Here is a 144179-nt window from a genome sequence, read left to right as displayed (position 1 = left end):
TAAAAAAGTTAACAGTAAGGCTTTTATTAATGTACATTTGATGCACATACTGTCACAGCTTGCATTCCATCTTGTTTCTCTCAAGTATACATTAGCCATGCAAAGCCAGAATTAAAAGAATAAAACAGGACCAGTCATTTCATTGCCCACTACAGTTTCTACATTGATCCTTCCAGGATTAAAATAATAATACATTTGTATTAGTTTAATGTTTGCTGCAAAGAGACAGTAGTCACAGCCTGTATGCTTACCCTCCACCATATACATTAGTCTTGCAAAGCCAGAATTACAGCAGTAAACATCAGGGCCAGTCATTTCATTCACACACTGGTATAGTCCCCCACCCCATTAGCCTACCCAAAGTACCTAGTTGAATCTAGAATGTTAAAACAAACAAAAAAAAGACAGCATTTACATTACTGTATTGCTTTCACATAAACATTAGCCAAAGGTCAGCACTTCTACTCATATCATCTCACTACACTCAAATGCACAGCAGTCTTGCAAACTCAGAATTACAACAGTAAATAGTAGGGCCACTCATTTCATTTACAAACAGCACCATCATACCTGTTACCTACCTAAAGTAGGTTGTTTGGCTTTGCCAGCAGTAGTAATAATGTTTTTATTAATGTATTGATGCATGCAAATAGAGTTTGCATTCTGTCTTGTTTCACCCAAATACACATTAGTCCTGCAAAGCCAGAATTATTACACCAAAGCTACAGTGCCAAACATTTCATCCACAAACAGTGATCAAATCAATTGCTGACCTAAAGTATCTGCTTTGACTCTGCCAGGATTAAAATGAAAATAACAATGATTGCATTAATTTATTCTGCTGCACAGAAACAGTAGTCACAGGCTTGAATGACAGCTGTCTTTACCCAAATACACATTAATCTTGCAAAGCGACAATTACAACAGTATGCAGCAAAGACCAGTCAACTCATTTCATTCACATACACCCCCTATTACCTAACTAAAGTAGTTGATTTTTCCTTGCCAGGATTAAAGTAGAAATAATAGTAACAGGTGGGTTGCATACTTGCATTACTTTCATTTTGTTGACAAAAACAGTAGTCACAACTTGTGTGTGCTAGCCAAGTACACATTTCATTTTATTTACTTTACTTTTGTTTACCCAGGTTTCTACAACTTGCTTTAGTAAAAAAAAAAAAAAAAACATTTTCAGCTTATGTCCAGGGAGAAAAGAATCAACATTAGAAATATTTTTAATCAAACATTCAGTGTGTACATGAACAGACATGAAATAACATGCATTAAGAATTACTCATACACTTGCTAATTATTTTATATTCTTCTCAAAGTACAGACAGAAAAGTATTACCTTGGGATTCATGAAGCTCGGCGCAAGGACGGCAGTAGGCTTGCGCCGACAGTGCGGTGTGAAGATGGCGCAGTAGCGCCAAATGCATATTAATGAAGGCAAGCTGCCGTCACAGCCACATGCACAGGAAAGGAGCACGAGTGCATAGGGCGTGTCGAAGTGCCGCACAGAGGCGTGGAAATGCCACCTGTCGACGTGCAACCTAAAATGCTTTCATATAACAAGTTGCAGGATAGTAATCACATCTGTCAGTGTCCGTGGATACTGAAACATATGAAAAGCATGCAATAAACTTCCTGCGAACACAAAATGAAGAAGCAAACACAAATGCACGGTAGGGAATAATGGGTCCCTATCCCGCGAACAAATGACATGGAAGACCGTGTGGCCGTAGTCCAACACAGTGTAGATAGCTATACCAAGTGGAAGTGAAACGCATCATATGCTACCGAGCCGCCAGTAGGTATGTCCAGCCCAATGGTGAGGGTCACCAGCTGACCCATAATGTGAGGGAGGGTACACAGCTGGGCAGATGTGTCCATAACAAAATACATGATAAATGTACATATCTAGTGACCGTATGTCTGAATCATATCCCACAAGGCATGTAATAGTCACATACAAAAGGTATGTCCACATTTCACATACCAAATGTGATAGGAAATAGAATAAGCATGTAAACAAAACAGAAGGAGCATATAAACAGCTACAACAATAAGGAAACATGTATGCTGAAAAGAACAGTATTATCCATACCGTCGACTGTGGGGATGTGTTGTCCAGTACAGTCAGATATGTGTATGGAATATATCCCATCCTGGACATAGGAAAAGGTGGCATCCTACCAATGAGTAGAACAGTCTGCCAAAATCCAGAAATCAGCGGTACAAGCCGAACTTGTCAGGATGTGTCACAGTTTAACGGGTAGTACCCGGGTATACCAACCATGTAATGAAAGTTAAGTATGGGCGTTTACTTATGTGCGTGAGGTATAGCATGTGGAAAGCAAACATGGCAGGGTAGTCCACACAACCATACAAGTACCTGACACATGTAGGGTATTCAATGTGTTACTCTGGCTGTGTCATGGGCCAACAACCAAAGCAGTGATGTATGGGGTGTGAGGAATCTGTGTGTGTGGGAGAATGGGTAATGGTACAATCCTCCAAGGCGATACTGTGTCATATGCAGAATAGGTGAACTGGAGGTGTATGAGGGAGCAGTGGGTGAAGCTGAAAGAAACACCAACACATGTATAAACAGCTGCAATACAACCAGACAGGCCATACTGTAGAAAACAATCCCACAAACATATGAATATTGAAATGTGCGATACAAATGTATAGACATGTCACCGGCACATACCCACAGATTGGTCCTGATGGAACTGGCCATAACAAATGCAACACACCTGGATGAATAATGGACTACCCAGCATCCTCTCCACATCACACAACCCGCTCCCTTACCTAAACATCCACCAAATCCGGCCATACTTGGCCTACTTGTTTGGTGCAGCCACAGCTACACATAGTGACCACTACGCATATGTAGTAGGTAGTGTCACCCTAGGCAGTTGCAGGATTGCACACTATGTATACCTTGCATGTACAACCCCCAGCATATTTTCGTAAAGCCAGAAAAATGTTCAGTATCTGTCTTGTTTTGGACTGGTCCAATTTTTGGGATATCCCTCATGGGATACGTAACCTGTGTAAACATTAGAATGGAAGACATGAAGTCCAGTCCTGTAGATATCTGGACACAAGTTGGAATGTGCATTAGAGGTGCACAACACTGTCCAGCCCTAAATGGTCATGCATAACCTACTACCCAGGATCAAACACCTGCTCGTGACGCACGTGTCCCGGCACGAATAAGCGGGAGAATATATTGCAAACATCCGCATAGTGGCACATGGTATAAGGGTGATGAAGGCACTGACGTAAACAGGATGCCCCTGATCCACTGTGTGAGGGACAATTAATGTGTGTGTGTAGGTGTGACCTGACCAACAATGGTACAATGCCAAATGTCTTGTGACTGTAGGGAATAACTATGCACCATACTGCATGTAACAGTTGCCGAAAGCGGTCACATCAGGATAGAATAAACGTAATTCATACAAGAAACAGGCAAACAACAAAAGTGCCAAAGGTATAAGGCTTACAGCTAGGAAACAAATGACTGTTCTAAACCTGCAGTGACCATGGCTATGTGCTGGGCCAAACAATCTGGTGTCCGCAATAGGGTTCTCATCTGTCCTGCTTTGCGAGGGATAGTCCATCGTTGGACAGCTGTGCCCTGACAAAAGACATTGCAAATGGCAAATGTCCTGGGATTGTAGGACATAATCATGTCCCATATGTTATGCAATAGTATCAGAAAATAATTATTGCAGTATTTACAATACCGAAATGTTACAAGAAACAGAATTAGCAAATAAACTGCTACAACAATAGGCTTTAATGTAGGCAAATAAGTAAAGTTCTATCTGTTGTATGTGTCGGCTTGTAAAACCTGGTGTGTTCCGAAAATATCCCATCTTGGCCATTTGAAAAGGTGCCAACCCTAGAATACAGCACACCTGTACATATGACAATGTCAATGATACCAATGGTCAGAGCATTCGCACAATAACTGGCCAGACCCTTAAAAACTCACAAAGCCAGTGCCCTTTGGGGAAAAGTGTTGAATGAGAATGACTACTTACAACAATGAAGAGTACTAGATGCATTTAACTGCAGACAATTAGTAGTATTACAAATCTGTCAACATGTTCCAAGTTAATAGTACTAATATGGTAGAAGTGTCCATGATTGTCCCTGAGTTGTCATAGCCTTGTCCCTGTCACTGTAGACACGAGTCCCCGAGTATCAGAGAAGTCCGTACACAGAAGTAAACCAACCAACTGTCCCAGCTGTTGACAAGACTATTGCATACCTGTAGTGATTTCATAACAGATGTCCAGAATAATATTCATTGTATGTATAAATGAATGAAATAGTCAAATGGGAAGGGAAACCACCCCCCAACCTGCATTATGTAGTGGAACCAGTCCCCGCCCTAAATTATGTAGCGCCAACCCAATAATGTGGTCAGAGGTGCCCAAACACCTGTGTCTGTAAACACAGGTGGAATGTTAAACTCTGGACTAACTCTGTCCATGTGCTACGTCTGATCTTTGAACGGTGCCAAGGCAGTGTTAGTCACCAGTCAGCCGAGCCTAAACCCGAACCAGCACATGAAAACCCTGACAATCAAATATGCGTATGTGTGAGGACTATAAGCGTAGGGGTTATGAATATCCTTGGAGTGAGCAGACTTGCAGCACGAGTCCAGAGCAGTAGGAAACAAGGAATGTCCTAATTGTAGCACTGCGGTTTTCCCAGCAGGAGAATGGATGCCTGCTGTGTAAGAGAAGCAGTGAGGCATATGTCAGAGTAGCTATGAACCATGGGTATACATATAAATGAGCCAGAACACCAATAGTGTAGTGGTTACAGCATCCGCCCAACATAAAGGCATTCCCGGTGCAAGTACGACTATAGCACATATTAATTGTGTAATAAATGTCTCTGTGCTGTAAAGCCAACAGTTATACATGTAAAGGTGACCGCGTTCGCATGGGTCCATTAACCGGATTCCATCAAAGTGGTACTATCATAAGGAATAAGGCACATGTAATCCTAAAGACGTACCTGTAAACATATGTAACTCAGAATAAGTAGATGCAAGTGGGCCTGCGCGGGTGTACGCAGTCATTAGCATAGCAAATGTATGTTGTCTTCTACAGCTGTAACTTTTATATATATATATATATATATATATATATATATATATATATATATATAGTTAGATAGATGTGTGTATAGAGAAATATCCACAGACATAACAGAAATATGCAATTATATAGCTACATATCTATCTATATATACATATATATATATATATATATATAGATAGATAGATAGATATGTTAGGAACGCTGAAAGACGAAAGCAAACCTAAGGGCTGTGAAGGGAATCCAGAGCAAGTTAGGAATTATGAAGTGCTTGCAGCATATGTCACATAAAGCTGCACAAGTGTGGGTAGAGCACCGCTCTCCACACCAGAGGCAGGGCTATACCAGTGGCCATAACATCGTTGAAGTGCTACGTCAACATTGTAAACAGACGGAATGTAGGACATGTTGCAACCACCTACACTTGTAACCCACAAATTGTTCGTAATCCATAACCCCAGGAAAGGCACGTATGTGCAAATATGAATGGATGGTGAGCCTGTGAATACACAAGGCGGTACAAAATGTGTGTAGGGCCCCAACACTCATGAGAGAGCAATGTGTAAAGGTGTGTCATGGCTGTGATATCAGGTGTATAATGTCTATTATGTGGGGAACTCAACATGGGTGTACTGGGGAAACCATGGCTATGTGAGTATGGACACAGGAGTGATAGGGTATGTTGCGCCGGGTGCAATGGAGCAGCCCGTGGAGGTCAGCTAGTACTAGGGTTACCACATTTTCAAATGCTCAAAGTGGGAAATTTTCTGTAGAAATGTCAGATTTGCAGGACAAAACATACCCATGACCAGTACAAAGGATAGAACTTCACCTTTTTGCCAAAATAAAAGCTTATTTGTGTAGCATTTGAGTTGCTTATGCTATTTCATATAACATTTAGGTGTTTCAGATAAAAAAAATAACTGTTTTTTGAAACAATGAAAGAAAACTTAGGAAATATTTCCATACAAAAATCTCAGGACATCTGCCATTTTTTCAGTTTTTTCACAGGACACAACTTCCCAAAGAGGGACTGTCCCTCACAAAGTGGGACAGGTGGTACCCCTAGCTAGTATGTAGTTGTGATTCCCAGATAGAGCATCGTTTGTGTGGAGACATGCGTGAATGGGCATATTGGTGTTGGACGTTGTGTGTCAGGTCTGGCAGCCCGGCACGTAAAACCTATACACCACCCATGAGCAGAACGGAGTTCTGCTGTGACAACCCCAAACCGGGAAAAGCAGAAAGACACAACTACATGAAAACAACAATTTGTCGACGTACAGTCACAGTAACACAAACACACATCCTATCAACAGTAATAATATGAATGTGTACAGAAACAAATACAGTAGCATGAATAATAGGCTGCGCATACGAGGAATAGGTCGAATGACACTATTACAACCCAGTTAGCAGCGGCACCCCAGACATGAAAAACCTGCGACATCTGTCCGCTGCATAACATGCAATATACTGAGCAGAAGTTCACCGGAGTGAAGTGTCGGTGTCAGAATGACTAAGGCAATAGTATGCTGTTGAAGCAGGGATAAAACCAATACACATGTGTCCATGTCCGGGAAATGTATAGATTAACGGACACACAAATGTATATATAGATAAAAACGTATATATACACATAACTATAATAATTTACATACACATATATATCCATACGGATATATACATATATATATATATATATATATATATATATATATATATATATACACACACACACACACACACACACACACATACAAGGATATACTATGGATATATATAGATAGATAGATATATACACAAACAACAGGTAGTGATATATACACATACACACAAAACAAACTATATGTCAGTGTAGATATACACATTCACATAAATAGGTTACTTCACAGCAATTAGGGGTAACATATTTACAGCCCGGACATTTGTGACTGGGAGGTCCAATAAAGAAACTTTGTACTCCCCACATCGCCCAGCTAGGCCAGACAGACATACAGACAGGCAATACAGATCAATACACTGCCACTGTCCAAAACACCGGTAGGAAAGGACCAGTGGGAGAGTTCTGCAAGGTCTACACTTTAAACATGGATAACAGTGTCCCTTGCAGGACCCCAAAAAGTCAGGTATGAAAGAATCTGCTGACACTAATACGAGTAGGATGTAGGTGTACATGGAACAGTAGGTTGTGCAAGTGTGATAATACATGGGTTGATAAAACGTACGACATGTGTCCCTAGATGGGGAGAGTGGGCAATGTGTAGGGGTGTGCTCATACCCCAGCTGCGCCAACAGTAAGTATTTGTCATGACTGCTGTAGAGGGGTGCCAGGTAGGTGGACCATGGGTATGCATTAATGGGCTTAAGTGTGCAGGTGCTGGTTGGCAGAGATGTAGTAGGCCCGCCCAGTGGAAGTCATTAATATTCCTATGTGGGCATAGCATATGCCTACACCTCCCAAACCTGAAGAGCACATCTACCAGATAGTTTGTTAACCATCGGGGAATACATAGAGACCTACACAGTGCAGTGTACCTGAGTAGCATGGACGTCCATAGTTATGTATCAGAATGTAGCAAAGTCCAAATAAACACTGCCAGAACTACTGCTATTAGGTGAACAGGTGGTGGAATACAGGTAATGACAGATGACAACATGTATGAGTCATAAGCAGCATGTACCTCGACAAATGTGAATGAATACATATGTTCTGTGACTGTGAATGTGTCTGGTTAATAGAACCAATCATCTAAATGCGTCCCGCAGGGTGTTATGCATTGTTCCTGATACGGTGTTCAGTCACACCCATTGGTATGTGAGTTCTGCTACTGACGGAAAGTGCATAAGTTGCTGACCACTTCAGGAAGATGATAGCATAATAGACGAGGTTAAACACCCGTACGCCTGTGAGGGACACACCCGTCTGGGCAGTTGTGTCTTGCAAAATGACAGTTATGGCACATAGGCCTGTGCATACCTCTCAACTGTCCCTGATTTTGACTCAAATTTTAACTCTGTCCCTCTTAATCCCACCTAAAACTAATGACTTTTGGAGGAAAGGTAGTGGACTACACTTAATGAATAATGACAATAATTAAGAGTTATAAACATCTTTTACTTCATAAAATGTGTATTAATTCATATGCTCTGATTCTGTCAATGTTTCAAGTTAATAGCACTAATATTTTAAAAGTGTCCCTGATTGTCCCTGATTTTTTCCTGACTTGTTCCTGATTCTGTTGAAATTTGTCCCCAATTGGTTGAGACGTCTGGGCCTGTGAGTTCGGGAATGGAAGCTATATAGTGTGTGTAGTGGTATCAGACATCAATTTGTTGTATCAGTAACAGCTACATGTAATAGGAAACAGTATTATCAATTATAATGCTACATGAATAACCTTAACGTATGCAAACCGTGGAGGTCGTCCGTGTACTACTGGCTGTGGGTCAGACCTCTCAACCAGTTGGGGACAAATTTCAACAGAATCATGGACAAGTCAAGAAAACACAAGGACAACCATGGACACATTTAAAATATTAGAGCTATTAACTGAAAACATTGACAGAATCAGAGCATATGAATTAATACGCATTTTCTGAAGTAAAAGAAGTTTGTAACTCTTAATTATTGTCATTATTCATTAAGGTTAATTCACCACCTTTCCTCCAAATGTCACTAGTTTTAGGAGGGATTAAGAGGGACAGAGTTAAAATTTAATTCAAAATCAGGGATGGCCCTGAAAAGCAGGGAGAGTTGAGAGGTATGCTGTGGGTATTTGTTGCCTCGACACATGTGATAGCTCTACATATAGGGTCTATAGGGCCGCCACCAGTCTGAACAGCCAAAGTGGAACCTGTTCTGTAGAACTGTCAGATGTACCAGGGCAGAACATGCTTACAGCCATGCATAGTACAGAAATATACATATCGGAGCAAATCAAAGTGTAATCTAGCAGCAGTATAGTTGCTTATGCTACTACATATGACATATCGACGTGTCAGGTATACAAGACCTGTAACAAGCAACCAGTACAGACACCTACAACATGAGAAGGTCCCCTAATCAGGACAGTTACAATGGCTAGAGTATTGTCCATACCACTCAGCTCTCCCTGAATGTCAGGTACGTTCCTGAGTTTGACTAAAAGTCTAACTGTGTCCTTCTTAATCCCTCCTAAATGTAGTGGCTGTTGAAGGAAAGGTGGTGAATTACACTTACTGATTAATGACAATAAGTAAGAGTTAAAACAACTGTTACATCAGGATATGTGTATTATGTCACATGTTCTGATTCTGTCAATGTGTCAAGTTAATAGCACTACTTTTGCAAAAGTGTCCCTGTTTTTCATGACCTGTCCCTGATTCTGCAGAAATGTGTCCCCGATTGGTGGAGAGTTCTGGTATTGTCACATGTGATGTGTGATGAGGGACTGTCCCATGCAAAGTGGGAAAGGTGTAACTCCTACAGTCTCCCGTCATGCAATCTGAAAGGTGGTCAACGTGCAGTTGGTATGCAGTAGCATGACTCTGCAGACAGCTGTGTTAACAAACTCAAGTCACATGTCAGCATTGTAGAGTATCGATTCCCATGTATCAGGGAGATGGGAGAAGATCGTATGAGGAACACGCATATGATATGATTATGTCACTGGACAGGCCGCTGAGTCCGTACAGTCGAATGGCTGCCGTCGCAAAATGGCTACACATATCCAATACTGTAGTCATGTAGTCCGATGTAATAAGCATCACAAAGGATTGCACACACCCAGCGTGAGTGACAAATGTAAGTGGAAATGTCGGAGAGCGAGCGGCTGTAAGCATGTTTGTTTACCAGTATGCCAGTAGTGCCCTGTCAAAGAAATGTGGAGTGTAAACTTGTATAAGGTGATGTGACCAAAAGTCAGCAGTTCTTGACACTGTGCAAACCCACGCACAACAGCTCCCACCTGCTGGACTGTGCCTTACCCGGTTTGTATCCAAAGGCGTCGGCCTGTCCACAAACAAAGAACCGCCCTATACACGTGATGGTAGAAGTACCCTGTGCACATAGCTCATGTGAATGAACAATAGACCATGGCATATGTACCGACAATAGACCGCAAACACCATACAGCGCAGACATCCAACAATGTATTTGTGCTTTATATGAGTAACTGTCACTCACCAGACCTATTGGTGACTGTATGTGTTGACAACCCAGTGTCTTGGCAGACTATGCGGGCTGTGGACATTAAATAGGTCAGCAACAAAACAAACTGGACACATCCTGCAGCTAGCCACCCACAGATACCAACACATATGGTATAACTGCCAAACACACACCTGCCATGCCCTGGAATCAAGCATTTACCTGTCTAGTCTACCACACTACAGCATTATGCAGTAACAGAATGTGGTACCGAGTTCTGGCATCACCACACTCCCACAGGCATACTTCTAGGTGGATGACATCATCCGCAAAGGCAAAGACACCGATAGGGAATGTATGTGGTGTGAGCCATCTAAAAGCATTACTCTGTCCCCAGGCAGCTGGAAACACACACACACACACACACACACACACACATACACACACACGCATACACCTGGCAGGGCTGGGAGTCGCACATACACCTAACTACCTTATCACACTACAGCAATACGCAGTTACAGACTGCGCTACCAAGATTACTGAACACAGCACTCCCAGAGGCATACTTCTAGGTGGGTGACATCATCCGCAAAGGCAAAGACGCTGATAGGGAATGTATGAGGTGTGAGCCATCTAAAAGCATTACTCTGTCCCCAGGCAGCTGGAAACACACACACACACACACACACACACACACACACACACACGCACACACCTGGCAGGGCTAGGAGTCAAACATACACCTAACTACCTTATCACACTATAGCATTACGCAGTTACAGAATGCACTACCGAGATTACTGAACACAACACTCCCAGAGGCATACTTCTAGGTGGAAGACATCATCCGCAAAGGCAAGGACGCCGATAGGGAATGTATAGAGAGTGAGCAGTTTGAAAGCATATTACTGTCCCAAGGTAGACGTAGACACACACACGGCAGTGGTGTGATCGAGGCAGCTAAATATCTATGGAGCACTACAACAACACTACATAGATACGGGACGTGCCACAGATAGTACACCCTTCAAGACAGTCAGCCAGTGTGTTCAATGTAGGCATCCATCATGATGTTGTAAATGGACATCTGTTGCCTGGATGACTACCATCGCTATACAGGATGTGAGTGGCCATGCCCATACACAGAGGCACATCACCGACACAAGGTGTCACTGGGCATGTGACACGCTTAGTATCACACATCCATTTGGAATGTACTGTGTGTCCATATACACAACAGCTTACTGGGAATGCTCACACACTTAGCAGTTGCAAACGGCCGTCTCTTGCATGCACACAGATTCTAAACACGTACCGAGTTCCGGCATCACCGCACTCCCACAGGCATACTTCTAGGTGGATGACATCATCCGCAAAGACACCGATAGGGAATGTATGTGGTGTGAGCCATCTAAAAGCATTACTCTGTCCCTAGGCAGCTGGAAACACACACACACACACACACACACACACACACCTGGCAGGGCTGGGAGTCGCACATACACCTAACTACCTTATCACACTACAGCAATATGCAGTTACAGAATGCGCTGCCAAGATTACTGAACACAGCACTCCCAGAGGCATACTTCTAGGTGGGTGACATCATCCGCAAAGGCAAAGGCGCTGATAGGGAATGTATGTGAGCCATCTAAAAGCATTACTCTGTCCCCAGGCAGCTGGAAACACACACACACACACACACACACACACACACACACACACACACACACACCTGGCAGGGCTAGGAGTCAAACATACACCTAACTACCTTATCACACTATAGCATTACGCAGTTACAGAACGCGCTACCAAGATTACTGAACACAACACTCCCAGAGGCATACTTCTAGGTGGAAGACATCATCCGCAAAGGCAAGGACGCCGATAGGGAATGTATAGAGAGTGAGCAGTTTGAAAGCATATTACTGTTCCACGGTAGATGTAGACACACACATGGCAGTGGTGTGATCGAGGCAACTAAATATCTATGGAGCACTACAACAACACTACATAGATACGGGACGTGCCACAGATAGTACACCCTTCAAGACAGTCAGCCAGTGTGTTCAATGTAGGTATCCATCATGATGTTGTAAATGGACATCTGTTGCCTGGATGACCACCATCGCTATACAGGATGTGAGTGGCCATGCCCATACACAGAGGCACATCACCGACACAAGGTGTCACTGGGCATACCTACACGCTTAGTATCACACATCCATTTGGAATGTACTGTGTGTCCATCTACACAACAGCGTACTGGGCATGCTCACACATTTAGCAGTTGCAAAAGGCCGTCTTGCATGCACATGTATTCTAAACACAGAAGGGCGCAGTTTGGAATGTACTGTGTGTCCATCTACACAACGGCGTACTGGGCATGCTCACACACTTAGCAGTTGCAAAGGGCCGTCTTACGTGCACACGGATTCTAAACATGGAAGGTACTGTGTGTCCATCTACACAACATTCGGCATTGCCTGTACAGCAGTTGCAAAGCGTGCTGGGCATGCTCACACAGCAGTTGCAAAGGGTTGTCTTGCATGCACATGGATTCTAAACATGGAAGGACACAGTATGGTGTTACTGTCCCCACGTACATGAAGGCCACTCGCATGTACTGACCATTACACACTCAGGAGCCATCACAGATGTCTCAGGTGCAGATCACAGAGGTACACACTGCAGTCTACAATGTAGCCATCAGACATCACCTTGTTGTAGGAGCAGCAATACACAGCCATACATTACCACAACACTGTGTGACTCATGACCAGTGGACTGTACATAGGTCTACAGTAACTGTGCAGACTACACATGTACTGACAGGGTTCCATCATGTGTTATGCATTGCAATGATACCACTGTAATAACCAAGTCGGCTCTACACATACCAGGGGCCCTGGGTCTTACACAGCTGTGACAGATGACTATCGCTGTACACCCAAGAACACACATGTTTGGATATGACATACATGTAATCACAGTGGATATGTGCATGGACCACACACACAACACATATATACATAGCATAGCTTTTGCTGTCCTCCGTGCAAACAAGTGGCTACAGCAATCACACTCACGCAAATGAAAGGTGGGTCCATGGCTGTTGAATGCTAACAGTACATGAGGTAGCATTGTTGACCAAGGACACATTCCCTCTGTACTAGTTACCCATGACGCCCATCATATCATACAACAGTCGATGTGTTATGTATGTCATCACACATGTCCACCAATTGTAATGCATACAAACATGGCTACATGACAGGCATGTAGGACCAACACACATGTACAACTTGTAGTGCACATGCAGCTACCATGCATGTGCAGTAGCTGATGTATGTAACTCATCTGTGCCTAACTACAACATGCAGTTGCAATGCAGCCCCATCATTGACACCTGTATATGGTGGCAAACTGACAGTACGGTAGGATGTACATCAGATATGGATGGATGTGTGTACATAAAGTGGTGATCCACCTGTGCAGATGGATGTTTGCCAGGGACGGCTCACAGGTGTGTCATACGCCATCCTACCATTACATGTGCAAACAGTACGCTATGTTACTGTTACTTGACGGTGAAGACATAAAACCTACACAGCGGTCAGGTGTTACTGACTGTACGTCACTTGACACCTGTAACACTTACATCCTCCCGTGTGCATATAGCAGCACAATTGCCGGATGTAGCGTTGGTACACATAATGCGGCCAATACCTCTGCATGTCTGTCAGACGTATCATCATGTAGCAGGTGTATCATTCACAGTACTGCCATGTGTGTTTGCTTGTGTGACCATATATGCCACATATGGTGGGGAATGCATCCCAATTGTCACATACCCGTGTACACTGTTGTAGAGATCTGTACATACTGCAGTGTGGAAAGCATGACATAGGCAGGTGTGGTGTGTGTATCACACACAGCTATCCGTATGTGTATGGCATTTGTGATCTCCACAGTGTGTGTTTGTGTGTATGTATGTATGTATGGCTGTCTGGTGCATGGAGTGAGGGTGTATGCTACCATACAGAACACACAGGATCCCTCACCCCTCATGGTGATGCAGTCTACTACCCTGTTGATGCCATCGGTCTCAGCCATACTGGCTACCTGTACATGTTCTTACTCTGTGTCGCATCATGTGGGTGCACAGTACTGTGAGGATGATGAGCACATAGGCAGGGGTCCTCACCTCAACACTATGGGGTGTGCATTATAGTGTTGTTGACCCCATGAGTGTGGGCATGTTCCTGTAATGTGACAGGGTATTACTTCTACACAGTGAGGCCTCATGCTATCAAGTAGCCTCTAATGTTATCATCGGCCAGACCGCTGTGTACAACCCCTGCACCATGTCAACATACCTGTGATGTGACCTAGTATGGATATCACGTCTCTAGCCACTGTAGCCTATTAAACTGCCCACATGCTTCTGGATCAGTATATGTGTGCGCATCTGTGGTATGTTAGCCTTTCCAACAGTCAGGTTGAGGCTACATATAGCATGCTGATATTGCCATACGTGCCTGTGAGTCTCCACAGTTACACATGGGAGACTGCAAACACTGCTACCTGTAGGCACATGCAAGTAGACCATAAGGAGGGAACCAGGGCATCATTACCAACATGCTGTTACTGCTGTTACTGAGAAGCATACTGTGAACATATAACAATGCCTGCTAAACCTGTACTACATGGTATGTCTGGTGCGTGTTAACAGTACACAACTAATGTAATATAAACTTCTCTCACTATTCTGTTCACCATGTGCATCAGACTATTTGGGCATGTCCCTGCACTGAAGGTGTGGATGACAGGGACGGGGCACAGGCTTCATCATATGCACAAGGTGATAATGTATGCCAGGGGCAAAGGCTGCACCAATGGATGGCATCATGTGTGTGGGTAAGGGCCAGTGATATGATTGGACATGTCTGTTCAGTATGCATGTGGGTGTTGTGGTGCCCTACAGATGTGTTTGCTGTGTGCGTGTATGTGTGCACACAGTTCTGCCTTTTGTGTGGCCTACACAGGGGTATTATTGACAGCTCCAGATTGTACAGACCAGGTTGTACAGCTCACTGTGTCTGGCCATGGCCACATGACCTGTGCCTGCCAGGGGTTGCACGGGCACTACCAGGCAGAGGTACAGATTGGCTACTGTCTGATGACACATGTCCACTGGAACAGTGTCCCCACTGGGAACTTCCAGGACCATGTCCATGTGGCCTGCTTTGTCCAGGTGTGGACAGCGCAGCACCAGCTGCACTGCTACTGCTACTGGCACTATGGGAGTGGGCATGCGAGGTGGCATGCTCACGTTGACCTGCACTGGGTGGTGTAGCTGGCCTATGTCCACGTGGCCTATGCCTCACTCCTACCAGATGTTCCAGCACAGACAGCTCACGCTCAAGGATTGCCATGCCACGGTCAAGGATTTTGACCATGTCACCTGTCCAGAACATCAGCAATCTGCTGTTGAGCATTTGCCAATGCCTGGATGTTGTCATTTAGGGTATGGATAGCAGCCCTCTGCAGCCTCTGCCCTTCTCTGTTCTGCTGTTCAGCACGTGCCTGTGCCACCATTACAGTCTGGAACATGTGTCTGGTGATACCAGCTGCTGCGCTCTGTCCTGCAGGTGCATGTCTACCAAAGGTCCTCCTACGAGCAGCACCAGCCACATGCCTGTGTGGCACATCTGCAGTCATTACACTGACACCATGGTGTGGAGACACACCTTCTGTAGCCACCACACATTCCTGTTCCATGCTAACAGACACTGACTGTCCTTCCTCTATGGCCACTGGTGATGTGGTATGTGTTGGCAGCAGAACTGTGTGCAGGGAAGAGAGGGACATAGCTGAGATGGCAACCATTGGCACATATTCTGCCCCTGACAACCCTGCCTGTACTTCATGCATATGTTCATCACTGTTAGTATCTGTGGGGACACTAACATCAGATGGACCGCAGGAGGGTAACGCACCTACATCACCTGTGAATGCAAAGAAAGACTCTAAATTACAATAGACACACACACAGACACACAGACAGACCATGAATGATATTTGACAGAAGGCATGCACATGCCTGTGATACAGCAGACGGCATGCAGCTCAGACATTAATAGTGCTAGTTAGCATACCACCCTGGGGTGCACACTACAGCAAGCAGATGTCATATCAGTAGCCATGCAGATCACACAATCATGGTAGTATGCATGCATCCCCGTGATACACCATGTGGAACAGAACAGGATAACAGTACACATGGCTGACGTGTGCATTAACATGCATACATGTCTGACACAATGGTGTCCTGGCACATGTACAGCATTGTAATGGGCATCACATTGCAGTGTTGTCTGTATGCCCTATAGATAGAATGCATGTTTAGCAAATCTGCATGAGCATGGAAGGGTAGTGTGAGCCATCTACATTGCTATACAGCATGAAGTACAGACACTGTGCCATTGCATGGCATCATGAGGTATCTATATTGCTATACAGTGCATAATATGTACACATTGCATAGCCATAACTGCATGCATACCCATGACATAACTGTGGATTGTGACCCATGATGCTGAGGTGTATACACACCAAACCATGCTGTGTCATGCAACAGGTCACTGGAGGACCTACAGATGACACCCCTGCACAACTACTACAGAGTCTTAGCTGCCTGGCAACCATGTCCACACATAGCAGACTTGTCAATTCACCATGTCCCACATGACATTGATGTACCACACACACAAGGTGCACAGCTAATGGTGATGTCCTACAGCAGCAAGGGAAATGTACAGTATCTGTGGCCTGATGTGGTGTCAATGTTTGTGGAAGCTGTAGAGGTGACGACTGTTATGCTATGACACAGTCGTGATGTTCAACTCATCTTATATGGTAGACTTCAGTGACACCTCCACTAGCTGTGCACAGGCTTTTAGGATGTCCAGTGTGCCACATCAACTGTATAATCAGTCAACTAAGGCTATAATTGGACCATGTTTGGACAATGTGCAACAGGGTGTATACACATCACATCTACTGTGTGGCTACGTGTCTCAGGCCATCCCCCATGGCCATGTGTGCACATGTGTTGGCCAAATGTGTGTGATGGCTGTCACTCTCACATGTCTTTGTTGTCCCATATGACATACACCCATAGATGTCAGATATGTCACCATCCACAGGGCTATGCAAACAACGGGTTGTATGTTTGATATGTGGGGTATGGGTTATGGGATAGTGTGACAATATTGCAGCCAGAACACTACGCGTCTGGGACATGTCAGATGGCACATCACAATGTGTGCACCCATTCTAGGGGCATATAACACAATGGTGACTCCTGTGGGCTGCCCATATCACAGCTCACTGTGTGGTACTGTTTGCGTACCACACATGTTGTTCCAATGTATAGTGCATATGCCTACATTGTACAACACCTCCACCATTGTATGCACAGCTGTCCACACATGTAGCAATGACAAATACTGTGGATTCATGTCGGTGTATCATTTCTTTATATATTGCACATGGGTGGCCAGTGTGAATGATGGGTGATGTGATCTGTATATCATGACTGGACCAAACATCAAGTGTACAGATGTTAACTGGCCACATGGCGAAAAGATTTATGCATTAACATGCCTGATACTGATGACAGTCTCACCTGCAATGGACTGATGTCTGTGCTGCATGCCAGAGGTACCTGTATAGGGGTGACACAGCAGTTTGAACATTATCCATGACTGTATGACAGCCACAGGGTGCACTGTGCATGTTAACACATTCGCCTGTACAATAGCATATAGTATGCACATGTGTGCATACACAGGGTAGCATACTGTAGTATGCAGCATATGTGTAAACATACCTTGCATATGATGTTACATTACATAATGCACAGCGACACATGCAACTAAATGGGATATAATAGTCATATGTGCAGTAGTGACTTACCAGGCAACTCCAGGCTCATTGGTTGGGAGACACCCACCTCCACGATGGCAGCTAGTGTTTGTGGATGCTGTTCTGAGGGTGTCCCCAGACTGGCCAGTAGCTCCTCAGTGTGTGTGAGTGGGGCTGGGTTGGTGGCCCACCACCTGTTCCACCTTGTTCCCTGGCGATTGCAGTGGCATGCTGTTTTGCATGTCATATCAAGTCCATGCAGTGTCTGTGCACCTGCTGGTAGGTGCAGTTATGGCCACCCACATCATTCACCCTCCTGCGAAGATCCTGCCTCAGGTCGTCATGCTGCTGGGCATGCTGTGGCACATGACTGAACAACACCTCATAGTTCTCATGGAGGTACGGGATGAGGACATCATCCTCCTGGCGGCTGTACGCTGGCAGGAGTGTATGAGGCATTATTTGTAAGACATAATGATGGTGACAGGTCACAGTATCAGAGATGCACAGGGATACTGCTGCACATACATTTCTAGTAAATCTAGTACATTTGCACAGTTATCTTTGCAAATCATCATGACACTGACACGACTGACATGTTTTCTGTCACACACATGTAACACACGTTATGCATTGGATATCATCACCATATATGTGTGTCACCTCATTACATTGTTCATACTCATTGTGAATTCTGTCTTGATGTGGGCATGTCTGTTTGCCTGCACTGGTGTTCTTACCTATCAGCACATGCCTGGATGTGTCCACGGTAATGCTGTTGATGATGCTGTGTATATGTCACATATCAACACATACACTGCCTTAATGTACTTGAGCAGTGACAATGCACACATATGCATGGAAACCTTTACATGCATGTGTTTTGCCATATACATCTACACGGCACTGTACAGCTGTTCAACATCCTGCCACGGATCGCCTGTGTTGCACATGTGATAGACATGGGACAATGGCTAGTCAGACATCATTCGCAGGGATGGTTATCAACTATAGCATGTACGGGCAAGGTTTCCTAGCTGTATCCGACAGCCATTTTGCCACCGCGAGGTGCATCAGTGCCACATTACTGATCCAGACAGTTGATACTACATCCACCATGCGGCCATCACACCATGTATGACAGAGATGACATGTGCAGCTTTGATGGACAGGGTTGCATGGTATGGTGGGAGTATGTCACGTGTATGGCACAGGGATCTGTCCAGCATGTGGCGATCCTAGTAGTAGAATGGTGGCTGTCCTTGATGTATGTCTTTCAGATCAGGATATGGACATGTAGCATGTCCAACATCATAGTGTAGCACATGTCTTTATGCAAGGTAGACAGCATGCTGCATAGTGGAGGTGAGGATTGTGAAGGCTGGTATCGCCCATCCACGCATGGCCAATACCCCTTAAAGGTGATATGTGATCCAATATTGGTCACCCGAGTGCTGTGTATGCCTGTCCAATGATCTCCATGCTCATGGATGGCACCCTGTCATGACATGGGTACCTCGTATGACTACCTAAGGGGCCTGGAGATGTCACCAACTCAGGGAGGTGAACTGCACAGCACCATCCCTTACACAGTGTCCATAATGTTGACCGCAGCCTAGGTGGTAGTTAATGGGTACAGGAATATTCACCTAGCGGTGACAATGCTGATATCATCCGTCAGAATGTGCACATATGTCACACACCTCACCCACAAAGCCCATTCTGTATGTTGTTCACAACACTGAGACAGCTATTGCTCATAGGTCATGGCCATTCACATCCTTACATACACAGATGCCTCACATTTGTCTGTGTGGTATGGGCTACAATGAGGGTGGAGTACAACACATTAACCCTGTTTTACTGTAGCTGGCACTGGTATGATATACACATGTCACTCTGGCACCTTTTGTAGCGTTGATTCTGTCAACAGGCCACTGGTAGAACACTTCTGTGACATACGAAGGTATATGTAGTCAAACATCCGTACTGTCATGTACAACTGTACTGCTAACATCTACATTGATAATGGTTCATGGACTTGCAGACCATACTCAGCAGGGTTATAGTGCGGTGCCACCAATTATGACTGTCGTCACCACTTGTGGGTTGATATTATCCAACACCCTATCTGTATTGTATTTCCATGCCCAGCACTTGTTCAGAACTTGTGATCACTTCATGAGCTACTGATTAATATAGCACCCATTCCACACCATTTCTCACAAGTACACTGTCTGTCCTTACATTTCCAGCTTGCTTACAGTACAACAGCTGTTGTACACACATAACTCACATATCTTGTGAGACATGGTTGTATATACAGGCATGTCCAACTGTCATGTACCAGTGCTATTGCCTGTCTATATGATGAATATGTCGTGCATGTGGCAATAGAGCAATTGTCTCATGTACACAGTCAATGCTCACCTCCCAACATACGACACTACAGCCTGTGGGAGATGCACATATGCAGCCCTGCTGGGGGTAATACTGTCACCAACCCTGATTACACCTGACAGTCATGTGAGGATGTGTAACATTCACAACACACCCCACTCATCACATAGTCTCACAAGATCTCCACCACCACAGGCCACACATATGAGTACAACTTGTACAGTACCTCTCCATACTCTGTGTAGGCACCAAAGGCAGCCCCCATCACCAAATGCAACAACAATAACTTATAGCCCACAGACTCATGTGTGCCCATCACATACAGCCAATAGGGTGTTATAACATACACAACACACCTGTCATAGGTGACTCTGTAGGCGGTCACACTGATGTTCCACTCAGCAGGCTACACAAGATGATAGTCGCTTACATCTTGCTGTCGGGTAACTGGTTCTGCAACATAACCTATGCACCCATGCCACACCCCATCAGGTACAATTTGACTGTCATTCTCCCATGTTAGTGTGACTGCCCTGAGATGCAACTTCACAGACTACATGTGCAGGGACTTGCAATAGCTCACCGGTCTTGTAGCCCTGAAGTTATGGGCCAAGCCCTGGGGAGCATTATGCATTCATCTGGACCTGATACCACTGTACAACGACTGACTGTGTCACTTCAACAGTTGCCTATGCTTCTGCTGTCATTCCACAGGCATCTGGTATCTGTCCGCTTTGACTGACATGGTCAACAAAACACGATGCTTTGGCACAGATGACCTGCACCTGTCAGCCCTGGGAGTACAGATAACATGTAAGGCTCTTGCTGCTTCTATACTGCCTGTCTTGCACAGTTTCCAATAACATTCACCACCAGAATGAGAACAGGCAAGCAAAACATTGGAGTCATGTGACACAGTGCTTGACATCTTCATCTCTGATGCACAAAAGCAAGGCACTCCTTATAATGGACCACTTCAATATCTCTGCAGTGACTGGGACCTGCCTCTAGGCTCTGCAGAGCACACCTGCAATGACAGGTTATACACAGACCATACCTTTCAGTCATGTAACCTGGACTGGCACACCCACGGCTGAGGTGTTTCCATATTCCACTATGTTGTACACACATCCTGGCTAGGTACTTAGCACAATGCATCAGAGGTGCTCCATGTGCAAATAACTGTGGCCAGAACTGCTATACACATTGTAACAAGCTACGGATTCAACAACATACCCCATGGTTACCAGACCTCATTTATTGGTGTACTGGACAGTAGGGCTCAGACAGGTACTACTGATGTGAGACTGACACTACCCCACACTTAACTGGTATAGCCACTCATGTACCGACACATTAGGCCAACGCTGTCCGGGATTCATAATCTCCATTCGGCTGTATCAACCCATACACATCACCTCCAAGACCAACAATATCCTTGACATGGACACTACCAACATGTGACTGGTGTTCCACACCTGGGGTTATCCCCTCATTGGTGGATTCCAAACATATGCTAATCACCCTTGTTATCCACATCCTGGCACCACACCCTTCATGGCATACACAGTACAAGAGTACTACAATGCCTACTACAGACATGTTATGACAGCAGTAGTTATCGTCATGACACCTGTGCAGATGGACAATGCACATACAAATGCTGAAACATACCCCAGTGCACTTCATTAGCACTTACACGATGGCATGGATCATGCTATTCCACACAGAGCCATGATGGTACCCACCAGATAATGGACGCCACTCTGGGGGTCCAGTTCCATGGACATAATTTACAACAACAGGTGGAGGCTGTTGCAAAGTGGAGTACAATCCCATGGGTGGGGTAGCTCACTGGTCAGCCTCATTAGGGCTACAGGATCCCTCATCACATACTCCGAAACTAGCTACGTAAACATTACTGCAACACATTCCAGGGTGTACCACAAGGCATTATGGAGGTATGTCAGTAGTCAATGGTAATACCCACATCTGCTCTGACATACAACAGTTACTCAGGAACATTACAGAACCAGGTGATGTTGGCAACATGCTGGCGGATGAGTTCAATGCTAACATTACACCCTCTCACTCCCTACAGGATCACAATCCATGCAGGAACATTGCGGTGTCCCTGCAGTCACAAATAGACAGTACTAACCTGCACTCTATATGGCCTGGAACACTGGCCCCATGTGACCGTCCAACATCTCAGGCTGTCATTTACACAAACCTCTGAACGACATGTCTCCCCACTTGCCCACCATATTCAGTAATTGCCTTGTATCAGACATTGTGGCCCCTGAATGGCACACAGCAACAGTTATCACACTCCACACAGGTGGTGCCACAATGCATGAGGGGGACTATTTCCCTACACACCTGACTGGCCTGTTCTGCAAAGCTATGGGGCACATCATCATGGAAGTCATTCACAGAGACATTGGTGGGCTCCAGTCCTTTCCTTTGATGCCACCCATGTTGGACTTGTTAGGGCCAGAGCATGGCTCCTACACCTGGTGGACTCCTTTCATACAGTTACCAGGGTAGTTGATGATGGTAAGGGGGTCCACACAGCCTACATTGTCCTCTCATTGCCTTGCAGCACCGTTCTCCATTCTGGTATTGACAACATACACATCCACCAGCACATCGACCCCTATGTCTCAGGATGTTATGCAAAGTGGCTCACGGACAGGACACACACAATGAGGGTAGCATACCATAGTACCTACTGTATTTCAGTTACACTTGGCATACCACAGTCCTCAGTCATAGGGCCCATCATGTTCAATATATGCTTCCCTGAGGTACAGGCTAACACAGAGGGACTTTCCCTGCCTAGCTTTACAGACAATTGCATACAAAGCACCATGATTGATCCACCAGCTGATACTGACCCCCTCCATAAGGGTGTCACTGTGATGGATACCTGATATCAATATCATGGCATCAAGCTGCATGACACAAGGTGCATGAACATCCCCTTTGCATTACACCATTCTCTCACTGACTATCACTTAGGTGGTAGTCCCCTACATACATGTCACATTGTACGTGCTCGTAGTACACACGTATGTCGCACCTACTCCTTTGATAACCATATTGCCACTGTAGTGTGGATATCCTCCTACATGGCCACACTTATCTGTACTGGGTTTGTAGCTGGAACATAGCCACCCATTGTACCTCTGAACTCCAGACGTATCCACACATTCAAGGGTACAACACCCCATTTAGGGTGTACCTTACACAACAGCTACGGCTTTACATACCACAACATTAACACGCCATGACATTTATTGAGCTCCGACGGTTGAAGTATGCGGCAGAACTACGGACACCATGTCTGTACACATTTGCATACTACATACTCAGGGGTGACCTCTGCTGAACAGACAGGGACCATGTCCACAACAATATTCATGGATATACTCCACATAAGTGACATAAGCAAAAGCCACTGTAAGCAACATGCTCATGGATATGTGCACACACGCAATGATGAGTGGGATGTGCTTGAGGGTTACATTCCCAAACCTGACACTTACCATGCTTTGGAACATGATTCCTATGTACATCACGCAGGGACACTCAGTAGCACTGTTCATGTGATACCTAACTTGTTGGATGGGAGACACATGTATGCCAGGGATCACTGCAGTGGCTGTACTGTGCAGAGGTGCAGGTAACACATGGCTCTGCTGTTCACAGACAGGACACTACCCTAGAGAGGTGCCGCTGGTGTGAACACTGTAGTTGTGCTTACACATAGACTTGCCAGACTGCATAGTACCCCACTATGAACCCGTGAAGCTATTGCATGTCCTTTGTGTGTGCATGGTTAATTGAGTAGCCCTTCCATTTAGATTAGCTATCATGCTATTACAGTGTCCTGTGACTACAAGCCATATGTATCCTGCTATTGTATATTGTACATGCCAATAGACGATACCTTTGGTATGCATGATATGCCTGTTATGCTGTGTTGAATATCTGACATATCTACCTACAATACTGTACATTACACATATTTTACATAGTATCCCATAATGCAAAGCATATTGACACAGCGGGACCACCTTTGACATGTCATTGTCGTTATATGCCCATACACATGCCTACTGTGATGGTATATCAACATATAATATCCCCTGCTATGGCACGTACTTGTTGGACATACCCTACCACTGACGGTGGGTGGTATAGAACTGTTCTGTTTAAAGCCCTCATGTAGCATCCCTTGTGGTGTCTGTGATGTTTACCTTGCGGCCCACTGCAGGACACACAATTTCTACAAGGGTTACTATGCTCAGCAAGACATCACTACATAATACCTTTTCCCACTTTATGCATTGCGGACACTTTTAATTAATACAAAACAGGCTATATATACACTAACATAATTAATACAAAACAGGCTATACATACACTTACATACTGAGTGTTCTGCATACCTTGTTATCATTTCAGACTTTCATAACTATCTCTCTTACACTGTTTAAACAGTTCTATGGTATGAGCATATGGTTTGAATGTCTGGCAAGTCATCCTTATATACGTTGATACCTGTAACATGTGGTTTCCTGCCGCCAATTGGTGTTCCTGAGTGACTTATTACTTGCACATCAGCTGTGCAGCTACTCCATTTGCCAATTACGCAGCAACAGTGGGGTATAATTGAATTCTCCATTTGGGCATTGCCCATTTGCCCTACCTTCAGGGAGACAGCCTTTATTGTGTTTTGTTGTGTGTAATTGCAACTGTTATGTGTAGAGACACATATAGTTTGGATTCATGTCCCCCGTGGATTGTGTGTGATGGCTGGAGTATGTGGTTCTACATGTCAGTGTACCTGTCATCCCAACCGTCTGATAAGGGACTATTGCAAACAAAACCTGTAACATCGCCATTTGTTCCATTATACAATGGCTACAATGTCACATGGCACCTTTAAATGTGTCTCTCACAAGGTGTGTTAACGCTTCTGCAGATGTAATTGACTGACTGGATGTTTGTGCTGTAATTACAGTCTGTATTGCTATAGTTTCATGTGTGGGGGATGTAGGTGGGTGTACGTAGCATATCCAGGTTTGTGGCGCTTGCATTTCTACATATTCCATATATGTGTGTGGGCACCTTCCCTAATTAAAGAGCTATCAGTTAGTAGACTTTTGTTATGGGATTATACATTGGGCCATTGTTAATTGGTTTCTATGTAGTATGCAGGTGAGGTTGATACTTCCATACCTCCGGAATTACAGTGATATGTAAAGGGATGTTACTAACTGACAGCTGTCCCGTGTATTTCTGTCCCAGATATTTGCAGTCATTGCAGTTGTGTTGGTAACTGAACCTGTTTGGCATGGGTTGCCACCTTTTCAAATGGCCATTGTGGGACACTTGCGGGACACACACCGGTGTTTACAGGCCAACACATACCCATGGTCAGTACTCAAGATAGCACATACTTTTATCCTCAATACATACTTATTGTTGTAGGACTTTGGCTACTTACCATATTGCATGTAACATTTACTTTTCTTACATACAGGCAGAACTATTGAATTCAACTATTACACAATATATGGGACATAATAATGCCCTACAATCTCTGACAGTTGCCCTTTGTAATGTTTTATGTCAGGACACAACTGCCCAGGGAGGGGCTGTCCCTCCTAATGTGGGACAGGTGGCAACCGTATGCCTATGGCTAGCTATAACCACACCTACCGTAATGCTCTACCTCTAAGTTAGCACTAACAGACACATGATGCAGACACACACACATTACAGTCACACAGAAACGCACACGTCACCCTCAACACACACATACACAGACTACGGCAATCATAAACACAGTTTAACACAGTAACTACATGGACCGCAACACCGGCAGCGGTAACTAAATGTCCCTTCATATCGTGATAATATTACTCGCGGTTCTAGTGTTCCGATACTGTGTTCTTTCGGTCTTTCAGCCTCGTGGTTATGCGTGTCGGCATGTGACACATTCCATAGTTGGCGGTGTCCTATTTATTTGTACCTCCAAGGTTTTATGAATGTCGTTGACCTCTCTATATATTTGCAGATATCAGTGAATCCGTATATATCAACATATATCTCTCTATCACCCTTTCTATCTGTATTATATCTATCTATGTATATATATATATATATATATATATATATATATATATATATATATATATCTGACAAGGAAAGTGACAGGCAAACTACACCTTTCATTGTGTACTTGTCGGTGTATACTGTTTCCTGCATTCCGCACGTTTGTGTCTGAACCTGTCACATTACACACCTGCCGTAGGTACATCTTGGCTACCATAGTGTTAGGTGATTGTATACATGATTGCGTGTTCTACTCCTGGTAGTGGTCATTTTACCCTTCAGAGCAGGCGCTATTAGTACAGGGGTGAATAATGCTGGTTTCACCTGTTCTGGACATCATTGACCGTGATCTGCGCGATATTCAGAGACGCTTAGCCCTGTTTCGAGCATATCCATATACTAATATTTAAACGACACTTACCAGCACTGGGCAACGCACATTCCCGCTAACTTGTACTAAACATGATCTGATGACCTGCATCCGACATGCATTATTCGTGCCTTCGGGATTACGTTACATTCCTTGCAGGACGTGGGACCGGGAACATGCACGACGGTCACTGTATTTACTACTCGGCCATCTGGGATTTGTACACGTGTTATGGCGTTTTGTATGTGGAGTATACTATGGCTGTTACTCCATGCTGCACTCACATGGGTAACTCAGTTAGTTTACATATGGATGAGTCCAATTACTGGTATGTCCATTTGATGTTTACTGGATGTGCTCTAGCATTGGGGATGTATATCACAGTGAGCCACACACGATAATGTGCTACACCTTCAAACAACCATAGGTGGAGCATGCTGGAGTGATGAATACCTGTCATGGGCACACCCTATGCCTTGACACAACATCCATGATTACATTATGTGGAGCCCCTCATTAACGCAGCAGGGAATCTGTGCAGAGTGTGTGCAGAACAGTGCTTACACACATGTGATCCTGAGATTACCTCTGCTCCACTGAGCGACAGTTGGTTACTTGATGTTGTGGCGACAGCAGACACTGTTTGCCTCGTTTGGTGTATGGCCTCTGACAATCGGGTGTGTACCTACCAATGTACCTAGGAACCTCTACACATAGCACCAACATATGCTGATAGGCGCATGTACTGTTCAGGTTTTGACATTCCTTGTTCCAATAGCTGTTGTGTGTACAATGTTTGAGGGCTGCCTATGTAGGGTTCACACAGTAAGCCACCTATACATTACAATTTACAGGTGGTCATGTGTGTGTGCCATCCATTTTACTGTGTGTGCAGGTGGAGAGGTGTGTCAGTCCATAGGGGCCTACACTGTCAGAGTATGTGCAATACATTCCCTCTTTGCCAAGGTGTAGGCATATTGGGTATGCCTCCATCTGCCTACTGGGGCTGGCACAGGGTGTTCATGGTCTGAATCCCTCTGTACCTGTGATGGCCTTGGCAATTGTGGTGGGCTATGAGGGGCTTCACCATTTTGTCCCTGCTGCAGCTGTTTCCGCAGGATCATATTATGTAGCATGGCACATACTATGAAGATGTGGGCACATGTGCCTGGAGAGTACTGCAAGGCTCCACCAGATGTGTCCAAGCAATGGAACTGTGATTTCAGCATCCCGAACACACGCTCTATGATGATTCTGGTTTGTGCGTGTGCCTCATTATGGCATTCTTGCATGGGTGTGTGTGCATTTCTGATGGGAGTCATCATCCATGGATCCAGTGCACAAGGTGGCCATGTGGGATGTCCCCCCCTGACAAATACCTGATACAGCTGTGAGGCATGCCAGATATGGGAGTCATAGTAGCTTCCAGGGCTGCCAGCACACACATCCATGATAATCACATGACCTGGCAGTTGATGGAGTGGAATCCCTTGCGGTTTATGTAGCGCCTACCATGCTCACTGGGTGGTGACTTGAAATGCATGTGCGTGCAGTCTATCGCACCCAGTACCTCTGGGTAGTGTGCCACATGGTGGAAGTGACGCATATTGCTGGCCAACTCCTCCTGAGTTTGGGTAAGTATATATGCTCATTGGCATGTGGTAACATGGCATCCAGGAACTGGTGTAGTACCCTGGATGCTGATTCCTGTGAGATCCCCATTATATCTCCAGTTGGCCTTTGAAAGGTACCTGTGGCTACTATTCGCAAGCTTACACATACCTTCGTGTCCACTAGGATGGGCTCCCCTCTGTTGTTTCTGGTTCTCAGGCGTGGCCGGCACAGCTCAACTATTTGCTGTAAGATGTCCCTGTCCAACCAGTAACGCTCTACTATCTCCAGATCATGTAGCCCCTGGTAGGTTACCCTTGGTCTGAACACTCTTCTCCACCTCCAGGGCCTGCGGTGGTTGTCAGCATCATCATCCACAACACCGTCAGTCTCTAACACATGGTGATGAATCACAGCTATGGCAGCTCCCAACATGTACTTTTTAAAAGTTCCCCGTGTGTTTACACCTATGGTGCAGTGTTTGGGAATACACAAGTGTGTGTAGGGTGCTTTCACACTTTATACTATTGTGCTGTGAACACCAATGATGTCATAGGGTGTGTATGTACAATCGTAGCTACAGGGTATCTTATGTGTTTTACTACAGGAACTACTATTGTGGTGCCTTTGGTGATGAATTACATTTGGCTGCCGTGGATTACCTCTTGCCCTTCCCTTTACATTTCTTCACGTTTCACCTACCATTTTCTGGCATGCATCCAGCAGCCTGCTTTCATTTGTAATTTCCTAGACCTGGCTTATCTTGCATAATGTGTTCTTTTGCCGGTCTGCTGTAGGTTTGCTTTGCTGTGCTATGACAGTTCTCCTTTCTTTGCAATCTGATGTCTCCCCTATCCTGTTTTGCAGGTTTCTGCAAGCAGACTTGTCTGCTGCCGTTGATTGCCCACTGTGAGTTAATAGGTGTTAATTGCTCAGTTGTACTCCAATTACCCTACTGCGGCATTTCCTTCTTTTCTTCCCCTGACCTTCCTGTTTGTGCTATGGTTCGCGGTGTGTGCATCCGCTTACCGGGTTTCGGGCACGTTTTCATCCCCATACACATGCACTTTCGGGCACCATGTGTGCTCTCAGCTAAACGATTCTATACCTATCTCCCCACCCCTGTCCTGCAGCTTTGCTTAGCAATGGCCAGGCCAGATTTGCATTGCTCCAATGTGCTTACAGCTACGGTGGCACACCCCACTGCTGATGACATGTATACCTCTGAGCCACTTCTCGGTGTTATAGTGCTGCGCCGTATGTTACATCCTTAATCCGGTGGGACGTTTGCAATTCAGTATTACTTGCCTCATTTGCATGGCATTGACTACTAATTCATAGTTACCGTGCCGAACACTGTCACAGACGCTTAGCAGCCCCTGCAGCTTGGTTGTGGTATACCATGCATACCATTGAGTATTATGGTGAAATCCTGATTTGTATTACATTGCGATTTTATGACATTTGTATATATTTTCTTTGTGTTCCAGTTTACGCACACATGCCCTGCGGTTGTACTTTGCGTTACTGTGGACATGACATTAAATGTTGTTTTTTAGGTGTTGTGCATCTTTTCTTATGCCATTAGCTGTGTATTTGACTATTGGCATATGTTAACTTTGTAATACATGTCTGGGCCACTTAAATAGCTCCGATGTTCTGTTTGTGAAAATGTAAACTGTGTTTTTTGGTTTACATTTCTGTGGGATTACGCTACGCCTGCACCACTTCATGAATCGCTATATACCTTCATTTGCATGGTGCGGCACTGCGCATGGGGTGATTAGCATACCTAAGCCAGGGGCTGCGCAGTTCTGGCATATGCCGGTAGTGCACATGGAACTGGATCATACCTGAATCGTTCGACGGCCATATTTGGCATTATACCGCCTACGCTATGCCTGCGCCTTGTGCAAGCTTCATGAATCCCGGGGTTACAGTTTTGCAAAGCTGGAATTACAACAGTAAACAGCAGGGCTAGTTGTTTCATTCACACATAGCCCCAATCTCCATTGCCTACCCCACCCACAGTATCTGATTTGATCTTGTGAGGTTAAAAACAACAACAACAAAAAAAAATCACGACACTGCCATTAATGTAGGTATTCTTTTTTTTCACATAAACAATACTCAGAGTTCAGAGGTTGTGGTCGATCTTACTTCACATGCACATTACTCTTGCAAAGAAAACAAGCCAGAACTTCAGTCATCCTATTCACACATAGGCATAGCCCCCATCTCAACTGCCGAATCTGCTTTTAGCATGCTAGATTTAAAATAATGAAAATTGAAGACCACAGTTGCATTACTGTATTTATTTCACATCACATAGCCAAGAACTTGCATGTGATCTTACTACATTTCACCCATATACACTTTACTCATGCAAGAGTAGAGTTTGTTTCAACAACAAAACATTGACAAACCATCCTAATGTAGTTTGACTAACCCTGCAAAAATATATTAGGTTAAAAAAAAACACGTCATCCACAAACGGCCCCCTTTAACACACTGCTGCATATCTAGTATCTGTTTGACTCCTGCCAGGATATTATATTAAAAGAAAAAAAAAAGAAAGTCATCATCATCCCCCAAAACACAATGACCATCGACTAGTATCTGGCTAACCCTGCGAGGGTATTTTATTAAAAAAAGAAAATCATCAAAAATCCCCAAAATGCATTTCTTCCCTAATATCTGGTTAACCCTGCAAGGATATTATATTAAAAAAAGAAAGTCATCGACAGCCCACAAAACACACAGACCACTAGTGTCTGATGGACCTTGCCAGTGTATTATATTAAAAAAAGAAACAGAAAGCCATCAACAGCCCCCAAAACACAGAGACCACCTATTAGTATCTGGTTGACCCTGCCAGTGTATTATATTAAAAAAAAGAAAATTATCATCAGTCCCCAAAACACATTGCCTCCCTTAGTATCTAGTTAAGCCTGCCAGGGTATTATTTATTTATTTATTTATTTATTTATTTATTTATTTATTTATTTATTTTATTTATTTACATTTGATAACCGGGTAGTGTCCAACTGGGCCAGAAACCCATTTTCAGTAGAGACCCAGGGAGAAAAGCTCCAGGGAAGATTACATAATTATACATTTGTACATATGACAATTACGATAGGAGTTCAAATGCAAGTTCCTTGACATTGTTATCTAAAAGCATATAACAATGGTAGTACAATAAGCTTATACTTTTCATACAGACAAAAAAAAAAGAAATATATATATATATATTTTTTTTTTTTTCAGGAACTGTTCCTAAAAAAAAAACTACAAACAAGGAACCTGAACTCTCAAGTCAATAAATGAAGCAGTAGTATATTTAATATTACCTATATACCTTCCTTATGGCTCACAAGCCAGACTAAAACACATAACTGATCATCAACATTTCAGGCAACAAAGAAACATAACAAAAAGCATCCTACTCCTAGGACTTTAAACTAGACACTATTCCACCTAGAACCAATATCCACCTCCTATATGAACAATTAAAGAAAGTACTATTCCATCTATCTGGAAAATCTCTATTCAAGGAGGAGAAGAATAATCTTTAATAATGGTACCATTATATCTCCTGAGACTACCACCAAACTCCTTGGTATCACAATAGATAACAGAATCAAACAATTTCTTACTCCACTGCCAGACAACTTGTCTCAAAACAATCTTTGCAAACGTCTTTCTCTTATAACTCTGCAGGAGACTAACTTTGTTTAACTATCCTTTCAAGTCTTAAATAAAAATATCATAAATGGAAGCTAAGAAGGCTCAATTGCCAAGAAATATTGACAATGGGTGGTGGACAGTAAGGGGTTAAATTAGTTAGCCTGGTGGAGAACATGAGCAAAGCCTATGTTTGGTGAAATATTCCTTTAGGGACTGTTTAAATGAATGTGTATCATTGATGGACAGAATATGCTGAGGTGGATAATTCCAGTGTTTGGCAATGATATGTAAGTATAAGGAGACGTGTGAGTTTTGGTTTTGTTAACCTTCAACAATACTTTATCAACAGACTTAAGAGATTTTAGGTTAGTGTAAGGTTGGACAATGTCAGATAGAGCTGGGCAGTTGTCAGTTTTGTATAAGACTGTATGAGCAGTTAGTAGCTGAGTCAGAGTAAGCAGGTGAGGGAGTTCTAACCAGTTCAGCTGGAGAAGGGCAGTGCAATGGTGAGATTTTTGAGACCGATTATACTAAAAAACAGAAAGACCAGATACTGCCAGGATATTGTTAGAAAAACATCACAAATAGCCCCCAAAACAGCCAGCTCACTGCAGATTCAGTCTTCTACTATCTAGTTGACCCTGTCAGTCTCCAGGGCCAGGATGTCAGAAAAAAAATTATAGTCTGTCTGTCGCACAATTTAAAAAGTATCTGGTTTACCCTGCCAGGAAAAAATGCATTCCTCTGTCACCCACTGGATAGCCAGCTGGTTCACTGATAGGAAACATGAAGTCAGGATAGGTGTTAAGGTATCAAATAACTTTCACATGATACAGTGAAACAGATAATAATAATTTCCTTGATTGCAAAGAAAGAAACATACATGGAAGCCTAAGAAATTAAGTTCTTGTCTCCTCGCACAACAGAATCATATATTCTTTATACCTTTTCTGATTAAGAGCAACATTATTGTATCATTCTTAGAACAACCACTGACGAATTAAAAATGAACACTACAACATTAATTTTGCTAAGAACTCCTGACTATGTTTATGATTTTCCATATTAGGCATGAGTTCTGGATTCCATAAAAGAACTTTCCACTTCAAATAAAACTTTCTTCACTTTGCCATGCTAGCCTTTCTCATATTTGCCATGAAATAAATCATTATATAAATATTGAAAAAAATCAGGAATCCACCTTGCAATGAAAATACATTAAAACAAAACAAACTCTAACATTTTCCTTCTCTATACACATCACCCTTCACATCTCTCATCTGATGCTGTAAAGCATTACTCATATCATATATTTCTTTTATGAGTGGAAAATGACTACAGATTGAAAGATGAGCAGACACTTTTATACTTGCTATCAGACAATCTTCATGTGCAGTTTCCTTCTGTCCCTGACACAAACAATTATTTATGCGCGTGTTTCAAAAATATAGCCATATTAGCAATACAAACATGACTCTTAATGGAATAAAAATACAATCTCAATACTGTAAATAATTTTCAGTTGCACATTTTCTGCTTTCACATTTTTTTCACAATCCCTTATATATTTTATCATACACTCTAGTAAAATATTTTTGTTCATCATCTAATCTACTATGATTTGTACCTAATGTGGTCAGTGTCATTGATTTAATTTAATGCATTTGTAAATTGATATTTCTTCTGGATTCTAATAACTTTAGAATACAAGCATTTATCAGGAATAAAATAAACCCTAATAATAATATTATAATGGCTATGAGGATGAACAACTTCAAAATACCTCCTCCCCACTCAGAGAAATGATTAATTAATAATGCCCACTGAGAACTATCAGCTTTTTAGCACATGAAAGCTCAGTCACTTTTTGATTTATTTCTATGAGACTTTGAATGGCACCGGTGTTATCAAGAATAAATGAGCAACACTCTATTTTGATGAATGTACATGTACGCAAATCAAGTGCCATTCAGTTCTGTAGAACAACACTGTGTGTGACAGTCATTTATTGAGTAATTAGGTTAATGGTGTGAAGATTGGGTGAAGATAGATGAAGACTGCCAGCCTAGCCAGATAGAATTTTGTAGATAATTCTGTCATTTGTACATATTAATATAAGCCACAGGTTTGTCTCATAAATGGGAAAAGTCTGCTGTTAGATGTGGAACTGCAAAAAATGTAACAACAGTGCACTTTGCTGGCAGAAAGCTGACCAAGTAAAGCATGTTGTGACCCTTTGATCTAAACAGGGTGCCAAAATGTCTAAATGAAGACATTCTTTCTATTGTTTTAACCAAGAGTTAAATTGTTAGATTTTAAACATGTAAATGTATTTTTGTTGCTCTGCTTCCTGACCAGCTGCAAGATAACAAAAGGAGATGTTAAGAATGTAAATGTAGTTTCTGTTAGCCTGGGAACTCAGGGAAGTGTGAAGAATGATGTAATGTGAACCAGGAATGTGATTTTAAAAACAGAGAGAATCAGAAAGCATTAAGCATTTTTGTCTTGACCATCCAACTCAGCACTGCCTTTGCTCTATATGTAAGTTTATCTTAGATTTGTGTTTTCTCTTAGAAATAGCTAGAAACTTGAAAGATTTAGACTACGTGTTTTTCTGTGATGTCAGAACTGTACTACTGAATTATTTTAAGTATTTCTCTGTGATCTCTGAACTCTTGACTAGCACTGTGTAGTAAAAAGTATTGTCTTGTGTTTTTATTATTTATTATTAAATATTTTTAAACCTTTCAACTGTGGCTGTTTTGTGTAGAGATAATTTAAGCTCTAGAGTACATTGCATGTATATAGTGATCCTGTACCAAGTCACTCTAATAAGCCTTGACTGTTTAGTCACACTTACCAGTTGGAAAATAATATTGTGCAGTAATAATTGGACACCCTTTTAAAAACATTACCCTGGTATCAGAGGTGGCAGTGCAACATATAAGGGCCTTTGGGTAGCTGATAAATACTAGTGGGTGGTGACAGCTGATACTACCGTATAGTCTAGATAAAAGGGGCACAGCGGGAGAGCCTGTGCCAACCTTCCCTGTGCATGTCTGTGTGGTTGCGTAAACTCTTCTCAAAGTGTGTGTGTGTGTGTGTGTGTGTGTGTGTGTGTGTGTGTGTGTGTGTGTGTGTGTGTGTGTGTGTGTGTGTGTGTGTGTGTGAGCTACTTGAGCAGGGACATGAAGCACTGGTTGGACAGAGAGGGTGCTGGAGGTTTTAGCTTGCCCACTAGGCTGAGATCTGGACCCTATAGCTGTGCCAGTGGGGAGTCTTATTGGGGACCTGGAGATCAAGGGAATGACCAGCACTGGACTGACTGTGATCTCTGTGTGCTCTTAAGCGAAGTTGCACTTTACTGTGTGCATTTGTTATCCTTTCCTCCTATATGAACCACCCCTCACTGATGTTAGTGGTGAGGATTGAGGCTCCTTGATTGCTGGGCCAGGGCATGGGCATTACATATTAATTGTTTGGCAGTGGTGGGATATCCACATCACATATTAATTGGTGGCAAATACTAATTGGCTTGTAGTGGTGTGGGTAGAGTGAATTCCTGTAGCTTGTGTACAGTGACCTTTGATGGTGTTTTGTACTCTAAATCAGCCACACAGTGAATACTCAGAGTTCAGATCACAATTGTTTTATTTATTTTGTTAACTTAGTTAGTCAGGGTGAGCAGGCAGCATGTCAGCAGAGGAGTATGGAAAGCTGACAAGGAGCCAGCTAACGGAGATGTGCCAGGCTAGGGGCTAGTGCATGGAAACCTGACTAAGGCAGACCTAATTGCAGCCTTGGTTACAGCTGCATCAGAAAACAGCAACCAGTAGGACAATCAGACTAGCAGTGGAGATAATAGTACCCTCAGAGAATGGACAGCTCAACCTTTCTGCAGAGGACTTAAAAATCCATCTGGAGCTAAAGAGACTTGAGTTGGAGGCCAGGCATTTGGAGATAGAAGCCAAGGAAAAGAAGCAGCAGAGGAGGCATGAGAGGGAATTGCTGACTCCTTGTCAAAGTCATGAAGGTAATGAGGAAATGAGTAACTGGACCCCAGAAGCACAAAAGGTCAGTAAATTTCTTCTGCAGTTTAAGGAGGGGGATAATTTTGATATTTTCATTCATATGTTTGAGAGGGTATGTAGTATAGTGTTAACCAAAGGCTCTGGGTACAGTTCCTGACCCCCTTACTCCATGGTAAAGCTGTAACTATTTTGTCAAAATGTCTGACATTGCATGTTTTGATTATACCGCTGTTAAAAATCACTTGTTAGAATTGTTTAAGCTAACACCTGAAATGTATAGGAAAATGATTTGTGAGCATAGATGCAAAGCAGATGAAAGTGTGTGTGTGAATATGTTGCTGAACCGAGCACGTATTTTCATAGGTGGGTGAGTGGATGTCAGGTCACCACATTTGAAGGGCTGGCAAACCTTTTGGTGAGGGAACAAGCTCTTAGCACTTTGCCTGAGGACATGAGGATCTGGTTAGCTGATAGACAATGTGCTACCTCAGAGGAGTTGGGGAAGAAGGGAGACCTATACCTGGCAAGCAGGGTAGCCCTGCACAGGAAAGGGACCCCCAGTACTGCTCATGGATCCAAAGGAGCCCATGGTGGGCAGCACAGACTGCCCCAACAGAATCTGTCAGTAGCAGGGGAAGCCACTAGTCCAGGTACACATCCAGGAGCTAGGGTTAAATGTTTTGAATGCAACCAGTGGGACCGTGTGGCTTGCAGGTGTCCACAGAGGCAATGTGGGAAACAAAAGGTGAGGGAGCCAGTAAGTGGGAAAGACAAAATGCCAACAGTAGGTTGTCTTGGGACAACAACGGTACCAAACTGCCACCAGAGGTTATATCCTATTGTTAGTGAATGGCAAAGAGGACATTGCCAAGACAGACACAGCCTCTGACATAACCATTGTAAAGCCTGCAATGGTTACAGAGGAGCACTACTTGCCTGGGAAGTCTACTCCAGTCAGGGCTTTAGGAGGGATCCCATTCCAAATAACTTTGGCTAGGGTTCACCTTGACTGGGAGGGTGGAAAAGGAAGCCAGCAAGTAGGTGTGTTTGAGGATATACCTGCAGATGTCCTGATAGGGAATGATTTTGATAGTGCAGTACCCTGTACTTGTGCAGTTACATGCAGTCAGGCTTGGAGACAAACAGGTAAGTCTGGTAGCCTGGGGAGACCCAGACAGACTTCATACTTGCAGCCAGGACTGGTGAAGTGGTTACTTCAGGGAGGGAGCTACCCTGTAGCAGTGAGACTGAAGGTGAGCCACAGCTGCATGGGGGTACTGACGGTCCCTTGGACAGAGTGACTGCAAAGGTAAAGGTGAGTAGTAGTACCCAGACTGACAATGAGGCACCACTGCCAGAGGATGCCAGACTTCCTGTGGAAGGGGAGCTGGGAAGGATTACAAGGAGAGAGTTGAGACAGGGTCAGCTCTCAGACCCTACATTGCAAGGCCTGAGGCAGCTAGTGAGGGAGGCACCTGATTCTCAGGGAAAGGGGGAATCTGTATACTGGGAGGGCTAGAAGTTGAGAGAGTACAGCAGTTGGTAGTGCCTAGAGCTTACCAACTGGCCCTTCTAGCCATAGCCCATGATATTCCCTTTGCAGGTCATATGGGCGTAAAATGTGCAAGAGACGTATTATGCAGAACTTCTATTGGCCTGGAATTTCCAGAGATGTAACAGGGTACAGCAGGACCTGTGAGCAGTGCCAAAAGGTAGGCAAGGCAGGAGACAAGGTGAGAGCTCCATTGATGCCTTTGCCTGTGATTGAGGAGCCATTTCAGAGGGTAGCTATGGATATTGTGGGTCCTCTGAGTACCCCAAGTTCCACAGTGAAAAAGTATATCCTAGTGGTAGTGGATTATGCTACACAATACCCTGAGGCAGTGGCTTTGTCCTCCATTGAGGCAGAGAAGGTGGCAAATGCTTTGTTAGAGATTTTCAGCAGGGTAGGTTTCCCAAAAGAAATACTGACTGACAGAGGTGCCAATTTCATGTCAGACCTGCTGGCTTGTCTGTTGAAGTCCTGTGGGGTGAAGCACATGAAGACCATCCCCTACCATCCCCATACTAATGTCTTGTTGAGAGGTTAAATTCTACAATCAAGTCCATGCTACGGGCACTTGCAGATCAGTTTAAGAGGGAGTGGGACAAATATTTGCCCCATCTGTTGTTTGCCTACAGAGGGGTTCCCCAGGAATCCACAGATTTTTCACCCTTTGAGTTGCTGTATGGGCATAGGGTGAGGGGACCTCTAAATTTAATTTGAGATGAGTGGGAAGATGAGTGTGAGTCTCACAAGGAGTCTGTTGTGGCATACACCCTAAACCTCAGGACAAGGCTCAGGGAACTCATGTGCTTGGCCAGAAGAACCTGGCAGAAGCCCAACAGCAGATAAAGGTGTGGTATGACAGGAATGCACGAGCTAGAGAGTATGCTGTGGGGCAGCAGGTAATGGTTCTCATTCCTGTCAGACACAACAAGCTGCAAGCAGCTTGGGAGGGACCCTACAAGGTGGTAAGAAAGGTAAGTGATGTTAACTACCTGGTGGAACTGCTAGGCAGAAGGCAGAAGCACAAATTGTACCATGTTAACATGATGAAACCTTACCATGATAGGGAGGCCCTTGTGCTGAGCATTTGCAGTGGATTGCAGGAGGAGTCTGAGGGAGATCTGGGGACTGATCTCCTCAGTGAGGCTTGGGCTGACAACTAAGTGAAAGGGGTAGCAGTGTCCCAGCAGCTATCTCTTACCCAGGTTTGAGAAATCTGAGCAGTGTTGCAGGAATTTGGGGTCATGTTCACTGGGAAACCAGGGTGCACCCACCTTGGGCAGCACCAGGTGGGTACAGGACCCCAAAGGCCTATTAGGCAGGCCCCTTATAGAGTGCCTGAGAGAGTCAAACAGACTCTGAGGGAGGAGGTACAAGAGGTGTTGGAACTAGGGGTGATTCAAGAGTCCAACAGTCCCTGGGCCTCCCCAGTGGTGCTGGTGCCAAGGAAGGATGGCAGCACCAGGTTCTGTGTGGACTACAGGAAATTAAATAGTCACACAGAGACAGATGCTTACCCCATGCCTAGGACAGATAAGGCCTTAGAGCAGCTGGGTGGGGCTAAGTATCTTACAACCATTTATCTTACCAAGGGTTACTGGAAGGTGCCCTTGACTCCCAGTGCTAGAGAGACATCAGACTTTGTGACTTCTTTTAGCTTGTAGGAGTTCACAAAGATGCCCTTTGGGATGAAGAATGCCCCAGCAACATTTCAGAGGCTGGTAGATCATATTCTAGCAGGAGCAGGAGGATTTGCTCATGCTTACCTAAATGATATGCCATCTACAGCCATTCCTGGCCAGGGTACCTTTAGCATGTCAGGGAGGTGCTGGGCAAGGTTGACTATTAAGCTGAGCAAATGTCAGGTGGGTATGACAGAGGTTTACTACCTAGGATATAGAGTGGGGAGTGGTAAGATAAGGCTAGAACCTGCCAATGTGGAAGCCATTCAGGCATAGCCTGCACCTGTTACCAAAAAGCAGATGAGGGCAGTTTTAGGGACAGCAGGGTACTACAGAAAGTTTGTCCCCAGTTATAGTACCATAGCTGCTCCCCTCACAGACCTGACATGGAAGAACAGGCCAGATAAGGTAGTGTGGACCCCAGCATGTGAGCAGGCATTCCAGAAGTTTAAAGAAGCTTTGGGAGGAGCCCCTGTGTTAGCCAGTCCAGATTGCAACAAAGAATTTGTTGTGCAGGTGGATGCTTCGAACCATGGGGTGGGGGCTGTACTTAGCCAGATTTCCTCAGAGGGGGAAGAGCACCTAGTGATTTATTTCAGTCATAGGCTCCAACCCAGGGAGGAATGCTATGCAGCTGTAGAAAAGGAATGTCTAGCCATAGTGTGGGCACTGCAGAAACTTCAGCCTTATCTGTATGGAAGGAAATTCACTGTTATGACAGATCACAACCCTCTAACATGGTTAAACAGAGTCAGCCAGCAAAATGCCAAGTTGCTAAGATGAAGCCTGAGGTTGCAAGCATATGATATGTCCATGCAGCACTGCAGTGGGATTAGCAATGCCAATGCAGATGGCTCTCAAGACATGGAATGGGGTAAGGTATACTCAGATAGACCTAACTCCCTCAAGCAGCATTTCTCAAGGGTCAAACAGAAAACTAGCTTGAGTTTTCCAGGGGGAGATATGTGAACATTGGGTGAAGATAGATGAAGACTGGCAGCCTAGCCAGACAGAACTTTGTACATAATTCTGTCATTTGTACATATTTAATATAAGCCACAGGTTTGTCTGTTTAAATGTGAAAAGACTGCTGTTAGATGTGGAACTGCAAAAAATGTAACAACAGTGCACTCTGCTGGCAGAAAGCTGACCAAGTAAAGCATGGTGTGACCCTTTGATCTAAACATGGTGCTGAAATGTCTAAATGAAGACATTCTTTCTATTGTTTTAACCAAGAGTTAAATTGCTAGATTTAAACATGCAAATGTATTTTTATTACTCTGCTTCCTGCCCAGCTGCAAGACAACAAAAGGAGATGTTATGAATGTAAATGTAGTTTCTGTTAGCCTGGGAATCCAGGGAAGTGTAAAGAATGATGTAATGTGAACCAGAAATGTGATTTTAAAAACAGGGAGAATCAGAGCGCATTGAGCATATTTGTCTTGACCATCCAACTCAGCACTTCCTTTGCTCTATATGTAAGTTTATCTTAGATTTGTGTTTTCTCTTAGAAATAGCTAGAAACTAGAAAGATTAGACTAACTGTTTTTTTTTCTGTGATGTCAGAACTGTAATACTGAATTATTTTAAGTATTTCTCTGTGATCTCCGAACTCTTGACTAGCACTGTGTAGTAAAACGTATTGTCTTGTGTTTTTATTATTTATTATTCATATTTTTAAACCTTTCAACTGTGGATGTTTTGTGTAGAGAAAATTTAAACTCTAGAGTACATTGCATGTATATAGTGATCCTGTACCAAGTCACTCTAATATGCCTTGACTGTTTAGTCACACTTACCAGTTGGATAATAATATTGTGCAGTAATAATTGGACACCATTTTAAGGGCCTTTGAGTAGCTGATAAATATTAGTGGGTGGTGGCAGCTGATACTACTGTTTAGTCTGGGAAAAAAGGGCACAGTTAGAGAGCCTGTGTCAGCCTTCCCCAGGCATGTCTGTGTGGTTGTATAAACTCCTCTCAAAGAGAGTGTGTGTGTGTGTGTGTGTGTGTGTGTGTGTGTGTGTGTGTGTGTGTGTGTGTGTGTGTGTGTGTGTGTGTGTGTGTGTGTGTGTCAGCTATTTGGGCAGGGACATGAAGCACTGGTTGGACAGAGAGGGTGCTGGAGGTTTTAGCTTGCCCACTAGGCTGAGATCCAGACCCTATAGCTATGCCAGTGGGGAGTCTTATTGGGGACCTGGAGAGCAAGGGAGCAACCAGCCCTGGACTGACTGTGATCTCTGTGAGCTCTTAAGAGAAATTGCACTTTACTGTGTGGATTTGTTATCCTTTCCTCCTATATGAGACACCCTTCACTGGGGTTAGTGGTGAGGATTGAGGCTCCTTGATTGCTGGGTCAGGGCACGGGTGTCACAAATAGATTCAAAAGTGAAGTTACTTAAAATTTCTAAAAGCTTAGCTAACATTTTTATCTCCCAAATGGATTTGACAGCCCCAAAATCAGGTTTAATTCCTGCTCCAGAAATTAATTCACCAAGATCCATGTGAGCAAGTCCTTTAAAAGCAGTCTTGTGAACAGTATTATGATAAAATCAGGAAGCATCTATTTCCCCAGTTGGGTTTGGAATGTCTTTAAGGTCTCTCCTGCAATAAGCATTGCAAGTTTTTCCTTCAGGTAAAACCACTGTATTTCATATAGCTGGTATAACTCAGCCTACATAACAACAACCAGACCAGTCTGTAGGAAACCAGAGATATGATTGATCTCCACAAATATAATAGTATCATGCCATCCCACCATACCCTGCCCTCCAGCCCCATCATAAATTTAACAAATGAAATTTCTGACAAAAAATGTTAAATTTTTATGATAGCAAACATGTCCTTCAGCAGTCATAGATAGTTGAAGCACTATTACCATAAAGTAGGTAGAAGCATGTTTAGCCTCTCAATTTTTAGTAAGAACAATAGGACAACATGTAGTAAGAAGCAGTATCAGTCACTGGTATAGGAATCAATGGAATACTCCCATCATGTGAGGTTGGTAAATGGGCACAAACTCAAACAGTATCAGTCACTGGTATAGGAAGCAAAGGAATACTCCCATTATATGCGGTAGGTATATGGGCACAAACTCAACAGTCACTAATACTGCGAGTCTATGTATAGGTGTACAAGGCAGCAGAAAAAAGCATTAGATCCAGGATGTAACTTAGGTTATTAAATCTAGGATGTAATTCAGGTGTTCTTGATTTGATTTGAATCAAATGTATGTCTCTGTTTTTAGCAAAGCATACATATCCGTTAAGAAATGGTTCACTACTTATAATTCCAATGGTTACTGATGATGATGATGTACTCATGGTTCCAGATGGCAAAAGCAAGTGAAATAAAATAATAATGAAAATCACAGTAGGTGCCCCATTGATAGGTCCATAAGGATATGAGCATGTTGGGGCCGGAGTGGGTTCTGAAGAAACTGCTAACATGGCTTTTGTGCTGTTTGCTCATAGCCCATGTGAAATCCATCACCAGATAATCTATGACTGCAGATGACTTTGCAAATAAATTCTGTCTGGATGACACATTGCTTATGTTAGTGTCCAAAAGACAAGATGAGTCATTAATGTTGGATTGAAAAGCAAGAAAAAACACTGTTGATGTGGAAGAACAATCAGTAAAATTTGCATCAGGCCAGGATGAAGAAAGAGAGTCACGTAATTTCACTTCCTAGTCCAGCACAAAGGATAACTCAGCTGCAACCACTTTTGGATATAATCTGGATGGCAAACAATTCACACCCACAAGAAAAAAACCCTACTGATGTTTAAGAACAGTCAGTAAAATTTACTTCAGGCCAGGAGGAAGTATGGAGTCACATAATTTCACATCCTGGACTAGTACAAAGGGTAACTCAGCTGCAACCACTTCCAGATTTTAATGTGAATGGCAAATGATTCAAAGTCAGTTCCGGATTTGGTTCAAATGGAAAAACATCATTGGCTGTCACTTTCAGATGTAGTAATGTCCCTGCTTTTTATCTGCTCCTGTTGGTTCACATGGATTGACATCAATGAAGTCTGCTGTCATCACAAGGGATGGTCTTCTTGAGATACCACTTATGGATACAGGTTGAGAGGCTTTTACAACAGATGGCAGTAGTAGCTGTCAACAAAACCAAGTAGGTCCCTTCCATCTGGGGTTGAGTGTGTCTCTTTGTGAATGTACTTTAATGTTGATACAATCTCCCAGCTGCAACTCATGACTCTTGTTCTGTAAATTGTTTTTCTGCATTCAGAACTATTTTATGATATTGCTGCAAAACAGAACAGAGTGATTTACAATACAAAAAATGGCTTCATCAACATTTTGTAATTCCAGATTATTTGGGGGGAGGGGCAGCAGGCATTTCTGTGGGCCTGCGCATAAAGATTGCATGAGTGGACAATTCCCTAGTGGCACTAACAGCACTTTGCCTACTGAGTAAAACTAGGGCAAATTTAAGACCATTCTCCTCACAATCATTAGCTGATCAGCTCTTAATGGTTAGGTTAGCTCTTTCCACTGTTCCTGAGGCTTGTGGTCTATAGGGACAAAGGAACTGCAATTTCACATTCAGTATTTTACAAATCTGCTGTACTATTTCACTAGTAAAGTGAGTGACCTGATCTGATTGAACGCAATAAGAGACCCCAAATCTTGGGATCAATTTTAACATTTTTTTTACTGGGCCGGATTCACGAAACTACTGTGTAAGACATAATATGTCTTACTCGGAGGCTGCAGTTGAGCGGTATGACGTCAGTGTGCCATGAATATTCATGAGGGCACACTGACTCATCCATAACTCTTACACAGACTGAGTAGGCAAGCAGGGGGCGTGTCCGACTACCGAGCAGTCTAAAAGTCCATGCCCCTGCAAGTTTTTAAAAAGCATAATGTCAACAGACAAGAGCGAGTTCGCTCAAATGTACTTGCACCCAACACCACACTCCCTGACACTGTAAACCCCCAGCAGAGTTATGAAATGTAAAATATTATTTTTTTTAAATCCACAATATAGCTGCCCATATTTGCACTTGTTTGTGTGGGTGTGTCCATTGCTTAACCACAGTTAGCAATTGTGACATCGAAGAGCATATAAGAACTACTTATACAAATTAACCTAAATAGCAATAGTGTAATGGTAGAGCATATGCACAAAGAGAAGGCATTCATGGTTTGAGTCCCACCACTCCCCTTCTTATTTATGTTTTAAAGCAGTATTTGAAATAATACCAGATAAATATGATTAAAATTTTATTAAAAGCAGTGACATGGCCAATGTATCAGTGAACAAAATATATATTTTTAAAGGACCCAGATATATAATAGCCTGGTGTTAAGCAATGTTTTACACAGCTAAACACAGGTGTCCATAGTTTAATAGCACTGTACCCATCTAAACAGAGGTGCCCATAGTTTAATAGTGCTTTACCCAGTTAAACAGAGGTGTCCATAGTTAAATAGCGCTTTACCCAGCTAAACAGAGTTACCCATAGTTTAATAGCACTTAATCCAGCGCAATACAGTTGCCCAATGTTTAAAAGCGCTTTACCCAGCACAATGTGTTTGCGCGGACATGCGTGCCGCACTAAACAAGGCACCATAGGGCACCGTGGAGCAATGTAGAGCTAAGTTGCTTAAACGCAGCCACACCCCCTAGCCTGTCTAGACAGTATTAAAATAAAAGAATGACAAGGTTTAAACCCAGGACCCTTAACATCATAATCAAAGTGCAGAATCACTAAGCCATGACAACATAGGGGAAACAGCCACTATTAACATTCATAAACCTAGGAATGGAAGTTTAACCATTACTAAGCAGGTCTGCAGTCAGCCTTGAATTTTACAAAATGGCCAATCACAAAAAAGTGTGAGAAATGTGGCATATTTAAGCCCCACAGGCGGGAATACACACCATAATTGATTGTAGCTCACATCTGCGGTCAGAATGTCCGGTGTTGGAGAGGGAGCGCACTTCCGAGTGCAGAGATGGGGCATTGAGGAGTCCAAATACATGGTTTGGCTCCTAGTCCACCGTCATGAGGCAAGACTCCTGCAGGGCCAGTTCCAAGGGATGGAGTACAAGGCAGAGGTTTGGAACCGGTTAGCTCGTGACCTCACCAGTGCCACAGGCGTTCCTCGGACTGGTGAGCAGGTCCGTCACCACCATGCGGACCTGAAGAGACGAAAGGAGGACCACCTAAACCAGTGGATACAGGAGGCCTGTGGGATGCAGGATGTCCCAGTAATGTGTATGTAGCCATGGAATGCAGTATGTAAGAATTTCAAATGGAGTATGTATAACAGATAGGAATGTCTCAATATCCCTTCATTTACTTTACAGGTGACTGTGTTACGAATCAGCAAGCCTATGCTGATAGGCTGCTAAGGCTGTGCCGCCAGGCAGGTTAGTGATTATTCTGCATGTATTGTTATATAAAATATGGGAGAGAGCATGAAAGAAAGTGTTGTAGTCCAATAATACAGCCATAAAATGTACTGAATAAGTCCTCTGCATGTACTGTCAGATAAAAACGTTAGAGAGGCAGAAAAAGAGTGTAGTAACCCATTAAGAAAGGTAACAAATGTCTAGAATAATATCTCTGCAGGCACTGTCATATAAAATAATATGTGTGAACCTGAAAAAAGAGTGTGCTAACCTATTAATAAAGGTATAATATGTCGTGAACATGTCTGCCATATATACCGTTAAAACAAATAAAGGAGTGAGCCTGTGGAAAAGTGTGTAATGTCATTAATAAAGGTCTAAAACCCAGAGTGTGTCTGGTTCACTCAGTATGAAATGTTGTTGTACCCTTGCATTATACAAATAGTAATGTGTTAGAAAGTGCTGGCAACCCAGAGTTCTGCAGTCCCATCTAAAGTGGGTGATGGAAGTGCTAGTAGCTGTGAAGTAAATATACAGTCCTCAACAGTCAGTTACTGGCTGGCATGCATAAGTAAATCTGGCACATGAGTAGCATGTTAATATGTTCCCCAGAAATGTAAGTGTGCTTCAATAAATGCAGGGTTCTGTACAATTTAAAGTGAAAATGTCATGTGAAAACATCCAGATATGTAGATAAAGAAATATAAATGCAACCATGAAATATGTAGCAGTAACATCTGCATCCTGGACAGTTAGTATGCGAGATATAGGTCAAGTATAGATTGAACTAGCCAAACCCACTACACAACCTAATGCATGGTGGCAAGTGTAATAATACATGTAGGGAATATACACCTGTACTCACTAGGAATGTAGTGTAGAGTAAAACTCTTTATAAGATGCTAATGGAGGTTTTTCTACACCCTACTGTTTGTGCTTAAACCATGCAGTTCCACACCTCAATGGGTATGTGTAATCTTAAATATTTGTTGGGATATATGTCCAATTGTTCTATAAATATTTGCACTCATGTTGATGCATGTGCCCTCTTCAAACACCATGTTCATGGTGGCCTGTTGCTACCAATCATCCCTGCATGCGTTTGGAATAACCACTGTTGTTCAATATTTGCATGTGTTATGTTTGCTGTTCAACTGTTGGAACTGTGGTGTGTTGGCTTAATGGGAATATTACTGCATGCTGTTACAACTAATATGGAATGCTATTGTTTATGTTGTAATGAAACACACCTAATCATAGAACATATGGGAAGGCCAGTCCCAGTGGACCCACCTGTCCCTCCTCAGTTGGCAAGTGCACCTGGCACCAGTGGCTCTGGTGCCCAGCCTGGACACCCCTCCTCCATTGGTCCTGTGCCACCTTCGGGTGGAAGCACTGCAGGGGATGGGGCTTGTTCCCCCATGCAAGTGTGGGCGGAGAAGGGCCACCCATCAACCCTTGAAGGGTCTGGGTTGTGGTGCGTAGGGAGATCCAGCGTTCAGTTGCTGATCCCCTATGCCAGCTTGAGGTGAGAGTGGCGCTTCTCACGGGTGAGCCTGCCCATCCTACTCAGCCCCCAGCACAGCCACCCCCGGGGCTGTGAAGGTGCAGTGGAGACTGCCCATGGGTGGGGATCTCAGTTCCACTGTTACCATCTGTGGGCTCATGGGCTTGCGATTTCCAAACAACCTTCCCCATCAATTGTGTTCACCCACCCCCATGTGTCAGATTTCACCGCTGTATGCATCTTGTTTGTCTTGTCTGTTTACCTACCCAACCTACCTCCCCAAATATACCTACTTCCCCTACCTCACTTACCACTCTCACCTGAAAAAAAATGGGCAATCTGTACCCGAAAAAAAATTACGCCCCATGCATAGCTTCCCATTTTGCACACATGTCCATAGGACATATACACTAATTGGCAGTGCAACAAACTATGTTGTCCTCACCCCTCTCTCAGGGGTGGAAGGTCTCAAACCTCACTCCAAATTTTCAACATATGCACAGCTGTTGCTGTTAAAGAAATGGGCAGCTATGGGCCTTCCCTACACCCTTCCTGCACATCCCAAGCTTGTTTTCGTACTGTCTTTCCCTCTCTGTGCCCCCTTTTTCACCACTTTCCTATCTCCCCATTTTCTTTTCCTTAAAAGAAATAAGCATGGGGGTTAGCGAGAGTAAGCACTGTTAAGCAGTAGTAAGCGAGGATGCGCTTAGCTAAGCATCACTAAGCGTCGCGCAAACCCATGCCAACTCGCTTACAACTGCTTAAAAGTGCCTTTGTCACTCTGTATGACAAGGCCCTTGTATTGCTCAGCAGCAAAATAAAATACCCTTGACAGTCTCAAACCCCACACCTTGGGCTCACCAGTCTGCATGATGTACCACTAAGCCACAGCATATTTACAATAACTTGGTACTGAAAGAAATATAACATGCATTGCAAGGAGTGCATGTAAAGGGAAAATAGGAAAGCCATAGGAATACATTGCAACAAAGAAATATGACATGCATTACAAGGACTGAATGTAAAGGGAAAATAGGAAAGCCATAGGAATACATTGCAATAAAGAAATATAACATGCATTACAAGGACTGAATGTAAAGGGAAAATAGGAAAGCCATAGGAATACATTGCAATAACTACTGTTGCATGCCAGTTAATTCCCTAATTCCAAAAGAAAGTACATACTCCCATGTATCCAGTGTTAGCATTAGGAGGTGTGAGTAAACTTACACACTGAGAAGAGTGTACTTGAAGAAGCAACAGTCAGGTATCAGTACAACATGCATTTCACTGGCTACAACCCAGCTTCAGATATGAGACATATACCAACCTTCTGACTGACACAACAGTGTCTGCAGCAAACAAGCATGGTCCCCACCTTGCAAAACTGAAAGGCCTATGCCTACCTAACCTATCATTTTATAGCAGTGTCCTGAAATCACAGTGAGAACTGCAATTACCACACAGCAGGCTGCATGCAATTACTAAATGGTGGGCACCAATTGGTGCAGAGCCCATCACATGCACATGTGCAGATACCTACAAAAGCAGCCTGTACTTGCTGTCCACACATGCAATAATATAATTGCAGCAACTGGAGAGAGAGAGAGAGAGAGAGAGAGAGAGCGAGAGAGACAGACAGACAAACAGTTGGAGAGACCAAACCAAAAAAAAAAAAAAAACAGAAGCAGTTGGAGACACCGACCAACCAAAACAAAAACTAAAACAAACAGAGGCAGTGGACGACACCAACCCAAACAAATAAAAATAAAAAAAAACATCAACAGGTACAACAGACAGAGGTGAGAAATACAAAGGTAAGGTATGTAACACAGATGTATTTGCTGGCATCCGAATGATGTGTCTGAAGGGTACTCTACATTCTGTGAACACTCCTTAAGTGGTAGCAGTCCGTATCTATATGTATATGCAGATGTGCATAGGGCAAGGGACATACTGTAACTGTTAGTGAAGGCTGGACATATATATGTATTTGAAGGTTGCTATGTGCACATATTTATGTAAGTTGTAGTGTGTGGCATTGAAAACAGCAAGCAGTGCAGGTATATGTCATGTGGAGGTTAAATGCTGTGGGACTGAGTTACAGCCAGTGAAGTCTACTATGGCTATATGGCCTGAGGACAGCGAAATGCATTCTACACAACACTGTGCAATATTTTTACATAATCGTATGTCTCACAACTGTTCTATAATTGATATTCCCACCATGAAAGGTGGCCAGTATATCTGCATACATTTGCATGTATATGTACAGCAGTGGCTGTTTACAAGTATGTGTGTATATATATATATATATATATATATATATATATATATATATATATATATATATATATATATGTATATATATGTATATATATATATATATATATATATATATATATATATATATATATATATACATATATACACATATATATGCATACATATACATATATATATATGTAGATATATATATATACACATATATATATACATATATATATATATATATATATATAGATATATACAGATATATATATATATATATATATATATATATATATATATATATATATATGTATATATAGAGATATATAAATATATATGTATATATATATATATATATATATATATATATATATATATATATATATATATATATATATATATATATATATATATATATATATATATATATATATATATATAGAGTGAGAGAGGGAGACACAGGGTCAGATGTACTGCAACAGGTGCCTGGTGACCAAGGCATGGACTGAACATCAGTGTTGATACTGCAGTGCCATACCCCTTTCCATAACACTTTACCCACTAACTACCAGATAGGTGGTTGCCTGACTAACACTGAAGGTGTCAGAATGGAACATGGGACACAGGTGGACAGTAGCCTCCCCTTTGATATTCACAGTGCCACACTAGTCTTGTAATCTGTCTACGTGGTACGTGTAATCACAAACGATGTGTCATGTACGGAAATATAGATCAGTGTCCCCTGTACTCATCACAATGCCCCATGTGGTATGTACCTCACATGACAACTACAGCAAGTAGAAAGTCCACACATACCTCACAAAGGGTAATACTGCCCTGAAACACATACCCTATGCAGACTGACTCACATAACCACAGCTACAGTCTGTTGTATGCCGGCCACCCAGAGGTTACCTCTGCCAAACATACAGAGGCATGCCACACCCATAGCAGTCAGACAGCCACCATGTGAACACCTCACAATCCCACTGGGCTACACGGCCTAGGTCCCTAGTCCCCGCAACATCACTAAACAGCACAAGCTGGAGGGATAGGCTCCTACTGGAAAATATGCCGTACTCTAAAGTAAACCACCCAGCATGAACAAACAAGGCTCCTCAGTAGCAGATGTCAGACATACCCCTGATTATTGTCTGGGGGATAGGTAACATGCCCTGGGAATCACCTCTGTGTATCCAGTTGACAGGAGGAAGTGAAATCTAATTACATGTGTGTCACAGGCCAGGGTAGCATATGGCTAGGCTGCTGTAGGCCCCAAGGACAATAGCGTATTACCTACTTATGACACAATGCACACAGACATGTACACAGTGCAATACCTGCTATGTGAGGTGGAATGAGTGTGACAGTGAATGTGTGCAAGGTCTGTGATGGTGTGATAGCTAGGAGTGAGGTTGTTTCTGTCATGGTCATTTGTGTCCTACATGTGAGGCCAGAGAAAGATGTGTCAGTTATTGGGATGCAGACATAGTAGGATGGTATATGTTGTGACGTAGTTCCTTGTGTACGACTGTGGTGTCCCATCATAGGCTGAAGCAATACATGTATGCTCAGTAAGTGGTACTGCTGGTGAATCCATCCAACATTAGAACTGTTGTACCACCTGAATCTGTAGGCCTAAACAGCACAGTATGGTGTATGTTCACATTCCCTGGTAACACTGCCTTGTGTGTTTCCTGCAGTCTGCACAGATTACATTCCTCAGGCATAGGTATCTGTAAGTAGGACACACAGTACTGTAAGGTACATAGCAAATGCTCATCTGTGTTAGCATACATTTGTGTGTGGTATGAATGTCTGATGTGTGTGTAATAATGCCTGTACCATGTCTGCAATCACATGTGTGATGCAGGGTTTGCGTGTGTACCTAGCAACATGTATACTCTGTTACAGCAGTATGCCAGCTATATTAACAACTGTGCACATATGTTAGGTAGGGGTATGGCATCAACGACTAGGGTGGGTTACTGGTTATACTGTAACTGTACTTCACATTCATTGCAATGGATGACATATATCTGCATGCATTAGCTTGATATGTACCCCCCTGGCAAGGCTGTGTATTGGATCCCAAACAATGAGCCGAGTACTGGTATATACTGGTGTGTCATATGGAGTGTGGCAGGAACTGTCAGCCAGTTGTGAGCTGAGCACTGATATGTGGTATTGAATGTGTGTATCCTGTGACAGATGAACAGATGCTATATATGGCAGTTAACTGATATCTGTACTGTATAATGTTAAGTGTTCCACATGACTTGCTCACACATATCCAGGCTTATGGCTCATCACAGGAACCCCTGCTACACAGCTGCAGAGGAACAGGAAATCCACCACAGTCTGGTCCAGCACTATACCCTGCTGTTTTCAAGGGCCAGCCAGCACCAGCAGGAGCATACTGCACTGTGGCAAGAACTTGTTTGTCGGGTAAATGACATAGGCATGCATAACCAGACATATTAGCAGGTACGCCATCACTGCAGTGATTTAATTAGACATGTCCAGTGCCGTGCGTCTGATATCCACAGCCAACAGCTTGCCACAGGTGGTGGGGTGGCCATACATCCCCCCCTCACCAGAGTGGAGGAACTGCTTCTAAGTGTGGTGGCTCCTGGCCTACAGCAACAACAACATCACACATGTGTCATCATGGAGGCCGGAGCCACCCAGCCTAGTGACATGGAGCATGCAGGTAACATGCTTTAGCTGTAGGCTACTGTTACCTATATTGTTAGATTATGCATGCGTGAGATGTGTACTGTGTTTAGCAGTTGTGCTGCGTACCGTGTGCAATACTGATAATTTGAATAGTATATGTACACCTATGTCTGTTGTTCTACTGTAGTTTAGCACACTCACAGTAGCAATGCCACAGGTGTGGCCACTGACAAACTGTGTCATATTCTTGCAGGTCCCTCTGGTGTGACAGCAGGGCAGACGTTACATGCTGGTCAGTGTGTTAACACTTTAAACTTGGTATTGAACTGTGCATGTCATAGGTGAGGTGTAGGCCATGTACACATAACACACCTACGCATAATGCATGCTGTGCATGTTTGCTGTGAGACTGAAACATCTCAGTAATGTCAGTAGCTGCCTCATTCACATGCAATGCACAGAGCATCAGATACAAATGTGGCAACACTGCACTGCACATTGGATAGGCATAGGTGACACACATGTACACAACATAACACGTTTGTCATACGCAGTACACCTCAACATGCTACACATGGTGTAACTGGACACCCGCTGCCAGGTCAAACTTCAGTATCCCACATGTCATCCACACACCACACATACCATACCTGAGAGTAGGGGCCTAGCATGGGGCTGTGCAACACTCCTCAACACATAACACAGTCATGTTAGGCAATGCTCCCTATTGGACACCTCACACACCCTTGTGCAACGTGGCTGTGTAATTGTGAACTTAGCCATGGCACTGCGGTTCAGGTACAGCATGCTAGGCAGTGGTCTAGCACACTTTAGTGGCCTTGAGTGACCACATGATGCATGATGATGATGGCTAATGGTACTACACCCCATACTGTTACAATGGCCATGTCCAGGATTGGTATCCCATCATGTATACATGCACCACCCATCCCGTGTGTGTACATAGCATGCATGTGCTACACCTGTGTCCACAATTTTCTGCTACAGACACTACAATCAGACATGGAAATCCATGTGACACACAGATAACACACACAGCCATGGTATGTATACCTGTGTGTGAAGGTGCACAGGACATTGCAGAGCTTATAATACTTGCACAGAAATGTCATGTCCTTGTACACATTGTGTTCCAGGTTGTAGGCAATCACTGAACATGTACACACATGCACCACAGCCATGTACACTGTCATCAGCTATGGCTGTCTACACTCACACTGCGTGGACTTGATCAACAATTGTTCTGCATGCTGACACGTGTGCATGACTATTTGCCTTGTGGTACTGTCACCCACTTTCAACTACTATTGAGTATGATTTGGAAGTCTGTTGTGTGTGTGTATCTGCTGTAGTGAGGAGTGTGCATGTGTTCCTGTGTTCCTGTGTGCATGTGTTCCTGTGTGCCTGTGTGCATGTGTGCCTGTGTTCATGTGTGCATGTGTGAATGTGTGCATGCGTGCATGTGCAGACCGTAATGTGTGTTTCCTGTCTTCCTCTCACAGGTGCTGAGGTAGGGCTTGGTGAAAGCAGCAGGTGACCTGAAGCCACTGCCACAGATAGTGGTGATGATGAAACATGTATTTTGGCACAGGGAGATTTGACAGGGTCTGTTGTTGGTCCACCAATCGACAGTACACAGTGTTCAACCCCATCTATGTGCACACTCATACTGTCATTACATTCCTCACCACCAATGGCTATAGGGGAGGGAACAGCATACAGTTGGCATTGACCAGGAGAGTGTGGTACCCATGGCAAGTGCATCCCCTCACAGCAGCCATAGCCATAGACCCGCAACAGTACCACATAGGCAGAGGTCCAGGGGTTCTCGGGGGCACACCACTGGACTTATTGCCCCTGGCAGGCATGCCCTCACAGGTCTTACGATGACCACTATGTTCCGGGCTGTAATGCAGGCTCAGGCATGTATGGAATGGTACACCAGGCAGGGACTTAGGGCACAGAGAGCACATAACACCGCTATCAATGACAGCATCTGTGACCTTGCCAGTGCCATCCGGACATACACCGAGGTCATTGATAGACGTTGGGGGGAGACAATAGATGCCCTCCACAACATGTCTTCCTCAAGCCAGGACCATGCGGGATGGTTGCAACATCGACGGGGATGCATGCCAGCAACAGCAACAGCTGGCAGTGGTCGTGGACGGCCAACAGCTCACAGCCGCTCCCGTAGTTGCAGCACCAGCCCCAGCAATGCTAGGGCTGGCCTGTCCATTGTCCGTCCCAGTAGACCACGTGCACATGGCTCTGGCCAGTCCCAGCAGGGACATGGGTCCAGTCGTCATACCTCTGCCTCTGATGACAGTACCCAGTCAGGGCTGGTACCGGATACCGTCCGTAGCACCCCTGCCAGGCACAGGTACTGTGTCCATGGCCGGAGACAGTGATCTGTACAGCCAGGCAGGTACAGTCTGTGGCTGTCCCACAAACCACCGTATATGGCAGCCACATGGTGGAGCTGTGTGCATGCAGACACACACACATTAAGCAAACAACTAGGGCTCACACATACACACACACACACATTACATCAACATTGGCCCATGCTGTACTGTTGTCCCACACACACACACACACACACACACACACACACACACACACACACACACACACACACACACACACACACACACACACACACACACACACACACACACACACACACACACACACACACACACACACACACACACACACACACACACACACACACACACACACACACACACAAACACACAGACATGTCGATTGGATGGGTCAATGTCAGGCTCTGGCAAACAACAAAATGCCCTGTGCATATGATGATACCTGTGCCGCCTCCTGTCATCTGCATTTTAGATGATGGGACAGGCTAACATGGTGCTGATGCACAGGGTGACACTATAGCAGTGTAGCAATAATAGTGAGTTGTCAACAAGGAAGTCTAACTACATCCTTGTAGGTATATCTGAGCAGACATTATGCATCAAAGCTCTGATTGTCAATGTAGCATTGTTTACACCACTGTTAGGTCTGAGTATGTATTATCCACCCATGTGCCACTTGGCTGATGTGTGATGTGTTGCCAGCATGTGTTAGCGAGTGGGCAGTACGTGTGTGATGTGTGCAGTACAGATTAGTAAGTGTACATCTGTGAACATGGTGGGTGTGCACTGTCTGGATGTAGGTGCATAGTGGACACATGGGACGTGTGGCATTCCCTGTCGTACACATTATTAACATCCCATTGCATCTTTCAATGACCAGTATGCATTCTGCTACAGTTATGTACTAACATGGGTAGACGTGTGTATGACATGGGTTGACACTATGCTGCGGGAGATACCGTTAATATCAGTCAATGATTTGCAGTCTGGTAGTATACACAACCTCAACAGCATGACTATAAGCAATCATTGGATGATGTCCTGACAAATGACACAGAGTAGTAGGGACCCAGTATCAATTGGATCCTTCCGGTGCTACACTATAACACTAACCAGTGGTGATGACCACCACCCATTACTGTGACCACACCTGTGTGTCATATAGCCCCCTTAGGTACATGCAGACACACTAAGGATGTGTCCATCCAAATCTGGGAATGCATGGAATGGCCTACAATGCATTCCCTGGATGGGATGCATATCCTACAGAAGGGTATCATACAGACAGATACCTGTTGTGTGATACATGCTGTATAGCAGTAAGCCGACTACTGCATAGTCATTCTCATGTACTATACATACTATCCCGTCAGTACCACACTGGTGGTAGCCCTCTACATGTATGTCGGGTACCATTGTGTACATACAGACCCATGTTATGTCATGTGTCCCTTGTATCCACATGTCCATAGATATTGTGGAGTCCCAAGGTGTATCACAGACATTAGAGGCCTGAATGCATATCCACAAGGCAGTTGTACACCTATAAAGACTGTCCATTCTTGGCAGACTTTATTGTGTATGACCATGTCTGACATATACCCCAGGCATATACCCTTACTCACACTACTCTTAAGTAACTCATGGGTGTGTGTACCACAGATGACCTTGGCCACAGAACACGACAGTGGATGGCCATGTCACATACATACATATGTGACCTATGATCTGAGAAGCAGCGGCACAACCTGTCAATGGAAACAAATGTATTCATGTAGTATGCAGGCTTCACACCTATGTACTGATTGAGGGGACATGTACACATATATATTTGCCACGCAGATACCTGATGTCTGCAATGCATTTACTGTTGTCATCATACTATGTCATACCATAGTAAAAGCAAAACCCACACAGTGTTGACCAACAGTGATACACACACACAGTCAACATTTGCAGAATTCAAACCCCTACCTAACTATGTTATGATACTAGAGAGTGACGCATTAACACGACATACTATTTGCTTTAATGGCTGGTTTCCCTTCTCCTGCTGCATTTGTAGGATGGTGACATCATCAGACTTTCCAAAGAGGAATGTACCTCCTTTACTGAGTTTTCCCAGTCTCCAAAAAGGAATACCTTTCAAACGAAACTGCACATATACACCCCCCCCACACACACACACACATTGCAGGATTCAAGCCCCTACCTAACTTATGATACTGGAAAGAAACACATTAACATGGCGCGCTATTTGCTTTACTGGCTGGTTTCCTTTCTCCTGCAGTATTTGTAGGATGGTGACATCATCAGACTTTCCAAAGAGGAATGTACCTCTTTTAGTGTGTTTTCACAGTCTCCAAAAAGGACACTCCTTCCAAAGACAATTGCACACATACACACAACTCCCCCACTCACTCACTGTTTGCAGGATACAAACCTCTACCTAACTATGGTATGATAATAGAGAGAGACACATTAACATGGCGCACTGTGCTTTACTGGCTGGATTCCCTTCACCTGCAGTATTTGTAGGATGGTGACATCATCAGACTTTCCAAAAAGGAATGTACCTCCTTTACTGAGTTTTCCCAGTCTCCAAAAAGGAACACCTCTCAAAGGAAATTGCACACATACACCCCCCCCCACACACTTTGCAGGATTCAAGCCCCTATCTAACTATGTTACGATACTAGAAAGAGACGCATTAACACAGCATGCTATTTGCTTTATTGACAGGTTTCTTTTGTCCTGCAGTATTTGTAGGATGGTGACATCATCAGACTTTCCAAAGAGGAATGTACCTTTTTTAGTGTGTTTTCACAGTCTCCAAAAAGGACACTCCTTTCAAAGACAATTACGCACACACACACACACTGCTTGTAGGATTCAAACCCCTGCTTAACTATGTTATGACATATAGAGAGTGATGCTTTAACATGGCATGCTATTTGCTTCACTGGCTAGTTTTCCTTCCCCTGCTGTATTTGTAGGATGGTGACATCATCAGACTTTACAAAGAGGAATGCGTCTCTTTTAGTGTGTTTTCACAGTCTCCAAAAAGGACACTCCTTTCAAAGACAATTGCACACATACACACAACCCCACACACACACTCACTGTTTGCAGGATTCAAACCCCTACCTAACTATGTTATGATAATAGAAAGTGACGCATTAACACTGCATGTTATTTGTTTTACTGGCTGGGCTCCCTTCATCTGCAGTATTTGTAGGATGGTGACATCATCAGACTTTCCAAAGAGGAATGTACCTCCTTTACTGAGTTTTCCCAGTCTCCAAAAAGGAGCACCTCTCAAAGGAAACTGCACACATACACACACCCCTCCACACACACACACTTTGCAGAATTCAAACCCCTACCTATGTTATGATACTGGAAAGAGACACATTAACACAGCGTGCTATTTGCTTTATTGGCTGGTTTCCCTTCTCCTGCAGTATTTGTAGGATGGTGACATCATCAGACTTTCCAAAGAGGAATGTACCTCTTTTAATGTGTTTTCACAGTCTCCAAAAAGGACACTCCTTTCAAAGACAATTGCACACACACACACACACACACACACACACACACACTCACTGCTTGTAGGATTCAACCCCCTGCTTAACTATGTTATGACATATAGAGAGTGATGCTTTAACATGGCATGCTATTTGCTTCACTGGCTAGTTTTCCTTCCCCTGCTGTATTTGTAGGATGGTGACATCATCAGACTTTACAAAGAGGAATGCACCTCTTTTAGTGTGTTTTCACAGTCTCCAAAAAGGACACTCCTTTCAAAGACAATTGCACACATACACACAACCCCCCCACACACACACTCACTGTTTGCAGGATTCAAACCTCTACCTAACTATGTTATGATAATAGAAAGTGACGCATTAACACTGCATGTTATTTGTTTTACTGGCTGGGCTCCCTTCATCTGCAGTATTTGTAGGATGGTGACATCATCAGACTTTCCAAAGAGGAATGTACCTCCTTTACTGAGTTTTCCCAGTCTCCAAAAAGGAGCACCTCTCAAAGGAAACTGCACACATACACACACCCCCACACACACACACACACACTTTGCAGAATTCAAACCCCTACCTATGTTATGATACTGGAAAGAGACACATTAACACAGCGTGCTATTTGCTTTATTGGCTGGTTTCCCTTCTCCTGCAGTATTTGTAGGATGGTGACATCATCAGACTTTCCAAACAGGAATGTACCTCTTTTAGTGTGTTTTCACAGTCTCCAAAAAGGACACTCCTTTCAAAGACAATTGCACACATACACCCCCCCCACACACACACACACAGACACACACACTGTTTGCAGGATTCAAACCCCTACCTAACTATGTTATGACACTAGAGAAAGAGACGCATTAACATGGTATGCTATTTGCTTTACTGGCTGGTTTCATTTCTCCTGCTGTATTTATAGGATGGTGACATCATCAGACTGGACATGGTGATGTGTGTACACTTTGTTTTATGCCATTCCAAAAATGGTCCATGTGGGTCAGCAGGTGTCAACAGCCTGAACATGACCTCAGTATCCTTACCTTGTGTGAGCTATCTGTGGACACATTGACATTCCGTCATATGTCAACACATATTTATGCACAGCTTCTTGGTTTTGTGGATACTACATGTGTCTGGGATGTTGATAAAGGGCTATTCAAAGTCTATGTGACACATGTGTAGATGTATTCATTGATGTATGTCCTGGGTGGCTGCCTTACAAACAGTCTAGCATGTTTGAGAACCATGATCCACACATGAACATACCACAGTTGGTAGGGTTGTGTGTGTGTCAGCTTCCAATAGCTCTGTTTATGACTGCAACCATGATGGACTCCATGACCTTGCAGATCAGACCTCATAGGCAAACTGGACTTGACTTCCCATGGTGTGTTGTGCACCAACACTTGTGGGGAGTGCCATATGTAGCTGTGACACAATCAACAGTTCCACATCCTGTCTATGGGGTGCGGCTCATCTAACTGTTCAGGTGCATGATCTGTTTGTTCTGTAGTTTGTACATGACACATATTGGGAATCAATGTATTCCACCTGCTGCCATGCTTTTCGCAGTGGGGGTAGCTGCTCATCCATTCTACATGTGATATCTCCTGGTATGATGATGTGGACTATTGCCAGTGGGGGATGGGTATGTACATATGGGCCTGTCTGTCATGATGTCAGCATTGACACTAAGGTACAGTTGGCCCTGACTCAGGGCATATATGTGTGTACATTGATATTTATGACATAGCTGAAGGAGGTGCCATGATTCAGTCTGGACTCCTTCTCAGCTCCTCTTTACAACACACTAACAAACATGAGCACTAATCCCTGTTATACTCTTTTACACGCTTAACACCCTACTGATCCTTTGTGATCAGGCTACAGAGTATGTCATGATAATATCCTGGCATGTCCAGGGATCGGTTTTGTGTGTACTCTTCAGTCCAGCTGGTGGATATTGTGATATTGACACAATGTCACATCTGTCTCATGTACACAGACAACCCTCTCCTCCCGACAAACTCAGATATATGTGTGAGATGCACCTATATAGACATACAGGGAGCTGAAGTCTCTCGACCCATGACTGGCACAGTGCATCAGGTGGTGAAGGTAACCACACACACCACATATCAGTCTCACATATCCTCTAGCAACAGCACTCAAACCACATTAGCACACATTGACATACTCGGATGCTGTAAATGTACTCTACCTAAGCAGCAGAGACCTCCAAAGCAGACACACACACACCTGCTACCCCACTAGAATACCCACATATCACAAAGTTCACAATGTCAGTGTGCCACACAGTCACTGCCCTTCGGGCTAAACAACACACCTAATACACTTGTAATAGGCAACACTTATGTCAGACACACTAACGTACCACTCACCAGCCCTGACAAAGGAATAGTCACTTTGGGCTGTCTGTTGGGTGCCAGGATCTGCCGCATAATACAGGCAGTCAGGTGACTCCAAAGCAAGTACAAGACTGGCACCTTCATTGCCCATGCTGGTGTGTGTCACCTCAGACGTTACTCCCTGGACCACATGACATAATACATGGAGGTACACTCTGATCATGTAGCCCAGGCCAGTATGACCCTGACCTTGTCTAGCATCTTACACCCACCAATTATGATGTCACAGTATACGGACACACATATCACATTTAACAGTTGGCTAACAAATTTGTTTCATTCATAAGGGATACAGTGTCTGTCAGCCTATGGTGACATGCTCAACATGCCCCGTAGCTTCACTATGGACAGCTTGCACCTGTTACCCTTGACTTTGGAATGCTGGCTAAGGCTCTTGCTACCACCAGAGTGCCTTTTTTACACAGGGCTCAGAAGACAAACCCACCTTCATAGACATTACAGGTTAAATGAAACTAAGGGTAATGTTGCTCAACAACAGTTGTGTTAACCTCATATTGTGACCACTCAGAACTCTCCTCAGTATGGAGGAGAGCAATATCTGTGCACGGACAGACGCCTGGTTCAGGCTCGCTTATGCACACCAGCACTACCAGGTTATGTTTCATACCATGCTGTCTGACAACAAGACTTCATAGGTTCATAGGTTCATACTAGGCTATCTGCCCTAGGGCATTTATAAACCTAGCTAGAGTGTGTTTGGCTTTCGCAACCCATTTTAAATTAATTTCGCTATGCCCTTTTTTGAGGTTAGTATACTGTGCCTCTGTCTAACAGTGACACAGAAGTGATACCCGGGGTAAACCTATGATCTCCCATCCACTCATCAAGATTCCTCTTGAAGAGAGTCAATGAGGGACTCTGCCTAACCTGGACTGGGATTTTATTCCAGAGTGAAGGGAGCCTCTGGGTTATGAATCTGTCCCTCCAGCATGTTCTATTTATTTCAGTGCTGAGGTTCAAGTCTCTTGAGCACGTAGCTTGATGGGATTTAGATTTTCTGAGGTGCAGCATGTCCATTAATTCCGGGTTGGACATGGCTTTATACGTCAGGCACAGATCGCCTCTGAGCAGGCGGTATGCCACTGAGTAGAGCTGGAGTTTCTTTAACCGGGCAGCAAATGGCATCTGTTTGAGCCCTTTGATCCTCTTGGTGAGGTACTTTTGGGGTATTTCCAGTTGCTGCAGGTGTCTGGTAAAGTACATCCCAAAAGCGGCATTGTACTCAATTATGGGCCTGATGAGGGATGAGTAAAGAGGCACGATGACCTCCCCTGATCTAGATGTGAATCCCTTCATGATTAGGTGGACTATATAAAATGTTTTTCTAACCACTTTGACCATGTGGTTGTCAAATGAGAGATTGCTATCAACTTGGGTCCCCAGGTCCCTAATTACTTCTTCTGTACTTAATGGATTACCACCTATGTGGTAATTTGTGGGCACTTTGTTTTTGCCAAAGGGGATGACTATACACTTTTTGGCATCTAGCTTGAGGCCATGGCTCTGGCCCACACATTACCACATAGGTAGTACTCCATTACATACGGTAGGAGTTGTTAGGGGTTTGGGGACATCACATGTTCGTACTGTCACCTTTAACATTCACATTGCCAAAGTGGTTGGACACATCTGCTATGTGTGCCACCTTATCCTATATGGTTTCACATCTAAATCGAGTGAGGTCATTGTGCCCCTATACTCATCACATCCATGCTTGGTTACAATGCCACATTTGGGGTGTACCTTACCTGACACCTGCAGCAACTGTACTGGCCACGGACAGTCCTCACCAAGCAGATCTAGGGACTCAGACAGATGCCCTGCATAGTTCAGATGCAGTAACTCCAGCTCTACTCAGTCGCTTACCACCTACTCAGATATGATGTGTGCCTGTTGTTTACAGCTATACCCAAACCAGTATTACTGGACATGCTCCACCTCAGGATATCCAACTCCCTTGGAGCCACACACTGCAGGGACGTATACCTCAGCACAGATGTTAATAGGACATTGTGGAGGGACAGATTCTTATCCCAGAGGCTCCACTCACTACAGAATGTAATCCCAGTTTCACATAGGCAGAGCCACCCACTGACCACCTACTGGAGACATCTTGACGACTGTATGGGTGATTGTATATTTACCCCTGGGATATCCTCTGTGTCCCTGCTAGACAGAGGCACACTAGTATAAACGTACATGGGCTATCTTGTGTGACCTACTATTCACACACACAGTGTAGTAATGTGACAGGGTTGCAAATGCCAAACACACTCTGGCTAGGCTTGCACATGCCCTAGGGCAGATAGCCTAGTATCAACCTCTGAACCTATGCTTATGTTCATGATGCACAATGTTTATTGCTGATACTGTTTGCAGGTCTTTATCATCTTTGCTTTACCAGTTTCCATGAAGAACTTCAGTATCTGCAGAACATATTTGATTATGACAGGGTTCCACTATATTATAGATGTGTCTGTTGTCATATAACTGTGTGCACAGGGTGTACTGCTGTATAGTGACAGGTTCCTGGGTTAACACATGCAACTGCCAGATATGCGTGGCCCACTGCTGTACTCAGACATAGCCTAAGTGAGTGAGCATGCCCAGTTCTGACATTACATGTTTTGTTGCCTGACATTTGTCTCATTTATTCAAGTGTGTGAGCATGCCCAGTGTGAACCTTCAGTATGTTGCTATCTGAGGTCCACTACATTTGCTGATGTGTGTGAACATGACCAATATTAACATTTATACTGTGTGCGTTGGAAGTCAGGTTCTGTTCTCACTGCAGGACTCACCTTTGTGTCATAACTCAACAAGGATTATGCTGTGCCTGCAGTGTTTCCATGGAATACTTTGCATAGACTTATCAACATTCTGTTATACAAGCGGACTGCTGTGATACTGTCATGGTTTAGTGGTTCAGTACTTTGGCTATAGTGCACAGTATCCTGGGTTCGAGGCCCATCACTGTTTTACATTTTCATACTGAGCAGACCAGACTGCTTAAGGGCCTGTTAAGCAAATATGAGCATGTTGGCTTTTGTTCAGCTATGCCCTACTTAGACCAGGCTTGTCCGACATTGCTCAATATTCACCAACATTGCTGGACATTGCCCAATATTACTGAACATTGACCACAGTTGTGCTAGTTGGTGTGTGCGATTTTGTTTGCATATACTACATGGTGGTAATTGCTGTTTAGCACTGCTTTATATTGCTTAACACATGGCATTCATGCCTTAGGTGGTGCTGCAGGGCTGCCTATGTCAGATGCACATACTACATTCCCTGCACATGTTTGGAAGCAGGTAGTGTCAACTTAGGCATCCCTTTTACTTTATGTGTGAGTCGGACAGGGGTATAATTTCCAGAGTTCCTACTGAGCAAGTGTATGCACTATGCGTTGCCTCTTTGCCAAGGCCAAAGCATACTGAGCATGCCTCCTTCTGCCTACTGGGGCAGGCTCAGGTTGTTCCTCCTCCGAGTCATGATCTGCCTGTGATGGCCTTGGCAATGGTGGGGGGCTGTTTGGCCCAGGCCTATGCTGGTCCTGCTGCAGCTGTTTTTGCAGGATCATATTATGTAGCATAGCACATACCATGACAATTTGGGTACATGTAGTTGGTGAGCACTGCAAGGCTCCACCAGATGTGTCCAGGCAATGGAACTGTGACTTGAGCAGCCCAAACACACACTCTATTACATTATGTGTTTGTGGGTGTGCCTCATAATGGCGTTCCTGTTCAGGTGTGTATGTGCATTTCTGATGGGTGTCATCAGCCATGGCTCCAGTGCATAGCCAGCATCCCCCACTAGGTGACCATGTGGGATGTCCCCATTGGCAAATGTCTGGTACAGCTGCGTCAGATGCCAGATATGGGAATCATCGTAGCTTCCAGGGCAGCCTGCACACACATTCAGTATTATCACACACGACCTGGCAGTTGATGGAGGGGAAGCCTTTGCGGTTGAAGTAGACCCTACCCCACTCGCCGGCTGGTGCTTTGATGCATATGTGCATGCAGTCTATCGCACCCACTACCTCAGGGTATTCCACTATTTGCTGGAAGAGATGCATATTGCTGGCCAATACCTCACGGGAATTCGGGAAATATACATGATCACAGACATGTGCTGACATGGCATCCAGGAACTGGTGTAGTACCCTGGATGCTGATGCCTGTGATATCCCCATCATATACCAATTGGTCTCTGGAAGGTACCTGTTGCTAATATTCTTAGGCCAACACATACCTTGGTTTCCACTGGGATGGGTTCCCCTCTGTTGGTTCTGTGTGTGAGACGTGGCCTGCACAGCTCAACAATTTGCTGCAGGAGGTCTCTGTCCACTCTATAGCGCTCCACTATCTCCAGCTCATGTAGCCCCTGGTAGGTTGCCCTGGGCCTTTACACTCTTCTCTGTCTCCTCACTGTGGGTTGTCCAGCAGCATTTTCATTGTCACCACCATCAGCATGTTGCATATGTCGCCTTATAACAGCAGTGGCAGCCACTAACATTTCTTTGTCTCAGTAAAGCTTTTTCAGTTTTCTTCTATTAGCTTACTGCAGTGTCTGTTGTGAGAAACATAATGGACTGTTGCTGGCAGAGTTTAAAGTGTTAGGCTGGGCTGGGCTAGTGTACTGCCTGTGTAATTGCCTGATTCTGATTGTCTTCACCTGCTAGCTTTGCTAGTACTCCCTGGTAGCTTCCTACTATTTGTTGTGCTTCCTTTTTCCTTTCTGTTTCCTCAGGGGGGAGAGCCGCGCACACAAGCGCAAACACACGAACAGCAGCTAACATGCGTGCACACATGCTTACACGGACTAAAACTTGCTTATTCGGGTTAACACGTGTGCACACCAGTGAAAATGCACTTACAACTCTTTAAACAGCCTTATACATGCTTCCTCCGGCTTAAACGCGCGCACTCATGCTTACACGCGCGCACTCTGTCTTACTCGGGTTTACAGGTGCGCACACGCGCGCATGCACGCTCAGCAAGAAACTTTGGTGTTATCCACAGTATACACCTTCCATTTCTTGGCTTTCCCTAGCCTACCTGTTGACACACCTCTTTCCATGATGTCTAACTGACAGCGGACACATGCCACTCTGCTCCAATGAGCTTCACTTCTTTCAAACATACCCCCCTCGTGATGTCACCTATCTTCTACTCTGTTACTCCCCATATCCTACTCCTACACTCCACTGACTGTGCTCATTTGCTATGTAAACTAGCAATTCACTATCCTAACACTCATTTACATAGGATTGCCTACTAATGTTTGGTTACATGTCTTAGACTGAGCTTCCCCCCTTAGCAACCTCTACTCGGTGGCCATGTTGTCTTCAGCCAGCCATTCTACATTAACAATTTCAATAAAATCCACATTTGTGGGTTATAATTTTTAGTATTCTGTATTTTAGAGTGCAGCCCATTTGCGTGGTGCTGTGCTACACTTAAACATCGAAAATCGGCGTAAAAAATTATTTTTATTTTAATTTTGCATCAGGGAACATTTCCAATGGCCGTATATTTGGCCATTGGTACTGCATTGGATGCAACCTTTATTTGGAGCTGTCATGGCTCTGTTTTGTTATTTGCAGAATGGTACTCAGTTGTCAACTGAGTACATTTCTGCAAATAACACTGCTCTTACTCGGACAGGTTTGGGTTTCCTGAATCGCAAATCTACCTCATTTGCATGCCTTTCACCTGCAATTGAGGTGATTTGCATGTCTCAGCCCTGTCCGTGTAAGAGCTGTTTTGTTTTAGGAACTCTCTTACACGCCCCTACAGGCTGTTCCAGGATCGCTCGTCAGACATGATGGCTGCATGGAGTCTTACTCTACTCTTAGACTCCATGCAAGCCATTGTGAATCCGGCCTACTGTCCTTGCATCATTCTTTACATAGGGATATGCCTGTACCCATCCAGAAAAAAAGTGTCAACAACAACCAATGTATATCTAAATTTTTGCACTCGAGGGAGTCTTTGAATAGGTGCAGATAATGATTTAGACACAATGGGCCAGATTCCAAAAGAGTTGCTCTCACTGGAAGTCTGCCTTGATTTCAAAAGACCTGCTCTCAGTGTAAGTAAATTACTTCTGTGTAAGGTCTCTCTATAAACATGCTCACTATGGAGACCAGATTTCAAAACACCTGCTCTCAGCCTGCACTCAGTTGAAGTGGTCACTTACACTGACAGCAAGTCATTTGGAATCAGACCCTTTGTGATCTCAGCAAACTGCACAATTATTTCTAAAATGTTGGGCATACCAATAATTGGAAATTTGTTTTATTAAAGCATGTTTGCCCAAGTGAAATGGCAAATCGTAGGCTTTATTCATTTCAGTTAAGAATCTATGTGGCACTACTAGCCACCCTTCTGGGTGCATGAGTGCCAGAGCCATGGGTTGAGGGGGGTCTTATCCCCCCATGTTCAACAGTTGCCCAATGTACCCTCAAACTGCCACTGGATTAGCGATTACACAGAATCATTTTCCCTGACATTTCTGGGTTAACTTTAAGCTCAGGCTGCTGTAAAAAAGACAATTTGATTAACAACTCATCTTTTTCTGGCTGCCTGAGCTCATGGTTATCATGGAAATGCTTATGCAAGTGTTTCTAAGGCATACAGATCAACCTCTTTTCTTAGGATCATAGGAGGTTACTAGGCTAATGACCCTAGGGCTCTTATAAGCCTAGCCAAATGTTACCCTTGTTTCCACAATCAGCACCTATCACCCCTGTCCAAGAGGGACAAATGTGGAACCCCTGGGGTGAATTTAAAGTTACCCATCCAATCGTCCAGATTGCATTTGAAGAAGGTCAATGAGGTACTCTGTTTAACATGAAGCGGGAGTCTGTTTCAAAGGTATGGTAACCTCTGGAAGACAAACCTGTCTCTCCAGCAGGTTCTGTTAGTCACATTCCAGGTTAATGCTATTAGACTGAATAACCCATGTACCATTTGATTTACAGATATGCAGCATTTCCAATAAAGCAGGGTCAAAATTGCCTTATTCACAGGGCACAGATTGCCTCTGAGTAGTCTGTATGAAACAGAATAAAGTGACAGTGATTTCAGATGATCCTCATAGGAGAGTTGCTGAAGACCTTGAATTTTCCTTGTGAAGAACCTTTGTGGTCTCTCCAATTGTTGCAGGTGCTTGGAAACGTACATACTATAAGGGACATTGTGCTCAATTATTGGCCTGATGAGGGAAGAGTAAAGGAGGCATTTATTTAGGAGAATTTATTAGGTAGAGTTTATTCAGGAGAGTTTGGGTGTCATAGGCTGACTTAATAACAACCTCCTGTTTGTAGTCATCTGCAAACTTTGTTGAACCAGAGGTCTTGGCTCTCCACTTGGAGATCTGAGAAGTAAATACCAAAAGTGAAATGTCCCAGCACTGAGTTCTGAAGGGCACTACTAGTCACTTTCTTACTTACTGATGAGGTATTCGCAGCTCATGCTGTGTGGGCTCTGTCTTTCAGCCATTTTTCTATCCATCTTACCACATATGCCACATATACCACAACCAACAAACTTCTTCTAGAAGTAACCAAATCCAGCAATTACCATGATGATTCCCTCATTTCAAACAAGATATCCAAAATCTGGAGCTCTGTACCCCAGACAATTGATAATACTAACAATTTGTTACAGTTTAAAACTCTACTGAGAGAACACTCACCAGCAAATAGCTCTGCTCCTGTATCAACCCTGAATGATCTATTTGTTCCCTTATCGCCTTCTTAACACTCTTTCTCAAACACTGGTCCTTATTAAATTCTCAAATAGCTTCTCCATCTCTCCTCCCTCTATCCCACCCATGTTGCCTACTATATACCTCCTCCCCTCTCAACCTCCCCAATTTTCCAATGTGCTTCGACTGTTCTTACCCACCTGTTGTACAGTAATTCATCTGTCAATTATTAAACTGCCCTGATGAATTATTCTAAGCTACCTTCCCAACTATGCATCCACAAATATAATTTTCATCCACACACACTACAGTACAGCCTTCTAATAAAATATCTCTCCTATACTACACTAAACTCATAGGTCATCCACTTATACTCACCCTAACAATCCCACCCACCCCCTAAACTGCACACCTCCACTATTTCTGTACTACTGCTACTATTTACTAACTTTACCTTGCCACCTACTTGGTAAGAATATGTTTCACTTTCAGGCCAGTTTTAACTCCTTACCTACTCATTACAATTTTCAGCTATGCTTAATTAAGATGTTAACTATTACACATGGAATTTTTGTCATTCGACATGCCACCTTTGCAGTAACCACCTGTGACATTTGTATCTCAATTTCTTTATGTACATTGAGCATGTCTCCATAAATTGTAAATATATTTGACTCTTTAACTAGTAGCTTTATGCTTATAGAAATGTGTACCTATGCTGCATTTGTTTTGTGACACTTTATTCATTGTCTTATAAATGTGGAGCTTTTCTCCCCGGGCTTCCACAGAAAAGGGGTTATTTAAGCCCAGTTGACAATCCCAGTAAAGAAATGTAAAATAAAATAATAAAAAATAAAATATGGTTCGATTTTTAAAGCAATTAGATTTTGTGTGATGCCAACATGGCAAATTGTGTTAAAGGTTTTCGCCAGGTCAAGACAGACTAAATCACTGCACGGCCACCATCTCTACTGCTTCTGTAACACTTTTTAAGAGGTTTACCAGGTTAACTGCACAGTATCTACTCCTAACAAAGTCAAACTGTTGGGGATCAGGCCAAACAAGAGTCTTGATACCACAGTTTATGAGGTTAATTATAATACACCGTATGGTTTTGCAGATAAGGTTGACAAGTCTGTAATTAGCCAGGTCAGTTGTAAGGCCACCTTTATGGAAGAACATCACCAGTGCGGTGTGCCACTCATCAGGGGCAAAGACAATAGTTAAACATACATTAAGCAGTTTGATGAGTGCCTACAAGGATACATTTAACAGTATTATGCAACCAGGATTGTTGTATACTAGAAATCTGACAAAACCAAGTATATTGCATGTTTTTTCTTTTTCTTATCCATGTCATACAACATCATAAAATGTTTCATGGGAGTAAAAAACCTTGTTGCTAAGCTGTGAGATGTACTTAAATGGAGCAGTCACTGGAAGTACTGAATATTTTGACTCTGGCCTTTGGCGAAATTAAACTCTTGGAAAAGGATTTCATGAGCCTCCTGCTATCCTCTGTCCCCTGTCCCCCAATGTGCCCCCTACTTTTACCTCATCCTGACCTTGCCACATGATTTAGGTTACTTTTTCTTGTTTTTTCATACTTTGTTGCACACTTTATATTTTTCCTAAATTGTTTCAATATATTGTAACTGTCCAACTGTCCGTGATTACACCATAATAAACAAGGAGAAAACAAAATTAAGCCAGAGGTCCCCCTCCCAGAAGCCGTTGGGTTTTAGATGCTCTAAGTTCTATTTTAGAGCTTTTTTTTCTCAAACCTTTTGAGACAAAGATGGCCTGAACAAAAAATTGTTGCTAAAGAAATTAATTTTCTTGTTGCATCTTTTCAGCACTTCCTAAATGGCTGAAACTGCAATGTAATAACTGTGAGGAAATAATAGAATTAAGCTGATAGTCTGACTGTTTGGGCCTCAGAAGCCATGAAATCTTAGACGCTGTGAGGTGATGACCACACTGTCACAGTCCCCACAAAAGCCATAGTGATCTTCTGTGCATACCTCCAAGGTTTAATTGTGAGGACAATTCAAATAATAATGACCACACTTTCTCCAGTCCCAAGCAAGTTAAAATGACCTTCTGTGTTTACCTCTGATGTTTTATTGTGAGAAGAATTTAAGAAATAATAATCTCGCTGTTTTCAGACTCCTCCACCCACAAACCTAAGCTATAGCAACCTTCCATGCATACCTCTGAGCAGGGCTAGTTGTAGATCAGCAGAGTCCAGGCCAAAAGTTCTCAATAAGCCCCTGTCAGACTCCACTTCTGCAACCTGAGCTGTGGACACTAACAGGGTCTAGATGTTCTGTGATACATTTTATAACTTAGTTTTGAAAGATAATGACTTGTAGTGTATGGATCACTGTGATTATGCTCTGAATTTGAGGAAAAGGCATGCTTGTTAAGCACCATTCTGACATTGGAAAGGTTCTTAACAAGCTTTGATTAAGTACCTCTTACTATTGTTAAGCTCTAGACACACACTAGGGCTTTTACGGCAATCAGTGATCACCAGAAAAGAGCAGTGGGAAGATGTTAAACACTTCAGTTTTACTTTTTTCTAAAGTCTGACTGAAGTGTTTAACAGTCTAAATGATGTCTTTAGCAGCATCCCACTACACTTCTGTAGTGGTTGCTCTCTGTGTGACAGCAGTAAGTGTATTACAGCACAACTGCACTTTCTTCTGTAACTTATGGCTAACAAGTCACATACCATGCAGGTGCAGCAATAGCTTCATTTGTACATCTTTATAATATTTCCATGCTGTCTTTCCAAATGTAACTCATAGTTAACTTATATTCAACTTATATACATTTTGTGTCATGGATATGCTTCTATTATGGTAGTAGACAGCCAAAAAGTGCCCTTTTAGACCACTAAGTACACCTTTTGCTTTCTGCCGCTATAGCCTTCAGCAGCTCCCAGCACCCCTGTCCGAGTGGTACCACAAAAGGTTCGGAGACTACCTACAGCCAGCATTTATCAACCTCATTCTTTCAGAGTCCTGTGTCTGTTTCTGAAAAGATAACAATGCCTGTAAAGAAAAATTATTTGAGTTTCATTCAGTTACTGCAAAAATAAAACCTGAACAGGATAAGACATTGCAGGATGTCTTGCCACCATATCAGCAAAACTATTTCCCTTAGTTATAAAGCAGTCATCATTTTTATATGTGCCATGTTTAACCACAGCTACCTCACTTGGCAATAATAAGGTATCTACTCATTACAAAAACACATTTTTAATAACAGTTTTTACTGAAATCAAATAACTATGCTCTTTCCAAACTGTCCTAAAATCATGTACTACTCATGTAAACATAATGTGAATCTGTGAACATTGTCACAGACTGCCAGCCTTAAAGGCTTCATTAATAGCTACAAATATGGCTACTTGAGCAGAAACATTTTCATTTAATTGTCCAGTTAACAAGATTCTGGGCCAGATTCAGGAAGCCTCCGTGTAAGAGTTATAACTCTTACACGGAGGCTGCAGTTAAACGGTGTGATGTCAGCATGTCATGCATATGCGTGAGGTGCATGAGGCATGCTGAATCACACTGTAACTCTTACACGGTCCATGTAAGAGAGTAGGGGGCGTATCCGTAGGCCAAGCCCTGCATGCGGACACGCCCCCGTAAGTGTATAATGGCTGAAAGTAAACAGCCACGAGAGAAGCCATGGAAATGTAAACAAACACACTACACAACACATTCCCCCACAGACCATCAGTGTACAAAGTGAACAGAGGCTATAAAATGAAAATAAAAACTGTTTTATTTTTTTTAACCCCCGTAAATGTGTGCTACTGTGTGCGCTCGTGTGCGCGGGCGTGCTATTAGCGCAACCGCAGTGAGCAATCAGTGGAAAAGGATATGAGAACTACATATGCAAAGTAAGCCAAGAAGAAATAGCTTAACGGTAGAGTCACTGGCTTAAGAGTAGGCAGGCAGGGTTCGAGCCCACACAACAACCTTTTTTTTTTGTGTAAATAATCACTAAAAAAGCCCCTGACAGTATCGTCCAAATGTAAAAGTATACCCTTTTGTAAAATGGAATGAAATGGAGCATACATATTGAAGTAACACAAGAATAAAAATAATTAGAAATGTACCGATAGCTAAGCTGCTGTGAGACACAGTGCCCGTAGCTGCGTAGTGTTTAAAAGGCTGCAATCGGTATGCCCGTTGCTAAGCACCGGTTAAACAGGCTGAAACTGTTCGCAACTAGCTGTGCTAAGCTCAACATGTGTGTCACTAGCCAATTAAGGTTTATCCCAGCGCACACCGTTTGCGTGCCGCTCCCACAAGCTAACTGCCAGTGCGCATGCGTTAGCTCAGCATAAGCGCAGATCTGCTTTTAAATGCTTAAAAGCGCTTATGGCATGTTTGATTGACAGGTCCTCAACTCATTTCTGTAAGAAAAATTAAAAATCAGTGGTTAGATTCGAACCCAGGATACCATGCACTAGAGTCAAGGTACTAAACCACTAAGCCATAACAGCAATACCTAGAAATGCAGAAATAGCATATATATGGGATAAAATACAGAATGGAGCATGATAAAGCATTTTCAGTGAAGTAGATACAATTCCAAAACGGCCAATCAGAGAAATGTGCGGGAAAAGCAGCATATATAAGCCCCATAGGCGGGAATACACACTATAACTGATTGTAGAACAGACCTGCAGTCAGAATGAGTGGAGTAGGTGAGGGACGTTGCTTTTGAGCACAGCGTTGGGGCGTTGAGGAGTCCAGATACATGGTCTGGCTCCTTGTCCATCATCACGAGGCCCAACTCATGCAGGGCCAGGTCTCATGGGGAGCGTACAGGGCGGAGACATGGGACCAGTTGGCTCATGATCTGACCAGTGCTACTGGCATTCCACACACTGGTGAGCAGGTCCGTCACCACCATGCGGACCTGAAGCGGCGTAAGCAAGACCAGTTGACCCAATGGATCCAGGAGGCCCGGGATATGCCCAACGCCCCACTACTAAGTTACATTTTACTCATGTATGTAAGGAATTCAACTAGCTGATACCATGGAGATGTGTAGTCCAATATTACTTCCTTTGTATTACAGCTGCAGGTGTCCGCTCTGTGAACCGTGAGACGCATGACCGTAGACTGGCGCGGCTGCACCACCATGCAGGTTAGTAACCCCAGCTAGTACTTGTAAATAAATATTATAGTGTAGCATGTATCAGAACACTGCAGTGTATTGATTAAAAGTAATCTAATGTGCAAGCAAGAATTGAAAGTTTGCAGGTATGGCTGCAACAAGTTCATCAGTATGCAAGTGTGACTGGAAAAATAATTTATAGAAATAAATAGTGCTGTAATACAGATGTCCCACCATTAATTAAATGTAGTATAACCTGCAGTAGTCTCCAGAGTACAGCTTCAGAATCTGAGGTAGTCACATGTGTGATTTATCCCTGTTGAAATGCTGAATCATGACAGAAGTGAGGCTGTTGGAAAGTGTTTGAATCACCACAGGTCTAATATGTGAACAAAGCCTAGAAGTACCAACCTGAACTGTGAAGTTGCAGGATGTGTGAGAGTGACAGAAAGGGTCATGTATGAATAAATAAAGTAGTAATAACCCCTAAATATATTAGCCCCAGTGTGTTTCCACAGAACTAAATGCATGTGTGAAGTACAAATTAACATCCGAAACTGATTTCAGTGTGTCTGAATCTGGAATGTCAAGGCCAAAATCTGTATATGGTGATAACAGTAAACAATTTGCAGATAGAATGAATTATTATCTGACAGACTAAACAGCCATAGTTGTCCCCTGTCCTGTCATCAAAGAGTAGCAGGATGATGTATCTGATCAAATTAAAAATAAGTAGGATAGTGATGTATTTGTAACAGGTGTAGCATGACAGTCAAATAAAAATCATTTTGAAACATCAGCCTCAACTTAATTGTGTACCTATTACAAATGTATATCAATGTGTAACTTATGAATGTGTCATCACTTTCTATCTCCACCCAACCCTATAATTCCATATAACAACACCCAATAAATATTGGTATGTGAACATTTCATTAACCATGGACATTTGTCCGTTTCAAAAATATATGCATGTCTGTTCGTGCATGTGCCCTGTTCATACCTGCAAATCTGATGGCCTGTTGCCATTAATCAACCCTGCATGTTGTTTGATTGTGTATTTCTGTTCAAATAATGCATGTGATATTGATATGCCCCTTGTTCAATGGTGTTAATATCTGGGTGTTTGTTTAATGGGAATACCAATGCATGCTGTTACAACTAATCTGAATGGAATAATATGCCACTAACCCAAACTAACATAACTACTCACAAACCTAGAACGCTTGGGAAGGCAGGTCCCAGCGGACCCACCTCTCCCACCTCACCTGGCGACTGCACCTGGCACTAGTGCCCAGGCCGGACCCTCCTCCAGTGGCCCTGTGCCACCTTCAGGTGGAAGCGCTGCAGGGGATGGGGCCCGTCCCCCCTCTGCAAGCATGGCCGGAGGAGTTCGTCCACTCACCCTCCAAGGTGTCCGGTCTGTGGTGCGAAGGGAGATCCAAGACTCCGTTCTTGGGCCCCTACGCCAGCTCGAGGCTCGTGTGGCACAGCTAACGGCCCCGGCCGTTGCCCCACCTACACAGCCCCCAGCACAGCCCCATCCTGGGCTGTGAAGGAACAGTGGCAACTGCCTATGGGTGGGGATATCAGTTCCACTGTTGCCATCTGTGGGCTCATGCATCTTGGATATCCCAACCTCCGTCCCCGTCAATTGTGTAACCCCCCCATGTGTGTCATACACCGCCCCTGTATGCGTCTTGTCTGTCTTGTCTGTTAACCTACCCAACCTACCTCCCCAGCTATACCGACTTCCTTCACCTGACATACCACTCTCACCTGAAGGGCACTCTGTACCCACAAAAAAATTACGCCCCATACATAGCTGTCTATGTCGCACACATGTCCGCTTGACATTGAAACTGTTAATTACAATTGGCTCTACAACAAACATTAATGTTGTCCTGACACCTCTCTCAGGTGTGGAAGGTTTCAAATGTCTCACCAAAATACATGGAAATGCACAGCTGTTGCTGCTACAGACATGGGCATCTATGGGCCTTACCTACATCCCTCCTGCAAATCCCACGCTTGTTTCCCTACTATCTTACCCTCTTTGTGACCCCTTTTTCACCACTTTCCTGTCACCCCTTTTTCTTTTCTTTCAAAGAAAATAGCGCGGGTGTGCTTGTGTCGCTGAGCTCACCACCAGTCTTGTCGTGAGCTCAGCAAAGCGCAGACCTGGTTTTAAGTGCTTAAAAGTGCCTTTATGGCACTTTGATTGACAGGTCCTGTACTCATTTTGAAAGTCTGGAAAGAAAAATAAATTCCCACTGCCACTCTCGAACCCAGGACCTTGGTAACATTAGTCTGTATGACCTACCACTAAGCCATGACTGCCATACAAGAACATAGTGCTAAAATAAATATAACATGTAATAGTAGGAATCAATATAAAGGCAATATTGGAGGTGTACTACCCAATACATCTCAGGTAGAGTTTTAACGTCCGAATTACTGGATTCCCACACTAGTTCAGTGTTAACAGAAACAGCCCTACTAATTGTTCGCTTGTACATAATAATGTAAGGTAATGTACACATAAGAAGATATGTAAATGTACACATACATATATATAAATATATAGTAATACATAGAAATATAGTCGTAGGTGTCAGTATCCATACACACTCACTACAGGAGACAGTGAAGATAAATGCAGCATCCAGAATCTGCAACACAGCCTGACTCCTGTGAGACCTACTAACCCCTTAACTGCTGGAAGGTGCCTCCAGCACTTTGATTGATAGACCCTGTACTCAATTTGAAAGCAAAATACAAGCATACTAGTAGGCCCTACCACAAGACCATTGTAACACTAGTCTGTACGACCTACCAGCAAGACATGACTCTCATACAGGAATATAGTGCTAAATAAGTGGAACATGTAATAGTAGGAATGAAGATAAAGGCAATATAGTATGTGTACTACCCTAAGCATGTCAGACAGACCTTCACTGTCCCAATTACTGGATTCCCATACTAGTGTGTGTTAACAGAAACAGCCCTGAAAATTGTCAGCTTGTACCCAATATTGTCAGCTAATGTACATATATGACAGTATGTATATGTACACATATGTATATATAGCAATACATAATAAATATAGTTGTGGGTGTCAGTATGCATACACACTCACTACAGGGAAAAGGTGGGTGAAATTCGGCAACCTGAATTCACAACACAGCATGAAGCATGAGAGATGTACTAACCTTCACACTCACAGAACATTTTCCAACAGCATACCAGCATGGTCCACGCCCTTACAATCTGAAAGGGCAACGCCTATCTCACATACCTTTTTATAGCACTGTCCTGAAATCACAGTGAGACATGCAAGCAGTACACAACTGGCTGTATGCAATTAGCCAATGCTGCCTTACAATTGGTGCAGAGGCCATCACATGGGCCTATGCAGATACCTACAAAAGCATTCAGTACCCACACTCCACATATGCAATACAATCATTGCACAAACCTGAGAAAGAGAGAGAGAAACAGAAATACGAAAATAAACAGACTGACAGCAGCAAAACCAGCAGCAGCAGAAAACTGCAAGCAGCAAGCAGCATCACTGATACAGCAACAGCTGCCACAAACAAAGGTAATGCAAAGTAGCAGGTTAATACTGTGTTTACTGTGACACCTCCAAATGTATTATAGTTCACTATCTATAGGTATGTCCATGAGATAGGTTGTGTGTACATAGTCCTGAAATATATACATATGTAATATTGCTGTACATGTTGCCCATACTTAAAACTTCTATAGCTGAGAACACAAGGCCAGTTGTGCATATGATGCAGTAGTTACCAGGGTCAGTAGAGGTTACTCCTCATTGGTGTGGGACCACTGTGCATGTATGGCACTGTTCAGGTACATATCCCGTAGTATGGCCAGGGATTAATATCAGTCTGTCATGTGGTGCTATGTCCTCCAGGGGTGAATGTAGCACACATCCAGGGATACCATTTCGTAACAGTGATGCTATGTGTTCTGCAATGATGAGGGTGGCTCTCACCTGGACATGTGAGAGGATAGGGAGGTTACAGTCATCTGGGATAACTAATACCACATGTGTAGGAGAATGGGGGGGTACCCGCACCTAAACTGTCTGCAACAATGTTGCCAATATCTGTGCATTTGGTGAATGTGAAGCATCTTAACACTGCTGACCACAGATGCCTTGCCGTCATGTGAATCTGCCCTGTGCTGCAGTAGCCTCCTACTATCGTTATACAATATGCCTGTATCTGTAGTCCACTGGACAGGATTAATAAGTGGTGTGCAGTTGTTCTGGGTTAGATATGTGTGTGCACAGTACATGCAGTATGTGGGATGTCTGTGGTAAGCATATGCAAAGGTGCTGGCGGTGTGTGTTGTGGCTTCCACTGGCCCAATGGGCTGCATGGATAGCATCACTGTCATAACTAGTGAATAACTGTGTAATTACATGCATACATAGCAAGGTAGTGTACTGTGCTTGTGGTGTTATTCGGATATGTATATCCAGGCTGAGTAATGTGTGTCCACATCACAGGGTTGGATGGCAACACACATCCAGTATGTAGGGATGAACACCCAGAATGTGTCAGACGTGTTGCCTGTGCAGAAATATCCGTTATCCGATATAATCAGTTCAGAGATGTAATGTGCATCAGGTACTGTGGTGCCCTGATTGCCACATCAAACATGTTTCCCATACGGAAATGCACACACAGACACTTCCCACATCCACACACTTGCCACATACAGGCTTCAAAACACTATCTAGGTATATTCTGGTACATGTGCGTGTTACAGTAGCATGTAACACTATACTGAGTACTGGCAGTTGTCTGTTGTCACGTTGTTTGTATAGAATAAAAGAATTGTTTGATTATCCTACTTTGTTTTGTGGACATTACTTGAAGAAGTGTTACCTTACATGTGTTATTGGTACCACCACCTTCTCTTTTGTAGTTTTGTTTGTATAGAGTGCTGTCAACATCACTGCTTGTTAAGGGTAATGAGCACCCTGCAGTGCATAGCCCCATGTGGCAAAAGCCACATCCCACCCCCATCATTGTGCACACACACTAACCCCACCCACAGTAAAACACATACTTTCCATTTGCAAGATTCAAACCCATACCTAACTGTGTTATGTCAGTAGAAACAGACACATTAGCAGAGTGTGCTATATGCAGTAGTTGTGGGAATCCATTCTAATGCTGTACTTAGAGGGTGCTGACATCATCTGTGTGTAGGAGGAGGGATGTGCACCCTGTAGTGTGTTCTCCCAGTTGGCAAAAGGCACTTTTCCCTCCCAGCATAGTGCACACACATAAACTCCACTCATACATTCCCTTTGCAGGATTCAAACCCCTACCTAACTATGTTATGACACTGGAGAAAGATGCATTAGCAGAGCGCTATGCGAATTACTGGAGGACTTTAATACAGGTAATATAGTTATAGAGTCCTGACATCATCAGTGTTTCAAAAGGGGGATCTGCATCCTGTACTGTACTGTCACAGCTGCTAATAGGGGCATTTCCCACACACACATCGATGTGTTCGAGGTTTGCATATGTGGGGGATCCAGTACTCCAGTGTGATTTGTATATGGTTTGATTGCAACAATGAGGGATATACTCCCAGTGGTGAGCATTTGGTACTCATGTTTGTGATGATCAGGTCTAGTATATCTGCCCCTCTTGTGGGAAGGTTGGTTACCTGTTCCATAGCTGAAGAATGTCTGATCTATGTGGACCCTAGAGCTTGGGTATTGTGGCTTGTGTAATGTTCACAGTCTATGTTTGGGTATCTGATGTCACCCAGTATGATGGTGTTTGCAGAGAAATCTATACTCTCCTGTGTCAGCATGAAGGCTGTGTGGGAGTCCTGAGTTTGAGAGGGTGCTGTAAGAGCTCCTCTGTGTCTCTTTCCATGTGGTCCAGGGAGGTACGTCTCAGGTTGTTTGCACCAGCATGGACAATGACTGCCTCATAGTTGTACCTGCTGTGGAGTGACCTGTGTGCCTGTGTTATGTGGCACATTCTATCACCCGACAGGTAGCTAAATGTGACCCTCACCTTGCTCTATCTGGGGGGCGGCACGTCTGTCAACAGCTCATGTCAAGCAAGTTCACACCCCTCATAAATGATGTGGAAACCTTCAAAGGCCCCAGGCCTGTTGAAAATATGGACCAGACTGCAGATACCTGTAATGAAGTAAACCAAGAAAGTAGCAAACAACAAAGAAAAAAACCACCAGGCACTGGAGCTGAAACGGTTTATTCTGGTACCTCGGCTGCAAATAGCCTTCAAAGGAATAACCATTCAAACTTCTTACATCTTTTTATAATAAAAGCCAAATTGCTCATTAAACAATTAAACAATGCACTAATAACAATTTCAATCTGACAAGGAATCTTGTACTTAAAGTTTAAAGAGAAACAAGCATCAGAAAACATTAATGAACCACAGAAAAGCCCTAAATACACAAGTATAGTCTAAATGATGAGCTAGTATTTTACCACCTAACCCCAAGTAGAATAGTTAACTAACTAAATATTTAATAAATACCAACATCTTTAAATAGTAATATTTATTTCCAAGTTCAACCCTTTGGGTTTCAAAGTCCCAAACATTAAAATGAATCTACTTTCTAAGTTCAACAATTTCTGTAAGAAATTACTAGCATTATACACATCAGGCCTAGCTAACGCACAGAAAAATAGAGAGTCCAAAGCATCATGAACACTATTAAAATGTTCAGAAACTGGACTCTCCATTCTATAGTTTCTGATATCCCCCATATGTTCCAAAATCCGGATTTTTAGCTGACGTTTTGTTTGACCTATATAGTACTTAAGGGGGGTACAACCACAACCCACTATATATACAATCCCACAAGATTTTCTTTTTCTTTCCCTTTTCTTCTACTCTGAAAAATATTGTAGATTTTCTTTGGCCATTAGTTTCTAAAAATCATGAGTTTGGTAATTTATTTCCTAATAATGTTTGTTTCTCTTATGGAAGATATGCGAATTTGAAGGAAATGTTAAAGCCAAAGCGAAAAATAAGGGAAACTATTTTGTTTAATGGTAGATTAAAATCGGAGGGGATGTTCAGATGTGGCAATTGTAAAGTTTGTTCAAAGGTGAAGAATTTGTCAGGTTGTCATATTAATGGGGTAAAATATAAGGCTACTAACAAATTTGATTGTAAATCTTGTGGGATTGTATATATAGTGGGTTGTGGTTGTACCCCCCCTAAGTACTATATAGGTCAAACAAAACGTCAGCTAAAAATCCGGATTTTGGAACATATGGGGGATATCAGAAACTGTAGAATGGAGAGTCCAGTTTCTGAACATTTTAATAGTGTTCATGATGGTGTTTTGGACTCTCTATTTTTCTGTGCGTTAGCTAGGACTGATGTGTGTAATGCTAGTAATTTCTTACAGAAATTGTTAAACTTAGAAAGTAGATTCATTTTAATGTTTGGGACTTTGAAACCCAAAGGGTTGAACTTGGAAATAAATATTACTATTTAAAGATGTTGGTATTTATTAAATATTTAGTTAGTTAACTATTCTACTTGGGGTTAGGTGGTAAAATACTAGCTCATCATTTAGACTATACTTGTGTATTTAGGGCTTTTCTGTGGTTCATTAATGTTTTCTGATGCTTGTTTCTCTTTAAACTTTAAGTACAAGATTCCTTGTCAGATTGAAATTGTTATTAGTGCATTGTTTAATTGTTTAATGAGCAATTTGGCTTTTATTATAAAAAGATGTAAGAAGTTTGAATGGTTATTCCTTTGAAGGCTATTTGCAGCCGAGGTACCAGAATAAACCATTTCAGCTGTTCAGCTCCAGTGCCTGGTGGTTTTTTTCTTTGCAGATACCTGTATAAAGGCATTCTATGGACACATTCAGGAATGCATGGATCATGACACCACATATGAAAGCATGACCCAATTCTCCAAAGGCAGATGTCCTGGGTGCCGGACACCAGCCATAAACACACTATACAATAGAAGGATGACGCCACCACATGTTACAACAACCTCCCAAAATGTGAAGGCACCACTGATGGTTATTGGAAGACAACTACAGGCACCCATACAATTGTCTTAGGCCATCTTTGAGAGAAGATTCCACAAGCCACTGAGGATAATCACAAGGCTGTCTGTAGTTATGTTAGGAACCCGGGTGGTACTACCCAGATATGCTCAGAGGTAATCCAAGATGTCACACAAATACAAAACACACAGACATTGCCATCATCCTAGTGGACAGGTTCACTGCTGCCTTCTCCCCACCACACGAAGGGCAAATATGTCTTCTTGCAGAGTGCCGCCCCCTGACATCACAGATGCTCAGGTAAGAGATGCCCTTCCCAAAGCAATAAACACTGCATCAATGGGACCAGACAGTGTCCCAGGCTGTGTCCTACATGAACCACAAGAAGAGCTACACCCAGACATAACACCACTGTTCAATCCCAGACTTACTACACAATATGTGGCCAGAGAGTGGCGTGCAGCAACAGTGGTCCCTCTACATTCAGGTGGTGCCTTCACGGATCCTGGACACTATTCGCCCCATATGTCTGACTAGCTTTGTCTGCAAAGCTATGGCAAGGATCAACATGAACCTCACATATCTAGATATTGTGTACCTACAGACATGTCACCATACACAGTTTGGCTTTGTTAATGGCAGATCCTGCCTCTCAAACCTGTTTGATTTCTTTGAAACAGTCACCAAGGCCACTGTCAAGGGAAGGAGGTCTACACAGCCTACCTGGACCTTGCATAAGCCTTTGATACAATACCCCACTTGTGCATTATAGGGAAGCTCACCAGTGTACATATTAACCCCTATGTAACTATGGTTATTGCACACTGGCTCAAGGGCAGAACACACATGGCTAGACTTGCTGGAGCCATGTCAGCCTCCAACCTGGTACAAGTGGTGTCCCACAAGGCTCAGCCCTGGGAGCTGTCATGTTCATCATATATTTACCATAGGTAGAGGCCAACATGGAAGTACTGTGGCTGAGCAAGTCGCAGGGGACTGCAAACCCTACTTGGTGGCATACTGCCTCTTCATAGGCAACCTGTGCCTGACATATAAAGCCATGTCAAACCCTCACGTAATGGCCATGCTGCACCTCAGAATATCCAGATCCCATCAGGATACATGCTGGAACGACTTGAACCTCAGGAGTGATATGCATAGGACATGCTGGAGGGGCACATTCACAACTCTGGAGGCCCCCTTCATTCTTGAATATTATCCCAATAGAGGTTAGGCAGACTGACTCAGTGACTGTCTTCAAGAGTGATATTAATGACTGGATGTGACATTGTAGGGTTACCCTGGGTATCACTTATGTGTCACTGTGAGACAGAGGCACAGTATACTAACCTTGGAAAAGGGCATAGCAAGACAGATTTACAATGCATGTTGAAAGCCACACACATTCTGCATAGGGGGATACATGCCCTGGGAAGACATCCCTTTATGAACCTATGGACCTATGTATCTTGTTCACCATTGGCCCTATGTGCTGTTAATCACCAATGCAATCTCAATATTATGGTAGCATGTGCAAAGGTCAGTTGTCAGTCACCTCTATGGTAGAGTTGTGGGATATGTGTGTCATGTAGTACTGTCACAGCTGCCACATGTACACAGTCAACCCTATCCCCTGCCCATGGATGTACAACACATGTATGAGATGGAAACACATGGCCGAACTGTGGACTAAGCACTCTGAACCCAGTACTGGCATAACCTGTCTGGTGGCATGAAATACTACAGTGACAGCAATACCAATCTGATGTGGACCTACACGGACAGCAATACAAGCATGGAAACACACCAGGTCAGTTGTGGAGCCTGAGGATAGCATCCTGCATGACTGGCAGACATCTCTGCAGCTGGCACACAGGCATACATTAGGCCTGCACACAGCATGCATAACACATAGCACACAAATCCTGTGTGTCAAACAAGCACAGTCTGTACAGCTATACAACACTACTGCCGCAGTTGTGTTAGGTACCTTTATTGTCCAGTACAGTGCGAACATGCTCACCAGGCTGGACAATGTGGTCACAGTGATATGCTCATGGAGCACTGTGGTCCACCACATAACACAAACATACAGGTCAGTCAGATGCATGGACACATATGACTCAGTCATTGTCCATGCCACCACAGCTGATGTGGGATGTCCCTCACTGGGATACATGATAGGGAACATGGAAGGGATCACTGAGCAAGTGACACAGGCTGGTAGACCCCTGACCTTGGTTGGCATCAGACCCTCACCAGGGATTCTGACATATTACTGAATGCTAATGAATTAGTGTAGCTACGACACCCTGGCTGAACGGTTCTTAGCATGCTGCCACTGCATTGCTGTGGAGTAACGTCTTACCACTCCCACAACAGGTGAAAACATGCAGCACCTGTACATCAGCAACATGTAGACTGTATGCCCCAAACCAGGTGTGTATCCCTCACTACTAGGCTGATAGCATCTACATCTCACATTGTATATACACATCCCACATGCAGCACCTGCACAGAAGACCACAGTCATAATGTTACCCTGTGCAAATACCATGTATTCACGTGTCAGGCATCACACATGGTAACTATTGAAGGTCACAGGTACATATGTGTATTTGGCACACACATACATCATGTGTGCATTGCCATAACTGGTTTAATCAATGTCATGCATTATTGTGAGGGACAACCCGCACACATGGGCATTCTGTGTGGGCAAAACACACGTGGCATGTCTGTACTCAAAAGCCATACATAATTGTGATATTGTTTAGAAAGTGGAATGAGCATCCTGTGGTGTGTTTTCCCAGTTGCCAAAAGGGATGCTCTTTCCATACACATTGACACACACACTTACCCTGCACACACACTTGCTGGATTCAAACCCCTACCTAACTATGTTATGACACTAGAGACGGATGCATTAGCACAGCGTGCTATTCGCATTACTGGGAGATTCCCTTTCACATGATATACTTATAGGGTGCTGACATCATCAGAGTTTAGAAAGTGGAATGAGCATCCTGTGGTGTGTTTTCCCAGTTGCCAAAAGGGATGTTTTTTCCATACACACTGACACACACACTTACCCCCCTGCACACACACTTGCCAGATTTAAACCCCTACCTAACTATGTTGTGACATTAGAGACAGACGCATTAGCACAGTGCGCTATTCGCATTACTGGGCGATTCCCTTTCACATGATATACTTATAGGGTGCTGACATCATCAGCGTTTAGAAAGTGGAATGAGCATCCTGTGGTGTGTTTTCCCAGTTGCCAAAAGGGATGTTTTTTCCATACACACTGCCACACACACTTACCGCCCTGCACACACACTTGCCACTTGCTGGATTCAAACCCCTACCTAACTATGTTATAACACTAGAGACGGATGCATTAGCACAGCACGCTATTCGCATTACTGGGAGATTTCCTTTCACATGATATACTTATAGGGTGCTGACATCATCAGCGTTTAGAAAGTGGAATGAGCATCCTGTGGTGTGTATTCCCAGTTGCCAAAAGGGATGTTCTTTCCATACACACTGACACACACACTTACCGCCCTGCACACACACTTGCCACTTGCTGGATTCAAACCCCTACCTAACTATGTTATGACACTAGAGACAGACGCATTAGCCCAGCGCGCTATTCGCATTACTGGGAGATTCCCTTTCACATGATATACTTATAGGGTGCTGACATCATCAGAGTTTAGAAAGTGGAATGAGCATCCTGTGGTGTGTTTTCCCAGTTGCCAAAAGGGATGTTTTTTCCATACACACTGACCCCCCTGCACACACACTTGCTGGATTCAAACCCCTACCTATGTTATGACACTAGAGATGGACGCATTAGCACAGCGCGCTATTCGCATTACTGGGAGATTCCCTTTCACATGATATACTTATAGGGTGCTGACATCATCAGAGTTTAGAAAGTGGAATGAGCATCCTGTGGTGTGTTTTCCCAGTTGCCAAAAGGGATGTTCTTTCCATACACACTGACCCCGCTGCATACACACTTGCCACTTGCTGGATTCAAACCCCTACCTAACTATGTTATGACACTAGAGATGGACGCATTAGCGGAGCGTGCTATTCGGATTACTGAGAGCTTCCTTTTCTCCTGATATACTTATAGGGTGCTTACATGATCAGTGTCTAGAAAGGGGAATGAGCATCCTCCGGTGTGTTTTCACAGTTGCTAGGAGTAACATTTGGACCAAGTGTGTAAGCATGCCCAGTTCAGCCTTCCCATGGCATGTTGTGTGAAAGATGTCTCATTTATCTAAGTGTGTGAGCATGCCCAGTGTGGGCTTTCCATATGTTGAACTCTGCAGCACATCACATTTGTGGATGAGTGTGACCTTCAACAAATACCTCCAGTTTATGGTTGTGTGTTCTGTGCCATGTTGTGTAGTTACTGTCCAGATGCTTTTTGTGTGAACACAACAGGGAGTATACTGTGCCTGCAGGTTTTGCATGGGATACTTTGCACACAATTGTCAACATCCGTTCATACTGACCTAACACTGTAGTACTGTATAGTGTAGTGGTTCAGTACTTTCACCGTGGTGGTCAGTATCCTGGGCTTTAGTCCTATCACTGCTTTACATTTCCATAGTGTGCACAACAGCCTGGTTAGGGTCCAGTTGTGCACATCTGCACAAAGGCGGTGCCTCTGCAGACCATGGTAATTACTGCCCCATAAGCTTAACAAGTCTAGTCTGCGAAGCTATGGAGAGGATCATAATTGAGCTCATAAACAAAGATATGGGGGACATACAGACATTGTACCCGTCCCATTTTGGCTTGGTCAAGGTCAGATCATGCCTTTTGTACTGGGTTGACATCTTCAAAACGGTCACTTAGGCCATTGTTGGGGAAAGGCAGTCCGTACAGCCTACCTTGGCCTTGCAAACACTTTCAACACAATACCCCACTCAGGTATTGTGGAAAACCCTAACAACTGAAATGTAAACCCATATGTCACAAGATGGGTTGCAAACTGGCTTAAGGACGGGACCCACAGGGTTAGAGTTGCTGGCACTATGTTAGACTCCAGGCTGGTCACAGGTGGTGTTGCACAGGGCTCAGTCCTTGGCCCCCATTGTTTGTCATGTACTTCCCAGAAGTACAGGCCAACATGGGATGACTTTGGCTGACAATGTTCGCAGATGACTGCACACTGGGCGCCATAGTGGACAGTGCATCAGACACGGATATCCTTCACAAGGGACTCACGGTAACTGATAGCTGGTGCCAGAGCCATGGCCTGAAGTCAAAGTGCACAACATGTGGCTAGAAAGACCTTCTACATTGCCCACCTGATCAGGATGGGATTCACATCCAGATCTAGTGGGTGATTGTTCCCCTGTACTCTTCACTTATCAGAATGGTGATCAAGTAGAATGCCCTATTCTGGATGTATCTCACCCAACATCTGCAGCAATTGGAGACACCCTGAATGTCCCCCACCTAAAGGATCAAGGAACCCCAACAGCTGTCATATGCTGCCAGATTGAAGACACTCCCACTCTATTCACTCACATACCGTCTGCTTAGAGGTGACATGTGCCTGACATGCAAGGCCATGTCCAAACAGGGATTAATGGACATGCTCCACCTCAGAATCGGCAGATCCACCTGAACCACAGGTGACTTACACCTTAGCAGGGATGTACGTTGGACATGTTGGAGGGATGGAGTTATCACCCGGAGACTCCCTATGCTGTGGAATACAATCCCGGTCCATGTGAGGCAGAGCACCTTGCTGGCTGTGTTCAAGAGGTATCTTGACCTGTGGATGGAAGGTCATACGTTTAACCCGGGGATCGTCACTGTGTCACTGCTGGAGAGAGGCATGACAAAATAATGGGCACAGTACTGTTTCCATATAAGGGGTGGTGTACGCCAATGAACTCTGTGCTAGGCTTATACCTGCCTTAGGGAAGATAGCCTAGTATAAACCTATGTACCTATGAACCTATCTGACCATGTTGCATTATGTTCAGATGTGAACTACTTACAACAGCCTCATCCAACATCAGTAGTGTATTCCACAACATGGGTGTACATTGGCAAACACTACCGATGTGCCCTAGGCCATTTCTAATGCTAGTTGGAGAGTGTGTTTGTCCATCAACACATTGTAAGTGTAGTTTGCCATGACATATGTCTTGTTTAGTATACAGTGCCTCTGTCTACCTGTGACATAACATTGATACCCAGGGTAAACCTCCCATCTCCCATCCACTCATTAGGATTCCTGTTGAGGGGACTCAATGAGTGTCTCTACGGACAACCTGTACTGGTAGTTTACTCATGCGTGGGGGTGGCTTCTGTGTTATGGATAATGCAGTACAGCCTGTCCTATGTATGTCAGTGCTGGGGTTCAGGTCCCTCATGTGCATAGCTCCCTGCCATTCATATTGTACAAGGTGCAGCATGTGCATTGATTCCAGCTTGGACATGGCTTTCTACATCAGGCACAGCTTGCTTCTGGGTGGACAGCATGGCAGTGTGTGGAGCTGCACTCTGTTTAATCAGGCTACACATTACATGTGTTCCAGCTCTTTCATACTCCTGGTGAGGTACTGTTGTGGACTTTACAGGTGCTGGATGTGTCTGCATGAGGTACACCACACAGGGGCTGTTGTGGTCATTTCTAATGCTGATGAAAGATAACTGCAGAACCACAATGACCTCCCCTTAGCTAGATGTCAGACAGCATGGACCATGCAATCACAAATAAAAACAGGACCCTCTCCACAAAGGGAAAGTGTCCTGTCTGGTGGACCCCAGCCATAAACAAACTGTATGACAGATGAGGGTTACTAATGCAAGACAGAGCTACATCTCCAAAGGGAAGACAGCTGTGATCAGCACTAGTAGAAAGCTACATTATCTCATAAAGACATGCAAGGTCAACTTGGGGACATAAATCACCAAAGACAATGAAGGTAACCACACTGCTTTCTTCAGTTATGTCAGACACCTGGTTGTGAACCCTCAGATATGCTCTGAGTTGGTACACAACAACATATATTCCAGTGATCTGAGAGATATTGGCAACATTCCGGACAGCTTCAGTGCGATTTACCCCTCCCTCACCCCCAAAGAAGATAGTTATCACTGCTGTATGTAACCTCACTGTCATCTTGGATGTCCATGTGAGAGCCGCACTCAGCAAAGACAAGTACACAGCATCCATGGGACCTGCTGGTATCCCGTTGCATGCTATGTGAACTCCAGAAGGGGCTGGACCCGTATATACAACTGCTATTTAACCTTAGTCTTGCTACAGGATATGTACCTGAACACTGGCATACGGCAACAGTGGTCCCACTCCACAAAGGAGATGCCTCCACAGACCATGGCAACTACCACCACACAAGCTTAACCAGCCTTGTCTGCAAAGCTATGGGAAGAGTCATTATGGAGCTCTTACACAGACACATTGCTGACCTACGGACCCTTGTTCCCACCTAGTTCGGCTTTGTACAGGGCAGATCCTGCCTTTTGCACCTAGTTGACCACTATGAAACTGTCAGTAGGGCCATCAATGAGGGCTACGCAGTCCACACAGCACTTGGCTAAGGCTTGTGACACAATACCACACTCAGGCATCATAGCCAAGCTCAACAGCTGACATATAACAGCATATGTCACAGGATAGGTTGCAAAATGGCTAAGAAACAGAACCCATAAAGTCAACATTGCAGGTGCCTTGTCAGATTCGAAGCCAGTCACAGGTGGTGTCCCACAAGGATGTGTCCTGGGACCCCTCTTAATTGGTATTTACTTTTCAGATGTGAAAGCAAACATAGGGGGGTTGTGGCTGACAAAGTTTGCAGATGACTGCAACCTAGGCACCATAGTGAATACATCAGCCGGCACACACATACTACAGAATGCCATCACAAAGGCGGATAGCTGGTGCCAGACGCATGGCCTGAAACTGAATGCAACTGATGTGTATTCATCCCCTTTGGGAGGAACAAAGTACCCACAGATCAATACATAGACAGCAACCAACTGAGCACAGACAACAAATCAGACACCTGGGGACATATGTAGATAGTGACATCTCTTTTGACACCCCTGTTGCCAAAGTGGTTAGGAAGACTTTCTGTCTTGCCCACCTTATCATGGAGGGTTTTCCATCCAGATCATAGGAGGTCATTGTTCCACTATCCTTCTCCCTTATCAGGCCCATGATTGAATACAAAGCCCCATATGGTATGTACCTTGCCCAGCACTTGCAACAGCTGGAGACACCCCAAAAGTACCTACCATGAAGATCAGGGTTCTTCAACACATGTCATATGCTTCCAGAATAGAGGAAATCCAGCTTTGTTCAGTGTCATACCGCATACTTACAGGTGACCTATGCCTGACATACAAGACCACGTCCAATCAGGATTTGGTGGACATGCTCCACTGCAAGCAATCAAAATCCACCAGAGCCATGAGAGCTGAGGATTTGAACCTCAGCACATACATGTATAGGACATGCTGGAGGGACAGAGTCATAACTCAGAGGCATCTCACACTCTAGCAGAGTATCCCAGTTCATGTTTGACAGAGTCCCTCACTGACTCTCCACAGGAGACATCTGGACAACTGCATATGATACGGAGGCACAGACTAGACAGAGGCACAGTCATGTTATTCAATTGTGTAAGGGGGTCATAATGTGTCACTACTAAGTCAGAGGCACAATATTCAGAATCTATTCTGTACACTTATTACCACTATAAGGGGTGGCAATAGCCACATCGCTATGGCTAGGCTTATACATGCACTAGGGCAGATAGCCTAGTAGTAGACTATGACACTATGAAACAGTGGTGTATGTGTAGGTATTGTCAGTCAAACACTATGATGTGGTTTGGGGGGCTTGATAACTCCCTGTATTCCAACATTGTTTTGTCTATTCCTTCTCGCATGTCTAGGGATCAGTTGCTAGTGTCCTCTCCTGCTCAGCTGGTGAACCTGGGAATATTGAGGCAATGTTACACTTGCCTCATGTACACTGACAACCCTCTCCTTCTCCCATAAAACACACATACATGTGAGAGATGCAACTATATAGCCAAAGTGGAGGCTGAGCTCTCTCAACATAGGACTAGCAAGACCAGAGAGAAGGTGAAGGTAACCACACATCACAAATCCAGTCTCACATGGCACTATCACAACTTAAGATCATACACATAGACACACAGAGACATACTCGGAGGCTCTGATCAGAATTCTACCAAAACAGCAGTGGCCACCACAGCAGACACTCACACAACTGCCTCCACAGGGCACAGCACATGCAACACATTGACCACAGAGTCGGTGTGCCAAACAGTCACAGCCCTTAAGGCCGAACACAATGCCAGACACACTTGTCATAGGTGACTCCATAGTCAGACACACTGACGTCCCGCTCACCAGATCGAGTACGGAGGAGGTCACAGTAAGCTGCCTATCGGGCACTGGAATCCACCACATAATGCAAGCACTCAGGTCACTCAACTGCAAGTATAAGTCTGACCCAGTCATTATCCATGCTGGTGTGAACGACCTGAGATGTACCTCCCTGGACTACATGGAAAGAGACATAGAGGATCCCTCTGATTATGTAGGCCAGGCAGGTATGACCCTGACCTTCAGCAGTATCCTACCTTCACCAAGTATGATGCCACATAAACAGAGACAAGATGATCAGCTGTAATAATTTGCTTAAACTATGGTGTCATTCAAAGGGGTCCAATGTCTGTCTGCCTGGGATGACATGCTGGACAGGCCACGCTGATTTGCAAGGGATGGCTTGCACCTGTCACCCCTGGGCTTCCGGATTTCGGCTGATGCTCTTGCCACCCCCATTGTGCCTTTTTTATGCAAGATTCAGATTCTACACCTACCACCCTAGAACACAGTAAAGGAAGGACACTAAGGGTAATGCTGCTCAATGCCAGAGGTCTCAACCTCAAGCTGCACACACTCTATGCCCTTCTCAGTATGTAGCACATTGATGTCTGTGCTGTGCCTGAAACCTGGTTCACAGCTTCTGACAGCACCCCGGCACTATCGGGTGTTACCTCATATCATGCGTTCCGGCACCAGAATCCGGACAACACCAAGAAAGGAGGGTGGGTGTCCATATTCATCAAGGACACCCTCACCTCATGGTTGGTGGCAACACACGATGCATCAGAGACCATCCAGGTGCCAGTGACCATAGGCAAGACTGCTCTGCAGTTTGTAGCATGTTACATGCCACCCTCTCAAACTCAGGTACCTCACACAGCTGTCCTGCAAACACTGAAGGGGATAAATGTATCTCCAAACACCATCCTACTGGGTGATTCCAAATATCCACATATAGACTGGGATCACTAATCAAGCCACAACACTCTAACACAAAGGTTCCAAGAGTTCATACACTCAAATGCCATGGAACAACTGGTTCCAATCCCCACAAGTGGAGGCAACATACTAGAACTCATCATCACGAACATGGGGTCACACTGTTCAACACCAGAAGTATACCCATCATTGGTGAGATCAGATCATGGACTAATCTCAGTGGGAGTCCACATCCCACCCACACCCCAGATAGAAAAAACAAACAGTGAAGACCTTCTCGAATGCCGACTTCACATTTCTAAGGACTGGTGTGGTCTCTTTCAAGGCCCCCAAGCCAGCGGACACCATTACCCAAGCCACTGTATCACTTACACATGCCTTCTACCAGCACCTCCAGGACTGCATGGATCAGGCAATCCCAAACAAAACAAAGACTCTTTGTACCACAGGCAAGCATCCAGTCTGGTGGACCCTAGCCATAAACAAGCTCTACAACACAAGGAAGGAGCTACTACGAGATAGAGCGAAATCCGTGAAGGGAGGACACCCTGCTCATTGTGAGTACAACACTGGGTTCCCCATACAATCATCTGAGGCGAGTTTGAGAGTAAACCCACTCAGGACTCAAGGGACAATCATGAGGCCTTTTACCTATCTTTCAAACCTGCGACGGAACTCCCAGATATGCGCAGAATTAGTTCGTAATGATGTAAATATCACTGAACCTACAGACATTGCCAACATACTGGCTGACAGGTTCAGTGCAGATTTCTCCCCCCCTCCCCCAACTGGAGGGGTATCTACACCAGAGGATTGTAGCCCCCCAAACATCTCCAATGCTGGGGTGGGAACTGCTCTATCCAAGGCGGAAAACACTTTATCCATGGGACCAGATGGTGTCCCCAGTTGTGTGCTCCATGAACTCAATGAGTAATTACACCCGCAGTTAGGGCAGCTGTTTAATCTTAGCCTCACCTCAGGATATGTGCCCAAGGAGTGGCATACAGCAATGGTGGACCCACTTCACAAAGGAGGTGCCTCCACCAACCCCGGAAACTACCATCCCATCAGCTTGACAAGCCTGTTCTGCTAAGCTATGGAGAGGATCATAATGGGAATTATAAATGAAGACATAGGGGACTTGCAGACATTGGATCCAATCCAGTTTGGCTTTGTCAAGGGCAGATCATGCCTTTTAAACTTGGTTGACTTTTTCAAGACAGTCACCCAGGCCATTGACGTGGGCAAGGCAGTCCACACAGCCTACCTTGACCTGGCAAGGCTTTCACACAATACCCCACTCAGGTATCATTGAAAACATCACCAGCTTAATTGTGAACCCATACATCACAGCATGGGTTGCAAACTGGCTAAGGACGGAACACACAGGGTCAAAGTTGCTGGTGCCATGTCACACTCCAGAGCTGTCACAAGTGGTGTCCCACAGGGCTCAGTCCTGGGCCCACATTTGTTCAGCATCTACTTTTCAGAAGTACGAGCAAACACAGGAGGATTATGGCTGACAAAGTTTGAAGATGACTGCAAACTGGGAAGCATAGTTGGAAACCCATCTGACACAGACATCCTTCAGAAGGGTCTCATAGACACAGATAACTGGTGCCAGAGCCATGGCCTTACATTAAACGCTAAACAATGCATAGTCATACCCTTCTGGAACAACAGGGTTACCCCTAGTTCCCATCTAGGTGGCAATCCTCTAAGCACAGAAGAGGTTATCAGGGTCCTGGGCACCCAGGTTGACAGTAATATTTCGTTTGACACTCACATTGCCAGAGTAGGCCTGGGGCAGTTCCTGCTATTAGGACAGAGGTGTGACCTGGTAGTGTCAGGGTGCTGATGTGGGCTTTGACCCTGTTTTCTATTACAGCACTGATATCTACATTCTCTATACTGTGTGCGTTTACACTGTACGCATTTATACTTCTGGCATTGGGTAGCATTACATCTAGGTTACTATCGCTTGTGGTACCTATGAGGGAGGTTTGTGTTTTTTGTGGTTTATGATTGGTGTGGGTGGATGTTAGTCGGGTCCTCAGGTGTGCATATGGTACATGGTATTACATTACTTAACACATGGCATTCATGCCTCAGGTAGTGCTGCAGGGCTGCCTCTGTCGGATGCACATACTACACTCCCTGTACATGTTTGGAAGTAGGTTGTGTCATGTTAGGCATCCCTGTTACTATATGAGTGAGTCAGAGCGGGTATCAGTCCCAGTGTTCCTACTGACCAAGTGTATGTGCTATGCGTTGCCTCTTTGCCAAGGCCAGGGCATACTGGGCACGCCTCCTTCTGCCTACTGGGACAAGGTCAGGTTGTTCCTCCTCCGAGTCACCCTCTGCCTGTGGTGGCCTTGGCAATGGTGGGGGGATGTTAGGCCCAGCCCTGTGCTGGTCCTGCTGCAGCTGTTTCCACAGGATCATATTGTGTAGCATAGCACATATCATGACCATTTGGGTACATGTAGTTGGTGTGTACTGCAAGGCTCCACCAGATGTGTCCAGACACCGGAACCGTGACTTGAGCAGCCCAAACACATGCTCTATGACATTACGTGTTTGTGCATGTGCCTCATTATGGCGTTCCTGTTCAGGTGTGTGTGCATTTCTGATGGGTGTCATCAGCCACGGCTCAAGTGCATAACCTGCATCCCCCACTAGGTGTCCGTGTGGGAAGTCCCCACTGGCAAATGATTGGTACAGCTGCATCAGATGCCAGATGTGGGAATCATGGTAGCTCCCAGGGCAGCCAGCACACACATTCATTATTATGCCCTGGGCATCACACACAACCTGGCAGTTGATGGAGGGGTATCCCTTGCGGTTAATGTAGACTCTACCCCGCTCACCAGCTGGTGCTTTGATGCGTACGTGCGTGCAGTCTATTGCACCCAGCACCTCAGGGTATCCCGCTATTTGCTGGAAGAGATGCATATTGCTGGTCACAACCTCACGGTCATTAGGGACATATATATGATCACCGACATGTGCTGACATGGCATCCAGGAACTGGTGCAGCACCCTGGAGGCTGATGCCTGTGATATCCCCATCATATCACCAGTTGGTCTCTGGAAGGTACCTGTTACTAGTATTCTTAGGCCAACACATACCTTGGTTTCCACTGGGATGGGTTCCCCTCTGTTGGTTCTGTGTGTGAGATGTGGCCTGCACAACTCAACAGTCTGCTGCAGAAGGTCTCTGTCCACTCTGTAGCGCTCTACTATCTCCAGCTCATGTAACCCATGGTAGGTGACCCTGGGCCTGTATACTCTTCTCCTTCTCCTCACTCTGGGTTGTCTGTCAGCATCTGCATTGACACCACCCTCAGCAATTCGCCTTTGCCTGATTATAACAGCTATGGCAGCCCCTAGCATTTCTGCTCTGAGTTCAGCTTTTTCAGTTTTCAATTCTGATAGCTTACTTTCTTGCAGTATCTCTTGTGAGAAACACCCTGCACTGCTCTTTGGAGTGTTTTAAGTGCTGGGTTGGGCTTCTAGTCTGCCTGCATAATTGCCTGCTTCCAATTGTTTCCAACAATTAACTGCAGCAGTATCCTCTGGCAGTTTCCATGTAATTTAGTTGTTTCCTGTTTCCTCTCTGTTTCCTGAGGGGTTGCAATGTGCACACTGGCTTAAACACGCTCACAGTCACTTAAACGCGCGCACACATCCCTACACGGTGTTACACGCGCACACACATCCTTACACGGTGTGAACTAGGCTGATTCATGTTAAAACGCACGCACACTGCCTTAAACACGTGCACGCTCACGCAAACCGTTTACAACGGTTTGCAACACGCTCCCATATGTTCGGCCTGCCTTACACGCGCGCACACACGCGCATGCACGTATATCAAGAAACTTTGAGTGTAGGGATAGCGTAAGCCTTCAGTTTCTTGACTTTCCTAGTGTTCTGTTGGGACACACCTCCCTCCCTGAAGTCTGTCTGTCATCTTTCACCTTACATTGCCCTCCAGTCTGGTACATTTGAATCTATCCTTCCCCCCCCGTGATGTCACCTACCTCTTACTCTGTTCCTCCCCCTTCTCTAACTCTTACACTACTCAGAAAGTGCTCATTACCTATGTGGCAGTGTGATTCAGTATTGTAACCCTCATTTACATAGGATTGCCTAGTAATGACTAGTTACATGTCTTACACGGAGCTTCCCTTGACAACCACTAAACGGAGGCCATATTGTTTTTGGTCTGCAGGTCCCTCCATTGACATTACATGTAATACATAAATCCCACAATTGTGGGCTTAGAAGCTTCGGTTTTTAGTTTTAGGTAGCGCACCCCGTTTGCGCGGGTGTGCGCTGCAGTTAAACCTCAAAATCCCGTGAAAAAAAAAAAGTTATATTACAAATTTTTGCAACACTTTTTCATGCCAATGGCCACATATTTGGCCATTGGCATGCTTAATGACACAAATGCACCCTTTATTTGGAGCTGACATAGCTCCGTTTTTAATTTTGCAGAAATGTACTCAGTTGTCCGCTGAGTACATTTCTGCAGCTAACACGTCCGTTACACAGACTGGTTTCTGCTTCGTGGATCGCTCAGATACCTCATTTGCATATCTTTCAGCTGCAAATGAGGTATTGAGCATTTCCAGTCCCAGTCCGTGTAAGAGACCTATTAGCTGTCTCTTACACGGAGATTTGGGCTGTTCCTGAATCGGGAGGCTTACACGGAGGCTTACACTACTCTTGAACTCCGTGTAAGCCTTCCTGAATCCGGCCCTCTGTCTTGTGCACAAACAGAAAAGGCTGCTATGAGCTCATCATTGTCTCCTCGAACATAGGAACCATCCAATAAAAACATTACATCTGGATTCTGCAACAGAACGTCTGGAAGATCTAACCTAGGAAGAAGCAGTGTTGGCAGCTACACAGTTGTGAGGCTCTCCTTTGTCTACTGTAGGAATTAAAGGAACACCTGTGCAAATACCAACTTTCCCTCTTCCTAAATGAAGATCACATTTCCCAACCAGTGTTGCTCTACCTGGTGGTCGTTCTTATTTTTTTTTTTTCATTTCAGACTACACTTGTCAGTGTTTAGTGACTTATTTTTCACTCCGTATTATAACATAAAATAAGGACAAGTGGTGGACGGGCTCTTCATTATGAGATTGTTCACTGCGTTAGTCTGAAAAACAAAATAGGAAAACAGTTGAATGACAAGTGTTGCATGCACTTTTCTCTTTTATAGTTCTGGAGAAGACATGTTTTGTCCGTTTCTGTAGTGTGAAACCCTTTTTTCATGACTATGAAGTGTGCTCCAATGTGCCTGTATGACAGTTGAATACAATTTGTCCTCTGAGCAAAATCAAAACAGATTTGCTGTTGCAGTATACCTGGAAGTAGACTGGATCAGGCTTCTTTGAAGACAGTGTGCACTCCTTTTTTTTTCATTCAAACTTAGTTTATTAGACAATGGATATCTGTTATGTTGTATCCCAGACTTGGCTAAAGGTTTTGTTTTGTGGTTTTGAGAAGAAAAAATTACCTTGCCTGTTGCAGTATACATCCGCATATACAATGCATGAAGTATTGCAGGCTGTTGTATAAACATGGGCAACTTTGTTATTTCATATAGTTTTGAGTGCTGCATCTGAAAACTTGGATTCTTCTTATATAGATCATGCTGAAGAGTTCTATTTAATCAATACTCAAGATATTATAGTGCATTAGCTTTGGTTCTTTTGCCCTTATCCACGGTATAACATGATTTCTTCAGTCCTAAGAGGCTTGAGCATTTACATACTTATTTCTGTACTGGTCAGGTCTATACTGGATACCCATTGAAAGGGTATTCTGGTTATGCTACAGATATAATGATAATTTAACTGGATAAGTGAATAGATGTGTGTGGAGCTTGTTCAGCACAATCTGGGCCACATGGGCAAATATGGTAATTTAGGGTCAGTTTTATTTATTTATTTATGTATTTGACATTTGTTAACCTGGTTGGTCCAACTGAGCCAAGGCTCATTTTCAGTGGAGACCCAAAGAGAAAACCTCCAATCTGCATACAAACATACAATAACAAAGACATAAAGGTCAAGAATACATTTCCATAACCCAAGGATACAAGTTCAAGTCTACATACAAAAGCACCATAGCTTAAATAGTTACATGGAAAATTCACATTATAATAATATAAAATGTAATAAAAAGTAAAAATAAATTATATAAGAGAAGTAACACCTGGAAAAACATAGCAGTGGTACAACGTTACAGAGTGTGTCATTTTGAGGCTAAAGGTTCCTTATGTATGATGCAAAAGTATAAAAAAGATACTATATTATATGTCAAATAGTAAAGAAAAGAACATGAGGAGTAGGAGTAAGAGAAATATAAGGTAATAATGCTAATAGATCTGAAGAGCAGTGAGACAAAATAGAGGGGAGGTAGAGACTACAGGCATGTCAAGTGGGAGCTTGGCATAGGCAGGATCACGTATTTAAGAGACAGTGTTTTAATCTTCTTTTAAACTGGTGTTTTGAGAGATAGTTCTTATGTTCGGTGAAGTGTGTTCCAAACATGTGCAACAGAGTACTTATAAAGGGACTTTCCAATGTTCTTTTTGGGTTTATAGATGTCAAGAAGATGTTTGTCAGTTGAGTGGAGATGTCAGAGGGCGGATGTGATAAGATACAAGGTTGGAGGGGGAAGGGCAGGAAGAGGGATTGCAGGGAACAGAATGTATGATCTGTAATTGAGGAAGAGTAATTGATGAGATAATTCAGGCCACTGAAGCTTCTTTAGAGCGAGACACTTGTGAGAGTTGTAAGGAAGGTCTGTGGCGAATCTGGCTATTTTGTTGTATGCTTGGTCAAGTTTGGACAATATAATAGTAAACTGGGTATGAGAAGTAACTGAGCCAGACAAATTTTGGAGGTAGGTGTAAGGAATTTCCAGTTTCTGTAAAGTAAGCCAAGTTTCTGGTGTTTTTTTAAGTATTGTTGGATGTGTAGGTCGAATTTTAGTTCATCATCGATTATGGTGCTAAGTAGTTTGCTATGAGGTTGAGATTTAATGATAGTATTATTGAGAGACGTGATGACAAAGGAGAGTTTGTGTTGTGACAGTGTTCTAGGAAAGAAGACAAGGAGTTTTTTTTTTGTTTTTTTTAGGATTTAGTACAAGCTGATTATTGGAGAGCCATGTTTCTACAGCTGAGAAGGTTTCCTGAGTGAGTGTTAAAAGGTCAGGAATACTATGGGAAATAAAGTGTAATAGGTGTTTACAACTGGATTGTGCTTTTTATTTTACAACAGTGGAACATTTTATAGCTGGAATACTTGGTTTTCCTTCGGATTACTTCTGGGCTGTGCCTGGTTTGTAAAAGGAATACTTGGTTTTCCTTTGGATTACTTCTGGACTGTGCCTGGTTTGTGAAGGGGAGAGGATAGTTTGCAAACGAACAGATTGTTGCCTACTGGAAAGCTAGATTGAGGACCAATTAACTGAGGAGCTGGAGAGGTTGAGGTCTAAGAGTTTATTTAGAAGTTTAGAGTGAGAAACAGTATCAAAAGCCTTTGAGAGATCAAGGAATAAGCAGGAAATAAGCATGTTGTTATCATGGGCCTTGGCTGCTGTTTGGGTGAAAGAAAATAATGCAGTGGAAGTTCTGTGGTGGGGCCTAAAACCATGCTGGGTGGAGGTTAGCAGGCTATTGTCTAGCAGATGTTTGAGTAACTGGGTGTGTATGCATTTTTCAAGAATTTTAGAGACAGGGGACAGAATGGCAATGGGCCGGAAGTTAGAAGGGTCAGGGGAGTTACCACCCTTCTTATGTACTCAGATTGTATAGAAAGATTTCTATATGTCAGGGACACAGGCTTCATTAATGGATCTATTTATGAGTATAGAGACAGGATAGGCAATAGACTCAACTGCAGTTTTGAGAAAGTAAGAAGGTAGTTTATCAGCAGAGGTGGAGCAAGCTTTGAGTGTGAGCAAGAGAGATTTGATGTAAGAGATGGGACCTGGTTTAAAGGGAAAGTTATTGGAAGATGTTTTGTTGGTAGCTGAAGGAGGGGTAGAAGAAGTGTTGTTATTAAGAGATATTGTTTGGATTGGATCAGTGAAGGTTAAGGAGAGAGGCTGTTTCAGTTGTAGGGTTATGGAGGAAGGGACTAGGAGTGATAGGGTTGCCAGGATAAAGAAGTTTATTAATGGTTGTCCAGAATGTTTTAGGATTATTCGGCAAGTTTGATTGGGTAGAGCAAAATAAGTTCTTCTTATCATTAACTAATTTTTTCAAAGGTTTCTGAGCTCTTTGAACTTTTGAAGTAGGAGTGAGGATTTCCAGACACTATCTCATTTAAGCATAATGGTGCAGCTATATTTGGTGAGCTAAGGGACAAAGTCAGATATTTAAGAGCTTCACTGAGAGGAAGTTGATGAAGGAAGGACCAGTTTATGCTGGACAGTTTAAAGTTAAAAAAATTTGGATTGAAGTTGGTAAGTTTACAACAGTCTATATAGGAGGTCTTTGGGTGGTTGCAAGGAGTATTTGGATATAGGTAGGAAGATGGTCACTTAAAGAGTTTGGAAGTGTCCCAGTGTTGTGATAAAGGTTGGGATCTGAGGAGAGGATCCAGTCTAGAGTAGGGCCAGTAATGGAGTTTTGGTTAGTGCAAGTAGGGGAGGTGATAAGTTGGTGGAAGCCATGAAGGCTGATGTTAAGATTAGGAGCTATAGTTACAAGTTTAGTCCAGTCAATGTTTACGTCACCATGGATGATGGTTTCGTAGGTTATATTTTGAGAGATCCATGAAAGTATGTTTTCAAGGGTGGGAATATTGTTCCCTGGGGGGATATAGCTAGAAGCTATGGCAAATTTTCAGTCAGAGTTTAGGTGACAGTTTAAAATAAGATGTTCAGCAGGGTCAAAGTTGTGTGTATAAATGGAAAGTGGAAGAGATTAAACTGGTTAGAGTAGAGGATAGCAACACTTCCACCGCTTTTCTTGATTCTGTCCAAATGAAAGCTGTTGTAGCCTGGGGGTAAGATTTCAGTGTTTGTGATGTATGGTTTTAACCAGGTTTTTCACAGGGTTAGGATATGGGGGGAGGTGTTAACTGTCCAGGATTGTAGGTCTGTGATCTTATTTACAAGGCTTTGAATATTTAAGGAGTATATACTTAATGTTTTAGGAGGAGAAGGGGTGGAGGATGAGAAGTAGGAGGGTGAGGTGTGAAGTAAGTGGTTATGAGGGGTAGTGGCATGTGGGCCTGGGTTAGGATGGATGTCCCCATCTAGGAGAAGTGTATCTATGAAAGTAATTAGATGTGTGAAGAAGTCTGTAATAATAGATGCTTTTAACTTCAGAGTAGAGTAGGGAGAGAGATATTGGGAAAAGTATAGGTCTTGAAGAGATGTGATGGTGAAAAATTAAAGAGAGATGGTGAAATAAGATGAGTTTACAGTAGTCAGTTGATCAGCTTGTCTTTTAGTGGTGGGAGGAATACAGAGTATCATGAGTATACACATGTGAACATGGGAAGAAAATGTCAGTGCCCACCCAGACAGTAAGTGTTACCTAAAGTATGGATTGAACTTTGAACTGTGAGAAAAGAATATTATATAAAATTCTCCACCACTGTGGCCCCACAGTTATAGTAATTTGGAAGTATGTTTTGTAAATGTTTGGTCTTAATTTGCCTGAATTAAGCTACGTCTGGTGCAGTGAAAAACTGAAGTGTTTGAAAATAATTGTTAGAAAGTCAGACATTAAAAATCAATACAACAGTAGTGCTATAGCTGGGGCCATGTCACAGAGTGCTCAGCATCTAAGCTGTTACTTTGTCCTAAGCCTGAATGGAATGTGCATGTATGTCAAACCTGCAGGTCAGAGAGTCCGGAATAATTAGCACGGAAGTGGAGTACTGTGCTGATATGGATAATTAGTATTCATGTTGTCATTTTCATTAAACTTCAAAATAAAGTAAACTGCATGTTGAAACATTGCACTTTCTCCCCCTAAGCAAGCAAGTTATCTTTGTGGATCCAGGGAGTCAATCCATTGAATGCCCTTTCCTGCTCCTACTTGACCCATTCCTTCCTCCATTGGAGTAAGAGCATTGTGCTCCATTTGTTCAGCAAGGGAGGTGAGTTGGGTGTTATATAGCAGGTCATTATGACTTTCTGGACTGTCCTATTCCACTTTGTGCATGCTCTAAAAGTGCTGATGCCTGGGAGGTGCATGCAAGCTACCATGCTTGCAGAACTTCCATACTAAGCAGATCACTGTTCTGCAGCCTGGGCACAGTAGGCTTCTTGCTGTAGACAGTACACCTGCAGTCCAGCAGGTGTTTCTAGTACAGCTAGCAGAGCTGCTTCCTTCTCTGCCAGGATGGGTGACCTGGTGTCCTATTCTCGCTTTTCTGGTCTCACTACCACCATTGGTGTTAAACATGGGCCATCTGGGGTACAGTCAGGGCTTTGTCCCATGCATCATAGAGAATGTTTTCCAACTACGTTAAGTCACTGGGAGGGCTTATTTCCCCAGTATCTGATGTCCCAGTAGTAGTTTGTGCAATTTACTGAGCAAAAGATAAAAAGCTTGCAGTTCAGGCTCACTAGGCTGTCCATGCTGCAGCAGTACCTGCATGCATATGTATCCACAATCCAGAAAGTCAAGTTGCCTCCTAGCCCTAAGAATGAATGAGCCAGAGTCAGGCCCTCACTCCCATGGATCATCTTTGATACAATCAGGTGTATATCCCTTTGTGCCATGAGGCAAAAGGTATGAGTTTGTGTTTAATTTTGCTAATGTTGGCTCACACCTACCAAATCTGTCAGTACTTAACAGCATTTCTTCAGTCCTTGGTCTTTGTAACAGTTGTTATTTCTCAGGCATATTTTTCTCAACCACACTGATTGCTTTTTTTTTTTCACTTTCATTGTCTGAGATCACCTTTGGCTCAAAACATACTTTAGTGCATGAGGAAGATTCAATTAAAAATTTCAAATGTAGATCATAGGCTCACAGGATTCAGTTTTCAATGGAACTAACTTTAACAGTGAACTTAACCGTCAGTTTTCATTGTTATGTTGTGACAGTCATACTGCTTAGTTCTATGATTTGGCTGATGGCAGAGGTGTCTTCAGTGCAATGGATGTGTGTGTGCTCACAGCTTCACTACACATGAGCAACACCATTTGTTTATTAGTAACTTCCTAAACCCATTTTCCCTGTCCTTCTTTTTCCCCATCTGTTTGTTTTTTTTATTTTAATATACTTCAACTATGAGATTACAGTTCATGCCTGTGTAGTGCACCTGCAGGTGTAGCTGAAGTAGATATGGGTACATTCCTACCTGACTCTGGTAACACCCCATTAGGCCCAACACACCAAGGTGACAAGAATGACAGATTTTATTCTAGGGGACACATCTAGTTTAAAAGGCAATAGCACAACCACAAACAAATTATTTCAACAGTGCACCAGTTAGCAATAAAGCAAGGTGATATATGCATGCAATAAAAACATACATTCACCTTCTTCCCCAGAACTCAACAGAAAAAGGTCTTGATATTAAAACATGCACAAAGAAGGCAATATCAATGAGCAGTGAAACTTTATAATGCAGCAATACAAGCATAGGGAAAATGCAATGTCATTAAGAAATAAAAGAGTTATAATATCACAATACAGATATGAGAAAATGCAATGTCATTAAGCAATAAAAGAGTTATAATACCACAATACAGATATGATAAAATGCAATGTCATTTAGCAGCAAAATTCTTGATGGCAGCAGTACTAACATGAGCAAAATGCAATGTCATTGAACAATGAAGATATATAATGCAACAATATAAATATGAGAAAACACAATGTCATTGAGCAGTACTGAGACCCTCAACCCCCTCGATCAATTCTAAACAGACCAACTATAAAACACTCTGTTATACCCTGTTCACTGGCCAGTGACTACTTACAGTCTTGCTGCCAGCATGAAGGGGCCCAAGTTGGAGCTCATATGGATCCCAGTTATTTGTAATCCACAAAGCATTTAGGGGGGAATCCACAATCTTATAAAAATATAAAATGATGGTCAAAGCTTCTCACCACTCCATTGAGAATATCCTAGTGACCAGGCACCGTGGTTCCTCTGATGAGAAAAGTAGAAAAATCACCTGCCAGAACTCTGGTAATCATCTATGTCTTCTCTGTACTAAGCCCAAAGGAACTCCTTTTCTTGCTGAATCATATGCAGGCGTGGAACTACTGGTTTCAGACTTCTCTCCTGATTCCACAAAATGCCATCATTCAGGAATTCAGCAAAAGACAAACACAATCTGCCACTTCACTACACTGTCCCAAAGCACTACAAAAAAAACTAATCATGCTGCAAGGCCCTTTTTCCCTTCAGCCCCCTGTTTCAGTCTTCCCTCCTTCAGCTAGTGTTTCAGTCCCCTCTTTCACTTTTGAAATTGTCTTTTATATTCATGAAAAGAGCTCCACCTTGTGACATAATGAAGAACTACAGTCTATTACTTCTGCAATGAAATAGTGGGAGCTACACCCTCCCCTCACTTGAAAATCTTGGGTCCCCCCAAAAACTGAACAATATTTTTGCATTCAAAAGGTACATTCCACCGAGGGCAATCAACCTTATGCTTAACTTAGGATGAGGTGTTACCACTAGAGTAGGAGACATAGGGATTATGGGTGCTGACTCTTCAATGAGCTGTGGTCACAGGTTCCTGTGTACTATGCCCCAAACTGTTATATGTAAGTCTCTGTGGGGGCCGAATCAGTCTCTGCAGTTTTGGTTCGGAAGAGACAGATAAGGAATTTTGCTCAGAAGGTTTGTCAATCGCATCACATTCAATGTCCAGTTCTTCAGTAGGCATATTGTCTACTTATAAGATCTCCTCTTGTATAACTTCACTTTCATTTTCCACAATGGTATGACTATCCTCAGCACTATTTTATGAAGTTTGCATAGCAGGGCCTCCATCAGTATCAAGTTCTGCAACAGGCATAGAAACATTACTTAGTCTATTGTTAGGTCTGGGCTGCTCAAAATGATAAGGAACGAATTCCGGTGCATTTACATTGAGATTACAACCCATCGGGGTGTTGAATGTCCTCATAAAAAAGCCTGAAACCACAGTCATCATCACTGTCCTCCTCTCCTTCAGCAGGAGGAAGCATAGGTTCTTGAACACTGGAGAGGATAGCTCCTCTCCACCTTAGCCTTCTGGATCGCCTTGAGTTAGGCTTCCGCTGAGTCATTCTGGGTTCCGGATTCATGAGTCCCGCTGATTTTGCCAAAAGCATTAAGTTGTTGCAGTGCCAGGTTTTAATGGGTCCTTCTTTCCCCTCAGGGTGAACTTGGTAGATAGGGATATTTGGTAGCTGAGAACAAATTATGTAAATCTCAGATCTCCAGCGATCAGCTAGTTTATGCTTTCCTTGTAGTCCCAAATTTCTCAAAAAAACTCTGTCCCCTGCCTGCAAGTCATGCATCTTTACTGTTTTGTCATAATGAGCCTTGTTTCACAGATGTCTTTGTCCTGTTGAGTTTTCAGCAAGCTCATAAGCCTGTCTGAGGTTCTTCTTGAGTCTCTCCACATAAGTGCTATGAGATCGAACTGGTGTATCATCAGATGTGTCCCCAAAGGTGACGTCAATAGGAAGATGAGCTTCTCTTCCAAGCATTAGGAAGTAAGGCGAGAATCCTTTAGCATCATTTTTAGTACTGTTGTAAGAATGTACCACTGTGGCTACATGACTACTCCATTGACTCTTCTTCTCAGCAGATGGTGTCCCCAACATATCTAGTAAAGTTCTGTTGAAACGCTCAGGCTGAGGATCCCCTTGAAGATGATAAGGAGTGGTGCAGCTTTTCTGGACTCCCAACAGAGTGAGTAGTTCATGGATAAGCTTGTTCTCAAAATCACATCCTTGATCAGAGTGTATCCTTTTTGGCAGGCCATAGTGTACAAAGAACTTCTCACCTAGTAGTTTCACCACTGTAATAGCTTTCTGATCGTGAGTGGGAAATGCTTGAATGTATCTGGTATAGTGGTCTGTCACCACCAGGACATTACTGATCCCACCTTCATCCAGTTCAATGCACAGAAAATCTATACAGACCAGTTCCATGGGTCCACTACTTTCCATTTGACCCAATGAGGCAGTTCTGGTCAGCAGAGTCTTTCTCTGAATGCAACGAAGACATGTATGACAATAATCCTCAAAATCTTGCTTCGTGCATGGCCAGTAGAACCTGTCTTGTACCAGGCCCATAGTTCTATCATAACCAAGATGACCATGTTCATCATGCAATGACCAGAGTACTACTTCTCTATACTTCTGAGGAAGCAGCAATTGCCATTTTTCACTGCCGAGAGCACTTGGAAATCTTCTATACACTAGTCCATTCTGTATCTGGAGTCTGTCCCATTCTTTGAACAAAAGTCTTACCAGAGGATGAATATCCGTGCGAAGCATATTAACTTGTTTCTTCTCTAAAGCAGCTACCACCAGCTGACCTAAGGGGTCTTCTCTTTGATCTCTCTTGAGGTCACTGTTACTCAAAGCTGGTAGTGATGACGCCTGTAAAGAGACCAGATTACAGTAAGCTTGGGGTATGCTTGCTGCAGACAGACCCAACATATGGGCCCAATATTCAGTGTGTTGATAGCAGGTTGCATCTGACACATAGCTCTCACCCCTGGCACTGAAATTTCCACCCATTCATCATCGGGGTGTAAATCTCCCTGACGTCTTCTGGACAGACCATCAGCATCTCCATTTTCATGTCCTGGGCAGTATTTCAAATTGAAATTATAGTTGCATAGATCTGCAATCCAACTGTGGTCAGTAGCATCTAGTTTTGCAGTGGTCTGGATATATGTCAGAGGATTGTTGTCAGTCTGCACTGCAAATGCAGTCCCATAGAGACAGTCATGCAGCTTGTCCACTACCGCCCACTTTAAGGCAAGGAATTCCAACTTTTGTGTAGGGTAGTTTCTTTCTGTGGGGGATCAACTCCGACTGATAAAAGCCACAGGTCTCAGCTTCTTGTCATACTCCTGGTAAAGGACTTCTCCTAAGCCATCCCTACTAGCATCCACATGTAAAGTTTATGACTTTGTTGAGTCAACATATGCTGGCACAGGGATATGTGTGAGGCAATACTTAAGCTGTTCAAATGACTTTTCGCACTCAGGAGCCCAACTACTCTCGATGAGTTCTTTAGAACATCTTGGTCCCTTAGGTTTTTTCAAAAGGATATCTTCATCTGTTTCATCTGCTTTCTCATCATTTCGGAGCAAATGGTTGAGGGGTCTTGCTATCTTTGAAAATGAACCCCAGGAAAGAATGCAGCTCTGTGATAGTTTTGAGTCTGGGCCAAGATTTCACCGCTTCAGCTTTGCTGGGATCTGTGGATTTTCCATTTGCAAACACTACATGTCCCAGATAGGCCACTGAAGCCTGGAAGAACTTGCATTTGTCCAATGACAACTCAGGCCTTCCTTCTCAGTTCTGTCCAATACCTTCATCAGTCTTTCTTCGTGCTCCTCTAGGGTCCTCCCAAAGACAATGATGTCATCCAGGTAGACTAAGACTTCCAAGAGATACATGTCTCCAACTGTTCTTTCCATGATTCTCTGGAAAGTTGCTGGTGCATTTGATAAACGTTGAGGTAGGCGATCAAACTCAAAAAATCCCAAAGGAGTGATGAAGGCAGTCTTCTCTTTAACTTCTGGGTGCATATGGATTTGATAGTATCCACCCCTTAAGTCTAGCACATTGAACCACTTACTGCCCACCAGGCAATTTAGAGCATCTTCAATCCGGGGAGTTGTGTACTGGTCTGGAATGGTTCACTGATTCAGAGTATGATAGTCAACACACATGCAAACTGACCAATTCTTTTGTCTGACAACAACAATGGGAGAGGCATTTGGACTTCTTGACTCTCAAATTATCCCTGAGCCTTTTAGTTCTTCCTCTGCCTCTTAAATCATTTTTCAGTTGTGCACTTGCCTTGATTCATTTAAAAAGTTTTAAATTGCTAATTTTGTAGAGTTTTAATTGCATTTACTGTTTAGGACTACACACTCAAGTGTGTTAGCCTTTTCTGTGTTTATTTACTGTATTATTGCATTGCTTAGTCTGTTTTAACAAAAAAAATGAAAGAAAAATACTGTCTGTTTGCTCATTTCCCACCCAGTCCAGATCCCAGACTTTGCTTGTCTCAGGACTTATTTTCTGTGTTCAGAGCTATCCAGACCTTGCTGTGGTAGAGGGAAGTCCTATTGCTTACCAGTGGGAGTGGTGAGCATTGTACTGCCTATCTAACACTAGAGGAGTGGTTTCCAGCTCTGAAATTGTAATTTTATAAGCCTTTTTGGGGTGATTTCTATCCCTTTCAACTTTCTGGCTTAAAAACGTGTGTGTTTGCACATGTTTCGCAACATGCAGCACCGCAAGGCTACAGTTAAACTATTCCAGGTGCCAGAAAGCATGCTCTTCAAATTTTCCCTTAGAATTAGCTGGTTTCTCAGTAATAGCACTAACATCTGGACCCCTGTGGCTAGCACTTGCTCTAGAACCTGCTGGAAAGCACTAGGAAGCCTGAAACTGATACAAACACTCAGCTCTCCTTGTCAATAAGGAGAAATTCATCTTAGGCACTAAAAAGCCTATAATTGCAAAGTGCCTTGCAAAGGTAAGGGAAAGCAGCTCTTATACATTACAAAAAAAGCACCTAAACAGGCAAGTCCAAGGGTCAGCTTCCAGTGATTTCTCCTGTCCACCTGGTGAATCTGGGCATTCTGGGGCAATGCAGCAACTACCTCATGTACACAGACAACCCTCTCCTCCTACCACCCAACACTACAACCTGCGAGAGATGCACTTACATAGCCAAACTTAAGCTCTCTCTGGCCAAGATTGTGCTAGACAATCAAGAGGAGAAGGTTAATACCTGCACTACACCTCAAGCAACTCATAGCCCCTCAAAACCCACACCATCAACACACACACATAGCAACACTAAACCCACATATGCGGAGGCCCTTAACATTAACCTGCCCAAGCAACAAAGACCTCCGAAGCTGAAACGCAAACAAACACCAGTCACAACCAAAGTGACACATAGCTCACAACACCAGTGTGCCACCCAACAACAGCCCCTAAGGCAAGACAATGTACCTAACACTTTAGTCATAGGTGACTCTATAGTCAGGCACACTGATGTCTGACTCACCAGGCTGAACAAAGAGAAAATTACAGTCAGCTGCCTGTCAGGTGCCAGGATCCGCCACATAACGCATGCACTCAAGTCACTCCACAACAAGTACAAATATGACTCTGTCATTGTCCATGCTGGAGTGAATGACTTGAGACGTACCTCCCTGGACTACATGAAGAGATACATGGAAGAGCTCTCCAATCATGTGGTCCAGGCAGGTATGACCCTAGCCCTGAGTAGCATCCTGCCTTTGCCCAGAACGATGCCACAGTATAAGGACAAAATGATTGACTTCAACAATTGGCTAAGCTTCTGGTGTCATTCAAAGGGGATCCAGTATCTGTCTGCCTGGAAAGACATGATCGACAAACCACGATGCTTTGTCAGAGATGGACTGCACCTGTCACCCCTGGGATTCAGGTTACTGGCTAAAGCTCTTGCCACCCCTGTAGTGCCTTTTTTAGGCAAGGTTCAAAGGACAAAACCACCACCATAACAGATACAAGCATGCAAAATCTGAAGGTAATGCTACTCAATGCTAGAAGTGTAAACCTCAAAATGCACTCTCTCGAGGCACTCTTAAAAATGGAGAACATCGATATCTGTGCAGTAACTGAGACTTGGTTCAAGGCTCCAGAGAGCACCCCTGCAATACCAGGCTACAACTCTTACCACATCTTTTGGCCACAAAACCAAGACCAAAACACTAAAGGTGGAGAAGTGTCCATATTCACCAAGGATATTCACACCTCCAGGCTAGTTGCCCAACACAATGCATCTGAAATTCTCCAGGTGCAACTAACACTAGGTAAGACTGCAATCCAAATTATAGCTTGCTACAGATCCCCCACCATGCCCCAAGATTTTCACTACACCTTTCTAAACAGACTGGAAAATATTAAGATACAACCAAACACCCTAATACTGGGTGATTTCAACTACCCTGCCATTAACTAGTAAAACTACTCGTGTACCAACTCCTTTTCCCAATGGTTCTTGGAATTCATAAATTCCAATGTCCTGGATCAACTAATCCATTGTCCCACCAGGGGCTCCAATATCCTAGACCTGGTCATTACCAACATGGGTGACAGATGCTCCACACCAGTGGTCACCCCCTCATTGGTCAGGTCTGACCATAAGCAAATCAGCATTGATATCCACATCCCACCTCCACCCCCCAGTAAGGAAATAACCTTAAAAAACTTATCCAAAGCCAACTTCATGCTACTGAAGTCAGAAGTGACAAACGTTATGACACCCATGCAGACAGGATCTGAAAGTTCGACTGCAGAATCTTACACTAAGGCACTGTACAAGCACATCCACTCGTGCATGAATCGTGCCATCCCAAATAGAACCAAGATGCTCTCCTCTAAAAAAAGGAAGCCAATCTGGTGGTCCCCTGCTATAAACAAACTATACAACACAAGGAAGAAACTGTTGCAGAAAAGAGAAAAATCCCAGGAGGCAATAAACTCCTCACCAGCCTCAGTAAGAAGCTGAGATCCCTCATAAAATCCTCAAAAGTTAGTTACGAAAATAAAATTGCCAAAGATTCCAAATGCAACCACAAGGCATTTTATAGTTATGTCAAGAATCTAAATGGCAATGCTCAGATCTGCTCTGAGCTTCAAAAGAATGGCATTAAATATACTGAACCCAAGGATATTGCCAATATCCTGGCAGATCGATTTAGTGCCAACTTCACCCACCTCTCACCCCTAAAGGACCCATCTCAATACCAAAAGATTGTCAAATTCTGGTATTTACTGCCACACAGGTAGAATCCGCACTCTCCAAAGCTAAGAATACAGCATCCATGGGACCAGATGACATCCCAGGCTGTGTACTACATGAACTACAAAATGAACTGGCACTTCTCCTAAGTGTCATGTTTAATAATAGCCTCACCTCAGGCTTCGTGCCCACTGAGCGGCACACAACTACAGTTATCCCACTCCACAAGGGGGGATCCACCTTGGATCCCGGGAACTACCATCCTGTCAGTCTATCAAGCCTGATCTGCAAGGGCATGGAACGTATTATCATGGAACTTATAAACAAAGACATTGGCAACCTTCAAACACTGGACCCCACCCAGTTTGGGTTTGTGAAGGGCCAATCTTGTCTCCTGAACCTGATTGACTTCTTCAAATCAGTCTCCAGAGCTGTGGATGAGGGTAAGGTGGTCCGCACAGCCTATATGGACCTTACCAAGGCCTTCGACACCATCCCCCACTCTGGAAACATAGATAAACGTACTAAGCTGGGCATAAATCCCTACATCACTCGATGGGTTGCCAAATGGCTTACTGTTAGAACCCAGACTGTAAAAGTAGCCGACTCCAAATCCAGCTCCAGACAAGTGACAAGTGAAGTACCTCAGGGTTCAGTCCTGGGACCACTCTTGTTAATCATCTACTTCTCTGAAGTACAGGCCAACACTAAGGGACTCTGGCTCACAAAGTTCGCAGATGACTGCAAACTGGGAGCCATTACTGAATCCCCAAATTATGTGGATATTCTACAAAAGGACCTTACAGAAACAGATGCCTGGTACCAGAGCCATGGGCTCAAGCTTAATGCCAAGAAATGTCTAATCATTCCCTTTGGAAAAAACATGTACCCATGAATTACCACATAGGTGGCAGTACACTAAACATTGAAAGTGTGATGAGAGACTTAGGGACAGTGGTCTCAATTTCCATAACCACATCGCCACAACAGTCAAGAAATCCTTCTATGTGGCACACCTCATCACTAAGGGCTTTTCATCCAGAAAAAAGGAGGTTATTGTCCCACTGTACTCATCCCTCATTAGACCCATTATAGAGTATAATGACTCATTTGGTATGTACCTCACAAGACATCTGCAACAGCTGGAAAGGCCACAGAAATACCTCACTAAATGAATCACAGGCCTAAAGCAGATGCCATATGCTGTCCATCTAAAACAACTCCAGCTATACTCTGTAGCATATCATCTACTCAGAGGTGATCTTTGCTTAACATACAAGGCCATGTCAAAACCTGAGCTGTTGGACAAGCTCAACTTAAAGAAATCCCAGTTCCTCAGAGCCACATGCTCCAGGGATCTAAACCTCATCACAATGAACAAAACATGCTGGAGGGATAGGTTCCTGACCCAGACACTCCCCATACTCTGGAATAGACTGCCCATACATGTCAAGCAGAGAGCCTCCTTGGCCCTCTTCAAATTGAACCTTGATGATTGGATGGGAGATAGAAAATTCACCCCAGGGATCATGTCAGTCACCCTGCTAGACAGGGGTCCAGAGAAGTAAATATTGTGGGAAGAAATATCCAGGGAATTGTTATGGCTAGGCTTGTATAGGCCCTTGGGCCGATAGCCTATTACTAACCTATGAACCTATGAACATATAAATGTTTTCTTAAGTCCTCCAGGTCTCCTGGAGCTACTCTTCTGGACCATTCCCTGAAAGGCCGGTCCACTTTTACTCTTAGTTCTGCACTTTTTGCACAGCCCACATCTAGTTCACTAGTAGAAAAACAATTTTTCTTTTTCATTAGAAGCTCTTTAATTCAGGTTAGCCACTCAGAGGGCAAGAGACCACCTCCTAAATCAATATTTTCCAGCTTCCACTCATTGGCCCTGCTCTCATTCCTTGTTAACACAGAAGCAAGTAAGAGAGTGGCAGCATAAACATTTCCCAAACGCAATTCTGAACGCAGGATAATGGGAGTACTTCCTTTATTCTTTAACCTCACAGACAAAGTGTCATAAGGATGCTTTAACTTGTCCACAGGCCAAACCTCTGGGACTAGTTCCAGCCCTGGTGGCAAGTCACTTTCTTGATCAGTTTCCATCATGAGATGAGAGGAAACTGTTTGTCCACACATCCTCACTTTGGTTCTCAAGCAGGTAACCTGACCAGGATGAATTATATGCTCTTTCCCAGACAGGGTTCACACATGACCAATTTCAGCTTTCTTACTATCCTTCTCCCTTTGAAGGGCACAGAAAACTGGTCTCAGGAGAGGCTGTAGTGTTGGGTGTTCCTGGGTCAACTGAGACATTAGCATTTTTCTGATGAGGTCAGTATTTGTCCCCACTAAAATAGATGCTGAATCCTTTCCTTTTGGCCTGGGGGCACACAACAGTGAGTGTTTCAAAAACTTCTGTTGACCCAACAACTAAAGTGGAAAATTCTAACTTGAGTGAGACATAACCATCATAAGGGAACTTCGTGTCACGTAGCCCCCAGATCTCCAAATCTTCTAACTTTACAAGTAACAAATACTTTAAGTATTTTTGGTAGAAGTCTCTGTACAGAATGGTAATTTGTGCACCAGTATCCAACAGTGCTTTACTATACACTGCTTCTATTTTTACTGACATGACAGGGGATGGTCCCAGTAGGCCATCGGGTAGTTTGTTTCCGGTGCTGTTCAGCTCTATGGCAGTCAGCATGTGGTTGAGGTATCACCGGTTGACCTCACCATTTTAATGGATAAGACTCTTGCTTAGTAATGCTTTGTGGTCTCAGATGCTGAAATTTTGGCTGAGATGGCTTTCCAATTTGGTTGTTCATCTCAGATGAGCTAGAAGTGTGCATAGTGGGTAGTTTCTCTCCCCTATTACAAGGGTTTGTATGGAAAGGAGATCCAGGATGCTGTCTCTTTATATGCCCTGCATCCCCACAGCAAAAACAAAATCCAGTAGGAACTCTGAACATTGGCTGATTCGGTTCTTCACAGAGACCTTTCATGGAGGTTCTAGCTGATGTATTTCTCCCTTCAGCTAAAGTTACCATGGCTTTCTGCAATTCTTAAACTGTCTTGGTGACATCAGCTATGGCGTCAGTCAGGGAAGACACCTGCATCTGCAACTGTGACACCTCTACATTGCAGACACTCTGAGCCACGACTCCTGTTTGAGTAGTGAGCACAGCTATAAGCTCCTGCTTGTGTTCATTCACTGTTTTAGTTGCTGTTGAACACTGAGATTTGGCTTCCAACAGGGCTTCCTCTTCCCTCACCTCTTTAACCAACTGAGAATAAGTTAGAGTCTCTTCCCTATTTCTCATCCTCATTTTCCACACAATGGGGTCCATAGCTTGAGTTCCCTGTAAAATTTGTCTGATCTATACTTGGTCAGCCACTTTCAGATCCTCCCCTTCTTTAGGATGATCTGGTGGAGCATTTTATCTAATTGCTTAATGTAATCAGATAGTTTCTCACCAACGTCTTGGTATGTATGTTCAAACTGATACAGTAGGTCAGCAGCCCTCTCGGTCCTTTCAAACACATCCTGCAGTATTCCTAAATAGTCCTTGGTCATGCAATTTTGCTTACCAATCCTTAGATTGTGTATGGTGTCTGCAGCTAATCCCTTTAGACTTTCAGCTATCCACTACTTCTTCTCAGATTCTGGGATATCCCACTCCTCTAGGGCATATGAATCCTGATCCATCCAGGATTCAAAATCTTCCTCTCCCTGAGGTGTGGATTGTTTGCCAGAAAAGAAACACAATTTGTAGTAGCCAAACCCAGTGAATGACTCTGTAGGCTTTAAGCATTTTTCTACAATACTTCCCAAAGCATTAAAACTTCAGGCCCTATAGTATTTATGGGCAGTGAAGCTGCAGCTTCTGGTGTAAGGTTCTGACCTACTTGGATAGCATCCACAGGTATTTTCTCTGTTGCTGCGGTAGTGCACTTCTCAGGGATTACCACACAGACTGCACTCTCACCTGAAATTTGTACACTCAAAGGTATGTGCTCATACACTAAAGGACTTTTCCATTCTAATAAGGCCAATGTGCTCTGCTTAGTAGGGTCCATAGTGCTGTCTAATAAAAATCCACGCCCTACAACTCTTAAGGATCCTGTGACTTGATGTATTTGCATATCAGTCTATGTGATCCCTGGCAACACCAGAACTAAGCAATGCTCTGACTGAGCATTGTGCTGTTTGCACCACTTAGAGGCTACGTCTGGGTTCATGTTTCTGTTGGATTTGCTTTCCACACATACAGGGGAAATAGGGCGGAGTCCAAGGCAGTACTGGCAATCCCAGATGAGCCCCTAAATGTAGCACACCCACAGGTGTAGCTGACGTAGATATGAGTTCCTTCCTACCTGAATCTGTTGACACCCCTATTAGGCCCAACACACCAAGGTGGCACGAATAACAGATTTTATTCTAGGGGACACATCTAGTTTAAAAGGCAATAGTACAACCACAAACAAATTATTTCAGCAGTGCACCAGTTAACAATAAGGCAAGGTGAGATATGCATGCAATGAAAACATACATTCACCCTCTTCCTCAGAACTCAACAGAAAAAGGTCTTGACATTCAAACATGCACAAAGAAGGCAATATCAGTGAGCAGTAAAGCTCTATAATGCAGCTATACAAGCACAGGGAAAAATGCAATGTCATTAAGCAATAAGAGTTATAATACCACAATACAGATATGAGAAAATGCAATGTCATTAAGCAATAAAAGAGTTATAATACCACAATACAGATATGAGAAAATGCAATGTCATTGAGCAGTGCTAACAGCCTCAACCCCTTTGATCAATTCTAAACAGACCAGCTATGAAACACTCTGTTATACCCTGTTCACTGGCCAGTGACTACTTACAGTCTTGCTGCCAGCATGAAGGGGCTCAAGTTGGAGCTCATATGGATCCCAGTTATTTGTAATCCACAAAGCATTTGGGGGGATCCACAATCTTATAAAAATATAAAGTGATGGCCAGAGCATCTCACCACTCCATTGAGAATATCCCAGTGACCATGGTTTCTCTGATGAGAAAAGTAGAAAAATCACCTGCCAGAACTCTGGTAATCATCTATGGCTTCTCTGTACTAGCCCCAAAGGAACTCCTTTTCTTGCTGAATCATATGCAGGTGTGGAACTACTGGTTTTAGACTTTTCTCCTGATTCCACAAAATACCATCATCCAGGATTTCAGCAAAAGACAGACACAATCTGCCATTCACTTCCCTGTCCCAAAGCACTATGAAAAGAAAATCCAGTCATGCTGCAAGGCCCCTTTTCCCTTCAGCTCCCTGTTTCAGTCTTCCCTCCTTCAGCTAGTGTTCCAGTCCCCTCTTTCACTTTCGAAATTGTCTTTTATATTCCTGAAAAGAACTACAGTCTATTACTTCTACAATGAAATACAGTGGGAGTTACACCTGTACTTTGTTTATTTGTTCTGCTAGGCTGTTAATCCTTTCACCATACTTGTGCAGCCATGGAGAGGATATATATATATATATATATATATAAGTGCATAGCATATAGATGATGCAAACTGTTTAATATGCAATGATGCAAGAGAGATTTGTCCTCCTAAAACATTGTGTGTGTGTGTGTGTGTGTGTGTGTGTGTGTGTGTGTGTGTGTGTGTGTGTGTGTGTGTATATGTTTCACCAAGGTATTACTCTGTCTTCTGGGATCATGGCAATTTCTTTAAGCCTTTTAGAATAGAACTTGTCCTTACTATCTTATTGGGCTTTAGTTTATGGCTGCAGTGTTCCTGTGTCTGTGTACTGCACTGTCTTCAGATTGGTTTCTCCCTTACAGCCACACCCTCCACATGCTGGGATATACCAATTGTATGAATTTAGCTTACTCAAATATTGAAAATGAAGTGACAGCTTAAACATTATTTCAAACCAGACATTTGGCATCAGCTTGTTTTAACTATTGTTGTGCAGTGTGCTGTCTTACAGTGTCTCACAGATAATCCATTTATTTTTATAGTGTGATTTAGTCATATTTTCTGGGGAAGAATTAGGTGGTATGATATACCACAGTGCTGTGAAACTAGTCACAAGGTTAAGCTGAATGGACAACATTACTTTGAGTGTCCTGTTAATGACTTTTTTAAATATACAAAACTAGAGTGCTCAAATATATTTTTAAGACTCAGTGTTTTACTTACATTTATTGTTTTGTTCCTTCTCTACTACATAATTAGGTGTGACCTTGACAATGTAGAAGGACATGATGTGACTTGCAACCTACTGCTGTATTTTTCAGTCAAGTATTTATGGCCATTCTGTGCTCCTGCCAGTGAGAAACAAGCAGGCATTGCATTTTTTGCATGTGATGAGAACTGTCCTCACATGGCCAGCCTAGCCAATCCCTAGTAAGCAGACTGTCTGGGCCGAATGCAAACTGTCACTACAAAACAGATAAAATTATGAGGAAAAGAACAAATATTTTTATAAACTAGTGCATGTCAGTATTGATGTGATTTATACTGGGCAAATTTCCCCTAATAGAATAAATACCACCTCGGGTCAACCCTGAAGAGAGTCTGCTAGCCTATTGGACTAACCTGGTCAAAACAGGATAAAAAGAAATTTGGCCATGTGGTGGTGTTCACCCAGAATTATTTCAGGTCACATGACCACCATTGTAGGGCAGTTATTTTATCCTAGTCTGTCACTGTGTACACTCTTTGTCAGTCTCACTTGGCATGTTTATAAGTAACTTTTTAATTTTATTCTTTTTAAAAGATATGAAGCACACTACAAAGTTTTGCCTTACTGGAAATCTGGTGGTATTCCATGCACTGCTGTGCCACTACTGTCTTGACAAGGAGCTTCAGCAGCTTGTGCCACATGTTGCTAGTTCTTTGGAATCCTAGGCACTTTCTCAGCAACAGCCAAGGTAGATATCTTGTTGACTTCTTGAGCAAGAAACTATAAAATGGCATGGGCAGATGGAACTTTTTAACATTGGATATACTGACATCCCTAAGGGTAGATGTCCTCTCTGTCTGCCAGGGGAACGGCTGTGAGCTCTGGAAAAGAGGCTAGATAATAGGTCTTCTGTGGATGAAGCCCAAATAATAAGGGCTTCTGCAATAGTGATATACTTGAGCATGTAATGGTATGATAAGTTCTTGCACAATTGTACATTCCTTCATTTATTGTGTATCATTTAAAAAATCAATTTTTTGAGACCATTAAACCCATGTTGTCCCATCCATAAGATAAGTATCATTTGGACATTCATTCCCTGAAGCTTGCTACTGGAAAATGACTCCAGTAATTGCCAATAATTATAACTGTAATTTTTCTTTGATTGTGGTCTTTATTTTTTCTGCTTCAACAAAACTATGTCTACTTGCCCTATAGGTTATCTTAGTACTAGTTGTCTGTCTGTACTCAGGCTGATGGACTCAATCACTTTTCTGTTCCTGTTCCTGACGTTCTGAAATGTTTGCCAGCATTTGTGATTCAGATTTAAGCTTTTCATTTATAAATGTTCACTTGTTCACCATTTTCATCAGCTTTCATTAGGGCTAAGATTAGAAGGTTTCTAAACCCTTCTTGGGGTTATCATTATTTTAGGGCCCCATTATGTGACCCAGTATCTCCTTGGGATTTTTTCGGTTTGCTGAAGCAGATGGCTCTAATCTTACTTATGGAGGATACCCATCTTGGTTGCTGTCCCTTCAGCCAGAAGAATTTCAAGAGTTGCATATATTATATGTGTACCCTGTGTATTTGGTCCATTGTCTGGGTATAGCTTTCATTAGCTTCTGCCCTTCCTTTTAAAGTAGACTATATGCACCTGTTTTCTTTCTACAATATTCTAATTGTAAGAAGTACATTTTGCACTGCATGTACATGCACTGGCACTTAGTTGTTAAATGTCTCATGGCAAGTTGCTACCTTTCAACCACAGGGCATGTTCTACATGTGCCATTGCCACCCCTCAACCTTTCCAAGAAGCAATGCTTCTGTAGATGACATTTGTGTGACTACCAACTGCACATCCTTGCATACCTTTGTAAAGTATTCTAAACTGAACCTGGCATGTATGTGTTAATCTTCAAGCTGCTATAATCAGAGGTATGTTGACTTAAGAAACTCAATGGAAAGAGCTCTGTCCTCTGCCCTAGAAGAAACTGAGGATGGATCCACTTCTGTCAGACACAAAAGTTATTCTTGCATCATAACAGTACATATGCAGGAGTGAATCTATATCCTGTAGCAACTTGACCGGGTGTCTCCTGCTTTGGCAGTAATGCTCTTGGTATTGTGTGGCTGTTACAATCGGGACAGGGATGCTGTCATACTGGATTATAGAATAGGAGAGGTTTACAGCAGCCTGAGGAATGTTTGAGAATTGGCAGGCAGTGCACCTAGCCAGATCATACTTGCTCCTTAATTTTGGACTACAAATAAGGTGAGAACCCTTTTAACTATACTGCTGGATGATGTTGGGAAGAAGGAACTGTTAATGTAAATGTTTGCTAAGCTGTGGAAGACAAACCCAAAGGACAGGTTCTGCCTTCAGCTGCTTGCCATAGATAATGATTATCCACTTTGGTTTTCCCTCTGTATTGCTGATATTTAAAATGAATGCCTCCTGTCTCTCATCTGCTAAAGCATCTTTAACTTTTAAACCATTGCTGACTGTTTGCTGTCCCAATATAGAACGCAGAAAAATGTGGTTTACCTGGCAAGATGTGTAGTATGCCCTGCGTTCTATATTGGGAAGACCAATAGAGCATTAAAATATCGTATAAGGGAGCATAACTATCATATCAGGCTAGGATCAGGGTTCAATGCTTTGGCGAAACATTGTAAGGAAGCAGGTCCTAACCATACTTTTAATTTTTGCGTCATACAGCATTTGCAGGAAAATTATAGAGGAGGTGACTTAATAAATAGAACTCTGGAATGTGAAAGTAGATGGATAGTCAGATGGAGGGCAGATGAACAACCAGGTCTGAATGATAAAGTCCAAATTAAACCATTTTTGAGAAGTAGGAGGATTTACAGACCTAAATGAGTTAATTATGTAGTGGTTGTCCCTGGCCATGTATATGTATATATTTTGTTGGTGCTTGTTAGTGTAGGCAAACTTTTTTGTTATTAATATCTGTTGTGCAATACTGTCTGATTTTTAACCAGATATATTTTTAACATTTTCAGGTTTTAAATGTTTTTATTATATTTTTTGTCTTGCATGTTAGCCTTTGGTTCACTCATAGAACTGATAAGCAGAAGTTTTAATGTCTTAATATTATAGTATGTTGTGTTATTTATGTAGTGCTAGCGCTTTAAACTACAATTTAGTTTTGAAAGTCTTCCACCAATTGCAACCTTTGGAGGGTTATTTAAATAATGATTAAGTTGTACTGTTTGAAAAGTCTGAAGAAGCCTAAGGGTGAAAGCACTTACTATCTGTGTCATTTTGTGAATAAAGATTCGTTTTTTATGAGCTGAACAGCAACCTTGGATTATTTACTACTGGTATCTATGAACTTAGTAGTACGTTTGGATGTTTGGGAAATCTCATTTTTGAACTTTGGAGACTCTGAGACTGTGTTTTTATGCCATTAGGAAACAGCGTTATATGGTGACTGATTTTATTATTTTTTAAGAGGAGTTTGCCCTTTCTGTGACTGGAGCCTTCCTTTTACTGGAATATTCAGTTTGTGTTACTGAATCATAGGATCATAGGAGGTTACTAGGCTAATGGCCTTGGGGCCCTCTGTATTGCTGATATTTAAAATGAATGCCTCCTGCCTCTCATCTGCTGAAGCATCTTTAACTTTTAAACCTTTGCTGTTTGCTGTCCAGCTCTTCTTTTTCTCATATCTTTGTCCTTTATTTCCTCATATCCCCACCCACACTCACACCTTGTGGTGGGTCTTACTGTGGTACGTTCTTTGAGAACCATGCCAAGTTCCTAGTCCTACTTCTCTTTTTTCTTTTTAATTACTCTGTCATTTGCCCCCAATAAATGTGCTTGCTTTTTCAAAACTGAGTGAGGCCAGCCTGCACACTCGTATTGCTTTTGAGAAAAGACTGCTTTGAGACGCAGTACACAAGTGAAACTTATAACTTGCTTCTAACTACATCAATCCCCGCCCTGTATACAATTTTTGTATTTTTACTGACTTATGTGAGTAGACAAAAGGGTACTTTATGGTTCCACCTCATAGCGAAAGGTGATTGCAGTTCCATAACTGCATAGTTTAGGGTACAGAGTGTAGTCTGACAGTGTTGTGTAGCAATAAACCTAGGTGGTGCGAGCACTTACAAGGTTCTAACACTGTAGTATCATTGGTCATTGTACCATACAAAATAACAGGAAAGTGAAGCAGGATTTGAAGTAAAATTGCCTGTATAAAACTGCAAAACAGCCTGCTTCAAAGGAATGCCTAAGGAAGGTAGCCACATTAGATTTTGTTACTGATAAAACCAAGGCTTAAAATGAAAACAGTCTCTAGGAGACGACTGTCGTGCATAGATTCACAGTCAGGCACACGTCATACTGTGATTAAGCATTTATTACAGTATGAGTTTTCCCCTTTTGTAGTTTTTCATCATAAAAACTCCAAGCCAGCAAAGAAGAGAAAAATGGAACCAACAAAAACCCTGTTTCTGTAATCCTTTACTGAACCTTCTTTAAGAGGAGTTTGCCCTTTCTGTGACTGCAGCCTTCCTTTTACTGGAATATTCGGTTTGTGTTACTGAATCATAGGATCATAGGAGGTTACTAGGCTAATGGCCCAGGGCCCTTACAAACCGAACCAAGAGTTTATCCCCAAACAGAAACCTTAGTCAGCACCTGTCACTTAGGGACACACATGGAACCCCTGGGACAAATTTGTGGTTTCCCATCCACTGCTAACGTTTGTGTTTAAAGCAGCCTCTGGGAGACAAACCTGTCTCTCCAGCAAGTGTTGTTGATGTCGCATATTAGATTCAGGCCTTTCAAGCTGGTAATGCACGAGGAGTTAGACTTATGCATATGGAGCATCTCTAGTTTGGCAGGGTCTGAGATTGCCTTGTAGGTGAGCCACAGATCACCCGTGAGCAATCTGTATGATACCGAGTAAAATTATAGTGATTTGAGCCTGTCCACATAGGGCAGGTGATGGAGGCCATTAATTCTCTTTATGAGGTATTTCTGTGGCCTTTCCAGTTGGTGCAGATGTTTGGAAAGGTACATACCAAACGGGATATTATACTCAATTACTGGTCTAATGAGGGAGGAGTATAGAGAGGTAATAATCCCCTTTTCTCTGGATGCAATCCATTTACTTATGAGATGAACAAAGAAAAGACTTTTTTGACCACATAAAATGTACAAAGAGGCGTATTATGCAAAATTTCAATTGGCCTGGAATTTCCAGAGATGTAACAGGGTACTGCAGGACCTGTGAGCAGTGCCAAAAGGTAGGCAAGGCAGGAGACAAGGTGAGAGCTCCTTTGATGCCTTTGCCTGTGATTGAGGAGCCATTTCACAGGGTAGTTATGGATATTGTGGGTCCTCTGAATTCCCCAAGTTCCACAGGGAAAAAGTATATCCTAGTGATCGTAGATTATGCTACACGATACACTGAGGCAGTGACTTTGTCCTCCATTGAGGCCGAGAAAGTGGCAAATGCTTTGCTAGAGATTTTCAGCAAGGTAGGTTTCCCAAAGGAAATACTATCTGACAGAGGTGCCAATTTTATGACAGACCTGCAGGCTTGTCTGTGAACGTCCTGTGGGGTGTAGCACATGAAGACCACCCTCTACCATCCCCAGACTAATGGTCTTGTTGAGAAGGTAAACTCTACAATCAAGTCCATGCTACAGGCATTTACAGATCAGTTTAACAGGGAGTGGGACAAATATTTGCCCCATCTGTTGTTTGCTTACAGAGAGGTTCCCCAGGAATCCACATGTTTTTCACACTTTGAGTTGCTGTATGGGCATAGGGTGAGGGGACCTCTAGATTTAATTCAAGATGAGTGGAAAGGTGAGTGTGAGTCTCACATGGAGTCTGTTGTGGCATATGTCCTGAACCTCAGGACAAGGCTCAGGGAACTCATGGGCCTGGCCCAGGAGAACCTGGCAGAAGCCCAACAACAGAAAAAGGTGGGGTATGACAGGAATGCTCCAGCTAGAGAATATGCTGTAGGGCAGCAGGTGATGGTTCTCATTCCTGTCAGGCACAACAAGTTGCAAGCAGCTTGAGACAGACCCTACAAGGTGGTAAGAAAGGTAAGTGATGTTAACTACATGGTGGAAGTGCTTGGCAGATGGCAAGGGCACAATTGTACCATGTTAACATGATGAAATCTTACCATGATAGGGAGGCCCTTGTGCTGAGCATTTTCAGTGGATGGCAGGAGGTGTTTGAGAGAGATCTTGTGATTGATCTCCTCAGTGAGGCTCGGGCTGACACCTCAGTGGAAGGGGTAGCAATGTCCCAGCAGCTATCTCCTACCCAGGTTCGAGAAATCCGAGCAGTGTTGCAGGGGTTTGGGGGCATGTTCACCAGGAAACCAGGGAGCACCCACCTGGTGCAGCACCAGGTGGATACAGGACCCCAAAGGCCTATCAGACAGGCCCCTTATAGGGTGCCTGAGAGAGTCAAACAGACTCTGAAGGAGGAGGTACAGGAGATGTGGAACTAGGGGTGATTCAAGAGTCCAACAGTCCCTGGGCCTTGCCAGTGGTGTTGGTGCCAAAGAAGGATGGCAGCACCAGGTTCTGTGTGGATTACAGGAAACTAAATAGTCACACAGAGGTAGATGCTTACCCCATGCCTAGGACAGATGAGGCCCTAGAGCAGCTGGGTGGGGCTAAGTATCTTACAACCATTGATCTTACCAAGGGTTACTGGTAGGTGCCCTTGACTCTTAGTGCTAGAGAGAAGTCAGCCTTTGTGACTTCTTTTGGCTTGTATGAGTTCACAAAGATGCCCTTTGGGATGAAGAATACCCCAGTGACTTTCCAGAGGCTGGTAGATCATATCTTAGCAGGAGCAGGAGGGTTTGCCCTTGCTTACATGGATAATATTGCTATCTACAGCCATTCCTGGCAAGAGCTCCTTCAGCATGTCAGGGAAGTGCCGGGCAGACTACAGAGGGCAGGGTTGACCATTAAGCTGAGCAAATGTCAGGTGAGAATGGCAGAGGTCTCCTACCTAGGACATAGAGTGGGGAGTGGTAAGATAAGGCCATAACCTGCAAAAGTGGAAGCAATTCAGACATGGCCTGCACCTGTTACCAAAAAGCAGGTGAGGGCTTTCTTAGGGACAGCAGTGTACTACAGAAAGTTCATTCCCAATTATAGTACCATAGCTGCTCCCCTCACAAACCTGACAAGGAAGAACAGGCCAGATAAGGTAGTGTGGACCCCAGCATGTGAGCAGGCATTTCAGAAGCTTAAGGAAGCCAGTCCAGACTACAGCAAAGACTTTGTTGTACAGGTGGATGCTTCAAACTATGGTGTGGGGGCTGTACTTAGCCAGATTTCTTCAGAGGGAAAAGAGCAATCAGTGGTTTATCTCAGCCATAGGCACAAACCCAGGGAGGAATATTATGCAGCGGTAGAAAAGGAATGTCTAGCCATAGTGTGGGTACTACAAAAACTTCAGCCTTATCTGTATGGAAGAAAATTCACTGTGATGACAGATCACAACCCTCTAACATGATTAAACAGAGCCAGTCAGCAAAATGCCAAGTTGCTAAGATGGAATCTGGGGTTGCAAACATATCATATGTCCATGCAGCACTGTGGTGGGATTAGCAATGCCAGTGCAGATGGGGTCTCAAGACAGGGAATGGGGTAAGGTACACCCAGATAGGCCTGACACTCGGAAGCAATGTTTCTCAAGGGGCACTTGAGAAACTTGCTTGAGTTCCCTGGGGGGGGTGTGATGATTGGGGAGAGATGGGTGAAGGCTGCCAGCCTAGTCAAATAGAATTTGATGTACAATTTTGCCATTTGTAAATAAATGTAAAAATACAGGCATGTTTTCTTGAGTGTAAAATAATACTGTGAAATGTGGAACTGCAAACTATGTGACAACATTGCACTCTACTGGCTCAGTGAAGCATGCTGTGACCCTTTCATGTTAGAATTCGGCTCCAGTGAGTCTGGATGAAGGTTTCATGTCCATTGTTTTAAGGCTAAAGTTTATGACCAGAATTTAGATGTGGAATGTGCTTTATTGCTCTGGTTTCTGTTAGACTATACATGTGAAATCACTTATATTGTTGTAAGTTTCTGAGCAGGTGTTAGATTGCTAAATAATGCAGTTCGTGGCCTGAGAACTCCAGACTAAGTGTCAAAAATTATGTAATTTGGGAGGGAGGGAGAATTTAGATGTGGAATGTGCTTTATTGCTCTGGTTTCTGTTAGACTATACATGTGAAATTACTTATATTTTTGTAAGTTTCTGAGCAGGTGTTAGATTGCTAAATAATGCAGTTCATGGCCTGAGAACTCCAGACTAAGTGTCAAAAATTATGTAATTTGGGAGGGCCTTAGAGATATGTTTGTTAGTAATGTTTAAATACTATTTCTCACAAGAGACTGAGAGCATTTTGACTTTGGACATCTAACTCAGCACTTTTCCTTATGCTCACAAGTAAGTTTTAGCACTGTGATTTCTTGTAGGAATAGTTAAAGCTAGTAAAGATTAATTAGGTATTTTTCTTTGAAATCAGACCTGTCCTGCTGTATTATTTTAAGTTCTTGTGTGATCTCTGAACTCTTAGATATCTCTGTAGTTTAGTAGTATTGCCTTGAGTTTTAATTATTTATTATTAAATAATTTAAAAACCTTTACCTGTGGCTGGTTTGTGTAAAGATAAGCTATAGAGTACATTGCACATTTATAGAGGTTATTGTAATAGGCCACTCTAAAATAAGCCTTAGACTGTATAGTCACATTACCAATTGGATAATAATATTTCACAGTAATAATTGGACACCCTTTTAAGGGCCTTTTAGTAACTGATATTATTAGGTGGATGGTGGCAGGGATTACTAACATATGGTCTGGGTAAAGGGGCACAGCTGGAGAATCTGTGTCAGCCTTTCCCAGGAGTGTCTGTGAAGTTGTATAAATACTTATCTCAAAGTGTGTGTGTGTGTGTGTTGTGTCAGCTATTTGAGCAGGTACACGAAGCACTGATTGGACAGAGAGGGTACTGCAGGTTTTAGCTTGCCCAGCTAGGCTGAGACCTGGACCCTATAGCTGTGCCAGTGGGGAGTCTTATTGGGGACCTGGTGAGCAAGGGAGCAACCAGCCCCAGACTGACTGTGATCTCTGTGTGCACTTAAGGGAAATTGTTCTTTACTGTGTGTATTAGTTATCCTTTCCTCTCTTCTAGGAGAAGACCTCCCTGGTGTTAGTGGTGAGGATTGAGGCTCCTTGATTGCTGGGTCAGGGCACGGTCGTCACAGTAACAATAAACCTAGGTGGTGAGAGCACATACAATGTTCTAACACTGTAGCATCATTGGTCATTGTACATGAACATTTTTTAAGAGGAGTTTGCCCTTTCTGTGACTGCAGCCTTCCTTTTACTGGAATATTCAGTTTGTGTTACTGAATCATAGGATCATAGGAGGTTACTAGGCTAATGGCCCTGGGGCCCTCTGTATTGCTGATATCCCCACCCACACTCACACCTTGTGGTGGGGCTTACTGTGGTACTTTCTTTGAGAATCATGCCAAGTTCCTAGTCCTATTTCTCTTTTTTCTTTTTAATTACTCTGTCATTTGCCCCCCAAAAATGTACTTGCTTTTTTAAAACTGAGTGAGGCCAGCCTGCACACTTGTATTGCTTTTGAGAAAAGACTGCTTTGAGACACAGTACTCAAGTGAAACTTATAACTTGCTTCTAACTACAACCCCCGCCCTGTATACAATTTTTGTATTTTTTCTGACTTATGTGAGTACACAAAAGGGTACTTTATGGTTCCACCTCATAGTGAAAGGTGATTGCAATTCCCTAACTGCATAGTTTAGGGTACAGAATGTAGTCTGACAGTGTTGTGTAGCAATAAACCTAGGTGGTGCGAGCACATACAAGGTTCTAACACTGTAGCATCATTGGTCATTGTACCATACAAAATAACAGGAAAGTGAAGCAGGATTTGAAGTAAAATTGCCTGTATAAAACAGCAAAACAGCCTGCTTCAAAGGAATGCCTAAGGAAGGAAGCCACATTAGATTTTGTTACTGATAAAACCAAGACATAGAATGAAAGCAGTCTGTAAGAGATGACTGTCATTATGCATAGATTCACAATAAGGCACACAAGTCATACTGTGATTACACATTTATTAGAGTATGAATTTTCCCCTTTTGTAGTTTTTCATCATAAAAACTGCAAGCCAGCAAAGAAGAAAAAAGGAACCAACCAAAACTCTGTTTCTGTAATCCTTTACTGAACATTTTTTAAGAGGAGTTTGCCCTTTCTGTGACCGCAACCTTCCTTTTACTGGAATATTCAGTTTGTGTTACTGAATCATAGGATTATAGGAGGTTACTAGGCTAATGGCCTTGGGGCCCTCTGTATTGCTGATATTTAAAATGAATGCCTCCTGCCTCTCATCTGCTGAAGCATCTTTAACTTTTAAACCTTTGCTGTTTGCTGTCCAGCTCTTCTTTTTCTCATATCTTTGTCCTTTATTTTTTCATATCCCCACCCACACTCACACCTTGTGGTGGGTCTTACTGTGGTACTTTCTTTGAGAACCATGCCAAGTTCCTAGTCCTATTTCTCTTTTTTCTTTTTAATTACTCTGTCATTTGCCCCCAATAAATGTGCTTGCTTTTTCAAAACTAAGTGATGCCAGCCTGCACACTCATATTGCTTTTGAGAAAAGACTGCTTTGAGACGCAGTACACAAGTGAAACTTATAACTTGCTTCTAACTACATCAACCCCCGCCCTGTATAAAATTTTTGTATTTTTACTGACTTATGTGAGTACACAAAAGGGTACTTTATGGTTCCACCTCATAGCGAAAGGTGATTGCAGTTCCCTAACTGCATAGTTTAGGGTACAGAATGTAGTCTGAAAGTGTTGTGTAGCAATAAACCTAGGTGGTGCGAACACATACAAGGTTCTAACACTGTAGCATCATTGGTCATTGTACCATACAAAATAACAGGAAAGTGAAGCAGGATTTGAAGTAAAATTGCCTGTATAAAACTGCAAAAAAGCCTGCTTCTAATGAATGCCTAAGGAAGGAAGCCACATTACATTTTGTTACTGATAAAACCAAGGCTTAAAATGAAAACAGTCTGTAAGAGACAACTGTCATTGTGCATAGATTCACAGTCAGGCACACGTCATATTGTGATTAAACATTTATTAGGGTATGAGTTTTCCCCTTTTGTAGTTTTTAATCATAAAAACTGCAAGCCAGAAAAGAAGAAAAAAATGGAGCCAACAAAAACCCTGTTTCTGTAATCCTTTACTGAACTAGTTACTAGTTGGATACTTGTGTGTCTCTGCTATCCTTAAACAAAAAAACAAAAAAAACTTGCTATTTTCCCACTTTCTATAATTTAAAAGAAAGTTCAGTTACACAGTTTCTGTTCTGAACTGTTTGTAAGTTTCTTGGAGGCCAGTGCTTACTCAGGCTAAAGGGAAGTCTCTGTGTTCACCAGTGGCAGTGGTTAACACTGAGCAGCCTGCCTGTCCCTGTAGGAGTGGTTACTGCCTAGAAACTTTACTTTTATTGGCCATTTTGGGTCAATTCCAAACTCCTTGATCTCTCTCTCTCTTAAAACCTTGCAGCCGCGTGGTTTTGGCACCTTTCCAGGCTTAATAGTTGTTGCTGAAGCACCTACCAAGAGGAGAAAACGTTGAGAGAAGAAAGGAGCCACTTTTAAGATTTTAAGTATTTTCTTCTGATTTATTTCTTAGAAAAACTGCATTGCCACTTACTTTTCGGTGTTTTCTTGATTGCAAAAATTGATATCTGTGTTAGAAACAGTATTTAGAACATACCCAGAGCCTGTTTACTGCATTTTTTGTGTTGCACTTAATTTAAAATAATTTTTTCTTAAAATTGCATTTTACCTGCCTCTGACCTAGCACACACATGTTGGGGTCATTTATTGCACTGTTCTGACTAGTTTGCTACTTGTGTGTCTCTGCTATCCTTAAACAAAAACAAAAAAAAAAAAACTTGCGATTTTCCCACTTTCTATAATTTAAAAGAAAGTTCAATTACAAAGTTGCTGTTCTGAACTGTTTGTAAGTTTCTTGGAGGCCAGTGCTTACTTGGGCTAAAGGGAAGTATCTGTGTTCACCAGTGTCAGTGGTTAACACTGAGCAGCCTGCCTGTCCCTGTAGGTGTGGTTACTGCCTAGAAACTGTAGTTTTATTGGCCATTTTGGGTCAATTCCAAACTCCTTAATCTCTCTCCCTCTTAAAACCCTGCAACTCTGTTTTTGCGCGGTCTTGCGCACAGAGCAGTCGGGCAGCGCCGCTTAAACAGGTTTAAACTATTCCCGGCTCCACAAAGTCTGCTCTTCACTTTTTCCCTTAGAACTGTTCTAAATCTCAAAATAAGCACTCTATTTTCATTCTAAAGCCCTGCACTTGCTCGTATAAGTAATCTCATAGGTAAACACAAATAAACTTAAGCACTACACGCTCTTATACTCCTTTTAAGTACTTGCTCCCTATTGGCTCTTTCTGATCAGTCAGTAAGTAGTTCCCTATACTATTCAGGCATGTCCAAAGGTCAATTTCAAGTTTACTCTCCAGTCCAGCTGGTGAATCTGGGAATCTTGAGGCAATGTTACAACTGCCTTATGTATACAGACCCCCCTTTCCTCCTCCAAACAAGCTCAAATATATGTGAGAGATGCAACTATATAGCCAAACTGGAGGCTGAGCTCTCTCAACCCAGTACTGGCACAGCCAGTCAGGAGGAGAAGGTAAACACACACACCACAAATCCAGTCTCACATAGACCCATCGCATCAGCAAACCAAACACATAAACACACAAAAACATACTCGGAGGCTCTAAATAAAAATCTGCCTAAGCAGCAGAGACCTCCAAAGCAGATATCCAAGAAACCTGTACCATGAAACAATACCCACGTAGCACATAGCTCACAAAGTCAGTGTGCCACAGTCACAGCCCTTAAGGCTAAACAACACACCTAATACATTTGTAATAGGTGAGTCTATTGTCAGACACACTGACATCCCACTCACCAGACTGAACAAGAAAAAGGTCACTGTAAACTGCCTGTCAGGTTCCAGGATCTGCCACATAACACAAGCACTCAGGTCACTCCAAAGCAAGTACAAATATAACTCCATCATTGTCCATGCTGGTGTGAATGACCTGAGACATACCTCCCTGGACTACATGAAAAGAGACATAGAGGAGCGCTCTGATCATGTAGCCCAGGCCAGTATGACCCTGACCTTGAGTAGCATCTTGCCCTCACCAAGAATGATGCCACAGTATAAAGACAAAATGATCAATTTTAGCAATTGGTTAAAGTATTGGTGTCATTCAAAGGGGATCCAGTGTCTGTCAGCCTGGGATGACATGCTCGACAAGCCACGTTGCTTCGCTAGGGACAGCTTGTACCTGTCACCCCTGGGTTTTCAAATACTGGCAAAGGCTCTTGCCTCCCCCATAGTGCCTTTTTAGGCAAGGCTCAAAAGACAAAATAACCTCCATAGACAACACAAAGAAAAAAAAAATAGGTAATGCTGCTCAACGCCAGAAGTCTAAACCTCAAGATGCACGCACTCGAGACTCCCCTCAGTATGGAGAATATCGATATCTGTGCAGTAACAGAAACCTGGTTTAAGGCTCCCGATAGCACCCCAGCACTAACAGGTTATACTTCATACCATGCTTTTTGGCCCCAAAACTCAGACTGAACCACAAAAGGAGGGGGAGTATCCATATTTATCAAAGATACCCACACCTCCAGGTTAGTGGCACTGCACAAAGCATCGGAGACCATCCATGTGCAACTAACATTGGGCAAAACTGCCTTTCAGTTTGTAGCCTGCTATAGACCACCCTCCCAAACACAGAAACCCCACTAAGCTTTCCTGAGAACACTGGAGAATATGAAGGTCTCTCCAAACACCATTATACTGGGTGACTTCAACTACCCAAACATCGATTGGGAAAACTACTCAAGCCCAAACACCCTCGCCCAACGGTTCCTAGAATTTATAAACTCAAATGCTATGGAACAACTGGTCACCACTCCCACAAGGGGGGAAAACATATTGGATCTGGTCATCACCAACATGGGGTCTCTATGTTCCACACCAGAGGTATACCCCTCATTGGTAAGATCAGACCATAAACTAATCTCACTGGACATCCATATTCCGTCCCCACCCCCAGCCAAGGAAGCCACGGTGAAGAACTTCTCAAAAGCAAACTTCACACTTCTCAAAACCAAGGTGGAATCTTTCAAAGCCCCTGGGCCAGTGGAAAATATGGCCCAAAACCCAGAATCCTTTACAAAAGCATTCTATGGACACCTACAGGAATGCATGGAGCATGCTATCCCAAATAAAACCAAGACTCACTCCTCCAAAGGCAGGAGACCTGTCTGGTGGACCCCGGCCATAAATAAGCTATACAACAGAAGGAGAAAGCTACTACATGATAGAGCAAAATCCCAAAAAGGGAAGGCATCTCTGATCAGTACTATCAAGAAACTACGATCCCTCATAAAATCATCTAAAGCCAGCTTCGAAAGAAAAATTGCACAAGTCACTAAAGATAATCACAAGGCCTTCTTTAGTTATATCAGGAACCTGGGAGGCAACTTTCATATATGCTCTGAGTTAGTGCAAATTGACAAAAAATACACTGAACTCACAGACATTGCCAACATCCTGGCAGAAAGGTTCAGTGCAAACTCCCCCCCTTCCCCCCCAAAAGAGCAAATGTCTATCCCAACAGAGTGTAGCCTTCCTGAGATCACAGATGCACAGGTGAGAGCTGCCCTCTCCAAAGCAAAAAACACAGCATCAATGGGACCAGACGGTGTCCCGGGCTGCGTCTTACATGAGCTCCAAGAAGAACTAAACCCTCATATAAAGTCACTGTTCAATCTCAGCCTTACTACAGGATATGTTCCCAAGGAATGGCATACAGCAACAGTGGGCCCACTCCACAAAGGTGGTGCCACAACAGATCCCGGAAACTATCGCCCTATAAGCCTGGTCTGCAAAGCTATGGAGCGTATCATCATGGAAATCATAAACAAAGACATTGGGAACCTCCATACACTGGATCCTACTCAATTTGGCTTTGTTAAGGGCAGATCTTGCCTCTTGAAACTGTTCAACTTCTTTGAAACAGTTATCAAAGCTATAGATGAAGGGAAGGTAGTCCACACAGCCTACCTGGACCTCGCAAAAGTCTTCAACACAATACCCCACTCGGGCATCATAAATAAGCTCACCAGCTTAAATATCAACCCCTATGTCACAAGTTGGGTTGCAAACTGGCTCAGGGATAGAACCCACATGGTCAGAATAGCAGGTGCCATGTCAGACTCTAAACCAGTTACAAGTGGCATTTCACAAGGCTCAGTCCTGGGACCTCTCTTGTTCGGCATATATTTCTCCGAGGTACAGGCTAACACGGGTGGACTATGGCTGATCAAGTTCGCAGATGACTGCAAACTGGGTGCCATAATCGACTCTCTGGCTGACACAAGCATCCTACAAAAGGGTCTCACAGAGACGGATAACTGGTGCCAGAGCCATGGCCTAAAGCTAAATGCCAAAAAGTGCATAGTCATCCCCTTTGGTAAAAACAAAGTGCCCACAAATTACCACATAGGTGGTAATCCATTAAGTACGGAAGAAGTAATTGGGGACTTGGGGACCCAAGTAGATAGCAATCTCTCCTTTGACAATCACATTGCCAAAGTGGTTAAAAAGACCTTCTATATAGCCCACCTTATCATGAAAGGGTTCACATCTAGATCAAGAGAGGTCATTGTGCCCCTCTACTCATCACTTATCAGGCCCATAATTGAATACAATGCCCCATTTGGGATGTACCTTACCCGACACCTGCAGCAACTGGAAAGACCCCAAAAGTACCTCACCATGAGGATCAAGAGACTCAAACAGATGCCCTATGCAGTTCGACTAAAGAAACTCCAGCTCTACTCAGTTGCGTACTGCCTACTCAGAGGTGATCTGTGTCTGACGTATAAGGCCATGTCCAACCCAGAATTAATGGACATGCTTCACCTCAGGAAATCCAAATCTCTTAGAGCTACATGCTCCAGGGACTTGAACCTCAGCACAGAAATAAATAGGACATGCCGGAGGGACAGATTCATATCCCAGAGGCTCCCCTCACTCTGGAACAAAATCCCAATCCATGTTAGGCAGAGCCCCTCACTGACCCTCTTCAAGAGAAATCTTGACAAGTGGATGGGAGATCATAAGTTTACCCCTGGGATCTCTTCTGTGTCCCTGCTTGACAGAGGTACAGTAAAATAACCTTAAAAGGGTTACCTTCTGTGACCTGCTATACAGAGGCACAGTCAACTAATCTAAAAGGGTGGCAAAAGCCAAACACACTCTGGCTAGGCTTATAAATGCCCTAGAGCAGATAGCCTTAGTATCAATCTATGAACCTATGAACCTTTTTTTAAGAGGAGTTTGCCCTTTCTGTGACTGCAGCCTTCCTTTTACTGGAATATTCGGTTTGTGTTACTGAATCATAGGATCATAGGAGGTTACTAGGCTAATGGCCCATGGCTCTTACAAACCGAGTCAAGAGTTTATCCCCAAAAAGAAAACTCAGTCAGCACCTGTCACTCCTGTCAATCAGGGACACACATGGAACCCCTGGGACAAATTTGTGGTTTCTCATCCACTGCTCATTTCTGTGCTTGAAGCAGCCTCTGGGAGAGAAACCTGTCCCTCCAGCAAGTGTTGTTGATGTTGCATATTAGATTCAGGCCTTTTGAGCTGGTAATGCACGAGGAGTTAGACTTATGCATATGGAGCATCTCTAGTTGGGCAGGGTCTGAGATTGCTTTGTAGGCAAGCCACAGATCACCTGTGAGCACTTTGTATGATACCGAGTAAAGTGATAGTGATTTGAGCCTGCCCACATAGGGCAGGTGTTGGAGGCCATTAATTCTCTTTATGAGGTATTTCTGTGGCCTTTCCAGTTGGTGCAGATGTTTGGAGAGGTACATACCAAATGGGTAATGAGGGAGTACAGCCGCGGAGGTACAGCTGTAGCATTGTTGCCTCATAGCAACAGGTTCTCCTGTTCAATTCTCGGCTGGAGTGCCTTCTGTGTGGAGTCTGCATGTCTTCCCTATGGTCGAGTGGTCTCCGAAACACATGCGTGAATGGGCATGCCTTCACTGAAGGTTGGGCATCAGGCTGGCAACTCGGCACCATAAAAATTTACTGCCAATCATTAGTGCACCGGAGTTCCGCTGTGGCGACCCCTAACCGGGAAAAGCCAAAAATACAAACAACAACTGGTCTAATGAGGGAGGAGTATAGTAAGGTTATAATCCCCTTTTCTCTGGATGCAATCCATTTACTTATGAGATGAACCAAGTAAAAGACTTTTCTGGCCACTGCCGTTACATGATGGCCCAATGTGAGATTGTTATCAACCTGAGTACCTCGTTTTCTCACCACAGGTTGTGTGTTTAGGGGGTTGCCATTGATGTGGTAATCAGTAGGGGCCATGTTTTTGCCAAATGCTATGATGATACATTTTCTTGCATTTAGCTTGAGGCTATGACTTTGGCACTAGTCATTAGTTACTGTGAGACCCCCTTGCAGTATGTTAACATCATTTGGTGAGTCAATGACAGCATGCAACTTACAGTTGTCCGCAAACTTGGTCAGCCACAGGCCTTTTGTCTTTACCTGGACCTCTGAGGAGTAGATGCCAAACAGTAAGGGTCTCAGGACAGATCCTTGGGAAACTCCACTAGTGACAGGTCTGCTATCGGAGGTGGAGGTACCTATTTTTATCTTGAAGGTCCTGTGTACTGACTTTTCCCTCATACAGAGCCTTGGTGACAGTCTCAAAGAATTCAACCAGGTTCAACAGGCAAGATCTGCCCTTGACGAATCCGAACTGGGTGGGGTCAAGTGCTTGGAGACTGCCTATGTATGTGTTCTTTGCTCACTCTTTTCATATTTAAAAGTTAAGGATGTACTCCCCTGGCACTGTACAGTTTTGTTTGAAACAACACCTTTTACTGAATTTACTGCTATATTATCAAAGGATGTCAGTATGCTTGATGTCTTGCCAGCAGTAGTTTCTACCCTGGTGTTAATCTTGCTACTGCCCTCCACTGATTGTGTGTGTTTGCTTCTCTGTAAATTTCATTGCAATCATGATAAAGCATTTCCCAGCCAAGTCTGGGTTGAACATGTGGTTATGCAGTAAGGTATATAACATAGAAGCTCTCCAATGGGTACCATAATCCTTGTTGCACAATACAGCCCAGTGCTGATTAGTTATGTATTAATGCTGCCATAGCACTGGATTGTTGGAGAAAGGGCTACATAATGAATTAGTGCAGCTACAGTAATGGTAGCAGTTGTACTACTGAACTGACTGCATGATCGGTGGCCATATGACTGATATGAGAGGCACACTGAGGTCATATGCCTAATGCTTTGTGTGGTCATGTGCAGTGAAGTGCCACATAACTGCAACATTGGCACAGTGAGCAGGCCACAGTGGGCCAACATAGCAAAGGGACAACTAAATCCATATAAATGTGGAGGAAAGGGGGAAATAAGAAAGCTAGGAATGGGACAAAACCAAACAAAGGAGCAGACATGAGTAATTGGAAGGGAAGATTGGCATGATGTGCCCCCCCGGGCATGTTCTCATTTTTCATTTTGTAAGAGTGGGGACAGGTATCAAGGAACATGTGTGAGGAGAAAGGAGAAAGGAAAGGTAGGAGAGGCAGAAAAACATAAAACTTGGCAACGGACTAGGGAGGTATAGACAAACAAGTGGGATAACAGTGAAGATACACAGACAGAGGGTGGACAAGTGGTGTTGGGGAGAATTGGATTGCAAACTGGGTATGGGGTGTGACATACACACACTGTAAAGGTGAGCACCATGATGAGGGAAAAGGGTGGAATATGTTGCCCTGCCTGACGGGCCCAAAGGAGAGCTACCCAGGTGTCTGTCATCTCTGTTGATGACCACATGGACAGGTCCTGTCACTGCTGGTCAGACAGGGACAACTGGCTACATGACTCTGGCTACACAAGGAGAGTGATGCCACAGCAACATGTTTGCTGGTACATATCTAGGTTGCTTTTATCAAGAGCAGGTCATGCCTACTCAGTCTGGCTGACTTCTTTGAGAAGGTAAGTAAAGCAATGGATAAGGGCAAAATGATTCACACTGCCTACCTTGACCTGGCCAAGGCATTTGACACAATAGCCAACTCGGGCATTGTTGACAAACTCAAGGGGTTAGGAACAAACCTTTATGTCACCCAGTGGATAGCCAGCTGGCTCACAGATAGGACCCAGAAAGTTAGAATTGGGAAGTCCACCTCTACAAAGAAGCCAGTAACTAGCATAGTCCCTCGGGGATCGGTCCTGGGACTGCTCTATTTCAGCATTTACTTCAGTGTCAAGGACAGCATCTTGGACTCTGGCTGACTAAATTTGCTGATGACTGCAAATTAGGAGATGTCACCGAATCCCATATCGACACAAATGTTCTTAGAAAGGACTGACACAGACAAATAACTGGTGTCAGAGCCATGAACTAAAACTAACTGCCAAGAAACACGCAATAGTTTCCATCGGCAAGTCATCCACCCCTGGTAACTATAATACTGACAACACACTTGTAAGAGTTGACCCAGTAGTTAGGGACTTGGACACACACACACACACATAAACAGTAATCTAGCCTTTGACCATCACATGACACACTGAGCCTGTAAACCTGCTTTAATCTGGGGAATCAAGTGAGTTGCATTTCAAAAATATTGTGTACAGATAAGGGCATTCTGTGAAGTCAGGGTCATTTCTAATTTGTTGCCAAGTAGCCAGAAAATAAAATGTAATTTTGGTCATTCATTATCACAAACACAACATTTGCATGAGCTAACCTACTACTGAATTGCAACAGTCTTCAGAAATATATAATTTGTAGAAACTGTAAAAGTAAGGTGCTGACAGATATAAATAACCAGGGCATAAAAATGATAGATAAAATATCCAAAATTGCTGTAGCCTCCACTGTGCACAAAATGACTATGAACCAAACAATCAATCATACAGCATACTAAGGGCTGAGTTAAAACAGCACCAAAACTCGAGCTGGTGAAATTTAATTATTGAATGATTTAATTTCCTTCAGTTTAGTGTTTTCATCCTTCTACAAATAACTTCATCAGAAGTGTAGTGAATGCTGGTTCCATACTTTGTTATGGAACACAATGTAATAAACAATTTTACTCCCACTGTTGCAGCATACTAAGTATTTAGGTATATCACATGTGAGTAGATGATCATATTCTACTGAAGACCTAACACACATTACCTTGCAGTAAGCAATGCAATGTCACATCTCACACTATGAGACAAACTTTCACGTCTATCTCCATTTCAATAACTACTTTTCTTTTGGTTGAAAAGCTAAGAGATATACCGCCACTTTTTTATAAACAAGGAATAAAAATGTTCCTTTTTTACTTGCTACAGTTATTGACATTCCACCTTAGTCTTTCTCAGGCCACTTCATGAATATGTGCACCTTCAGTATCAGAGTTCTCAACATTATTTGCACACTTCACCAGTGTAGCTATGGGGGGTGGTATTCAACCCTTTCAGCCTCACTTTTGCCTGATCATTATGTGTCTCCAGTAGAATATTTGTACATAAAAGAGATCTGTCTCATTTCAAATCTCTTGCTCATCAGTAACTCATTTAGTCAGCTCCCTGCAGAACTGAATCGTTTTTAACTTTTAAAAAGGTGAACTGTTTCTAGATTTCCATTTCAAACCTTTGCTGCTTATGTAAATAAGTCAAAAGAGGTGACAACTGCTTTGAAACCCAACTGATCTAATTGTTTTGTTTAGCTTTCAAAGGCCTGGTCACATTAAAAGGTGGTCTGATTCCGTGTATTAGAAAGCCATTTTATGCTTTCCTCTGAAACACAGACAGAACAGAATGTATATGTGATGCACATATCTGTGGGAAAACATTTCTCCCATTCACTTTGAAATTGGTCCTTAGATGCAGTACATGCTCAGTTTTACATCCACAAAGTGAAATTTGACTGTAGCAGAGCACGGCGGACATACAACTACTAGGCATAGGCGGCCATAGGCATAGACCAACTAGGCGGCCGACTAGGGCACCACTCTATCAGGTATACTTTTCCAGTAATCTAGATGGTGTAAATAGACCAGGAGGAGGGCACCAGGTGGTGTGGGGGGTGCTGTAGAGCCCTTTTGCCTAGGGCACAACTTCAGCTAAGGCTAACCCTGCTACTAGGTAGCAGAAGTAATAAATAAATACCATCTGTGTGTGCGTGTATGTGTGTGAGATGCATAGATATATACTGTGTATGCATGATCAAAAGTATATCTTATATTGGAAACAGTCTGCTTCAGAATACAGTTATATGTGCGTGATTGTGTGTGTGTGTGTGTGTGTGTGTGTGTGTGTGTGTGTGTGTGTGTGTGGGTTTTTAGCTACCTCAGTATGGTTATGTGTCATCCGTTTTCAGTGACACATGCATGTGCATATATATCTGTGTGTTTATATCTATAAAATATTAATATATTACAAATCAAATTTTATATATATATATATATATATATATATATATATATATATATATGTGTGTGTGTGTATATATATATATATATATAGAGAGAGAGAGAGAGGAAGAGGAGGAAGAGTATATTGACAACCACACTTTCTTAATGTATATAAGATATACCTGTATGCATGCATATTTATTTTCATGTATGTGCATATTTTACTTTCATGTATTTGTGAGTCTGCATAATTAAGGTTTAGGTGGATAAGTTGTGTGTGGCTGTGAAAGTGCATCTGTATACATGTGTGCCTATGCTTGTGTGTCTTGTTTGTTTATGCAAATGCATCTGCATATGTTTGAACTAAATGCAAACCCATACATAATTAGCACTGGTTGTATGTGTGTGTATCATAGGATATCAACATTGTACTCCTCTCCTTTGGAATGTGTCTGTTCCCCTGGGGCTGTGTAATTGGCTGGTCCATGATGCTGCTGTCACTGGCTCACTACTTACATTGCCTGGTCACAGACTGCAGCTGGCAGAATAGATATTCCTTTATGCTTCCTCTTGAAAGCAGTTACATTCCATCATCAGACTCAAACCTTATACAAAATTACTAGGAGCTACAATTGATGAACATACACAGCCATCGTTCCAAAAAAAAAAACACCAGAAACCTGGTCTCCTATATCAGAATCACAAACTACTCCCCTCTTCCTCCAAACACTCCTTAGCCCTGTCTCTCCTATTACCATGTCTTCTATATGCTGCTCCAGTTTTCACCAACCTACAATCTTCACTTCTCTCCAAACTAGAGCAAACATACAATAAAGTAGCCAGATTCGCCTCTAATTTATCTAGTAAATCTCACCACTGCCTTGCCCTCAAATCATTACAATGGACCGAATTCCCTAAACATTTGTCTCTTTCTCAATTACACTTCATACACTCAGTTCTGTATAATCCCACTTCCTGTCCCTCCATCTCTGACATCGTGTCCCACTATAACCCCCGCTGTCAACTTCACACATCTGACATTACTTTTCCAGTAATCTAGATGGTGTAAATAGACCAGGAGGAGGGCACCAGGTGGTGTGGGGGGGTGCTGTAGAGCCCTTTTGCCTAGGGCACAACTTCACCTAAGGCTAACCCTGCTACTAGTTAGCAGAAGTAATAAATAAATACCATCTGTGTGTGCGTGTATGTGTGTGAGATTTATAGATATATACTGTGTATGCATGATCAAAAGTATATCTTATATTGGAAACAGTCTGCTTCAGAATACAGTTATATGTGCGTGTTGGTGTGTGTGTGTGTGTGTGTGTGTGTGTGTGTGTGTGTGTGTGTGTGTGTGTGTGTGTGTGTGTTTTTAGCTACCTCAGTATGGTTATGTGTCATCTGTTTTCAGTGACACATGCATGTGCATATATATCTGTGTGTTTATATCTATAAAATATTAATATATTACAAATCAAATTTTATATATATATATATATATATATATATATATATATATATATATATATGCATGTGTGTGTGTGTATGTATATATATATATATATATATATATATATATATATAGAGAGAGAGAGAGAGAGGAAGAGGAGGAAGAGTATATTGACAACCACACTTTCTTAATGTATATAAGATATACCTGTATGCATGCATATTTATTTTCATGTATGTGCATATTTTACTTTCATGTATTTGTGAGTCTGCATAATTAAGGTTTAGGTGGATAAGTTGTGTGTGGCTGTGAAAGTGCATCTGTATACATGTGTGCCTATGCTTGTGTGTCTTGTTTGTTTATGCAAATGCATCTGCATATGTTTGAACTAAATGCAAACCCATACATAATTAGCACTGGTTGTATGTGTGTGTATCATAGGATATCAACATTGTACTCCTCTCCTTTGGAATGTGTCTGTTCCCCTGGGGCTGTGTAATTGGCTGGTCCATGATGCTGCTGTCACTGGCTCACTACTTACATCGCCTGGTCACAGACTGCAGCTGGCAGAATAGATATTCCTTTATGCTTCCTCTTGAAAGCAGTTACATTCCATCATCAGACTCAAACCTTATACAAAATTACTAGGAGCTACAATTGATGAGCATACATAGCCATCGTTCCATAAAAAAAAAAACACCAGAAACCTGGTCTCCTATATCAGAATCACAAACTACTCCCCTCTTCCTCCAAACACTCCTTAGCCCTGTCTCTCCTATTACCATGTCTTCTATATACTGCTCCAGTTTTCACCAACCTACAATCTTCACTTCTCTCCAAACTAGAGCAAACATACAATAAAGTAGCCAGATTCGCCTCTAATTTATCTAATAAATCTCACCACTGCCTTGCCCTCAAATCATTACAATGGACCGAATTCCCTAAACATTTGTCTCTTTCTCAATTACACATCATACACTCAGTTCTGTATAATCCCACTTCCTGTCCCTCCATCTCTGACATCGTGTCCCACTATAACCCCCGCTGTCAACTTCACACATCTGACAAAAACCTTCTTGACATCTATAAGCCATCAACAAATATCTGCAAATCCCTGTTTAAGTACTCTGTAACTCACATCTGGAATTCCTTTACACTGAAAATAAGAAGCATCCCACATAAACTGTAATTCAAACAAGAACTCAAACATTATTTTCTCAACACCTGGTCTTGCCCTTGTTAAGCACCTACCTGACTTCTGACCGACTTCTTACATTACTCCATTTTTGATCGTTACAGCTTTTCTCTTTTTCTACCTGCTTTCTACTATTCCTACTCTTCTAAAACTTTATTTTAGAATATCCAATCTATCTGCCCTTATTAATACTCCTACTCAAGACATACATCTACTACTATTGTATTCAGTTAATTAATTCTGTTCTCTTTGATATTGTATATCTCTTTCAGGTAATGTCTCTTGTCATTATTCCTATAGTAATCAAAGTCCTATGTAAATTTGATATTTTTAACTATGCATTTGTTCTTGCTCTTTTTTTCTCTCTTTTGATTGTTTTGCATATGTAATTGGAGCTTTTCTCCTCAGGTCTCCACTGAAAATGGGCCTTTGGCTCAGTTTACCACCATTTAAGCGAATACACTGCATTTGAACTCACCAATGCTCGAGTCGAAATCCCGAGGTTTTGCATGTCAAATGGCCGAAATGTCACAAAGAAAATCGAATGCAACATTTTTGACCACTCTACATCCAAAACGAGTGCTAACATGGGTCCAAAAGGGGGAGCGGGATTGCCGTTCAATGCATTTGCATTCGGTATTTTGCATATTTGCTGCACTGCGTTCGATACACGGATGGTCGATATTGTGTCCGTTGGCTTTGGCTCAGTTGGACCAACACAGTTAACAAATTACATTAAATAAAATAAATAAAAAGAAATATGCAGATAGACTTACTCATCAAAGTGCATTTGCAAGATGATAATGCAGTTTGCTACTTGCTGTCAAACATATATCATGTACTAAGTGACATAATAGATTTTAATGGAATCTGTTTCACTTCTTTCAGTGTGGACACTGTGATGGAATATAGAAAATACACAGTGCAGCAAACTATGCAGCTAGAAGGTCGGTATTATACACAGTGTGTGTTGCACAATGTGGCACTGTAAGCGTAATGGTGACCATACTTGATGGTTAATTTTTCCATGTTTATGTTGGTGTAGGTGTCCATCATAAACCTCTACAGGTGTGGATATATGGCCATTCCTATGTGTATTGGGCCTCAAATAGAACAATAGAAATTGGGACACAAAATCTGTGGTCATCACAGTCAGAAATGTGGGTGCCTTGAGTTGTCTGCTAACCTTGCTATGGGAGAAACATGCCATTGGTGAAGAAACAGATATTGTTGTACTGCATCTGTGAGTAAATAACCTGGCAACATGTCACCTTGTTGGTCTAAAAGGGGAAATAATGAGAAGTTTGAGTAGATTGCTTACATGGTGACCTAAGCTGCATAGTGTATGGTCAGTTATTACACAATAGATGCACTGGAAGGGGGCAAGAAGTATGAAGGCCATTGATAAAACCTGTAGACTGCATAATGGCTTTATGTGGGGACTGATAAAGCCGTGTAAAAGATCCCACTCTCCATAAGTCCATCTAGTATTCAGAACACTATGTCTGGACAATTCCCATCAGTTTCTCCTGCCAGCATGGTCGACATGGGCATACTGAGACAATGTAGCAACTGCCTCATGTTCATGCACAGTCCTCTTCTCCTAGTACTTAATTCTTCTACTTGAGAGAAATGCATCTACATCAGTAAGCTGGAATCCATACTCTGTCACTCCACAGTCAGTACTCCTCACAAAGAGGAGATTGGCAGCACAAACACCACACCACACACATGACAGAACCAAGCACAGCGCAAACCCACCTATGCAGGGGTCCTCAATAAAATCTTACTTAAACAACAGACACCCCCCCCCGAAACACACTCACAAACATTCCACACACATCACCAATCACATCACACACAGTAGACAACACACCAATGTCTCACAAACACAGCCCATTAGGCACAACAATAAACCAACACAGCCGATAAGGCATAACAATAAACCAAACATACTAGTCATTGGTGACTCAGTAGTGTGACACACTGATGTCCTCCTCACCAGGCTCAACAACAAGAAGGTCAAGGGCAGCTGTCTGTCAGCTGGCAGAATCCACCAAATCACGCACACACTTAAGTCTCTCCACAACAGGTACAAGTATGACTCTATCATTGTCCATGTTGGTGTGAATGACTTGAGACGTACCTCCCTGGACTGTATGAAGAGAAACATGACTGAGCTCTCAGAGTATGTGTCCCAGGCAAGTATAACCCTAGCCCTAAGCAGCATCCTACCTTCACCAAGAATGACACCACAATGCCAACAAAAAATAATTCACTTCAACAATTGGCTTAGTTTCTGGTGTCTTTCCAAGGGGATCCTGTATCTGTTTGCCTGGGATGACATGGCTGACAGGCCTCAATGTTAAGTCAGAGATGGCTTCCACCTGTCACCCCTGGGGTACCAGATCTTGATCAAGGCTCTTGCCTCCCCCATTGTGCCTTT

This window comes from Protopterus annectens, chromosome 5.part0, assembly GCF_019279795.1.
Source record: "Protopterus annectens isolate FY-2018-M chromosome 5.part0, PAN1.0, whole genome shotgun sequence".
Taxonomy (NCBI): Eukaryota; Metazoa; Chordata; order Ceratodontiformes; family Protopteridae; genus Protopterus; species Protopterus annectens.
The sequence above is the reverse complement of the archived record's forward strand: the minus strand, read 5'-3'. Positions refer to the sequence as shown.